Below are 137,652 nucleotides of genomic sequence, written 5' to 3'. Positions count from 1 at the left end.
TCATTACAGAAAAAGAAATTTATAAATCGCAAGCAGTTTAAATATTTAATTGGGGACTCTCAACCAAGAGAACGGCGGTTCTACATCCTACCTAAAATACACAAGGAACCAGAAAAATGGACAATCCCATACGAGGTACCCCCAGGAAGGCCAATAGTGTCAGACTGTGGGAGTGACACATACAACACGGCGGAATATTTGGACTTCTACTTGGGTCCTTTGTCCATGAAACATCCGGCATATGTAAAAGATACCTATGATTTCGTTAGTATGGTTAAAAAATTAAGGATTTCAACAGAGTTTTATTTTTTCACAATGGATGTGGAAAACTTGTACACGAATATACCAATCCCGGCAGGAATTGCTGCCGTACAAAAAATATTCAAGAAATTCCCAGATCGTAAACGACCGGATGAAGAATTGATAAGCTTATTGAAAATTAATTTGGAAAGAAATGATTTCATGTTTAATGACCAATTTTACTTGCAAATTAAAGGGACAGCAATGGGCAAAAAGTTTGCCCCGGCCTATGCGAATATTTTTATGGCCGAATGGGAGGAAAAGGCCCTCTCCCAATGTAAACAAAAACCAGCTCACTACGTGAGATATTTAGATGATATTTGGGGTATTTGGATGGGAACGAAAATTGAATTTGACGGATTTGTGAAGGAATTAAATTCAGTAGATCCTTCAATACAATTAAAAAGTGAACTAAAGAAAAAATCAATAGATTTTTTAGATACGACAATTTTCAAAGGTCCTGAATACCATGAGACTTGCAAATTGGATGTTAAGGTATTCTTTAAGAAAACTGATACACATGCACTATTACATAGGGATAGCTTTCATCCCAGACATACTTTTAAGGGGATCGTTAAGTCGCAATTAATCAGATTTAACAGGATCTGCACAAGATCAGAGGATTTTAAGGATGCGGTACTGACCTTGTTCAGAGCATTACGGGAAAGAGGATACTCTCGCTCCTTTTTGAGACATTGTTTCAAAACATTCCAGGAAAAACGGGAGAAGATTCAGGGGAACTTACTACCTCTCATCACCACATTCTCCACAAACAGTAAGTGGGTGAATAAGGATCTTAAAGAAAACTTTTACGCAATAATGGATAAAGAAATTCTCCCAAATTTTAGAGTAATTTCGGCATATAGGAAAAATAGGAATCTTTCAGATTGGTTGGTACGGGCAAAATTGCCTTCGATTGAAAATAAATTGGCTAGGACTAGCCCTAAGAAGTTAGAGGCTCAATTTATAAAACTAGAATATATTAGGAATGAACAAAACAGAACAATTGTAGAAATTAAACAAAAATTCAGCATTAATACTAAAAATTGTATTTATGTTATTTTGTGTTCAAAATGTGGAAAGAAATATATAGGTGAAACAAAAAATGATCTATCCACCCGTATGTACCAGCATAGGTATAATATAAAAAGGAAAAAGGAAGTGGATACGCTTTTAGTTTCTCATTTTGCGTTGCATGGCATGGATGCTATCAGAATAGCCGGGTTACAAAAGGGGAGTAATTGGACAGACAAAGATCGGAAACAAAAAGAGAGATTTTGGATATATTTATTAGGGACTAGAGAACCATTTGGTCTCAATAGGAAGTGGAATTAGGACATAAATTCCTAAAATTTGTAAGATTTTTTAAAAAAAAAAAAAAAAAAAAAAAAAAAAAAAAAAAAAAAAAAAAAAAACCGAAATTTAGCCTTAACCCTAATTTCTAATCCTAATCGTAGACCTAATCTCAAATTTAACCCTAACCTATATTCTAATCTTAACCCTAACCTAACCCTAACCCCTTTTAACCCTAACCTTAACCTAATCCCAATCTTTATTCTAACCCTAACCTTAACCTAACTCGAGTTTCTTTCTTAACCCTAACCTTAACCTAATCCTACCCCTTTAACCCTAATTTCAACTTTAACCCTAATCTTAACCTTAACCTAACCCTAACCCTCCTAATCTTAACCCTAATCTTAACCCTAATCTCTAGGTTAACCCTAACCTTAACCTAACCCTAATTTTTTCCTCAACCCTAACCTTAACCTAACCCCAACCCTCCTAACCTTAACCCTAATCTCTACCTTAACCCTAATCTCTATCTTAACCCTAACCTTAACCTAACCCTAATTTCTTTCTCAACCCTAACCTTAACCTAACCCTAACCCTCCTAATCTTAACCCAACCTCTATCTTAACCCTAACCTTAACCCAACCCCAATTTCTTTCTCAACCCTAACCTTAACCTAACCCTAACCCTCCTAATCTTAACCCTAATCTCTATCTTAACCCTAACCTTAACCTAACCCTAATTTCTTTCTCAACCCTAACCTTAACCTAACCCTAACCCTCTTAATCTTAACCCTAATTTTTTTAAAAACCTAACCTTAACCTAACCCTAATCTCTAACCTCAACTCTATCCTAACGCTAACCCTAACTCCCATCCTTCTGACCGAAAAAAATATTATGATTATTATAATTGTTATGATTATTATTATCATAAAAATACATTAACAATTGATAAAAAAACAATAAATAATATTAAAAATTGATAAATAGGAGTAAATAGGTTAAATAGACAATAAATAGAGGTTAAAAAACATTAAAAAGACTTAAATAGGTTAAATATAATAAATAAAGAAATAAATATTAAATTACAATGATTTAAATACTATTTAGGGGTTAAAAAAGGTTAAAATTGGTTAAAAATAGGATTAAAGTTAAAAAGGCGAAACAAAATTTAAAAAGACGAAAAGACGAACAAAAGTTAAAAAGCCGAAGCAAGGTTATAAAAAGGGTAAAACAAACTGACAGAGCTCATTTTCACTTAGCTCTTGAGGGGAGAACATTAAAAATTTATGACTCCTGCCTAGCAGCAACAATAAAAAAAGTTATTTGTGTGCCATTTAAGTAATTTTTTATTTTATTTTTTTTGCCTGAAGAAGACCATATACGGTCGAAACGTCGCATTTTTGTTTTTTTTGAGGCACACCTTCCTTAGTTAATTAATAATTTTTTTCTAAATAAATAAATAAATAAATAAATAAATAAATACAAATAAATACACAAAAAACAAGACACAACATGGAGGAGGACGGGTGGCGGACCGTGCAGTACGGAAAGCGCGGGAAGTGCACCCGTTCACCATTTTGGGACGGGATTCGGGGGTCTGGCCGGGGAATGGAGAGTGCAATTGCCTCCTCCTTCGGGAGGGGGTATCAAACCCTTTTTCCTAACCGGCCAGTGCCTTCCCTCCAGACTCCTAGATACCCGGGCCCCCAGAAACAACAGTTTCGCACATATGCTGAGGTAGCACGCCCTAAATACCAACGTCCGGCCTGGACATGGGGTGCTCCAGTAGCCAGAGACCCTGAGGTACGGCGTGAAGCAGCTGAACCTGCATTTGGTCGACTGATTCGGAAAACTTATGGGGTGATCAAAATAGTGCACCATCTCCAGAATGTCTCCCTAAAAACGGGGACACAGCAACCCGCCATGATCACCAAGATGGTGGAGATTTTAGGTGACATGATCAAGCCCGCATACCCCACCCAGCGAACCATGGATTTGGTGTGGGGTAATGCAAAAAATTGGGGCTACACCACGCGTCAGATACTAATGGAACATTATCAGACGCAAATGGAGAATTTCCTGGAAGATCTGGCCAAATTGGATAATAAGGAGTGGAAATCAGCTTTCCGTGTGGCGACACGATGGGCAAAAAGGAATTTCCGCCGAATAACGCAGACAGTTCTGGATCATGCGGAAGCACATATTATGGCGAAATTGGAGGGGGATGGAGAACAAGTTACACCCCAAGAGAACCTAGTGCCCATCGGTCGGGATCAGAGCACAGGCACGGACGACCTGGTATCTGATCAGGACCCACAACCAGTTGGGGACGCAGTTCAACCCCAAATGGAACAAGAAAAAGAAGAAAAAAAGAAAGTGCCACGTTCCAAGGCCACGGTGGCGACAATGACGGACAAACAGGAAACAGACCTAATTGAGTTTTTTTCTCAGCCAGTTTGTCCTTTGGAAAGGAGAGAAATACGAAGGGATGGTCGTAAAAGCAACATGAAGGTGACCTTCACAGAGGAAAGCCCCACACAGAAATGGGGAAGGACTCAGGATGAATTTAAAAGACAGGTGGCCGAAGAACTTGATTACCTGGAGGCCCATCCAGAGGAAAATGATCCCTTCCCGGATTGGGAGATCCAAACCCGAGTGACACATGGGAACTCACCCACCCAAACAGAAGGCCCTAAAACACTACCCAAATCGGTTGTTGGTCAAACTTACCACAAAATTGATGATGAGGACTTGGATTTTGGAGAGGATTTCTTGGAGTGGTCAGAGGATGGGGAATCAGAGGCAGAGGACCCAGAAATAGATCTAGCCAGGTCGGGGACTTACAGACATCCTAGGACAACCAGAAAATGTAGGGATTGGCATTTGAAGATCAAAGAAAAGTCACTCATCATCGGAGACTCTAATTTATCAAATATTCCAGGACATTCCATCAAGAACCTACAAATCGAGAGTTTCCCAGGGGCAAATTTTAGACATGCGGAAGACCTAATTAAAAGGTCAACCACAGCCCAGAATCTAATGGTTGAACAAGTGGTTTTGTCATTTGGTATCTGTGACAGCAAAAACAAGCCCAAGGAAACTATATGGAAGTCATGCTTGAAGGCACGCAGGGCTTGTGTGGATAAATTCCCGCTCGCGGCCATCTGGATACCATTGGTTAATTTCTCTGCTGCCTTACCTGAGGAGGAACAAGAGAATTTGAGGATCTTCAACAACATGCTCAAGGAGCGGCCATTCCATATCCCTCTCTTGCCAGAGGACAAATTTCGGACGGTGGACAAGGTTCATTGGACAAGAGACACAGGACGAGCTATGTTAGAACATTGGACATATATGTTAAACTTGGATACCCCTTGAGTCCCATAGGTCATGGGGGTGAGAGACTACAGAAAAAGAAAGGAAGACCCTCACAAGCGGATGAAGTGATTGTACTAGCTAAGAACTTTGTACTTACTGGACCACAGAGGAAACTTCTAAGTCGGGGACTGTCATTTGTTCCATCCTTGGATACAGGAAAAAGCCAAAAAATTAATCTAGAATTGGACATTCAGAAATATCATAGAAAAATCAAATTGATAACTTACTTTAAAAACGCACAATTCGAAGACAGAGTACCGTTTGTGGGACCGTCGCACTGGGAACCACCATTAGAGAAATTACCACCAGAAGTGGGGACCCTAATTGAAAAGGATTTAAACACATTTAAAAAGAATTACAAGTCGGTAAAAGAAAAATACAATATTTCATCGGAAGAAGTCAAAGCAATCAGAGAATTAAAACGGATAAAACATGTGGTTATCAAGCCAGCTGATAAGGGATCAGCTATTGTTATTTTAAGTAGGGAACAATACATTTTAGAAGTAGAAAGACAATTAAAAGATAAAAATTATTATAAAAAATTGGATAAACCAATATATTGGGAAACCATACCAATGGTAAGAGACATTTTAAACTCATTACAGAAAAAGAAATTTATAAATCGCAAGCAGTTTAAATATTTAATTGGGGACTCTCAACCAAGAGAACGGCGGTTCTACATCCTACCTAAAATACACAAGGAACCAGAAAAATGGACAATCCCATACGAGGTACCCCCAGGAAGGCCAATAGTGTCAGACTGTGGGAGTGACACATACAACACGGCGGAATATTTGGACTTCTACTTGGGTCCTTTGTCCATGAAACATCCGGCATATGTAAAAGATACCTATGATTTCGTTAGTATGGTTAAAAAATTAAGGATTTCAACAGAGTTTTATTTTTTCACAATGGATGTGGAAAACTTGTACACGAATATACCAATCCCGGCAGGAATTGCTGCCGTACAAAAAATATTCAAGAAATTCCCAGATCGTAAACGACCGGATGAAGAATTGATAAGCTTATTGAAAATTAATTTGGAAAGAAATGATTTCATGTTTAATGACCAATTTTACTTGCAAATTAAAGGGACAGCAATGGGCAAAAAGTTTGCCCCGGCCTATGCGAATATTTTTATGGCCGAATGGGAGGAAAAGGCCCTCTCCCAATGTAAACAAAAACCAGCTCACTACGTGAGATATTTAGATGATATTTGGGGTATTTGGATGGGAACGAAAATTGAATTTGACGGATTTGTGAAGGAATTAAATTCAGTAGATCCTTCAATACAATTAAAAAGTGAACTAAAGAAAAAATCAATAGATTTTTTAGATACGACAATTTTCAAAGGTCCTGAATACCATGAGACTTGCAAATTGGATGTTAAGGTATTCTTTAAGAAAACTGATACACATGCACTATTACATAGGGATAGCTTTCATCCCAGACATACTTTTAAGGGGATCGTTAAGTCGCAATTAATCAGATTTAACAGGATCTGCACAAGATCAGAGGATTTTAAGGATGCGGTACTGACCTTGTTCAGAGCATTACGGGAAAGAGGATACTCTCGCTCCTTTTTGAGACATTGTTTCAAAACATTCCAGGAAAAACGGGAGAAGATTCAGGGGAACTTACTACCTCTCATCACCACATTCTCCACAAACAGTAAGTGGGTGAATAAGGATCTTAAAGAAAACTTTTACGCAATAATGGATAAAGAAATTCTCCCAAATTTTAGAGTAATTTCGGCATATAGGAAAAATAGGAATCTTTCAGATTGGTTGGTACGGGCAAAATTGCCTTCGATTGAAAATAAATTGGCTAGGACTAGCCCTAAGAAGTTAGAGGCTCAATTTATAAAACTAGAATATATTAGGAATGAACAAAACAGAACAATTGTAGAAATTAAACAAAAATTCAGCATTAATACTAAAAATTGTATTTATGTTATTTTGTGTTCAAAATGTGGAAAGAAATATATAGGTGAAACAAAAAATGATCTATCCACCCGTATGTACCAGCATAGGTATAATATAAAAAGGAAAAAGGAAGTGGATACGCTTTTAGTTTCTCATTTTGCGTTGCATGGCATGGATGCTATCAGAATAGCCGGGTTACAAAAGGGGAGTAATTGGACAGACAAAGATCGGAAACAAAAAGAGAGATTTTGGATATATTTATTAGGGACTAGAGAACCATTTGGTCTCAATAGGAAGTGGAATTAGGACATAAATTCCTAAAATTTGTAAGATTTTTTAAAAAAAAAAAAAAAAAAAAAAAAAAAAAAAAAAAAAAAAAAAAAAAAAACCGAAATTTAGCCTTAACCCTAATTTCTAATCCTAATCGTAGACCTAATCTCAAATTTAACCCTAACCTATATTCTAATCTTAACCCTAACCTAACCCTAACCCCTTTTAACCCTAACCTTAACCTAATCCCAATCTTTATTCTAACCCTAACCTTAACCTAACTCGAGTTTCTTTCTTAACCCTAACCTTAACCTAATCCTACCCCTTTAACCCTAATTTCAACTTTAACCCTAATCTTAACCTTAACCTAACCCTAACCCTCCTAATCTTAACCCTAATCTTAACCCTAATCTCTAGGTTAACCCTAACCTTAACCTAACCCTAATTTTTTCCTCAACCCTAACCTTAACCTAACCCCAACCCTCCTAACCTTAACCCTAATCTCTACCTTAACCCTAATCTCTATCTTAACCCTAACCTTAACCTAACCCTAATTTCTTTCTCAACCCTAACCTTAACCTAACCCTAACCCTCCTAATCTTAACCCAACCTCTATCTTAACCCTAACCTTAACCCAACCCCAATTTCTTTCTCAACCCTAACCTTAACCTAACCCTAACCCTCCTAATCTTAACCCTAATCTCTATCTTAACCCTAACCTTAACCTAACCCTAATTTCTTTCTCAACCCTAACCTTAACCTAACCCTAACCCTCTTAATCTTAACCCTAATTTTTTTTAAAAACCTAACCTTAACCTAACCCTAATCTCTAACCTCAACTCTATCCTAACGCTAACCCTAACTCCCATCCTTCTGACCGAAAAAAATATTATGATTATTATAATTGTTATGATTATTATTATCATAAAAATACATTAACAATTGATAAAAAAACAATAAATAATATTAAAAATTGATAAATAGGAGTAAATAGGTTAAATAGACAATAAATAGAGGTTAAAAAACATTAAAAAGACTTAAATAGGTTAAATATAATAAATAAAGAAATAAATATTAAATTACAATGATTTAAATACTATTTAGGGGTTAAAAAAGGTTAAAATTGGTTAAAAATAGGATTAAAGTTAAAAAGGCGAAACAAAATTTAAAAAGACGAAAAGACGAACAAAAGTTAAAAAGCCGAAGCAAGGTTATAAAAAGGGTAAAACAAACTGACAGAGCTCATTTTCACTTAGCTCTTGAGGGGAGAACATTAAAAATTTATGACTCCTGCCTAGCAGCAACAATAAAAAAAGTTATTTGTGTGCCATTTAAGTAATTTTTTATTTTATTTTTTTTGCCTGAAGAAGACCATATACGGTCGAAACGTCGCATTTTTGTTTTTTTTTGAGGCACACCTTCCTTAGTTAATTAATAATTTTTTTCTAAATAAATAAATAAATAAATAAATAAATAAATACAAATAAATACACAAAAAACAAGACACAACATGGAGGAGGACGGGTGGCGGACCGTGCAGTACGGAAAGCGCGGGAAGTGCACCCGTTCACCATTTTGGGACGGGATTCGGGGGTCTGGCCGGGGAATGGAGAGTGCAATTGCCTCCTCCTTCGGGAGGGGGTATCAAACCCTTTTTCCTAACCCTAACCCTAACCCTAACCCTAACCCTAACCCTAACCCCTAACCCTAACCCTAACCCTAACCCTAACCCTAACCCTAACCCTAACCCCTAACCCTAACCCTAACCCTAACCCTAACCCAACCCTAACCCTAACCCTAACCCTAACCCTAACCCTAGTTTTCTAATCCTAATCTTAACCCTAATCCTAACCCTAAACCTAACCTTAACCCTAACCTTAACCTTAATTGTATCTTAATTCTAACCATAACCCTAATCTTAACCCTAAACCTAACCCTAACCCTAACCTTAGCCTTAATTCTATCTTAATCCTAACCTTAACCCTAATCTTAATCCTAAACCTAACCTTAACCTTAATTTTATCTTAATCCTAACCTTAACCCTAATCTTAACCCTAAACCTAATCCTAACCCTAACCTTAACCTTAATTCTATCTTAATTCTAACCTTAACCCTAATCTTAACCCTAACCCTAACCTTAACCCTAATCTTAACCCTAACCCTAACCCTAACCTTAATTTCTTCTTAACCCTAATTTTTATTTTTATTTTTATTTTTATTTTAAGTAAAAAGTTAATAATTTAGGGATAAAAAATATTTTTAGAATAAATAAATAAATAGGAAATATCATAATTAAAATACAAATAAATAAATAATAAACAAATAAATAAATAAGTTATATAATAAATAAGAGTTAAAAAGAATTATTTTATTTTATTTTATTTTATTTTATTTGGGGATTATAGGGTTAATATTAAAAGAAAGGGAAGAAAAGAAAAAAAGTACGAAGGATAAAACCGAAAGATAAAATAAAGCGAAAAGCGAAAAGACAAAATAACATGGAAAACAGAGGGTATAAAAGGGAGACACTTAGAAAGGAAAAGTCATTATCGGCTAGACTTTGGAAGAGAACACATCAGCCAGCCATTCAATTAAAAGAGTTTTTTTTGTGTGCTTTTTTTATTTTTTTTTTTTTTAGACCTGAAGAAGACCTATTGAGGTCGAAACGTCGTCTTTTTTTGTTTTTTTAAGCACACCTTCTTTAGTTCATTAAACAATTTTTATTTTTTATTTTAATAAATAAATAAATAGTATAATAAATAAATAAATAAATAAATAAATATATAAATAAATAAATAAATAAATACATAAGTTAAAAAATCACTAAAAAAAAGAAAGGTACCCTCGATTAATGGGTCCTTTCTTGGAGGAAGGTTGGACACTGGTCCAGCGGGGCAAACGAGGCCGCCAGTGGACCCGTGAGCCAGCCTGGGACCGGAATAGGGGGTGGTCCAACAGAGAAGGGTGGATGGAGTGTGCACTCCCCGCCTCCAAATGGAGACGGGTGCAATTCCCCTACCCTAACCTTAACCCTAATCTTAACCCTAACCCTAACCCTAATCTTAACCCTAACCCTAACCCTAACCTTAATTTCTTCTTAACCCTAATTTTTATTTTTATTTTTATTTTAAGTAAAAAGTTAATAATTTAGGGATAAAAAATATTTTTAGAATAAATAAATAAATAAATAAATAGGAAATATCATAATTAAAATACAAATAAATAAATAAGTTATATAATAAATAAGAGTTAAAAATAATTATTTGGGGATTATAGGGTTAATATTAAAAAGAAAGGGAAGAAAAGAAAAAAGTACGAAGGATAAAACCGAAAGATAAAATAAAGCGAAAAGCGAAAAGACAAAATAACATGGAAAACAGAGGGTATAAAAGGGAGACACTTAGAAAGGAAAAGTCATTATCGGCTAGACTTTTGAAGGGAACACATCAGCCAGCCATTCATTTAAGACAGTTTTTTGTGTGCTTTTTTTATTTTTTTATTTTTTTAGACCTGAAGAAGACCTATTAAGGTCGAAACGTCGTCTTTTTTTGTTTTTTTTAAGCACACCTTCTTTAGTTCATTAAACAATTTTTATTTTTTATTTTAATAAATAAATAAATAGTATAATAAATAAATAAATAAATATATAAATTAATAAATAAATAAATACATAAGTTAAAAAATCACTAAAAAAGAAAGGTACCCTCGATTAATGGGTCCTTTCTTGGAGGAAGGTTGGACACTGGTCCAGCGGGGCAAACGAGGCCGCCAGTGGACCCGTGAGCCAGCCTGGGACCGGAATAGGGGGTGGTCCAACAGAGAAGGGTGGATGGAGTGTGCACTCCCCGCCTCCAAATGGAGACGGGTGCAATTCCCCTACCCTAACCCTAACCCTAACCCTAACCCTAACCCTTTTTTTGTTTTTTTTAAGCACACCTTCTTTAGTTCATTAAACAATTTTTATTTTTTATTTTAATAAATAAATAAATAGTATAATAAATAAATAAATAAATATATAAATTAATAAATAAATAAATACATAAGTTAAAAAATCACTAAAAAAGAAAGGTACCCTCGATTAATGGGTCCTTTCTTGGAGGAAGGTTGGACACTGGTCCAGCGGGGCAAACGAGGCCGCCAGTGGACCCGTGAGCCAGCCTGGGACCGGAATAGGGGGTGGTCCAACAGAGAAGGGTGGATGGAGTGTGCACTCCCCGCCTCCAAATGGAGACGGGTGCAATTCCCCTACCCTAACCCTAACCCTAACCCCTAACCCTAACCCTAACCCTAACCCTAACCCTACACCCTAACCCTAACCCTAACCCCTAACCCCTAACCCTAACCCTAACCCTAACCCTTTTTTGCAATTTAATTTTAATTTTAAATAAATGCAAACAAAAAATTAATAATTTTTGGTGAGGGGGCCGGGGGACCCCCCCCGGGAAGTGCGAGTGCATGCGGGTCATCCCCTCACGGGGATGACCCCCCTAACCCTTTAACCCTAACTAACCCTAACCCTAACCCTAACCCTAACCCCTAACCCTAACCCTAACCCTAACCTTAACTCGCGCCATAACCCTAACCCTAACCCTAATTTGGCTCTAGTTACTAACCCTAACTAGTTATAACCCCAACACTTTTTCGAAAACGACACTTCAAAATAGGTACCAAATGACTTCAAATGGTCCGAAACGTGCTCCTAACCACTTTCTACCTGGTGGATTTTGGCCTCCGCACTTGGTCAAATTTTCCTTACGCTCGTATCCCATTCGTTCGCAATGGGAACGTCTAATCGTCTGTAACTCCGGAACCGAACGTCCTAGACGCTCGGGGGTGGCGTCCGCCAGACATAATTCGGGGGCGCTGAACGCGCTGGTCCTGGTCCCGTGTCTCTACGACCTTCCGTTCCCGAGATATGACCTTGTCGTAACGGGAAGTGACGTATCTCCCGAACGGAAGCTCCTACGGACTCGGGGGTGGTACCGTTGGAAAGGGCGTACCCGAATTAGTGGGGATAGAGCTTGGTTTCGTGTCTCTATCACCTTCCTATCAAAAGTTATTCAAGAATGTCTAATCCTCAAATGTCTAATCGTGGTAATCATCCCTATTCCTAACCCTAACCCTAACCCTAACCCTAACCCTAACCCCCTAACCCTAACCCTAACCCTAACCCCCTAACCCCCTAACCCTAACCCTAACCCTAACCCTTACCCTAACCCTAACCCTAACCCTAACCCTAACCCCTAACCCTAACCCTAACCCTAACCCTAACCCTAACCCAACCCTAACCCTAACCCTAACCCTAACCCTAACCCTAGTTTTCTAATCCTAATCTTAACCCTAATCCTAACCCTAAACCTAACCTTAACCCTAACCTTAACCTTAATTGTATCTTAATTCTAACCATAACCCTAATCTTAACCCTAAACCTAACCCTAACCCTAACCTTAGCCTTAATTCTATCTTAATCCTAACCTTAACCCTAATCTTAATCCTAAACCTAACCTTAACCTTAATTTTATCTTAATCCTAACCTTAACCCTAATCTTAACCCTAAACCTAATCCTAACCCTAACCTTAACCTTAATTCTATCTTAATTCTAACCTTAACCCTAATCTTAACCCTAACCCTAACCTTAACCCTAATCTTAACCCTAACCCTAACCCTAACCTTAATTTCTTCTTAACCCTAATTTTTATTTTTATTTTTATTTTTATTTTAAGTAAAAAGTTAATAATTTAGGGATAAAAAATATTTTTAGAATAAATAAATAAATAGGAAATATCATAATTAAAATACAAATAAATAAATAATAAACAAATAAATAAATAAGTTATATAATAAATAAGAGTTAAAAAGAATTATTTTATTTTATTTTATTTTATTTTATTTGGGGATTATAGGGTTAATATTAAAAGAAAGGGAAGAAAAGAAAAAAAGTACGAAGGATAAAACCGAAAGATAAAATAAAGCGAAAAGCGAAAAGACAAAATAACATGGAAAACAGAGGGTATAAAAGGGAGACACTTAGAAAGGAAAAGTCATTATCGGCTAGACTTTGGAAGAGAACACATCAGCCAGCCATTCATTTAAGAGAGTTTTTTGTGTGCTTTTTTTATTTTTTTTAGTTTTTTAGACCTGAAGAAGACCTATTAAGGTCGAAACGTCGTCTTTTTTTGTTTTTTTAAGCACACCTTCTTTAGTTCATTAAACAATTTTTATTTTTTATTTTAATAAATAAATAAATAGTATAATAAATAAATAAATAAATAAATAAATATATAAATTAATAAATAAATAAATACATAAGTTAAAAAATCACTAAAAAAAGAAAGGTACCCTCGATTAATGGGTCCTTTCTTGGAGGAAGGTTGGACACTGGTCCAGCGGGGCAAACGAGGCCGCCAGTGGACCCGTGAGCCAGCCTGGGACCGGAATAGGGGGTGGTCCAACAGAGAAGGGTGGATGGAGTGTGCACTCCCCGCCTCCAAATGGAGACGGGTGCAATTCCCCTACCCTAGCCGGCCAGTGCCTCCACCCAGGACTGCCCGCTATTTTGGTCCCCAGTCCAGATCGTTTGCAGCAGTGGTCCGCCAGGGATATCAAAGGCCAGCTCAGAGATATTTTTCTCCACGAGCTCATGAGACTGATCAAGTCAGACGCCAGCCGGCGGACCCGGAGTTCGGACGCTTAGTCCGAAAGATGCATGCACTGATTAAAATGGTGCACCATTTGCAGAATGTGGCTCCAAAGACGGGGAAGCAGCAACCTCAAATGATTGCAAGGATGATTGAGGTGTTGTCCACCATGATTAGACCCGCATCCCCAAAAGAGAAGACGATGGAGCTCATTCAAGGCAATGCCAATAATTGGGGTTACAATACCCTACTTATCCTGCAAGAACATTATGAGGCAGGGTTGGAGGAGCTTTTGGAGGAGATCTCCAAAATTCTGACGAAGGATTGGAAGTCGCCTTTCCAAGTGGCGGTCAGATGGGCCAGAAGGAATTTGCCACGGATTACCCAAGATGTCATCGACCATGCGGAGGCACTCATTACAGCCAGGGGTGATGGCACCAACCGTCCCCAGACTGAACCGGCTGAACAGAGCCAGGAGGCACCACAACAAATTACGGTGACCGTGGCCACTATGACAGACGGGGCTGGCCAAGAGACAGAGCAGCTTTCTCAGCCCACTCAACCGGAGCTCCAAGAAGAGGGAGATCGGGCTCCTCTAGTAGAGCCCCCTCAAGAACAGAGGCAGCAACGCCTAAGGAGACCTAGAGGAGTTGTCCTAACGGAGGACTTACTCCTGGAGCTCGCAGAAGATCCTCCAAGCCCAAATAGGGCAAAGTCACCTGTGTTCGAGTCGGCTAACGGGGATTTGGAGGATCTGTTTGGTTGGTTACCCGAGGGAATCTCAGGGACACCCCTAACCCTGACCCCTGAGAGGGTTTCCATAGAATCTGAGCGGGGATTAAGAAGGGCCGGACAGACGGTTGTCCAGGCCCAGGTCCTTCATGCAGCAGACTATCAAAATGATCTGTCCCAAGATCTGTTTGACACCTCTACCCCAAGATCTAGACATCAAAATAGGGTAACGAGACATGTTAATTCAGAGCGGAAAATGATAGATTGGGGGTTGAGTGTCAGAAGGAGGTGGTTGATCGTTGGAGACTCCAACTTATCCAGGATCCCGGCTTATGACATTCCTGACCTCCAAATTGAGAGTTATCCAGGGGCCAATTTCCGTCATGCTGCAGCATTAATGAAGAAGGCCACCAGTAGTGTGGTGGTGGAGAAAGTAATACTGTCGTTCGGACTTAATCATAGGAACCAGAAAGCGAAGGAGACATCAGTCAAACAGCTGCAGGGGGCAGTTAGGGAAGCAAAAAAGAAGTTCCCCTTTTCTGAAATTTGGGTCCCTGAGATCAACTTCTCTCCTGCACTCCCAAGAGAGGAGAAACAGACATTGAGGGTTCTGAATAACTATATCGAGAAAAACATGCCTTGTCTCTCCCCTCTTCAGGATCGAGACTTTCAAACAGAGAAGGACAATGTCCATTGGACCAAACGCACAGCGACGGCTATGCTGAACCATTGGGTGTCCCTGTTAAACTTGACTGCCCTCTAAGTCTGAGACAAGAGGGGGTTGAGGGACCACAATACTTCTCTGACAGGAATGTGGTGGTTTTGGCAAAGGACTTTTTTCTTTCAAAACCACAATATGACCTTCTAAGCAAGGGTTTAAACTTCATTCCATCTTTTCACATAGGCAAGGATCAGAAAATACAGTACCAATTGGATTTACAGAATTATCATAAAAAAATTAAATTAGCCTCGTACTTCAAAGACTCAAATACTAAGAAAAAAGGAAAATTACCTTTTATGGGGGCTTCAAATTGGGTGCCTCCTTTACAAAAATTACCATCTGAAGTTAGAGAATTAATAGAACATGATTGGGAGCTTTTTAATAAATATTTTATACCAATTAGAGAAAAGTTCAATTGGTCACTAGAGGAGGCCGAGGCACTTAAGGAATTAATAAATACAAAGCATATTGTCATCAAGCCTGCTGACAAAGGGTCAGCAATTGTTATATTAAATAGAGAACAATATGTTTTTGAAGTTGAAAGACAATTAAATGATGCAGTCTATTATAAAAAATTGGACAAGCCCATTTTCAGGGAAACAATTCCTTTAATTAATACAATTTTGGACACACTTAAAAAGAAGAAATACATCAATGAAAAACAGAGAAAATATTTAAAAGGGGACACAGAACCCAGGGAACGAAGATTTTATATTCTCCCGAAAATCCACAAGCAGCCGGAAAATTGGACAATTCCTTTTCAAGTGCCACCGGGGAGACCTATCGTTTCCGATTGTGGGAGCGAAACTTATTATACAGCGGAATATTTGGATTTTTATTTGAATCCGCTTTCAACTAAACATCCTGCCTATGTTAAGGATACATATCATTTTATTGAAATAGTTAGAGGTTTACAAATTCCGTCCAACTCATATTTCTTTTCTATGGACGTAGATAGCTTGTATACTAATATTGATATTCAAAGGGGGATAAGTGCAGTTAAAAGGTTCTTTGTAAAGTATCCTGACCCAAAACGTCCAGATGAGGAATTATTGCAATTGCTGGAAATTAATTTGACCAAAAATGATTTTGTTTTTAATGGACAATTTTATTTACAGATAAAGGGAACGGCAATGGGCAAAAAGTTTGCGCCTGCCTATGCTAATATTTTCATGGCCATTTGGGAAGAGGAGGTCTTCCCAAAATGTCCCAAAAGACCCTTTTATTATTTACGTTACCTGGACGATATTTGGGGGATTTGGATAGGGTCAATGGAGGAATTTCAGGAATTTGTGGATATTTTAAATGCTCATGATCCCTCAATTAAATTAAAAAAAGAAATCAATCAACAATCCATAGATTTTTTGGACACTACAGTGTACAAAGGACCAGAATTTGAGGTGAATCATAAATTGGACATAAAAGTATACTTCAAAACAACTGATACGCATGCATTATTATTTAAAACAAGTTTCCACCCAAAACACACGTTTAGGGGAATTGTCAAATCCCAAATTCTCAGATTTAAAAGAATTTGTACTCGGGAAGAAAATTTCATGGAAGCAGTTAAAATTTTATTCCAGGCTCTGCGAGACAGAGGATATACCAGATCATTTCTGAGATCTTGTTATAAAACCTTCCAGTTGAGAAAGGAAAGGGATCAGGAGGATTTAATTCCGCTTATAACTTCATTTTCCTCTACGACTAAAATAATAAACAGTAAATTTAAAAAGAATTTTTACAGTTTTATTGGTGATTCTGGAATTCTACCAAGTTCAAAGGTCATTTTAGCCTATAGGCGAAATAAAAATCTACGGGATTTTTTGGTAAGGGCCAAATTGCCGCCACTAAATTTTCAGAAACCTGCATTGTTAGATACTCAATTTTGTAAATTACGTTTTATTCGAAACAATAAGGAAAAGACAATTGTTAGGATCAAACAAGGGTTTAATCCCCGATCTACTAATTGTGTGTATGTTATTTTTTGTGCCAAATGTGGTTTGAAATATGTCGGGGAGACTAAAAATTCTTTGTCAATACGTATGTATCAACACAGACATAACATTAGATACAAAAAAGACGTGGAAACACCATTAGTTAAACATTTTTTGAACCACGGTTTAGATTCTGTACGAATGGCTGGACTGGAGAGAAATATTAATTGGACTGATTATGAGAGAAAAAAACGGGAACGGTATTGGATTTATTCATTGGGAACACGAGAACCATTTGGACTTAATTTCAGAGACTAAAAAAATTTTTTTAATCCTAACCCTAACCCTAGTTTTCTAATCCTAATCTTAACCCTAATCCTAACCCTAAACCTAACCTTAACCCTAACCTTAACCTTAATTGTATCTTAATTCTAACCATAACCCTAATCTTAACCCTAAACCTAACCCTAACCCTAACCTTAGCCTTAATTCTATCTTAATCCTAACCTTAACCCTAATCTTAATCCTAAACCTAACCTTAACCTTAATTTTATCTTAATCCTAACCTTAACCCTAATCTTAACCCTAAACCTAATCCTAACCCTAACCTTAACCTTAATTCTATCTTAATTCTAACCTTAACCCTAATCTTAACCCTAACCCTAACCTTAACCCTAATCTTAACCCTAACCCTAACCCTAACCTTAATTTCTTCTTAACCCTAATTTTTATTTTTATTTTTATTTTTATTTTAAGTAAAAAGTTAATAATTTAGGGATAAAAAATATTTTTAGAATAAATAAATAAATAGGAAATATCATAATTAAAATACAAATAAATAAATAATAAACAAATAAATAAATAAGTTATATAATAAATAAGAGTTAAAAAGAATTATTTTATTTTATTTTATTTTATTTTATTTGGGGATTATAGGGTTAATATTAAAAGAAAGGGAAGAAAAGAAAAAAAGTACGAAGGATAAAACCGAAAGATAAAATAAAGCGAAAAGCGAAAAGACAAAATAACATGGAAAACAGAGGGTATAAAAGGGAGACACTTAGAAAGGAAAAGTCATTATCGGCTAGACTTTGGAAGAGAACACATCAGCCAGCCATTCATTTAAGAGAGTTTTTTGTGTGCTTTTTTTATTTTTTTTAGTTTTTTAGACCTGAAGAAGACCTATTAAGGTCGAAACGTCGTCTTTTTTTGTTTTTTTAAGCACACCTTCTTTAGTTCATTAAACAATTTTTATTTTTTATTTTAATAAATAAATAAATAGTATAATAAATAAATAAATAAATAAATAAATATATAAATAAATAAATAAATAAATACATAAGTTAAAAAATCACTAAAAAAAAGAAAGGTACCCTCGATTAATGGGTCCTTTCTTGGAGGAAGGTTGGACACTGGTCCAGCGGGGCAAACGAGGCCGCCAGTGGACCCGTGAGCCAGCCTGGGACCGGAATAGGGGGTGGTCCAACAGAGAAGGGTGGATGGAGTGTGCACTCCCCGCCTCCAAATGGAGACGGGTGCAATTCCCCTACCCTAACCTTAACCCTAATCTTAACCCTAACCCTAACCCTAATCTTAACCCTAACCCTAACCCTAACCTTAATTTCTTCTTAACCCTAATTTTTATTTTTATTTTTATTTTAAGTAAAAAGTTAATAATTTAGGGATAAAAAATATTTTTAGAATAAATAAATAAATAAATAAATAGGAAATATCATAATTAAAATACAAATAAATAAATAAGTTATATAATAAATAAGAGTTAAAAATAATTATTTGGGGATTATAGGGTTAATATTAAAAAGAAAGGGAAGAAAAGAAAAAAGTACGAAGGATAAAACCGAAAGATAAAATAAAGCGAAAAGCGAAAAGACAAAATAACATGGAAAACAGAGGGTATAAAAGGGAGACACTTAGAAAGGAAAAGTCATTATCGGCTAGACTTTTGAAGGGAACACATCAGCCAGCCATTCATTTAAGACAGTTTTTTGTGTGCTTTTTTTATTTTTTTATTTTTTTAGACCTGAAGAAGACCTATTAAGGTCGAAACGTCGTCTTTTTTTGTTTTTTTTAAGCACACCTTCTTTAGTTCATTAAACAATTTTTATTTTTTATTTTAATAAATAAATAAATAGTATAATAAATAAATAAATAAATATATAAATTAATAAATAAATAAATACATAAGTTAAAAAATCACTAAAAAAGAAAGGTACCCTCGATTAATGGGTCCTTTCTTGGAGGAAGGTTGGACACTGGTCCAGCGGGGCAAACGAGGCCGCCAGTGGACCCGTGAGCCAGCCTGGGACCGGAATAGGGGGTGGTCCAACAGAGAAGGGTGGATGGAGTGTGCACTCCCCGCCTCCAAATGGAGACGGGTGCAATTCCCCTACCCTAACCCTAACCCTAACCCTAACCCTTTTTTTGTTTTTTTTAAGCACACCTTCTTTAGTTCATTAAACAATTTTTATTTTTTATTTTAATAAATAAATAAATAGTATAATAAATAAATAAATAAATATATAAATTAATAAATAAATATATACATAAGTTAAAAAATCACTAAAAAAGAAAGGTACCCTCGATTAATGGGTCCTTTCTTGGAGGAAGGTTGGACACTGGTCCAGCGGGGCAAACGAGGCCGCCAGTGGACCCGTGAGCCAGCCTGGGACCGGAATAGGGGGTGGTCCAACAGAGAAGGGTGGATGGAGTGTGCACTCCCCGCCTCCAAATGGAGACGGGTGCAATTCCCCTACCCTAACCCTAACCCTAACCCTAACCCCTAACCCTAACCCTAACCCTAACCCTACACCCTAACCCTAACCCTAACCCCTAACCCCTAACCCTAACCCTAACCCTAACCCTTTTTTGCAATTTAATTTTAATTTTAAATAAATGCAAACAAAAAATTAATAATTTTTGGTGAGGGGGCCGGGGGACCCCCCCCGGGAAGTGCGAGTGCATGCGGGTCATCCCCTCACGGGGATGACCCCCCTAACCCTTTAACCCTAACTAACCCTAACCCTAACCCTAACCCTAACCCCTAACCCTAACCCTAACCTTAACTCGCGCCATAACCCTAACCCTAACCCTAATTTGGCTCTAGTTACTAACCCTAACTAGTTATAACCCCAACACTTTTTCGAAAACGACACTTCAAAATAGGTACCAAATGACTTCAAATGGTCCGAAACGTGCTCCTAACCACTTTCTACCTGGTGGATTTTGGCCTCCGCACTTGGTCAAATTTTCCTTACGCTCGTATCCCATTCGTTCGCAATGGGAACGTCTAATCGTCTGTAACTCCGGAACCGAACGTCCTAGACGCTCGGGGGTGGCGTCCGCCAGACATAATTCGGGGGCGCTGAACGCGCTGGTCCTGGTCCCGTGTCTCTACGACCTTCCGTTCCCGAGATATGACCTTGTCGTAACGGGAAGTGACGTATCTCCCGAACGGAAGCTCCTACGGACTCGGGGGTGGTACCGTTGGAAAGGGCGTACCCGAATTAGTGGGGATAGAGCTTGGTTTCGTGTCTCTATCACCTTCCTATCAAAAGTTATTCAAGAATGTCTAATCCTCAAATGTCTAATCGTGGTAATCATCCCTATTCCTAACCCCTAACCCTAACCCTAACCCTAAACCCTAACCCTAACCCTAACCCTAACCCTAACCCGCTAACCCTAACCCTAACCCTAACCCAATTCCACCCCCTCCCAAGGGGGGTGGAGATCTTATTTTAAAGCACCTAGCCGGCCAGTGCCTCCATCTGGATTTTCTCGCTACGGTGGACCCAGATCTTTTAATTATTCATCGAGAAGGATCTATCAAGATGATGCAGGAGTACGTCCTCGCCAAATGCCTCAGTGGAACAAGGAAGCAGATAACATCCTACGGCAACCAGCAGATGCTAAGCTTCGACGTCTGATAAAGAAGATGTTCACGGTTATTAAAATGGTGCATCATCTACAAAATGTCACACCGAAACCAGAAAAAGAAGGACCTAGGATGATTTCGAGGATGGTGGAAGAATTATCCACAATGATTAGACCTGCAGGTCCCACAACTCAGACCATGCAGATGATTCAGGGAAATGCGGAGAACTGGGGTTATAATACCCTGACTATTCTTATGGACCACTACAAGGAGGCCTTGGACAACGCCCTTGAAGAACTGGATGAGATGCTGACTCCGGATTGGAAGACGGCATTTGAAGTTGCTACCAGGTGGGCCCGTAGACACCTACAACGATTGACTCGGGATGCCATTGATGCGGCAGAAGCTGTCATTACAGCAAAGGTGATTGCGACGGATGGTCAAGACATACAACCACGACCACAGACTACAGAGAGGACTACGGTTACAGTCCAGACAATGACAGAGGCCCCAAAAAAATCAGTGAGAATTGAAGAACAACCCTTGCAATCACGCGCTACTGTCGGACCGACACGTCCTACTGTTAAGACAGCAGCTACCATGACTGAGTCGACGCAGATTTTGGATGGAGAGGAGGAGGAGGAAGAATTCCCGACCTTCCAAGTCCCCTTGGAACAAAGACAGGTCCGGAGAGGAAATTTGAGGAGAACAAGAGGGGTAATCTTAAGGGAGGAAGATTTTCCCCAGGAAAAAGACCAAACAGACTTGATTGAGTGGGCACCTGTGGAAGAATCTCCCATCCAATGTTCACCTCACAGGAGTCTTTTAGACATGTTTGAAGAGGAGGATGATAAGGAGGACGAAGAAGAGGAAGACGATCATTTTGTAGCTCAGAGTCCTAGACCTTCTTCAGTCCAGAGCCCTAGGTCTTCTTCTGGATCCTCAAATCGGGGGATTCTCACACCTATCCAACATGTGGTTCAAGTCCATCAAGGACTAGAGGAAGATGAAGAGATCGGCCTCCCAGATGTCCTCAGAGATTTTACAGAAGGACGTTTTCAGCCAAAAAGGCATATTAACACTCAACGGAAACTAACCGATTGGAACCTGACGATTGAGAAGAAGTGGATTTTTATGGGAGATTCCAATCTCAGCAAGTTGCCGGAGCACTCCTGTGCGGACTTACAAATTGATTGTTTCCCAGGAGGACATTTCCGCCATGCTCAGGCTTTGATGGAAAAGACTTGTCCACCGAGAAATTTGGTGGTGGAAAAGATCATTTTGGCTTTCGGAATAAATTCCAGGACCAATAAATCCAAGGAGACGACAGTCAAGAATCTACAAGGGGCAATTAGATCTGCCAAAAAGAAGTTCCCTTATGCAGAGATATGGATTCCGCTTGTTAACTTTTCAACCAACCTACCTATGGAGGAGCAACTGAATCTTCGAACACTCAATGACCACATCGAAAAGAACATGGGTTTTATCCCTCTGCTGCCACAACATCTGTTTCAAACAGAAGCAGATGACGTCCATTGGACGGAGGATACGGGTAAGGCAATGTTTCAGCATTGGTGGAGAGAATTAAACTGGCCCCCCCTGTAAGTCTTTTATCAGAAGGGGTTAATGGACCACCAACACTAATTAACCAGAATGTGGTGGTTCTAGCTAATAAATTTAAATTGTCTAAACCACAGCACGACCTGTTAAGTAAAGGATTGACCTTTGTGCCAACTCTAGCTAAAAGTAGAGATCACCGATTACAATTGCAGGTAGATTTACAGAATTATCATCGAAAAATAAAATTAGCAGATTATTTTAAAAATCCGACAACAAAAGAAAAAAGGCCCTTTATTGGAACTTCTATTTGGTCACCTTCATTAGCTGATATTGCACCAGAGATTAAAAAGTTGATTAAAGAAGATATGAAAATATTTAAAAATCAGTATAAAAGGTGCAGTGAAAATCATAACCTAAAAATAGACGAAATATATGCACTAAACGAATTAAAAAAGGCTAAACACATTGTTATTAAACCTGCCGACAAGGGGTCAGCAGTGGTCATTTTAGATCGAGAACAATATGTTCTTGAGGTACAAAGGCAATTGAATGATAAAATATATTATAAAAAATTAAACAGACCCATATACATGGAGACAATTCCTTTAATTCATGATATTCTAGTTAAATTAAAAAAGAAGAAATTCATAAATGCGAAACAGGTACAATATTTGAAAGGAGACCCTCAACCGAGGGAACGGAGATTTTACATTCTCCCAAAGATTCATAAAGATCCAGAAACATGGACAATTCCATTTCAGGTTCCTAAAGGGAGACCAATAGTTTCAGATTGTAATAGTGAAACATATTTTACAGCTGAGTTTTTGGATTTTTTTCTCAATCCCTTATCGACCAAGCACCCCTCATATGTAAAAGATACATATCATTTTGTGGAATTGGTTAAAAATTTGAAGGTCCCTCCCAAATTTTATTTCTTTTCAATGGACGTTACGAGTCTTTATACAAATATTGATATTGAAGCAGGAATTGCAGCAGTGAAAAAGATTTTTGGAAGGTACCCTGACCCCAAGAGGCCGGATGAAGAATTGCTTCAACTTCTGGACATTAATCTGAAACGGAATGACTTCATGTTTGATGGACAATTTTATCTTCAAATTAAAGGTACGGCAATGGGGAAAAGATTTGCCCCGGCATACGCCAATATCTTTATGGCAATATGGGAGGAGGAAATATTTTTGAAATGTAAAAAGAAACCACTGCATTACTTAAGATATTTGGACGATATATGGGGTATTTGGGATGGATCCAAAGAGGAATTTGGAGAATTTTTGTCTATTTTGAATGCACACGATTCGTCAATTCAATTGGATTCTGAGATTCACTCACAATCAATTAACTTCCTGGATACTACGGTATTCAAGGGTAAAGATTTTGAAAAAACTCACAAATTGGATATAAAAGTCTTTTTTAAAAAAACAGATTTACATGCTTTATTGTATAAGTCAAGTTTTCATCCGAAACATACTTTTGGAGGAATAGTAAAGTCTCAATTGTTGAGATTTCATAGAATTTGTACACAATTTGAATTTTTTATGAAAGCAGTTAGGATCCTTTTTAATTCCTTAAGGAAAAGGGGTTACTCAAGACAATTTTTAAGACATTGTTTAAAAAATTTCAAATTTGAAAAACAAAAGGATGAGGGGAATTTGATCCCTTTGATTACCACATTTGATTCGATAAGTAAAAATTTGAATAGTAAATGGAAAAATAATTTTTACAGAACCCTGAACAGGTCAAACTTACTTCCTAATTCTAAGGTAATCTCAGCGTACAGGAGGAATCTAAATCTTAAAGACCTCCTGGTAGATGCTAAATTGCCATCTTTGCAAATTAAGAAACCACAAAGGCATACAGAACAATTTTCTAGGTTAAGATTTATTAACAATTCAAAGGAAAATATAGTAATTAAAGTCACACAATCTTTTACGACCAAATCATACAATTGTGTTTATGTTTTATTTTGTGTGAAATGTACAATGAAGTATGTGGGTGAAACCAAGAATGCTTTATTTACACGTTTGGTACAACATCGATATAATATTAGACATAAGAAAGAATTGCATACTTTGATTGTTCAACATTTTTTATTTCATGGTTTGGATTCTTTGAGAATGGCTGGTTTACAAAGGAGTGAGATTTGGACAGACTGGGAACGGAAAAAGATGGAGAGAAGGTGGATTTATTTGTTGGGGACAAGAGAACCATATGGTTTGAATATGAAATCCTAATTAAGAAGATTCCTTATTCGGCCCTAAACCTAACCAAAATCTCAATCTGGCCCTAATCCTAATTATAACCCTAATCTGGCCCAAATACTAACCCTAATCTGGCCCTAATTCTAAACATAACCCTAATTTGGCCCTAATCCTAACCATAACCATGGCCCTAACCCTAATCTGGCCCTAATCCTAACCATAACCCTAATTTGGCCCTAATCCTAACCATAACCATGGCCTTAACCCTAATCTGTCCCTAATCCTAACCATAACCCTAATTTGGCCCTAATCCTAACCCTAACCATGGCCCTAACCCTAACCCTAACCCTAATTTGGCCCTAATCCTAACCATAACCCTAATTTGGCCCTAATCCTAACCCTAACCATGGCCCTAACCCTAACCCTAACCCTAACCATAACCCTAATCTGGCCCTAACCCTAACCCTAACCCTAATCTGGCTTTGTATTTCATTAATAAATTCATTAAATAATTATATAAATAAATACATGATTTAATTGAATTATACTATTAATACATTTAATTGTTAAAATGCAAATTTATATCTAAGAAATTTGATTAAAATGTATATAATAAAAAAATTATAAAAATAAAAAAATATTTTTTCAATATGAAACAATAATTATATTAAAAATGATATATTGGTTAATTCCTAATAATTTTCCTAAAAAAAATATATAAAATGGTGTTTATAGGGTTAAAAAAGGTTAAAACATTAAAAAAGACGAATGACGAACTTTTAAAAAATAACCGAATAAGAAACCAACTTGGAAGAGTATAAATAGGACAAACCACAGAGAGCTCATTTCACTGTTGGTTTTCGGAGGGACAACATTCCAATAATTAAAACCAGCCATTCTTTATTCTTTTTTCTTTTTTTGATGATAATTATTAGCTCTTTGGCTAATTGTCTTTTATTTTGAGTGTGCCTCGCCTGAGGAAGACCCCTGCGAGGGTCGAAACGTTGCGTTTTGGCACACTTTTTTCTTTTTTCTTTTGTTTTTCTAAAAAAATATAAAAAATTGTAATTTCATTTTGAATTTTTCATTAAAATACAATTTTTGAAATAAAAAAGGACAGTTTTTTTCATTTTGAAATTCATATTTTTCAAAAAAATAAAAAAAATATACACAAAAAGAACAAAAAAAGACAACAACAATAATGGGGCAAGGCGGATGGACCGAGGTGCGGTATGGGCGCCGCCGCCAACAGCCCAACCGGGTCCAGTGGGGAGGAGCCACCAGGTGGACGGACGGTGCCAATTCCACCCCCTCCCAAGGGGGGTGGAGATCTTATTTTAAAGCACCTAACCCTAACCCTAACCCTAACCCTAACCTTAATTTCTTCTTAACCCTAATTTTTATTTTTATTTTTATTTTTATTTTTATTTTTATTTTAAGTAAAAAAAACGGGCAAGTTAATAATTTAGGGATTAAAAATATTTTTAGAATAAATAAATAAATAAATACGAAATATCATAATTAAAATACAAACAAATAAATAATAAACAAATAAATAAATAAGTTATATAATAAATAAGAGTTAAAAAGAATTATTTAATTTTATTTGGGAATGATAGGGTTAATATTAAAAAGAAAGGGAAGAAAAGAAAAAAAGTACGAAGGATAAAACCGAAAGATAAAATAAAGCGAAAAGCGAAAAGACAAAATAACATGGAAAACAGAGGGTATAAAAGGGAGACGCTCAGAAAGAAAATTTCATTATCGGCTAGACTTTTAAGGAGGACACATCAGCCAGCCATTCAGTTAGAAGAGTTTTTTGTGTGCTTTTTTTATTTTTTTATTTTTTAGACCTGAAGAAGACCTATTGAGGTCGAAACGTCGTCTTTTTTTTTTTTTTTTTTTTTTTTTTTTTCGTCTTTTTTTTCAAGCACACCTTCTTTAGTTCATTAAACATTTTTTTATTTAAATAAATAAATAAATAATATAATACATAAATAGATAAATAAATAAATAAATACATATAATAAATAAATAAATACATATAATAAATATAATAAATAAATAAATAAGTTAAAAAAAATCACTAAAAAAGAAAGGTACCCTCTTTAAATGGGTCCTTTCTTGGAGGAGGGTTGGACACTGGTCCAGCGGGGCAAACGGGGCCGCCAGCAGACCCGTGAGCCTGTGTGGGACCGGAATAGGGGTTGGTCCAAGGGGTGGATGGAGTGTGCACCCCCCGCCTCCAGATGGAGACGGGTGCAATTCCCCTACCCTAACCTAACCCTAACCCTAACCCTAACCCCTAACCCTAACCCTAACCCTAACCTTAACCCATTTACCCTTACCTAATCCTAATCCTAACCCCATTTCCTAACCCTAACCCCTCCCATTTTCCTTCCCTAAACCTAACCCTTACCTTTATTTTTTACCTAACCCTAACCATTCCCACCCCCTGACCCTAACCCTAACCTTAACCCCTTTCTCCTTACCTAATCCTAACCCTAACCCTAACCCCTCCCTTCCCTAAACTTAACCAAATAAATATATAATTTAATAACTTATCTATATAAAAACAAAAAAATTTTTTTATGAATAATTTAATATAAATACTATAATCCAAAAATAAATATAATATAAATAGTTTAAAAATATTATTTATACACATTATTATATATATAAGCGGTTCTAAATAATTAAATTAATGAAAAAACACAAGGGGAGGAGTTAAAATTAAAAAATCTTAAGTGAAAACTAAAAATCTTTAAAAACAAACTTAACCGATTGGGAAGAAAACATATAAATACAAGCGCACTTGGAATTCATTCACCTTCACTTAGGCGATCGCAGGAGGAACATCTCCATAGCCCAAGCCACAATTCTTTTTTCTTTTTTCTTTTCTTTTTTTGTGTGCCACAGGCCTGAGGAAGACCCATAAAGGGTCGAAACGTTGCCAAGGCACACACATACATTTATTTACACATACATACAAATAAATACATTCATATATACACGCACACACACTTATTAAAAAATTAAAAAATATAATAAATAAATAATTTTTTTTCATTTTTTTATTTACATTAGATCATTTTTTTATATACATTTTTTCCTTTCCTAAATTTTTGGAAAGTGTTTTTAGTTGTTTAAAAAGTTTAAAAAGATTAAAAAACATAAAAAAACATAAAAAACATTAAAAAAGATAAAAAACACAAACAATTACTTTAAAATGGGCGACGCCCAACTAAAATGGACAGAGGTCCGCTATGGGAGGCACAAGCCCCGCCCCCTTGGCGGTCCATCTTTTCTGGGGCAAGGGAGACAGGGAATGTGGGGGATGGACCGTGCGCTTCCGGTTCCTCCTAGGAGGATACCGGTTCCAAATCCCCTACCTAACCCTAACCCTAACCCTAGGTGGTATCTAACCCTAACCCTAACCCTAATTCGGACTCTAACCCTAACCCTAACCCTAGGTGTTATCTAACCCTAACCCTAATTGGACTCTAACCCTAACCCTAGGTGGTATCTAACCCTAATTGGACTCTAACCCTAACCCTAACCCTAATTGGATTCTAACCCTAACCCTAACCCTAATTGGACTTCTAAAAATAAAATAATTAATTATAATGATAAATCCCCATAATTTGAACTAACCCTAATTGACCTGTCTAGCTCCACCCAGATTCCGGACTCGAAGCCTAACTAAATTTGGACCTGACACTAACCCTAAACCTAATAGCACGCGAACCTGACACATCAACCCAATTTGGATGCCCGCTACCTAGTCATTCATTGCTCCTGGGATGAGGACTGCCCCAGCGAAGCCCAAATAGAGAAAGTAAAAATTGCCCACGGGAAGAAGCATACCCCAAATGAGGCCAAGTCGGACTATGGTAGTGCCGAGGCTAAGGAAAGAGGAGATGGCAGGATAGTGAAGCGAAAAGCGAGGGGGGACGAGGAAGAGAAGAACAAGGAAAGGAAGAAAGAAAAGAAAATGTAGTGGGATGGAAAGGAAGAAGCAGGAAGGAGAAAAAAGAGGGGAAATATGATTATAAGATTAATAATAAATATGATTAAAAATTGATATATATTAAAAATTATAAACAGTAACTTGGTGATCTGTACTCACCCGGGGACTCACCTAAAAGAAAAACAGAAAAAACAGAAAATTAATACAAATATACTTACCTGGAAACCTGTGAAAGAAAAATTAAAAAAGAAAAAATTATACTCACCTGAATTAATTACCTGGATACTTACCTTAAAATTTACCTGAAAAAGAAGAAAAAACTAATTAAAAACAGTTATAATTGGAATAAAATTACAAGTAAAACTAAGTATAAATATAAAAAGGACTAAAAATTGGGTTAAAAAACTATGTATAAAAAATTATTAATATAAATATGAAAATTGATATTAAAATAAGGCCTAAAAATAATTAAAACTATAAAGAGTATCATCCTCAATTGATTTATATTAAAATTCTATAAAAAAATCTATTAAAACCATTGGAAAACTAAAGAAAAAAAGAAAAAACTAAAACCGCAAATTGGAAACTAAAAAACACATTCGGTAAAAACAAAACTTAAGAAACAGCCAAAGTGGGAGGAGTCAGGAGCGTATATAAGGAGAAGCGGCTCCAGCTCCTTCATTTCTTTTTTGTTTTCGGGGGGAGCACACACCAGAAGCCTGAAGAAGACCTAATCAGGTCGAAACGTCGCGGCGGTGTGTGTTGGGAATGGCCTTTTTTTATGGGATTTATTTCTTTTGATTATTTTATTCGTTTTTTATTATGATTTAATTTAAGTTTAAATAAAATAAAAAAAACAAAAAAACAAAACACGACTCAGTAAGGGGGACCAGGGGGTCCCTGGGAAGTGCGCGTGCACTAAGGGACCATCCCCCAGGGGATGGCGCCCTTCTCTTTCCCAAAACCTAACCCTAACCCTAACCACTAACCCTAACCCTAACCCTAACCCCCTAACCCTAACCCTAACCCTGCATTATGGTAGAGGGCGCCACCGTCAACCATCCCGGGACCTGGGTGGGGGAAGGACGTGGGGGAAGGACCGTGCCCCTCCTGTCCTCAATCGAGGACAGGCTCAGTTTTCTCGCCCTAACCCTAACCCCCTAACCCTAACCCCTAACCCTAACCCCCCTTTCCTCACCTCAACTTCACCCCTTCCCTCCAATCCTAACCTTAACCCCCTCCCTTCTTTCAATCCTAACCTTAACCTCTCCCTTCTCCCCAACCCTAACCCTAACCCCCTCCCTTCTTCCAATCCTAACCCTAACCCTCCCCTCTCCCCTTAATTCTAACCTTAACCCCCTCTCTTCCTCTCTCTTCCTAACCCTAACTACCCTTTTTTTTCCCTCCTCCCCCCTTTTTTCTTTTTAAGTTCTTTTTAGGACTTCAGGAGCAGAGCAGGAGAGTGAAGACATTGACCCCACAGGCCTGGGACCACCCTGCCGGGAGACTTTTTATGACCCTTTTCTTCCTTCCTTCCCCCCCCTTTTTTTTCCCCCCTCTCCCGACACGGTCTTCTCAGGCCAGTGCCTGTACTTCTTCCATTGCACGGATCCCCCACAAAACCTCGAACCCACCAATAGCTCACCAGCTAAAATCCATGCTGTGCCCCCAGCAGACCAGTGTTCGATTCCCCATGAAGACAAATAAATTCTTTATCAACCCACAGGAGACTCATCGTATTCTTTTACTAATTCTTTGCATGTTTTTGTGAATTTCTTTTATATTATAGCACTTATCTGCATGTCTTTTTTTTATATATTTTTTATAATTTTTTATATATCATTTATGGTTGTTGGGCAATCCCCTTTTTTATAGCACTTAATTTTACGGTTTGTTTGTATTTTCAAGCACTTATCTTTTAGCACTTTACTAACACCTTTTAGCACTTACCTAGAAAGGATTATTTTACATCTCCTGTTTTATGTTATAATAGAATATTATTAAACATAATTTTAATCTCCCTGGGGTCCGTGCGATGAAGACTGGGATGCTATCCTCTTACCTTAACCAAGACCCATCCCAGTAAACTTGTTAAACTTCTCCTGACAGGTTCCTCTTCTTGCTCTGCTGACTTGCTCTGTCTGGGGTTCGAACCCGGGTTTCTCGAGTGGAGGTCAGCTCCCCTCCCCGCTCCACCACCTTCCCGCAGGTCAGTAGGCCAGTGCACCTTAGTTTAATCAAAACACTTAACCCTAACCCAACCCCAACCCTAACCCTAACCCAACCCTAACCCTAACCCTTAAAAATTAACCCCTTCTGGGATGGGGATTTGGATCCGTCCCGACCTAGACCTGCTGATGGCCCGCGCATGGATCTCCGTGCCGCTTCGCGGCCAGGGATCTAAAAAAAACCCAACTCCTAACTAGCCAGCGCCTCCTGGTACTAGTGTCGGGACGGATCCATTCCCACTACTTTATTTATCAAGCAAACTTCTAATCTCAATCTATTATTTAATTTCATTAACATTTTATTACATTTATACTTACATACATTAAACCTATTCTGTCCACTGTAGAAACCTATACAATTTTAAAAAAGTATTCCCTATAACTTCTTTACAAGAAATAACAACAACCTTAACACAAAATTATTCAATCACAAAGCGGTTTGTTAAAACTAAAATTTCTTTTGGATTTCACTTCCTACTCTATAAATAGAGGATCTTAACTCTTTTTTCTCACTTGCTCTTTGCAGCTTGACGAGAACACACTTCTACAGACCATTTATAGACTTTTCATCAACAAGTAACTACTTCTTTATGAACAAGCCTACCTGAAGAAGGTCCGTACCAGGACCAAAACGTCGTACCTGGCTTGTTCACAATTTGATCCTTTTCCAAAAAATGAAAAAAATTAATTAAAAAATCTAAAAATAAAACCAAAAAAAAGCTAAAGCTCCAAAATGGATAGACAATATGATGATGGGGAGTGGACGGTTGTTTCACACCGACGGGGTCGTACCTTGCACCACCACGGCACGTGGACACCGTAACACTCGCCACAATTTCGCTACCATGGCAATAACCGTCCCTCCTACGCGTCTGTTACCAGGATGCCAAGCGATAGGAACAGGGACTATCCTCAACACCACCGAGAGTCAGGCTTTCAGCCACAATTTTTGGCACCCCGTGGAAGTAACAAACTTTCACACAACAATTACAAAAAACAAATACAAAAGAAAAAATACAATTCCAACACTTATTTCAACAAACGATATTACAACACAACTTCACACATCAACAAAAACAAAAAAGAAGACAATAAACTCCAATCCCAGGACCCGGACTTCGGGCTGAAAGTCCGCGCCCTACACAGGATTGTAAAACTGTCTCATCATCTCAAAAATGCTTCCATCCCCCAACCTCCAATCACAATCCAGAGACTTTCCAAAGAGTTGGCGACAACCATTAAACCTGCGAGCCCCAATGACACTACACGGTCTCTTATAGAGGGCAACGCAAAAAATTGGGAACACAAAACCATGATGATCCTTCGAGATCACTACACTAACACACTGGAGGATGAACTGGACAAATTAGAACAACATCCACCTTTTGAATGGCGAGAACCCTTTCGAGATGCCTCAATTTGGGCGAAACGTGGCTTGGGACGCCTTAAAGAAGAAACACTCGAACAAACTGAGGCATTTATCATCGCCAGATTGGAATCAGGGAATAAAAACAACAGTCCAGTAGAGACCCACACGCAAACATCAATCACTACAACTGACAAAACACCACCAACAACACCAAAACGAACAATCACAGCACAAGTACACTCAAAACCTACTCAAATGACAACCACTGCAACCATGACAGATGAATCAGGGGGCTGGGCACCTTTATTGGAAGGAGAATTGGTCGATACATCCATTCCAACTCCTATCCCGCCACCCCCTCCTTCCTCGAAATCCACACAACCTTTTCCTCCAAAACCACAAAGGGTTCAACGCACAGGTACACAAAAAAAGACCATTCCTCACCCCAACCCATGTGTGGTTGAAGATGATGATTCCATTTTGAATTTGTCACTTCATGAGATGGATAACTTTTTCGAGACCTTAACAAACAGTCCCACATCTCAACAAACCACACAAATAATACACAATTTTCAGTCATCCAGACTTTTATGTCTTCAACATGTCTGCAGTCTGACTATCTGAGGGACTTCATATGGCTTCATTGATAGGTACAGCTGAGTGTCGTCTGCATAGCAGTGGAAGTTGATGCTGTGTTTCCTGATAATGTTGCCTAGAGGAAGCAGATAAAGCGTAAAGAGGATTGGTCCAAGTACCGAACCCTGCGGGACTCCATGACTGACTACAGTACATGAGGAGGAGCTGTTGTTCACATGAACAAACTGATGTCTGTCTGATAAGTAGGATTTGAAACACCTTAGTGCAGTTCCTTTAATTCCAATTTCATGTTCCACTCTCTGTAGTAAAATATTATGATCTATAGTGTCGAATGCAGCACTAAGATCTAGAAGGAGAAGTATGGAGGCTGATCCATTGTCTGAAGCCATTAGAACGTCATTGGAGACTTTAACCAGTGCTATTTCTGTGCTATGATGGGCTCTAAATCCTGATTGAAGCTGTTTAAACAAACTGTTCCCATCCAGATGGTCGTGTAGTTGTTTTGCTACAGCTTTCTCAATGATTTTAGAAATAAATGGAATGTTTTATATGGGTCTATAGTTTGCCAAAACATCTGGATCAAGATTAGGCTTTTTAAGCTGGGGTTTGATGACCGCGGTCTTAAGTGCCTGAGGTACATAACCCAGAAATAAAGTCAGATTAATCAAATCTAGAATGAACGGCACAGTTAAATAAAAGATCTCTTTAAAGAGGCTAGTTGGTACTGGGTCTAATAGACAGGTTGACGGTCTGGATGATGAAACTATAGAAGCTAGCTCTGAGAGATTCAGAGGTGAGAATGATTCCAGATGTAAAAGAGGCGTTGCAGCTGATTCAGGAGTTGCTGTATTCAGTAGGAGATTTGTATCTAACGTAGGCAAGAGCTGATAAATTCTTTCTCTGATCGTGAGAATTTTGTCTGTAAAAAAGTTAATAAAATCATCACTGCTTAGAGCTAAGGGGATCACTGGTTCAACTGAGCTATGGCTCTCTGTCAGCCTGGCTACAGTGCTGAAGAGAAACCTGGGGTTGTTCTTGTTTTCTTCTATGAGTGCTGAGTAATATGAACTTCTAGCACTGCGGAGAGCTTTTTTATATGTTTTTAGGCTTTCTTTTCCAGGCTCTGTGAGACTCTTCTGACTTACTGGAACACCAGTTTCTTTCTAATTTCCTTGATGTCTGCTTTAAGGCACGGATTTGGGAATTATACCAGGGAGCCATCCTCCTCAGATTGAATACTTTCTTTTTGAGAGGGGCAGCATTATCAAGATTCGAACGCAGTGTGGCCATAGTGCTAGTCACAAGGTCATCAACCTGCGTATGGGAGAAATCCTCATTTAAATTTAGATATGGCATTGTTGGGAATGATGACTGAATGTTCTCTTTAAATTTAGCCACAGCAGCTTCAGATAAACATCTTCTATAGCTGAAATTATTCCTCAATGCTGTGGAGCCCATTAAAGTAAACTCAAATGTAATGAGGTAATGGTCAGTCAGGAGAGAGTTTTGGGGAAGAATTGTTAGCTTGTCAATTTCAATGCCATATGTTAGAATAAGCTGGTTTTTCACCTTTCCAGTCGGAAGACTAAGAGTGAGGCTTTCAAAAGACCTGCAGCCAGATTTTGGTCTGGGGTTGATTAATAGGCTTGACTGAAATATCACAGCCAACCCCTCCTCGACCTGTGGTAGGAGGAATATGAAAGTTAACATGAGTTTGGGGTGTAGCTTCATTAATACTGACATACTACTGCAGCCACGTTTCAGTTATACAAAATAAATCAATATGATGATCAGCTATGAGATCATTTACTAGTAGACATTTTGATGATAATGATCGAATGTTCAACAGTCCACATTTGATCGCAGTGTTATTTGAGACTGACTTTGTGGCTGTTTTAATTTTAGTTAGGTTTTTGTTTTTAAGCTCCTCTTCTGTTTAATTTGGGTTTATTAACTTTTCTAAATTTAGGTGGTCGGCTGACAGACACAGTTTCTATAGACCTGCTTTAAAAAAAACTGTACAGTTCATAAAACAACCTGCTGGTTTTAAACACATTTCTTTTAATGACAGTGAAAATTAGTTAATACAAAATTATAAAATGTAAATCAGGTTTACATGAGAGCTGGAGCTAAAGCCTGCCAGAAAGTGAAGTTTCTAAAGTTCATTCAGGCAGTGAATAGGAAACCAAAATAGTAAGCACGTAAAGCACCAGATTTCCTGTTTTCAGATTGTTAGAAATATCTGATGCTTTTGTCTGTAGACAGTGAAGATACTGGAACCATTTCACAGAGAGGAGCTGGCTGTGTTCTTGGTCTGTCATCTTGATTGATATATAATGATTATAGCATTTCATTAAATCTACTTATTCAAAACAACATCTTCTGTTGACAAAGCTTGTCCTTGATCATCCTCACCTGTGAGAACAGAACCTTTGTTTTTCACCAAAAGTCTGGTCTGACTGAATATTTTACTTTTGTCAACAAATCCCACATTTAGCAAGTGCTGTGTGTGTGCACGTGCATCAGAGTGGTCTGACTAATGAAGCTCCATTGTTTGTTTTTTTGGAAAAAAAGACACCAGTGTGTTTCCTGTTGGCTGGTGTGCCAATTACTGCAATTGGAATAAAGGACTAAAGGTCCAAAATATCATACGAAAAAAAAAACAACTTCCAGTCAGATTAAAAGTAAAAGCCCTGAACATATTCCATTTTCCAAACATTTGCTTTTCATCGCTAACAACAAACGCCGTGATGTTAACTTTGACTCAAACATACATACACATCCTTATCGCACAAATAATCACTGTAGCACTAGATGAATTCACCTGCAATTACTACAAAGGATTTCCTTTCAGGAAATGAAGAAATCTTTCAAAATATAAAGAAAACTATTTAAAGTATTTTCAATGTTTCACGTCTTCAACAGGAGCCAGTGAGCTGAGATAAAGTCAATGCACTGCTGGGTTTAACCTTCAGTGGTGGAAAGTACATTTACAAACACGCTGTTAATTACTTATATAGGCATTATTGCTTTTTGCCTTACAAGGTTCTTTACAAATAAAAGAACATAGGACTAATAATATTATTAAATATGATAAAGTACATTGGGATTATAAAAATTCTGTACATTGACTTAAATAACATTTAAAAATTCAAGACATGTTTTCGTCCCCCTGCGTTTGACAGGGTGGTGTTAATGTACTGAATGAATGTCTTTTCCACCACTGCTGTTTTCATGTGATTTGTTGACATTAAGAAAATACAGAGTATTTCCAGCCTTGTCCTAAAACATGTCAAAACTAACATTTGATGAAGTCTTAAATGAATCCACTAACAAAACACAAAAGGTGCAGCTCAATATAAAATCATTCACAATGTGAACTCCCTCCTCTTATAGAATAAACATTCTCTATCTGCAAGGTACAAAGCTTTCTATGCTTTTCATGTGTAAAGTGACATTTTGGTGCCTTGAAAACATTTGACTGACTGACTGCTGAGCATGACAATGAGTAACAATGAGTGTCATCTGTCAAACACTCTGGTCCACTTCACTTCAGATCATCAATAACAGACAGGTATCTAAATATCAACCAATCAGATAATCGTCTTTATCATTTTCAGAAGATGAAATGTTAATGACCGTCAGTTCTGCATTGTAGCGCCACCCTCAGGACAGATTTTAAAGTTGAAGCTCCACCACTGCTCAGACTCACAGCATCAGTACATCAACTGCTGTTTTTTATCTAGATCTCTGTTGCCTGTTGGGGGTACTGACGTCTCTAGAAAGTGTTAATGCTGCCATCTTTTACCACACAAGTTCACATGCTCCTAAAAAGTAGTAGTTTAAAAGTTTCAACAGGAGCAAAAAAACAATACTGCTGGCATCAGCTGATTATGGTTTATAAGGACATGTCCTCACGGTGCTCATTTAAGGCCAGGTCATGTGACCAGATCAGCTGCAGTTAGTGAAAACTCCCTTCATTGTCCACATGTGACAAGACATAAAGACTCAATAGAACAATAAGATGAAAAGTGGAGCAGACTCCTGGCAAGAGGCTGAGACAGAAATCTGTTCAGGTCTTAAGGTTAATTTCAAAACATTATATCAGTCCTGGTTCAATAAGGAAGTGATATCACATTGTCACATTTTTTCATACAGTAACATGCCATTGAATATGGTAAGGGGCTCCACAGAGTGGGCCAGTTTGCCCATCACCAGGTCTATGCACACAGTGTCCCGAGTCTGCAAAGGCAGGATGATGCTGAACACGGCCAGAGAGCCAGGGGGGGTTTTAGCTTCAGCCACAGGGTTGTTCTCCAGGCCCTCAGGCTGATAGCCTCCAGAGTCCACCCGGGCCATGCCGTAGTTCGATTTGGAAAGAACTGCCTCAATCTTTTCATTCTTATGGCCTGTTAGGATGGCACTGAAGAAATAGTGTCCATCCACAGGGGCAGTGAAAATGCCTGAAAAAGAAAAAACAATTCACAGGTACAGGCCGACAGCACTGGGGATGAGGCTCAGGTGGTAGTTCTTCAGTTTATATCATGGGTGAGTCATGAAAGAGACACTGAATATAAGCAGCTGCTGATGCTGCCAACATGCCAAGGCTCTTCAAATGGTTTATAGAGAATTTAGATATACAAAAATAAAATTTTACCACAGAATTACTTCACATACAGACATAACTGCCTCAGGTTTACCTGTTCTTGGGTCATAAAAGTCTCCTTCATTGACAAAGACCTTGTCAAAAACGATGGTTCCAGCTCTGTCCATTGGGAAGGTCAGGGCAGCAGAGAAGGACAGTCTAGGTACATGAGCATCAACTCCGGGCAGGCCTGAGGAAGCATGCACAGAGACAGTGTGCGTATATATACACACACACACACACACACACACACACACACACACATATAACCCAAAGTCTGATTCTTGAAAAAAAATATATCAGTACCTGGTTCACCTTTGGGACCTGTCAGGAAAAAAAGCAGGTGAAATCAGTTGATGTGAATGATAATATGTAATACATGTGGACATTTAAGTTGAAATTTCAAGCACTCTGCATTTTCAGAATTCCATCTCCTTCTCTTCCTCTCTCTCTACAGAAATACTTCCATGTTTCTTACCAGGTAGGCCTCGAAGTCCACGTTCTCCTTCTGGTCCAGGAAGTCCTGAGGGCCCTCTTGGACCTGGAAGTCCATTAAAGCCTCTTTCTCCTGGAGGTCCAGGGGGTCCTGGCAGACCTGTGTAAAGAAATGTATTAAATGACAATACATGGAAATATGAAATCTACATCATTAACACATCATGACACAACAATAATTTAACATATAAATATAAGTGTAAATGGTTGTTTGTGGGGCAGTAAGGCAGCGTAGTGGTGAGCGCTGTCGCCCCACAATAAGAAGGTTGCAGGTTCGGTTACTGGCCTGGGGCCTTTCTGTGTGAAGTTTGCATGTTCTCCCCGTGTCTAGGTGGGTTTCCTCCAGGTACTTCGGTTTCCTCCCACAATCCAAAGACATTCATGTCTAGGTTAACTGGTGACTCTAAATTGTCTGTAGGTGTGAATGCGAGCGTGAGCGGTTGCTCGTCTCTGTTTGTCTTTGTGTGTTGTCCCTGTGATGGACTGGCGACCTGTCCAGGGTGTACCCCACCCCTCACCTGGAACGCTGGCTGGGACTGGCAATAGCAGCCCTGCGACCCGGAAACGGAAAAGCAGTAAAAGATAGATGGATGGACTATTCATCAGCCCAGCGATAGGCTGGTGATCTGTTCACACCATCTTCACCTGGCGTCAGCTGGAAATGGCTCAAACACCCGTGACCCTGCCTGATAAACAGTATAGATAAGGAGATGGGATTCATATCTAATGGACACCATCCTACATTGGTTGGCTCCCAACATCCTGGAAAGATCCTCTATCCGTCATCTACACTGCCCATCTCTCAGAGTTGTGGAGGGCAGAACCAATGCAAACTGATACTGAGCGAAGGCCCAGTCCACCGTGGAAAGTCTATTGCAGGGGCAACATATAGAGACACACAAGTATGGAAGAAATTTGGGACCACCAGTTAACCTAAACATGCATATTTTTGCACTGTGGGAGGAAGCTGGAGAATCCGGAGGGAACCTATAGGGAGTATATGCAACACATTTTTTACTAATTTGTTTTTTGCTCATGATGGGAAAGGTTAGATCTTACGGACAGGTAATAAAATTCTACATATTTTCTTTGATATTTATTATTAAAAATTTCACAAAGTCAAGAAGAAAAACCCAGAGACTGAGGGAAGGTCAATGTCAGGGGGCCGATTCTAACCTCTTTGAGTTTGAGTTTAAATTAGAGCATGAAACAGAAGACTGTACAGTCAAGCGCACCAGTCCGGTTGTGGTCAGAGAAACTCTGAAGGTCTTTGAGGATCTGGCTCACACTCGAATTCAGGTTCTTCATCCTGCTGTGGACAGTGTCCTGGTTCTTCTGAATAACGTCCAGGATTCCTCCATGATGGACAACCGAGTCATTTAGACCAGAGACACATGTCCACAAATTAGATATATGTCGATTCAGTCCTGAACAGAGGAAACATCAGAAAAAAGGACAGGTGAAAACATGGATTCAACAGTGACCTGCTGAACGTATGATGACATCATTCATGCTCATGCATTCAGATAACGTCATCTGACCACAGTGCACTCTTTAATCCAGGGAAGTCTCCAACACAACTAGACTGAGTCATTTCAGAAGTTCCACCTGTTGGAGAATCTTTATAATTGCTGTTCTTACTATGGTTTTGAGGGAAATACACCCAAGAGGCTCCATCAGAATAAACATACCTTCCTTGATCTTGTGGATGGAATCAGAGACACCATCCAGTCTCCCACACACACTCTCCAGCTTCGACAGCCTCTTCTCCAGCCCATCACCAGATCTCTTACAGTCGCCTATCTCCACCAGCAGTGTGTTCTCAAAGCGTTGGAGGACATTTCCCATCCCATCCAGACGGTCTCGGCTATCCTCCCCGTGCTCCGTCACCTCTTGCTGGATCTTGTCCAGCTCAGAAATTATCTTGTCCTTTGTGTTCCCTGGTGGGAGTCAGAGGATGAAGGCGTGAATGGTAGGAGCAGAAGCACCATTAACCATGCATTTATTCTTATTGAGCTTTGGCTCACCTAGGTCTGTGATGACACTGCTGTGTTTCTGCACCGTGTGTTCGAGCCCCTTCAGAGTGTCATTGATGAAGCTAAAGGTGAGGATGACCTCTGACAGTTCACCTTGCAGGGTCTTCAGCTGGTTGTTGTTGATGGAGCTGCCAATCACACTGTGGCCATCCAGAAGCTTTTCAGTATCCAGTCTATTTCCACGTCCACTGCTACCACCAGTGCCACCAGAGCCAGCACCTATAGTTTGTTAAGTTTGCCAACTCAATTTTTAAGACATTTACGAGCTCCCATGTTTGTTTACATCATAGAGTTAAAGGATCTGATGTAACTAGGATTATTTCCAAAATCTATATAATTTAATTATTTGTTCCAAACAGCTATGTATTTGCTTTGTGATTGATTTCATCTGACCTGTGGGTGAGTGCTGGCTGGTCCTACATTGGCCAGTGCATCTTCTGACATCATCTCGCAGTAGACGTACTTCGTCCTGCAGTTGTGAACAGATCGGGAGGCAACTGTCTCTCTCTGAGTCCAGTCTGATCTGGAGTCCATTAATGTGGTCCTGCATGCTCTCCAATGAGTTATGTGAGTGATTCTTAAGCCTCTGCAGCTCCTCTTCTACCTTCCTGCAGAGATCACTGTCCTGCCCCAGCAGCTCCACCTCTGTCACGATTCGGTTAAAGTGTTCGCCATGGTCACCCGTCAGAGCCTTGATCTCTCGTACATCATGGCTCAGGTCCAGAACCTGAATGTTGAGTCACATATTTCAACAGTTGAATAAACGTTAACATGGACAACACCAGAAGAGAAACAATTGTCTTTCTTTCTCCACATATTTAGAGTATAATGACTTATTCTATATAGGCAGTCCAACCTGTCATTCAACTGTGCTCAGAAATTCTTAACTGTAGTTTCATGTCTGTGGGAATCTCCTTTCAGCACTGAACTGGTTATTCCGACACAAGCAGCATTAATTTCCAAGTTAATGTGATTCACATGCTCTCACCTTGTCATGCAGAGAATCTCCAGACACTGAGAGGTCTTTCAGTCGAGTGTTAAAATACTGAATCTGATCTTCATTGGCCACCACTCTCCATTCCAGCGATTTCTCTGTTTTGTTTGCTCTTTCACCTCCGTTCCCAGAGACTCCAGAGCCTGTGTTTCCCCTGCTCTCTCCACCTGTGACCATGCCTCCTCCTGGTCCACCCTGTCCTTCGTCTGTCCAGGCACTTTTTCCTCCTTCTTCAGGCCCTCCACAGCTACACTTCTCCAGCCTCCTCTTCAACAGCAAAGTGTTATTCTCCAGTTTCAACAGCCTGTTGTCATGGATGTTCACCCTGTCTTTCACCAGCCCCAAGTCCAATTCCACATCTGCAACCCTGTAGGCCTGGTCATCAAACCGGTCCAAGAACACGGTCCTCAGGTCCCCCAGCTCTTTTTGGAGTTGCTCTTTCAGTTTGTCCTCTAGTGATGAACAGCTTTTCTCAGTTTGCTGCACAGTTTTGTTGACCCACCATTCTAAGTCCCTCTGCCCACTGTCCCACTTATCATCTGTCACTGAAGTGTCCCTTCCGTCTCCACCAATTACACCGACCCCGGAACTTCCTCCTCTGGACCCCCTGATTTCACCATCACTGCTGCTTCCACCTCCTTTGAGCTCTTTGTCCAGGCGAGTCTGTAGAGCATCAAAGTTCTCTGAGGCTGAGCTGATTTTGCGTTCAGCATCAGTGATGCGGTTTTGGAGGTCATTGACATTGCTGCAGCACCCCTGCAAACGCATCACATCTCGTCGCAGCCCCTCCAGGCCGTGTCGGTACCGTACATCTATGGCATTCAACTGCTTCTCTAGAGCTCGAATCCTCTCTCTGTCCTCCTGCTGCTGCTGGCGGAGATCCTCCACACCAGCCTGGAGAACACAATAGTCAATCAAATCTGTCTTAACTAGACATTTTCTTTCAGCTTCACTGGACTAGACAGGGAAAGAGAGGACTTACAGACACAGACTTAAAAAAAAAAACAACAAAAAAAAAAAACACACACACACACAACTGTAGCACATTCCAAGCAAACTCCTAATATGATCTTCAAAAAAAATAGTTGCTTGAATTGACATTGATAATAGCACTTTGATGTGATACCTGACAAGAGGAGCAGGAGAGTGACACTCTCCTCTCCAACTCTCTCAGAATCTCCTCCTTCAGAGAGTTCAGCCTCCCTCCACTGAGTCCTCCTCCAGAGAGACCTCCATCCAGCTCATTACCTTTCCCATTCACCAGGTGGTTGTTGATGTTGACCAGGGTTTTATCATGAGCCTGTTGAGAAGACAGACAAAAGGACAAGAAGTAGAAAAACTTTTTTCTGTTTGTCAACAACATAAAGTTAATATCAGCTGATAGAGACATGAGCTACGTCTGAATTCAGATGTTGCAATGTCAAACTATGGTGAGGAAGTCTGGTCTACAAATAGTTTTCCCTCTGGATCGCCTGCTGTGCCCACCCATACGGTGCAGTAACCATGACAACACATTTCATTTTTAAAAGTACAAGGTTTTGGCACTGATACTGTTGAACTAAGCTGATTTTTGAGTGCACATTTTGTGGTACCAGGCTTCAGTCACAACTTACATCCGTATAATTTTCTTGCATTTTTTTTTAAATACAACTTATTTCCTCATGCTCTAATTCTCTCTCAGTTCCTCTATCCTCCCACCACCTTTCCTCTCCTTCAGGCTCTCTCTCACCATCACTCTCAGTCACAGGTAAATCAGAAGCTGTTACATACCTGTGTCCGGTTGTCCAATTGGTCCAGTTTGGTCTGAATGCTGTGAATTGTCTCTTTAATTTCTGGCTGAGCTGCATCAGCAGGATTTCTTCCTCCTGAGAAGCTGCTTCCAGCTCTACTTCCTCCACTAAAGCCTGGATTGTTTGCCTCTTGCTGTAAGCGTTCGTTCATGTTGTTCAGGGTGGACTGCAGGTCCTGGAGGTTCTTAGTTAGACTCTGGATCTTCTCTTCCAGGTGTCTCATCTTCTCTTTTTCTACTTGTCCTGAAAGAAAAAGAAGCAGCAATTGGTATCTCCTGACAGCGGCAGCTCAAGGAGGTGGCCAGCAGAGGGCAGCACGGGTTTAATGTACAACACCACATCTGTTCTCTTCATCTAATTCCATCTGGATCAGGTCTTACAGGAAGTTGTGTGTTGGATGAAAAGCAACAAGTATGAGTTTATTAAAATGGCTACGTAGCCCCACAGATCCAGCCCACTAACCCAGAACAGGAGGAGCAGTTTCTTTCAGCAGCAGTTGAGACACTGATTGATGATTTGACTGATTTAATTGACACATGGATCCACTCACCGCTCTGCCCAGATCCAGAACTGCCACCTCCCTGATCAATACCTCCTCCCCCTTGTCCATGGCTCGTTACCCCTCCCTGTCCCAGTCTAGGCTGAGGTCTGGTGGTGGAAACCTGGGGTCCTGCTCCCCCAATTGGACCATTGTTGCAATCCTCTCCACTATACCCATGGCAACACTTCCACTCCATCTCTGTCACCAACTTGTAGGCCACTTTGTACCGGGGCCTCATGTATGTCCGATAGCTGCAGACAGACCAAAAACACAGTAAAACAAAATCTGTCTGACGTCATGTCCGACCTCAGCCAGGAGTCAACAAAATCCACCCCATAATCCAATGACATCATGATGCATCACAGTATCACAGTATGATGATATCACCTTGTGTTCAGTTAGACAGAAAATTAAGTTAAACCTGCTGGGACAGGAAGTTACATCTTCATTACAAAAACCATGAGCGCAAAAGACAAATAAAATGACTGACTCTACATGTATTCATGTAAAAGTGTTAGATATACTACATTATTAAGCTGATGATTTCTGTTTGATCTCAGACTTTTATTCATGCTTTCCTTCAGTCACCACCAAGTAGATCCCTTTGTGCAGGTCTCATATAAAGTATTTATTGTTAATATGTGTGTCTTCTTAATAACCACTATTCCAGAAAAACTGGTTCATATGCAGTTGGCACTGCACCGGCACTGAGCTGTGAATATGTTTTAATGCAGACAGCTGAGGCTTCTGCTAGGTTTAGGTTGTGTTGTTTAGGAACCAAAAAGTTAATGAAGCCAATCTCCACAATGTTACAATGTTAATTTACCATCTTGTTATCCCGATTGTAAAATTTTACCCGTAAAGCTGTTAATGCTACATTATCGGACTGATGGGCGCTGACACTTCTTTTTTCTGAACAAGTTAATGTGTGTGTGTGTGTGTGTGTGTGTGTGTGTACTTACACAACCACCCTGCTGCACTGTCCACTCCCCCAGCTGCATGGATGATAATCAGGCTTCACGTAGGTTTCAACTCCATCCTCAACAACACAACTTACTGTCTTTGTCACCACAAAAGCACACCAGTTCCTGTTTAACACACACACACAAACACAGTTGAACACAATAAAAATTTTGTGGTCCCATTGTAATGCATCTGAGAGCTGCTGCTGATCAGGCCTAATGACCAACATATGTTTGGAGTGTGAAGCTTGAGGAAGCAGCTGATAGCTCAGGACATCGGTCTGTGATTGAGACCAGGACTTCCTCACCTGCGCACTGGGCCAAAGTTGAGAAGCAATATTTTCTCTACTGGTGGTCAGACTGAGGGTCAGTTTACAGCTGTCTCCACCTGTAATCACATCTCACTTCCTGATCATTGTCCAATCAGTCAGCAGGTGTGTTGTTAATGTGCCTGTGTGTATTTGTGTGTGTGAATGAGAGTGAAAGTGAGACAGGATGACGGGATGAACAAAATGAAGGCACTGCTCACGACTCCACAGATAAATAGTTTTATCCATTTGAATTCATAGAATATTTTCATATTTTCACTCCACCTTCACAACAACACACAACAGAACCATCGTTCATGTGTGAGTGGTATTGTGGGTACATTTTTAGGACTCGTACTGATGTCATGAATAAATGTGATGTTCTCATCATAATGAAACTGATTTCAGTTCTATGTATATGAATGGCATTTTCCCTGGAATCCAGAACAACAGGCAAGACATTATCTAATTGAGGAAAAAGGATCCAAGCAGACTGCATCTGTCAGTTTGACATGTTGTTTTGTTGAGTGTTTCTCCTCGTCAGACCAAAGAAATTATACTACCAATTTTTCAATGCTGCTAAAAGAATTCGACACAAATCCCCAAATTTATGGAAAATGACAATGGATGACTGAGGATGCTGTCACTCAAACAGTTACAGTTTAATATAGGTAGTGTGAACATTTATCACCTCGTTGCTGAAACATACTGAACTAACTCTGATGCTGAAGCCAATCCCAGCTCACTTTGGGTGAGGGGGGGGTCACCCTGGACAGGTCTCCAGACAGAGACCAACAACCACTCAGACCTACGGACAGTTTAGAGTCACCAATGAACTAAAACAAAATGTCTTTGGAGGCCCCAGGCCAGGAACCAAACACAGGACATCCTTGTGGGCAACAGAGCTGACAAAGATGCTGCCATGCTGCTATTATTGCTATTATTATTGAAATTGTGATCTTGGACCACCTTGACAGTTAAAATATTGAAGCTCTGCTTCAATGACAATAAACAAATGTGGAAGGAAAAACTCAGAGAGTATCCCTTCTGGGTTAGGGTTAGGGATAGAAACATATTTTTTGAAAGACCACACTTACACTGAAAATATCCAAAGAAAACTACTTCCTGTGATGTCACCCTGCAGGAGATGAATCATCCAGGCGTATCTCTAAATTAGTTGCTGATGATATCACAGCAGCTTCTGTGCCAAAAGGAGGAGGCTGTGTGTCTTTGCTTTGTTGTGATGATGTCAGAATTATGACATTAAGCTGAGTCTGTGTGAGCAGGTGAGTTCTGGTCCAACGCAGACTCTTGCTTGCCCACCCTGTCCTGTTTCCTGTCCCTCTCCTCCATCCTGTCCAACATGAAGACATGAAAAGGACAAAATTCTACAGATGGGGGTAGGCATACAGTCCCTAGAGTCTACAGGTGCACTGTTGTTCCTGGACTCCACATGCAGGTCTACTTTGGGTGCTCTGTCACTTCTTGTAGTCATACTGACGTTTCACTGAAACAGCATCAGGGACGTTGTAACATCCCAAAGGTTCTGTGACCTCACTGGACTTCCTGATGTCTGAAACATCAAACCTGCAGATTGCAATAATATATCACACACAAAGACACACACTTTGGCGGTGAGGTCATTATATCCTGACGTCACCATCATCATCTCCTCCTTCATCTCCACTCTCACCATCAACGTCATCATCAACATCAGCCTTTCCGTGCACGTGTCATTTTACCTATGTCGGCTCGTGGCGCGGACACCGTGCGCGTGCCCGCCGGCGTAGAGGCTGTAAGAGGTCCGCAGCGGAAACGCGCTCTTGGCGTGTCCGCAGGTCCAGAGCGCGAGCAGCAGCAGAAACAGCGCGGCCATCCCACCGTTTGATACGCGAGCAACAGCCGATCAGTATCGATACTCGACTGTGATCAGCTCCTTAGCTGGTGGGGAAAAGACTGGTCTCCATGGAAACAACATGCGTTTCCACAAAGTTTGTCTGTCCTACTGACCCAGGATCTGGATTCTGGTCCAAAGTCCCAGAACCCTGACCAGAAATCAGTCTCCCGGTGCCCTCCGGGTCCGGATCCTGTTGTTCCTGGCTTTATTCCACTTTTAATCCGGATTTGGGGCGGTCACAGTTTGTTCATCAGAACTTTTCATGTGAAACAAAGAGAAGAAAATGTTGCGACAGACTGAACCGAGACCAGCTGCTCCTCCTCTTCATCACCGCCCCCCCGAACTGTCCCCGCCCCTCCCGGAGGAGAAACCAGACACGTGCAGCTCTGCACCCACACCTGGAGCCCCTGGACTTATCCCCTCCAGATGGTCCTGGTCCTGGGTTTACTGAGGCCCCATAAAATAGAAAGTGAGAAGGTGTTCCAGCAAAGCAAAGTGATGAAGTTCTTCTTCTTCATCATCTTCCTCCTCCGGACAGCTGGACACTGAAAATGTTACTTTGTAATTTTGTGAAGAAATAGACATTACTTTAAACCCCACAGTGAGTTTGATGCTGCGGCAGTAAGAACTTCCTGGATCAGAGTTCATCTCAGACATCCTGAGGATGTTTCATATCAGCTGCTCCTGAAATAAACGTGGCAAACCTTGACCTGTCCTTGCCCCCCTCACTTCCATCACCCATATGGATAAGTGCTCCTAAAATAACCAAGTGAAAAAGACTTCTGACACACACACACACACACACACACACACACACACAAACAAACACAGCAGATAACAGTCTCCATGATGATAATAGTAAGTTTTTTGTGTGGCCATGCTTGCTTTCACTGTGTATTAAATCAGTCATTCATTTCTGTTTTTTTTTTTTTAACAAGGGAAAACTAACATTTTCCACAATGGACCTGGACCTCTGACAGTTGGGGTGTCTTATGCTCCCTGCAGAGGAGATGAGAGCGATGACTGACATTGAGTCCAGACAGGAAGAACAGAAATCAGCATGCAGCCTGACCAAACTCTGATACAGACTCTGACCTTTCTCTTCTTAAAACATCAATAACAGCAGGTCCATAAACAGGACTCAGTGGAAATACTCTATCAGATCTCATAAATCATGTGGCGACCCCCCGACATACACGAGTCTCCACCCTCCACGGTTGGAGACACAGACCACCCAGACTCCATCACTCACACTAAACACTGTTTTCAGTTTTATGGGGCTGTTTTTAAGTGCAGCTTTTGTATTAAAGTCACAGCTGCATTCCAGAGTAAAAGCCTCAGGTGAGACAGAGAGCTACATTTCACATGTTGACTCCTGTTAACCCTGTTTCTCACTCTGATACATCAGACTTTATCTTTGTCATGTGTTTTTCCAAAGTATAAAATCCTGCTCGATCAATTTGCATCTCTCTTTGTGTTTTTTTCTTCATTTGGTTGGTGGTTGTTTTTTTAATTCTTATTTTTTGACATTGAAAGGGAAACTGCAAAACTTAAATTTGAGTTGGTGTGATGACAATTTGATGTGATGTGAAGACAAAGACTTTTATATTGGTGTGTGGTAACATAACCTGTTATTATAACTGTTAGAATAAACAAGTGCAATCACTCATTCATCCATCTTCACGGGGGTTCCAGAGCCCATCCCAGCTCAGGGCAGGGTCGCCCTGGACAGGTCTCCAGTCCCTCACAGAGACAGACAGAAACCAACAACCACTCAGACCTACGGACAGTTGAGAGTCACCAATGAACCCAAACATGATGTCTTTGGATGGAGTAAACATGGAGACTCCACACAAGAAGGCCCAGGGCTGGGAACCGAACCCACCACCTTCTTGTTGTGGGACAACAGTATTAACCAAGGTGCTGCCTACTGCCCTTAAACAAGTACAATTTATTATAAATGCAGGTTCTTTAGAAAAGGCTCTTCTTAAATGTTCTCTGTCTGGCTGATCTGGCCTGCAGCTAAACACCTGGCAGTCATCACTCAGGGGAAACTAAGCCAGTTTGAAGATGGTAAGTTGTTGATCAAACAGCCTGCAGGTTAAACTCTGGTAAGTGTGAAGTTGTCATAATCATTTCAGAAAGCAGCATCAGCAAGTGAATTGTCGATAAAACTCTTGAATCCTGAGATGAGCTGCTTCTTGTTTTTGGCCACATCTGCCCCCCGATCCCTAAAGGCATCTTTAAAGTTTCCCCCTATTTTGTTAAGTGCAGTTGTAAAAGCACTGAAAAAGTCCAGCAAATCAACTTCCTTTTGCTTGTGGTCAAAGGTCACAGAGGAAAGATAATTCTGAGCATGTATCCTGGAGATAGTTGGTGGGAGTGTCTAAACTCTTAGCTGATCAGTAATGATCAGTAATGATAATGATGAAGACTAAGCCTGTTCCAGGTCTCGGATTCAGACTTTTATGGTCATCCGGAATCAACGTTGAGGTTTTAATGCTCCATGAGAAACATCAACAATCTAAACAGGGAAGAAGAGGAAGGAGGAGGAGGACAAAGTGAAGAGGAAGAGGAAAAAGTAGTCATGAGGAAGAGGAGGACAACGTGAGGAGGAAGAGGAGAACCATGACAGAAGCATAAACATCCGTTACTGTGAGAGTGAACAGCTGTCTGAGAGTAAACGTTAGGGGGGAGGATGAGGAAGACGAATGAAGGATGAAGACGAAATAGCTGCTTTCTTCAGCAGAGCAAAGTGGGAGGAGACTTCAGTGGTCTTCTCCGATAGTAGGAGGAGCCGCTGGTGGTTGTCCTGCAATGAGTGAGAGTAGTCTCTGGTTGTCTCCTCTGTAAAGTGTGAAGAGTCTCTGGTCAGTGGCAGGGATTATTGTGGTGTCCTCCGTAGAATGGGAGGGGTCATAAATCAGCCGGAGGTTGAAGTATCTGTGATGGAAACTTCAGAGGTCGATCCAGTTCAAATACAAACAGTTTCATGTTTAGTCTGGTCCAGGGGGCTAATCTAAACTAAGCTAACAGTCACTGGGGGAGAAGAACATACCTGGGGGCCCAGTTAACCCTCACTCTGCTTTCTCCACTCCACCCCTCCTCCACCATTGCACCACCATCCTCTCGATGTTTCTGTCCACAGACAAAATCGGTTGTGAAGTTCCTGACAGAATTCATCAATATCATTATTTACTTTGTCCATGTAACTTATGTACTTATCTGACAGACACTTTCAGTGAAATTTCCCACCTGAAGTTTATCTGAATTCCCATTAAACTGAAGAAACTACAGGAAGTGAAGTTAAATAGTAAAAACATGGTGGACTTAGTGGGGAACACTTTCAGTTTCTCACTGTGAAGAAATCAAACATCATCTTCTGGTCTGCCTCGGACAGCTGGAAGTGATTACACACACACCAGCCTGACTGTTTTTTTTTTTTTTTTTTTTTTTTATAACCACATAGATCCATTCAGGACTCTACCAGCTGCCTCTGAGCCAACTGGTTCAGAATCCCCCAACCCACCCCCACAAAACCTGCACCCGACATGAACAGGAGCCCATTAATATCCAGAACAAACAGTTTAAGCTATAACCATGGGGGGGGGGTTAGGGTTACCTGCAGGGAGCACAGATCGTATGATCACATGATCTACAACTGAATAAGTCACTGAGCAATCATTTATCAGTCAGGTTATCACTTTATTTATTAATCATATATTAATTAATGTTAAGATTGTTATCAGACACGTTTTTGTTTGATAATGAATTGTTGCTGCTTCATAATGATGACCTCAACTGAAATGGGATCAGGCTACACTTCCTTTTACAGCTGTGTAGAAACGGGAAGATATCAATCTGTTGTCATGGATACAATAAATTAGAATGTATTTCCATGGAGACAGGATGAGTGAGAGCTGAATATCTCATCTTTTAGAGATGAGACATCTGTAACTGTCAGTGTCTATCAACTGTCCAAATACTTTGAAAAGAGTAATTGTAGTAAAAGGGAATACCCTGTAAACAACCTGTAAACAGATCAAAATATCCCATGAACAGCCTTTAAACAACCTTTAAATAATCAGTAAATACTCTGAAATATGTTGAGGGATCTGTCGGTCTCTAACAGCTCCATAAAGAGTTTGGTCTGGACCTGCTCTCTGTGTAAAGAGCCTTGATGGACCATTGTTATGATTTGGAGCCAGAGAAATAAATTTGATTTGATTTGATTTGAAATATCATCACATGATAAACAGTTAATAAATACTCTTTAGTGTAAACAGTCCATAACCTTAATTATCCGACTGCGGCCAATTTCCTAAAGGCTTGTTAAAGATAAGGTCCATTTTTGTGGTTTGTTAAGTGGTTAGCGTGCATACCACATAATCAGAGCATCCCTGATTTGAATCTGGCCAGGGGACCTTTGCTGCAGGTCGTTCCTCTCTCTCTCCCTGTTTTCTGTCAGCCTTGCTACCAATTACTGTCTGAATAAATGCATCCAAGTTGACATGAAAAATACAAGGTCATGCAGCAAAAGATCTCTTACAGATGAGTCTCCTGAAGGAGAGCTTTCGGGTTATAGTCTAAGGAGAGTCCACTCCACCTGTTCCAAGTCCTTCTGAAATGTCAGGAGCAATTCTGAGGTCAGATTATTGGGGGGAAAAATATCCACTATGGACTCAGGGCCCCCAATCAGAGCAGCCTCTAACCTGATTCACAGTGAGTTCGCTATGAGACACAACGTCCAATCAGGTCACACTTCAGCCTGAAAAGGAGCCAATCAGGGGATGTCCCTATTGACTCGGTTTGTGAAGTATAAACGAGTCAGCAGAAACTTCCAACATCTGGAAACCATCTTCAGCAGCTCCATCCTGTTTTCATTATTGCCATGACAACGTCATGCAAAGCAACAACCTCAGTGCATGTGTGACTCGGAGTGTGTTTTTGTTTTTTGTGTTGTAAACAGCTGTTACACACATTCGCCTTCACTCTTGGGGGGGGGGGGTTTAACCACCAGTAAGACCAGTGGAACGGCACCAGGATGTGGACTGAGCTGGGCTGGGCTGGATTCTGAGGTCTCCCAGAACCCACACAAATCCAAACTCTCTTTACTGCCTCCTGCTGGTCTGAGCCAGGATAAAGTTGATGCAGACTGAACTGAATCATGTTGTGTCATGATCCAGGTCAAAGGACCACGGGGTCCCACAACACCACCTGCAAGACCTCTGACCTGTGGGGGTCAGCAGAGCTCTGCCTCTAAAGTCCAGTCTCCAGACGAGCAGGAAGATCTGAGAATTCATGTTGAGGATTTTAACGTTCAGTCAGTCTGAGTTAATTACCTGCTATTTTCCGATCACCTGATTGGCTCTTCGTGGACAAAAGCTCCTCCCACACACTAGGTGATGGTCTTTTCACTCCACTGCTGCCAAAGGTTTCCATGGAGACGATCCTCCAGTCGACTGTGCTTCTACAGAGATGTTGCTTTAAGACAATTGGTGACGTCTCACTCTGTCTAAAAAGTTCATGCTCAAAAAATAGAAATCATTAACTCTTTAATAAGCGTTTCTCGGAAATCACACATTGACACGTCAGGATTGTTTTTGCAAACAAACAGAATTAAGTATGACTGTCTCATTTATGTTTACATCTCTCAGACATGTTTTCATCTCAAAGACTGGAAACTAACTTATTCATGAAGAAATCAAACAAATGAATGTTTATGGCATTTCTTTCATTTCAATGTATAAACAAACATGTTGAGTTATTATTTTTGGACTGAGGATGACACACTGTGACTATAGTGATTTTTCTAAATATTCTTGCAGCCCCTTTTATGGCTTCATCCTGTGAAAGTTCAGCCTGAAAGCAAAAAGTACCACCACCAATTAAAATAAAATAATAAATGAAAATTAAAATATGTACAGATTTTAATTTCATTAAACTTGAAGTGACTGAAAAAAAAAAAAAAAAAAAAAAAAAAAAGATAATCCCAAGATTCATACAGCATCCATATCATAAGAGCCAATAAAGGTTTTAATAACTTTCTGTCCTGTAAGCAAGCTGTCTGATGCCTGGTGATGACTGTAAATGACCTAAAATGCTGAGTGAGCTCTGATTTGTTAGTGTCCAGGAAGTGACTTCACTGCTTGTCCAGTTTCAAGAAGCGCTGCGACTTTTGTCTTGCCATCTGGTGCTGTTGCTGCGCTACCTGAGCATCTGATATGGCTGCCTGCAGTGTCTGTGGGTAACCATAGCAACCAGTTAAGGGACTGATATACAGCATCCTTTCCCATGCCCATACACACAGGCAGGCAGACACACGCACACAGAGAAACACAAATACGCTACACACACAGATAGTGACACAGACACAGACAGACACACAGACAGACACACAGACAGACACAGACACACACAGACACACACAGACACACACACACACACACACACACACACACACACACACTACCTTAGCAGTTTTAGGGTCTTGGAGCTGAATCCTCCTCACTGAGTTCTCGTCTCTTCTTGGTAGCTTCAATTTCTGCTGTTCCTGACAGACAACCACACACACAGTTTTGTTTCTTTTTTTTGTTTTTAAAGGTTTTTTTTTCAGTAATTTTCTTGGGTTTATTTCAGGTTTTTGCACCATTGTTTTGTACCTTGCAGTAAATGTTCAGCTCGGACCCCACCACAGTTGGAGGACGATAGACGTTCTCGAACAAACACTCCCACTCTTTGTTAAAATGACCCACAAAATCAATCTCCTTCACACACACAACCCTCCTGTGCAGCAACACAAAAAACCATAAATACTACTGTGAATAACAAATAAAACAGTTTCTGATGACTTCAGTTGGATGGGACTTGTGGAGTGCGTACCTGTTTGTGATGAGGATGGTGGTCTTCCTCTGTCCAGGATACTGACAGTGGCCTCTGAAAACTTCACCGTTCAGCTGTTTGATCTCTGAACGCTGAAAAACAAATACAAAGTATGATTCTGGACAGTTTATTGCTTAGTCCTGTCTGTCATTTCCTGATCTCAGCTGCAAGTTTTCACGACAGCTGAGCACTACAATTTGATTAATAATCAATACATCCTACACAGTGACAGTCTTTGCATCATTGCTGACATGCTGCAGCCTGCAGGTGGACGGGCTTTATTATAGCTGATTATTGAAACATTTACAACTGATTATGAAGATTTGGTGATACAAAAACACCTCCATGCTCACATATTACCAAGCTTTCAGTGGTAAACTGAAAGTTCAGGCACCAACAACTCACACACTAAAGGTGTATTATGACGGATAATAATATACAGATATTCATATATGATCAATAATGTGAGAAAAGATGCATCAACATTTAAGATTGGCAGTGAGTTTTGAGCACAAACATGACTGATAACTCCACTGCTGAGATGTGTGCAGGTCTAAGAAAGGAAAGTGTCAATCAGCACAGTTCATTTATTCCACAGTTAAGTTACAGATGTCACAGATCCAGATAACACTACACAACCGAAAGTCAGGGGTCATGCTGAAAGGGATGCCAAAGATAAGAACTGAAAGTAAACATGACTGAACAGATTTCCATTGATGACTTCAGTCACTTACAAAAATATTGCTACAATCTATGGAAACAATAAGGTTATCACAGATACACAGTAAGTACTTTGAAGTGTGGATCAATAAAAAAAAAAATTCCTATAATTATTTCTAAATGTTGAAATATAAATACAATTAATAAACTTTTTAATGAGAAAGGAATAAAAAGTGTAAAAATATTGGTGTCGTGTGAGAGAAGACAGACGGTTCAGACAAACAAAATTCAGATTCAAATAGAAATGAATCAAACATGTTTCATCAAGCTAAATTTTGTTGATCCAGTTTATTCCTCATCCAGCTGCATGTGATGGAGCAGGAGGAGGAAGAAGAAGAAGAAGAAGAAAAAGGAGGAATAAGAAGAAGGAGGAAAGAGAAGAAGAAACATGCATTAGAAAAGAAACAACAGTTTGTATAAATCAAACATAATTTCACATTAAAACAGCTCTGTGTTTTGGACCAAGCTGTCTTGTTTCAGAAAAAGGTTTTAATCTCTTATTAATCTGTTCTGTCTCAGGTACCTAAATCCAAGACGCCAATGACTCAACTCTTTGCTGTGTTCTGTCTGGCAGGTCAGACTTCTGAAAGTTTGCTAAATTCAGCTTTTCTATTTTTTTTTTTCTATTTCTAGGATTTTATTGTGAGGGAATTTGGACCCTCCTTCTTATCAATGATCCATGCAAGGGAACATTTCCTGTTCATGACCTCTGACTTTGCTAAAGAATACAGGATATCACAACTGGCCCCTCCCAGAAACAAAGCTGTAAAATGATCAAACCTGAAAAAGTTCCAAACCCTGAGACTCTGTCAGGTCATAGGGACGGATGATACCGTCCTCCTGGATCAGACGAACAGGACGAAGTTTAGTCACTTCCTCTGTCGACTCTGCCACTCTGCAAGAGCGCACACACACACACACACACACACACACACAATTTTAGTTTGCTGAAGTAACCCTTCTGTCTGTTTTCAAAATTAACTGTAGCTGAGCTCAAACACAGTGAATGTCTGTTTGAACTGTGATGTGATTCAAGATGAAACATCATAAATAAACATGCGAACTGAAACAGCACCGGATGAGAGTAGGTCCTGATTACACCAGGATCTGGATTATTCAAGGACCTGGTGTCATCCAGATGCTAGTACCACTAAGAGAGGGCAGCTGGACTTGCTATAGGTTTAGAGAAAGATGGCATCTACATCAAAATGGAGCAATGGTCTCTTAACAGCGGTAACTCTTAACAGTGATCTGGACCACAATGAATGACCTCCTCCTCTACCTACATCCTCTAATGGATATCTTCCTATTCTGACATCTTCTGATGAACCTCCTCCTCTCTTAGCAGGACTGAACAGGGCACATGGTTCTGGTTCAGAAGGTGGGTCTCCCCAGGGGATCGTGTTGGTCCAGCAGGTCCAGCTACCATCTCCACAATGTCTCTTAGACTAGGTTAGACCAGGTTAGGGTGGACCGATTGACATTCAGAGCAGGTTCATTTGGATGCAAACGATGCTGCTGAGATATCTCACCTGTCATGACTTCTACAGTGACAGCATGAAACGGTAACATTCAACAGGTTATCGTGAACTGACTGATGGTCACATGACTGATGGACCCGCCAGACAGCAGTGACAGGTAGGCAAAGAAGCAGGTTGTCAAGTCAACAACAGAATTTCTAAAATATAGCTGTTTGATTTGGAGAACACAAACTAATTATACCTGACTGTAGCTGACTGTTACTGACTAACTAACCAACTGTATGTGAGTGATTGTAGCTGACTGTAACTGGCCCACCCTCCTTCATTATCCTCTGGGGCTTCTTGTCTCATAGTGCTGCAACAAGCTGGGGGCGGGGCTTACAGAGGGGAAGGGCTGGTAGCAAAGTTAGAGTGAAGCGCGATATGATATACGATGAGCATGTATCAGTTCAGGACATTGATGAGGCTTTTATTGTGACACGATGCAGCCACTTACCGTCCCTCTGCTGCGGGATAATCACATGCAAACAAACAAAACGCTGCTTGTTAAAGCACTTCTCCATCTCACTGCTTCAAACAGTCAGTAAATCCAAACAGTCTATCCACTGGATCACTGACACTACAAAACCTCACATGAGCAGTGAGTGAAGGAGCTCAGCTTTAACAGACTTCATGTACAATACTTGCACACCAAAACCACAAAAAAGACACAACTAAAATCTCAGACAACATCAACACCAGACAGAAAATAAAAGCAGAAAACGTGAAAATTAGTGAGGACACAACATAATGAGACACGCAAAGGATTTTCATTTAGCAAAATACTGGAAAAAAAATACAAATCGACAAAGTCTCAGAAGCTAAAAAAACAAATGTAACAAAGGTTAAAGTACATTTATGACCCTTGACCTCATTTCCTTGTTTTTGATGTAATGATTGGTAGGGTTAAGGGGTCAAACCATTGCACTGTGGTATTCGTCTGTTACTTGTGGATTAAGATTTTTGGAAGCGCTTATTTTAAGTTTGTTTGATTGTGTGACAATATCAGTAGAGTGATCTCTTCCCCATAAGAATGTAAATGCACTGTGAAGTGAAATCACTCTCCTACAGAGATTAATCCCTGTCAATCATTCCACCCACACATGAGACTGGGGATAAAACCAGGAGCCTTTGAATTAACGCCCCCACTTTACCTCTGGATGCCCTGGAAGGTGCTGCTGGCCATGTCCACGATGCCACCGGTCGGTCGAGCCACCACCCCCACCAAGCCTTTACCAATCCCCTTAAAGAAACCTGCTGCCCCTTCCTTCTTTGCCCCTATTGACATAAAAGTGTGGGGGGAAGAAAACTATAAACTCTGACTGGACTAACTGGACATCTTGACCTCATGGTAAAAAGAATCAGGGACTTACCTTCCACAGGTTTGGTGACGATACCTGTAACTCCACCTACGACACCCTAGACACACACACAAACATCAGATTACCTCCTTGCTATTTGAGCATCAGGATCTGGACTCATGAACCAGGGTCTGGTCGAAACTCTGTACCTTCAGCAGTCCTTTTCCTCCTTTAGCCAGACTCTCACCGAAGTCTTTGGGTGGTCGGTTCATTTCCTCACGCCGTTTCTGTTGGTACTCTTTATCCATGGTGATGGCTGCCAGGCCTTTACCCACTGAGCCTGTGATCCTGGAGACCATACCTGCTGCACCACCTGTAGGCATCAGGGGCTGAGTCAGTCAATTGAGTCATGAACTCACTGTTGCAGACTTGTGATGCCTGTGAGAACCAGATACACATCTTCCTTTATCAAGCACTTCTTCTGTGTCCATTCCTGGGTACTACCTTACCCACAGTTCCTGGACACATTTGTTTTACTCCAGGAGGCATCACCCAAGGACCTCTATCAGATACTAAAGGCTTAATACTACATTTATGGAATTACACCACAAACACATCAAAATGTACAAGTGTCAAACTGATGTTAAAGTTCCATCAACACAAGGATTTGATCTGTTTGACTGTTCTCAGTAGGAACAGCTGGTCTCCTTCCTTTTGGCTTTTTAATCAGTACCATTGTTACCCACTGATAGACCAGTTATGTTCTCACCCACAGTGTGACCCAACAGGCTCCGAACCCCGATCACAAAACCTTCAGCAAACTCCTCTGGACCCTGGACTGCCCCCTATGGACACAAAACGATCATCCAACAGGTTATTTGATTGGAATACATTATTCTGTTCATCATTGTTCATCATTATTTCTCACGCTGACCAACAGTCCAACCTACTGTTGCTGAGTTAATCCTCATGACCTTACAAAGACACTTGTTTGTATTCATAATGTAATAATGTAATAAAATGTTGAATTGCAGCATGAGATGAGTGTCTGAAAATGCACTCTCATTAAAATCTTAATGAACACATCATTTTTTTGTTGGGAAAAGAAAAAAGCTCATATGTGTTCGAACGTGACGCCACATAAGGTATGATTCACCTGAAAAGGTTCATAGAAGAAGGCCTCCACTCCCTCAGACAGGCCTCGGATCAGTCCAAATGGGTTTCCCAAGACATCCAAACCCAGAACCAGGACATACATCTGCCTGAGGAACTGCAGCCAGAAAGTAGACAGAGCCTTTAAAGTCTGTACCTGAGGCAGACTGGAGTCCAACCAGAGGGATTCAGGATCAGGTTTCAGGCAACTCTTAGTGCCACAGAAGATAAATGTCACCTGTTCACTATAGTGGCGAACCACAGCCCAAAGCAGCTTCTCTCTGCGGTAGAACTGGTACTTCACCTCGAAGAAGGCCAGCCTGTCAGAGACACCCAGGACATCAGAGCAGACAGAAGAAACAGCTTTTACTTTCACACCCCACATCATCAGTCAACGCACTAGACTATCAGACCAGATAGGAAGGCATCTTTTGTTCTGAAAGGGCACAGCTCAGCCAACTCACAGATCAGCTGTTTCCTGGTGGTGAAAATCAATTTGATGAATAAAAATTGGTAAATGTTTAGTGTCTCTGATGTTGTGTTATTGCATTGGTGTTGTGCAGCTGTTGAGACTCACTTGAAGATGAGGTCATCAACGTCAGTCAGCGTTGCTCCGAGACTTTTAAGCAGCAGATTCAGGGACTGAACAGCTGCAGCTTCCTGAGCTGAGTCGCCCCCACTGGAGCCCAGAGACAGACTGAGGTGGAGCTGAAATATGACATGTAAAGAATACGGCTAAGGGGAGTGGGTGCTGGAAATGGTGAGGAGGTACAGTTGGAACAGTTTGGCCTGTTCAGTCAGACATGTTTCTTCTGTGACTGATTTTGTGGTTCATACTCTCTCTGGTAGTTTTGTTGCATCCTTATTTCATGGGTTTAGTTCATGAATATATTATTTCATTAACTTAAACTACAGTTAAAGGTATATAAATAATGGATGATAATGTAATGATAATGTGCATGTAAGTTATGACCATCTACGAGAGCTACTCTCCATGTTGGCAGTAAAAGAAGACAGTCTCCAGGAATTAGAAAGAGAGATTGATGCAGAGATATCGATGGACCAGCATGAAGCGGATGTCACAAGAACAGTGGACTGTCATGACAATGTTAACTTCTGGAAAGCCGGTGCAAAACGAACAATTGAGAAAGACGCAAGAATGAGTGAGCGGAGCCCTCGGCTGAGTGATGTATGCACACATTCAAGCAGACCATCGGTTAAGCTGCCCAAACTGTACATAAATAAATATGACGGTGAAATATCAAGATGACAAGAGTTCTGGGATCAGTTTGAAACAGCAATTCACGATAACAATGATCTGAGTCACGCTGAAAAGCTAACATATCTCAAGTCATATCTTGTGGGTCCCACCGCCAGAGCCATTGCAGGTTTGAAAACAACTGACAGCAATTATACTAACGCCATAGAGGCTGATGCTGAAAGAAAGATTTGGAAGAAAGGACCTAATTGCGAGTGCACATATGGCTAAATTACTGAACTGGACACCAGTTAAAAAATCTTCAGACATTGTTGCCTTGAGACAGCTGTATGACGAGTGTGAGGTCCAAATCAGAGGCTTGGAGTCACTGGGAGTAGTTTCAGAGACTTATGGAGGATTACTGTGCCCTATACTTGTCCAGAACATCCCAGAAGATCTATCTCTTGCTTATACTTGCAAAGCAGAGGTAGGACATGAGTTGAAGCTTAAAAAACTCCTCACCTTCCTGCAGCAAGAAATCGAAAGCAGAGAGCGTTCATCCTAACTGTCTAGAGTGGGAAGCAACAAGGAGACACAGCCTATGTACCAGCAACGTTGCAAACCGGATCTGGTGAGTGAAAAATACAGAAAGCCCAGACTACCATCAGCTAAAGAAAATGGGCAGGTGCTTCGTGTGCCTTGGACAACATCACATTGCCAAGTTCTGTCGAATGAAAAGCATTTGGTGCAGTGCATGCGGACGGCGACACCACCTCACATTGTGTGAGAGGAATGAGCAGCCTGAAACCACCTGTACCTCTCCAGAGACTACTGATACTGTAATGTCATCTGTGGCTCCCTGCACGGTACCAATAACCACACAGAATAAAAATGCAGCTTCTACAGTGACTGCATGGGCTGAAGGATTAAAGGGAAGGAAAAAGGTGTACTGCCTGATGGATGGAGTAAGCCAGCGAAGCTTTGTCCTGGAGAAGCAGGTAAAGGCAGGGGGTTTGCCAGTTGTAAGAAAAGAGACTTTAAAGCTCCACACCTTCGGCAGCGATACACCTACACCAAAAGAACGTAATGTGGTAAAGCTAATAAAGCTAATTCTGCAAATGACAAAAATCAAGGGATTGAAATAGAAGCTGTTGAGACACCACAAGCAAACTCTGCCATCATGCAGGTTCCTGGAGAATCCATCCAGCTGCAACTGGAGAAGAAGGGGCTGCCATCAGCAGATCTTTAAGGCAGCAATGATGAAGAGATGGAGCTGTCTGTACTGATTGGGGCAGACTAGCAGACAGCAGGAAGATTGTATCTGGCAGAGTTGAAAGGTTATCAGATTCCCTGATTGCTTTAGAAACCATATTCGGCTGGGCAGTACAGGGACCGGTGTCTATGTCAAGCATGATTGAAGCTTCATGCATGAAGATTGGCATTGAGGAAACCACACAGATTACATTCTGTAGTAGTACATTCTGAGTAGTACAGAGTACATTCTGGGAAATAGAGTCCCTAGGCATCTCAAGTAAAGCCAAGAACGAACTGATGACACTGAGGCTCAACAGATATTTGACAGGTCAGTCAGTTATGGTAAGGGGCGTTACAAAGTGCAGTTGCCATGGCACCAAGATACACCAGAACTCCTAGACAATCTGAGAGTTGCAGAGAAGAGATTCAAGGGTCTGAAAAACATACTGAGAACGGATGTGACACTCTTCAAGTGATATAATGATGTAATAGAGGACTTAACCAAGGAATATGTGAAGTAGCTCCAGAGATCAAACCCACAGAAGTAGGTCAGAACTGCAACACTAAGTACTACTTGCCACATCACGCAGTAATAAGGGAGGACAAGGCTACAACTAGTTGAGAGTTGTTTTCGATGCTTCTTCACATGAGGACGGCTGTCCATCTCTCAATGACTGCCTGCTTACTGGGCTGAATCTGAACCCGGACCTCCTGAATATTCTAGTGAGATTCAGACAGCAACCAATTGCCTTTATGGCAGATAACACAAAGGCCTTCCTTCAAATATCTATTGATGAAAGGGACAGAGATGCTTTAAGATTTTTGTGGCTTACAAGACCCCCAGATGTTGATGACACAACTACCTGCACACTGAGAATGACCGGTGTAGTATTTGGAGTGTCATCCAGCCCATTCCTGCCGGCAGCCACAATCAGACATCACCTGAAAGAGTACCAAACAAGTCAACCAAAAACTGTGAACATTCTCAAAGACTCTCTGTACGTTGATGACTTCATAGCCAGCTCAGGTAATGTTGGAGATGCTTATGGGCTAACTACAAGTGCAAAAGAAATCCTGTCTGCTGCTGGAATGAGTATGTAAGTGGACCACGAACTCTGCTGAACCGAAAGCTAGTAGTAGCAACAAGGAGGACTTCACTTCACTCTGGAACCAGATGCACACGGCTGTGTATTAAAGGTCTTTGAGCTCAAACGTATGATGGACATTTTCAAAGAAAATGAAAACACAAAGAGAAGCGTTCTCATCAGCTAAAATATTTGACCCCATGGGATTCCTGACACCATTCACAATAAGGGTGAAATGTTTCTTTCAAGACAGGTGGCAAAGGGGAATTAGATGGGATGAGATGCTGTCAGATGACCTCCCTCAAAGATGGCAGCAGTGGTGCACAGAGCTGCTGCAGATCCATCAAATTGTCATTCCCAGATGGTATGGAGCTGTTGAAGTGCAAAATGAACAAGGCCAAGTTTGCCACATGTTTAGTGATGCCAGTGAGAAAGCCTATGGAGCAGTGGCATATCTCCAAGGACAGACAGCTAACGGAGAAACTGTCACCAGGCTAGTTACGTCCAAGTCCAGAGTCACACCCATCAAGAAAGTCACCCTGCCACGTCTTGAGTTAATGGTGGCTCTGGTTGCAGCAAGACTTGGGAACAGTTTATTGAAGGCACTGAACATCTATCCGACCCAAATCTGCATGTATTCAGATTCCATGATAGTAATACACTGGATTGGCAACCCTGTACAAAAATGGAAACAATTTGTTGCAAACCGAGTGATGGAAATACAGTCACTGACCACGCCAGAAAACTGGTCGCATTGCAGTGAAAAGTTGAATCCAGCTGATCTGATCACAAGAGGTCAAACAGCCTTGAGACTGAAAGAAGATGAGCTCTAGTGGTCAGGAGCACCCTTTCTCACTTCAGCTATGTGGCCAGAGTCTTCCAATAGTGAGCTCTGCGAAGAAGAAATAAAAGTTGAACTAAAATCATCTAATGTCAAAGTCCAGCTGAATAACACAGAAAATGCATCATCAGATTCACTGCTAAAATTGGAGAACTACAGCAAGGTGAAAACTGTTTTCAGGGTCACAGCCTGGATCAGACGATTCATTCATAACATCAGCTCAGAGGAAAAGAGAACGGGAGAGCTGACAGCCGAGGAGCTTGCAGAAGTTGGAAGACACTGGGCTTTGGAGGCACAAACCCAAGGTTTCCAGAAAGAGATGACTCAATTAAAGGCAGGGCACCACATTGATAAGGACTCAAAATTCAGAGACTTAAAGCCCTTCCTTGATGAAAAGGGCTTAATGTGCGTCAGAGGGAGACTGCGACACGCAAACCTAAATTTCGTTGAGCAGCATCCATGGATCTTGACCTCCAATCATAGACTGAAATGCTGTCTGAAATGCTCATCAAATGCTCATGACAATGTGATGCATTCAGGAATGAGAGAGACACTGGTGCAGCTGGTCAAATGGTCAAAGGGTTGATCCCAGCCTATGCTACACGCAAGAAATTCAGATTAAAGGCTGCACAGCAGATAACGGCACCCCCTCCCAGAGATTGAATCACAGAGGCAGCTCCGTTTTAAATTGGATTTTGCAGGTCCTGTATATGTTAAGACCAAGAGCACAGTGGAAAAGGCATATATAGCATTATTCACCTGCACCGTGACTCGTGTAGTTCACTTGGAGCTGGTCTCCGACCTGTTGACAGAAAAATTCCTCCTGGCATTCAAAAGATTCACAACTAGACGAGGCCTCTGCAGAGTTGACGACTCAGACAATGCTCGGACCTTCAAGTGAGCTGATCAAGATCTCAAGGAGCTCTGGAAAGCTATTACAGAGCCTGAATTATTGAGACATTTTGCTGAAAAGGGCATCACATGGAAGTATATTGCAGAGCAAGCAGCTTGGTGGGTGGGGGTTTTTGGGAGAGACTTGTTGTTGATCAGTGAAAACATGTTTGAAAAAAGTGATGGGAAGGGCTTCATTTAGCTTTGAGGAGCTTTCTTCTCTGCTGACAGAGGTAGAGGCAACAATCAACTCAAGACCACTCACGTTTGTCTACAATGAACCAGAGGAACCTCAGCCATTGACTCCATCACACTTTCTGATTGGAAGACGACTTTCCTCCTTACCACCTAAGCCCTTTCATGCTGCCAATCAAACCTCCAGCAGTAGCCGTGAGGACCTGACCCGAAGATGGAAATACTGCCAGTGCCTTCTCAACGACTTCTGGACTCACTGGAAAAAGGAGTATTTACTAGAACTGAGATCAGCACATACCAGAAACATCCCACCATCAACCCCTCTAAAGGAGGGTGACCTGGTACTCATCGGAGATGACAGAATGCCACACCAGGTTTGGAAACAGGAATTATTAAAGAACTGTTCCTGGGAAGAGACGGACTTGTGAGATCCTGTGCTGTGTGCACACCAGAGAGGACAATATTAAGAAGACCAGTTCAACTCTTATAGCCTTTAGAGACTTGAATATGAACTGCCTTGATGGGGGGGAGGAAGAGGTATCTTTATTTCATGGGTTTAGTTCATGAATACATTATTTCATTGAGTGAAACTAAAGTTAAAAGTCTATAAATAATGGATGATAATTCATTGTTTGGTAGTTTAAAAGGAGTTTTAAAAGTTACTCATTCTGTCCACAAGGTGGCACTTATGTTTAGTTGTACTCGCAAAAATAGTAGAATAAGAAATTGTTAGTACAGAGTAACAGATTAAGAGAAGAAGAGAATAACGCATGTTAAATATGTAAACAATGACTCTCCGTTTTTTTTTTTTTTGTTTTTTGTTTTTTGTTTTTTTTTAAAGCAAGTGTTCAGTAAAAAGTAAAAAGAAGCGATGTCTCCGGTCAATTTTTTACTAGAAGCCACAACTAAGTCCCCACAAGTTTTATATCTTTACAAATAAAACCCAGGTTAATGTGATTCAAATTTGTTGGAGGCAGCGTTTTACAAGAAGAAGAAGAAGAGGTTTTAAGTGCAATGTTACCTTGATAGGTGAGATATGGAAATGCTCGAAGAAGCTAAGTCCCGATGTGTCACTGATCGACGCCTCCATCAGCTCAGCCTGCAGAAGCTGCAGATCTCTCTCTATAAGCCGCGACTGAAACACAAGTCTGATGTTAAAACTTGGAGCTGTTGGCATCACAAAGCTGAACGGTCAGCCTGCCTTCCTGATCTACCTTCTGTTTGTTGGCACGTGGGTCAGTAGTAGGCGTGAACAGAGCCAAGATGGCTCCTAGGAAATCCTGATCCAGCTTCACTGCCATCTCCTGAACCAGGGCCATGAAGTACCTGAAGTACACAGATATTTGAAAAACATTATTCCAACTGGTCACATGACAATGACAACGAATGCTATCTGGGCATCAGGATGTGACAAGATCTGAGACTTCAGAACCAAGACAGTGGGTTTGCTGAGTGGGGGCTGATCAGCTAGCTGTGTATGTGAATATTTGGGTTATTTATTGGGTTGTGTGGTTAATGGTTCTCCCAGTCTAGGGTCATGGTACTCTGCTAAAAGACAATGAGAGGGTCACTCCATCAGTACCTCAGGATCTGATCCACCATCAGATCCAAGCAAAGTTGTGGCAACAGGCTGTGCACCAGTCTGGGATTATAAACAGTTTTCAGGGGTCCTAGTACCACCTAGCTGACTAAAGGTGTGTCTGGTTAAACTGGCTCTTACTCACTTGAACTGTGTGACGCTACTGTACTGGTTGAATCTGGTGATGATGGACATGTCAATGAATGGCTTGGGCTCTGTGGAGAACAGAGTTCAGAGTCAACTTGTCATACAAACAAGAAAAAAGCATCTGTGGGGTTAAGCGTTTGGGCTTAGGGGAAACAGAAACAGAAACACAACTGAATTACATTCACACCTGAATCCAAAGCGATGGACTTTGGAGGAGGGACTGGGTGGAAGACGATGGGAAAGATTGCACCTGGCAGCTGGTTGTCCACCTGCACACAGAAATCTGTCAGTCACACAGGTGAGTACTGAACAGGTGTGCTTTTAGCCATGTGTGTTCAGATGCGGTTACCTGCAGCCAGTGCAGCTGAGCTCTCAGGCTGCGCTGGTGAAGCGTTTGTTTGAACTCCACCTGGATCCCAGGCAGGAAGTTCCTCCTCACCTGGCAGGAAAATGGCTGACGCATCTTCATGACTGCTCCACTGAGGTTAACCTGATGAGCAGTGACATCACAGTCTCCATCATGTTTTTGGACACCTTAATGACTGAATGATGATAATATTTTCCTGCTTATGTGAGACAGCTAAGCTCTGGAGACTTCTATCTTTGTTTATGTTACATGACAACCACAGGAAGTGCTGCTCAGCGTGGATTCTGATCCACATTGACTCAGTAAGGGACCTCAGTGCAATAGGAAACCTGGTCTAAGGGGTTAGGTCCTTCATATGTTTCATCAGTGAAGTTTAGCTGTTCGTTTCAGACCAGGAGATGATGCAACAAGGTTCCTGTTAAAGAGGAGGTTGACCTCTGACCTCCAGGTTGGTTTCCAGTTTGACCCAGCCTCGGTCAGCCTTCCCGCTCAGCTGACTTTGGTAGATTTTCTCCAGCAGGTTGATGTTCTTCTGACTGAACGGCTTCCAGCGATTCTTTGGCTTCATCTCCCAAACAACACCTGAGCTGAGACAAAGAAATATGGAGTATGAAACATACGTGGTGATGTTCATGAGGTGATGCTCACCTGGTCATGTGTTTGATTTTACCTGGTGATGCCAATATAAGCAATCTCCTGTCGGGTAGTGTTGTTGACCAGAGACAGTCCAAGATTTTGTAGCGACACCTTCACTTCCTGTTGAAACTGTTCAAGCTCTTCTGCCTGACGAGCCTTCGTCACCACGCCAACATCTTCAGTGAAAAGCAGCACCCGCTGACGTCCGTCCAGGAAGGACACCCAGTGGACCTGAGACAGGCTGTCATAGGAGAACTGGCCCACCTCATCCTGAACAAGAAGAGACTGAGGTCATTGTATGTCAGCTTTGGTTTGTGTGTCAATGTGGATATTTAAACCTGCTTTAAGGGGGACAGCACAACCACATGACAACACAACAGTTGTACATTAGCTGAACCTGGTGTGCTTTACTTCCACATCCACACTGACAACACTGAGATTGAACCAGGCAGTAACTGTGTGTAATCTTAGCCTTTAGCTGTCAGACAGCTAAAGGCTAAAAGGCAGTCCCCAAGAAAATACTGATGAGGTGTCAGACCTTCAGCAGGTCCAGCTCTCCTGAATGCTCCATGCAGCTCCAGCTGAGCATTCTGATCCCCACAGGGTCGTCCCACGCATACCTCCGAGCCTGCCCAGGCTTGAGTTCATGAACCAGGGCTGAGCCGCTGTGAGGGAAGGTAAGGTGAAAATTAAATAAAAAAACAAAAAAAAACTAAATGCAATTTCAGCACAATAACATGAATCATCAACTTTTTCAAAATATCACATAATGAATGATGTGATGACATAATCAAAAATATCAGCAGTAACACAAGCAGTCCTAGGACTAGAACTTAGCTCAGATAACGTTGGACATCGGTCCAGAGCCTTTGGTTTTTAACCAAACATTTGACTGAAAGTATGACTTCACATCAGTGGCTGGAGTCTGACTCTGACTGACAACAGACATGGAGAACATCAAACGTAACACATGTCACACATAAATTATGATGACACTCTAGAGATTGAGAGCTGCCGTCTTATTCAAAGCCCAGCACCCTCTGGTCTCTGGTGGACTGACCTAAGGTGCTAACACTGCCACTGACACAGAAGTAACTTGATCATGCCGTTGACAAACCAAGGTCTGGACCCTAGGACCTTTTTCACGCAGGGTAACAGCTGGCAAAATTAGTCTGAAGAGGACCTGGAGGGCTACTCTTACTGGATCTGATAAACCATCAGATGAGGAACTATGGACAGCTAGCCTGGACAAGGACTGACTGGTTCTGACCCCCCACCTTCCCTGTAGATGTGCTGGAAGGCCGGAGGCAGAAACAATCGTGTCCAGTCCAGGTCCTTGAGTCTGGAACTGGTATTTCACTTCAATCAGTAAGTGTCAAAGTTTTTCAGACAGATATGTTCATTTCTGACCTCTGCCTGTAGCTGATGGTGACCCATGGGGTGTGGTTCAGCAGAAGGATGGGGGCCGCTCCTTCGTAATAATCACTGAAGCTGATTACAGTGGAGTGATCAGTGATGTTGACTTCCACGATGATACCACCACACTGAGAACACACAAATACACATGTCCTGACTAAAGGCGAGCCTAGAAACCTTCATGTGATTGGTCCAGTACAGACACTTACCACGTCAAGGTTCAGCAGGGTGCCATTGTCCTGCTGGTTGAAGAAGAAGAATTTGGAGGTGGATTCAGAGCCAACCACGCGGACACACAACTTTCGCGAGCTGTTCTCTGGCCAAAGAGGGAGGCACTGTAACACAACAGAATGACACAATGACATTGACAAGGAAATTTCTCCTTCCTGTAATGTTTCTTTTTTGTTATGGACCCTGTTCCTCCACCAGGCTGAACTTTTCCTGATTCTGAACTTGAACCCTTGGACTGATGTGTGAGCTCTGACTGACCTCGGTGGATGAAATATAGTGCCATCTAGTGGTGGTCTGGCCAGTGACCTCTCCCACCTCCAGCTCATATGCCGACCTGTTGACCAGAGTGTAGAAGGGACTCATGCTGATGATCCTGGTCAGGTTGAAACTGCTCATCTGGATGCTGACACCCACCTGGACCCAAAGACAACAGTCTTCATTTGTTATACAATCATTTCTAAACAAATACATGACATAGACAAGAGCTATGTCATCAAAACTCGAAAGACCTGGTCTACTCTGATCTGCTGCTTGATGTGCAGCTTTAGACCGCATTACATGGCCTGTATCTGCAGGAGCTTACCTCTGAAACCTGGTCTTAGATTAAGCCTGCAGATGAAGACTGGAGGTAAAAACGACAAAACTTTTCATTGGACAGACACACAAACTAAGAGGGTCAGTCACCAGAAAGTCCATGCTGTTGGATGGACAGCGAACGCAGCCATAATTTCCTACGGTGTCCAGAGAGAAGGCATCGGACCAGGAGCTGGTGGAAACGCACAACTGGATCTATCAGAGTAACACATCACAAAACAATAAACTGGTGTAGTGACAAGAACCATGAGGACTAAAGCATTGACGACGTGCGGTGAGTTTTAGACTGTGCCTATCGGACTGTGTCTCACCTTGCTCTTGCTGAACAGGGTTTTCTTCCTGAAGGAGAACAGGATAATGTCCCGGCAGTCTGCTGGGTGTTTGACGTTGACATCCTCCGCTCTGTACTGCAGCACCCGTGACGTCTTGTTGATGATCCAGTACGGACTGAAGAGTGACAGCAGCAGGCAGCTCGCTGTCCTTGTCACATGAATGCTCACGTCCACTGTCATATTGGTGTCTGAGTCGCAGGTGAGACACACAGCAAAGAACTCTGGCAATTCCTGCGTGATACGAATGTGTCCATGCCAGTCTCGGCCCTGATATCTCATCAGGACCAATGACACAATCTCTCCTGCAACACGAGCATTCAGGAGGTCTGACACGCTGCCTTCATGGAGGTCATAGGAGTCAGCTGAGCTCTGGGGAAAGACCATATAAATCAGATAAACCAGATCAGATTAGCCCAAATCCAGTCAAAAATAATTTTTCTGGTTTTTGAAAAAACTGTTTTACCTCCATCATGTAGCGAACAGTGTATGGAAGCAGGTTGCGTAGTGTTGCTACAGGGTAAAGGTGGATGATGTAGGCGGGGTCCCAGTCCTCTTCCCCATGGCTGGTGATGTGCTGCAGATCATCAGGGACAGCTATTGTGCTGACCATCAGTGGCAGCACACCACCGTCAGCCACAGGACACTGCAGCAGTGAGCGCACCTCTGAAGTGTGGTGCACTTGTTCCTTCCAGGCCACACAAGTCGAGGATGGACCATACTGACCATCTAGGTGACCCGCTGGACAAACAAACAGCTGGCATCTGGAGGACAGAGGGAGAGAATGTTAACACCCGTGACAGAGCACACAGACCAGCATTGACACTGCTGCACTTCTTCAGTTTGTTTGGGTTGACCACATACAGGATTATGAATACATGGAAAAGCAGTGTTCTGCTTGTAACCTCCAGGACTAAAGAAATACACATTCCTTTGTACTGTTGAGCAAGGCAGTGTAATGCTACCTGTATGCTTCCAATGCGACATGAAACTCCCTCTCAGGCTCGGCATGTCCAATGCTTTGCAGACTCCTGGTCGTGGGACAGTATTTCAGGATTGTGAATGGCACTGAGAAGTGGTTCATTATCTGAAATACAAAGCTACAGGTAAAGCTGCTGCTCAGACTCAGAGCATCATGTGGTGGCACTGGACTCTCTGGGATTCTAACCTGAAGTGGAGAGCGGATGGTGATGACCTTGTTTCCCTCAGCTGCGTCAATCTGCAGCAGGACAGAAACAGCCTCCTGCAGCATTGGTCCACGGATGTTGTAGAGACGGCGCCCTGGTTTGTCCACAGCAATGTTGGAGATCTCACTGTACCCCGAAGGCACTGCAGGTTCAGAATCACAATGACTCACAGAATACATCTCAAATGGAGCAGAACAGAGAAACACGTTTTAAGTATTTAGCACAGACCGATGCTCAGGCTGAATAGGCAGCTGTCCTGCCGCTGCAGAGCTGATAGTTTTCCTTGTGATGACGGTTTAAACATTGAGTGATCCAAGTCTATGCTCTGATCCACAGAGAGTTCGTGGAGTTTTCCCTGTGATGCTGCACCCACCAGCCGCAGGTTAGCGCTGTGCTGCACCATGAGTGGGATCCCCAGAGAGTTCCTGATGGTGAAGGGAGCCTTCTCCTTCAGAGAAGCGTCAAAGGTGGAAGCTGTGCCCTCAGAGAATGCCTGATCAATGCAGGAATGGCTGATTAATACACTGGACACTATTGCCATACAGTTTGTGTCTGTCTGCTGATTTGAGGTTAGAGATGATGTTATGATGATAAATCAGTCCAGTGTTTTACATTATACCTTGCTGAGGTTCTCGAAGATGTTGAGGCTGCTTTTGGAGATGGTGATATTCATGGTGTCTTTGGAGCTGATGCTAATCGCTGTTCGTGGTTCAGGAAGAACTACAAAGTCATCTCCATGAACAGGACTCTGGTCCTGGACCGGATTGTTCTTCATCTGCAGGGACAAACAACCAATTCATTAGAGCTCATCAGATTGACTGCTCTCTGATCTGCTGCGCTCTTACTGAGAGCGAGCAAAATTATTGGCTGCTGAGAAACAGATCAAGTGTGAGCCCCTGTTGACCATTTTCCTGACACTTTTTTCCCTGGAGAGTGAGGTGAGTGAACTTTAAAATATCTGGTTATTAGTGTATTCGGGCTGGAGTAATTCATAAACTGTTACTGTGTGGTGATGGAGTAGTTTGGTTGCAGGACAATGCCTCACAACCGCAAACACACATCAGCAAAGCAATCTGACCCTGAGCTCCAGGTTCCATCGGCGCGTACCACCGTCCACCCGTTCAATCAGAGGCTCCCAGACTGCATGTACCTCATTGAAGTAGTTTACCTGCAGATGCACAATGGTGTAAACTTACAGTAAAAACTAGGCTTCTCACAAAGAAAAAAAGACCAAGAGAAAGTTAGGGTTTAGCTGTTTACTGTGTATCTACTGTTGTTCAGGCTCTGTTCCAAGGACGAGTGCTCACCTCCAGTGTCATATCTACTCTGAGCTGCAGCAGAGATGACCAGTTTTTGGCTGATCCTTTGAAGGACGACTCAGCCAGAAGGAGAGGGACAGTCCGATGGCCCAAACCAGACTCCAGAGTCACCTGGACCACCTGGGAACCAACAACACCTCATCACCAACTCAACAGGAAACAGCTGGCGCGGAAGTTTAAAAAAAAAAAGTATAGACATGTTGGACATCATAGTACCTTGACCTCAGCAGCAAAGTTCTCGCCCTCATTGCGTCTGTCTTGCTCTCTGAAGCTCTCAGTGACCTCAGAGGCCTGGTCCACCCCAAGAAACCAGTGGTTACAGTTGTAGATGTTCATAACTGACCAGAGGTCACCACCACTGGGCCTTAAGTCCAGATTCTGTTCATCAGGCTGCTTTATTGTCATGGCGGCCATTATAGTCATCACTGTGTTGAGGATGAAGGGAGAGATCTGTGAGAGAAAAATGCTGTTGATGCCTTCATTGACAGTTGGTCATGAAAGACACTTGTTGAACCTCAATGTACCTTGACAATGACTTCCTCCACTGTCACAAAGCCACTTTGTGGTCGGTTGGGATGGGTTGTAGTTACCAAGGTGACTGAGCAGGGTCTCAACACCTATAGGAGGGTTTACTGATTAGTCCTTGCAATTTGAAATTTAAAGAGAGAGAGAGAGAGAGGGGAAAACTCAAAAAGACATTTGAGAGCTCTGCAAGATTCAGGAGTCCGTTCAATCAGGAAATTCAAGACTTGGAGGACACAACAACTTTACAAACGTGGTTATGTGTTCTTACGGTGGTCACAGCCTTGTCCTCCTGGTTTCGAATGAAGGGGCAGGCGAGGACTTTCAGTTCCCTCAAGTTGGCTCTAATATCCTGGGTCCCATCATCCTCAGCTTGCAGAGTGAAGTCACATTGAAAAGAGGCCACCAGGGCAGGGGCGTCAGCTTTCATTAGGCTGGCAACAAATACCACCTCTGGATCCACCACCACTGCCCGAAGCCGGGTCCTGACCATGGATGCTGCAGAGAGAGAACTTGTAGATCTGGTTTCTTAAACTAACAACAATAAACTTGGACGGTGAACTATAACCGGAGTAGACCTTTGAAGGTTTCAACCTGGAGCGATTATTTAAATCTTATACTGTTTACTGAGCATATATACAGACAGTGAGGTGTTCCTAATAAAGCAATCACTCTGGCTGAGGTATTTCACCTCAGTGGTCTCCAGCCATGCTTTGATGTATGTTTATTCCTAACTTATGAGTCTTGGTCTTACCGGTCTTGGCGTCATCTTGGTGTCCAGTGGTCTGTCTCAGGGGCAGTCTGTCGCTTTGAACTGAGGTCATGGGCCGGGTTGAACTCTGAGGCAGAGCCTGCAGGAAAAAGTCTGCGACCGCTATCAGAAACTCCACGCTGGCGCAGAGATAGAGTTTTTGCATAACTGCCACCACCTCCCGCTCGCTGTTGATCTGCCGATATGTCACGTCTATCATGGACTCTGAGCTGCCTTCATCTCTACGGCCAGCCATCCTGCACAGGGATTCACAGGTCACTGAGGATGAGGTCACCTCATCCACATCACGTGACAATATTTTACAGTGTCCTGTCTGCAGTAGAAAGTAAGTGGTGCCATTGAAAACCACACAGGGTAGCAGAGACCAGGGGATTGACATTAAATGCCATTGATTGAACAGGGGAGGATGTCTCAGGACATTTCTTATTCTTCTGTGAGGGGAGGGCGGTCACTCTGCTGGGTGAAACACTCACAACACAGACACACTGTATATCATGTGACTGTTACCGTGACGTTGCTCTCTCCATGCCAGTCCTCAGATCATTTAGTGTGCAGCTAGTCAGGTTGGTGTTCACCTCGATGCTCCCACTGGTCAGGATCCGTCCTGATGTCTTAAGCAGATGGAGGGTGAACTCTCCCAGTCTAAGGTCCTGCTGGTGCTTGAGGTCTAATGTCTGCAGGGACCAAGAACCACAGTCAGACACACCCTCAACCACACATTTGATCCTGGTCTGGCTCATTCTAAACCTCTGAAATGGGCAAATCAGCAAACTAGCTGAACCTGGTTAGAGTCTAGTCAATTTTATCTGGTACTTCATGTGACTGACCAGTTTTGGGTCACTGTTGTACAGAACAAGGCCCAGAGACTCAATGTTGAAGTTAAATTTAATGGACTCCAGCACTTCATCAGCCTCTTCATTGCTGCTCACATTGCTCTTCCCAACATCAGCTGTAGTCAAAAAATACAGGTTAAAACACATGACAAAAGAGGTCATCTCCGATGACGTCAGTGATACCAGAAACACTATTCATCTATTTCATGTGAACAATTTAAGCCTGCCAGACCTGTGGGGGGGTCTCTGGCTGCTTGGACTTTTACACTGGCCTCCTGTTGTTTTGGGGTTTTGAGGTCCAGACTTTCAGCCTCTCCCAGATTTTCCATCAGGATCCTAAGCAGCACCTTCAGGTCATCCTGACTCAGCGCCACCTGCAGCCAAGTACACCAGCAGACTGATTATCTACAGACAAGACCTATATTCAGTCCAACAGACCAGCTCAGCACAAACTGGTGGAAACTGTTGGTTTAGTCCACCCCACATCCTAATGTGGATCAGATGACTACTCAGGATCAATTATACTATAGAGGACTTTCCTCTCTTCTTAAGACCAACTGTACCTTGGTTGGTTTGAATGTTGGCTGGTTGTAAAAACAAGGGCAAAAAAATCTGAGACATTTGTTAGCAGAGACCACACGGATCAGGCCTGAAGGGTTTCAGCTTTAGTTTATCAGGTTCAGGGTTCATGTTAGTGTTAACCTCCTGATTAGTGTCGCAAATCCACTATCAAAACTCCCCTTTGCCCAATTCCTCCATCTCCTCCTTAGGCAGCCCTCCTACCTTCATGGGCTTCAGATCTCCATCAATCTCCACGGTTGCCATCTTTTTGTACCAAGTAGCAGCCAGATTCCTCTTGAGGTTTAAGTGCAGATTGACTGGTTCTAGCAGCTCAGAGGTGGGTCTGTCTGAGGCCAGGTCCACAGAGGTCCTGGTGAATGACCAGAAACACATTAGAACTGACTCTCCTACATCTACTACTACTACTCTCCTGGTTCTGCGCGAGGTTTTTCCTGCTCATGGGGGGATCTGTTGGGTCTCTTTAAATCATTTTAGAAAGTGTTTGATGCAGACCTGCTCTCTGTGTGAAGTGCCTTGATGTAACCTTGTTACTGCTTGTTGCTGTATAAATAAATCTGATTTAAGGAAGGATTACTCTTCAGTACTGTTGCCATACTGACAGAGTCATAGGTCAGTGGAACCACTGGTTCCTTTAGCTCTTAATAGTGATGATTTTATGGGCTTTTCCCCAATTCATCAGCTTTTACCTACATTTGGCAGTATGCGGTCATTAAATGCAGCACCTAGTCAATCAACTGTAACAGAGTAAGAGTTCTCCCTAAGTCTCTGTCTCTCTGGCTCCATACAGAGTTTAGTCTGGACCTGCTCTCTGTGTGAAGAGTCTTCATGCAACTTTGTTATGAATTGGAGCTACATAAATACATTTGATTTGACTTGTTTTGATATTACTGTATGGTGTTTATCTGCCAGGTAAGAGTTACCGAGACAGTTTGAGCTGCGTCAGCTGGACATCCATGTTGTCAATGATGGCCGGCAGTGGACACCCATCCACGGACAGCAGGGAGAAGCCATTTCGCAGCGTGATCAGACCAAGGTCCATCACGAGTGCATCATGGGATGTTGAAGACTGAGGGATGATGATCAGCGGTGCCCTCAGCTTGATGTCCATGGACAGACGGAAACTCTTCTGGGCAAAGTCTCGAACACTCGACGCCGCCTTCTCTGCAGCCTGAGCTGTGGCAGCACTCAGAGCCTCTTTAGCCATCTGGAAGTTACTGCTGAAGTTCTGTATAAAATTAGAGACAAAATGCACACAAAAACCAAGCTTGAAGATGCTTGCTGTCAGTGGATCTGCAACCAACAACTGAAGAAAAACTGTAGAAGTTAGAACTGTCCTGAAAGTCAAACCTGGAGGAATAAAATCACCAGTCGATCTCTGGACTCACCAACAGAGATGTGACGAACTTGTGCAGGTAAACTACCTGGATACAACCCACACTCAGCTTCAGTTTGCCATCGGTTTTAGAGGTGTCAGCATAACTGGCACCTTCTGTGGCATTAGGGGTCATACTCATATTGAAGCTAAAGACCTCATCACCCACAATGGAGATGGCCTAAAAGGGGACCCAAAGGTTCACAACAGGTCAACGCTGCACTGAAGAAATCACAGCACACAGCAGTCCAGAGAAAGGTTGATGGCGAGGTGGCGACTCACCTTCTTGTGAATGCTCTTTGGATCGACATTAAGAACCAAAAAGTCCTGGAGATGGGCTGAAATGTGCATTTGAGGTCCTTGCATCAGTAGAGACCCACGAACACCTAAAGGACACCTCATTGTTAGTGAAAGTCAGTTTTAACAACAGCAGAAACAAAGTCAGCTGTGATTGCCTACCTTGGATCTTGATATCGGCTATGTTGCAGCTTTGGTCACAAACCACAGCATTGAAGGCTCCCAGTGTTATCAGTACCTTCAAGTCAATGACCTCACTGTCTGCAGGTGATACCAGGGCAGCTGAGGGGGAGCACAGCAAGACATTTATTTAAGACAGTGTCATGGTTTATCTGATTTGGTTCAGACTCTCAGACCCCACTACACTGCAGTGCCTCACTTCATTACACAGTGTGTGTGTGTGTTGAACTGACTAGACTTGGCAGACACTGTCTTGTCTTCAGTCTTCATTTTGCTTTCTCTCTCTAAAGATGGCACACTGCCCGATGACAGGACCACTGATAGGAAGTTGATGGCGGAGAGCAGAGCCTCTGTGTGGAGTGTGAAGTCCAGAGAGGTGAAAGTCACCTAGAGATAGACATCCTCATCATCATCTTCACAGATTTGTGATTCAATAATGACCTAGAGTGGCTCACCTGAAACTTAGGTCACAGGGTCAGAGTCAAACCCTTGATGCTGCAATAACATGGCATGCACACTAATCACTTGACACCCACACTGCCATCATTCTTTATTTCTTTATCACTTTGCAGCCATGCAGTGCATGCATATCTGAATGTTGTCTAGACTTTCTCGAAATGTAAAGAGCCTTAAATTTGATTTTGACAACACAAGTCAAAATGTATTTGATTTAAAAGGTTGTCTGAAGGTCAGTGGATGAACTCACATTGATCATCTGCTCTGTGTTCTTGTAGGTGGTGGAGAAACTTGGTCCTGAACGGTCAGCCTGATAAACAGAGTCAGGAAATGAGAGGTTCATTTTCTGCCGTGACCAGTGACGTCACCTCTGTGTATCTGAGCAGGTAATCAGATATGTGAATGATGTCTTACCTTGAAATACTGTACTTTGAGCAATTCAGCTTCAGACTCCACTGAGGAACAAATTAGACACAACGGCTTGCCACCTGAATCTGAGACAAGTCAAAACCAAAAGAGTCAGACTACATCTAAATATCCACAAATGCTAGCATCCATAGAAAATGCATGAATATTTGCTGCCTCCTCTCCAACCATACCATGACACCATGAAAACCCTGACAAGACATTACAAAAAACAGTAGCAAATTATAGACACCACTTCAGGAGAGTGCTAAGTCTCTTGTGAGACTCTGACCTTTGAACTCCAGGCACTTCATAGCGACTTCCTTAATGTACATGGTAGCACACATGTCATACTTCCTGACTTTGGTGTCGATACCCAGTTGAGCGATGTGAAAGACGAGAAACGAGGACTCTCTCTGCTCAATGGGTTTCTTCAGGTTTAGCAGCACCTTGAGAAGACAACACAGCTGATCAGTCCAAAGACTCCAGGACCACCTGGGTGTCTGGTACTGATCTGCGAGAACAGAAGAACATTTTGGTGTCACATTCTGTACCTCTCTGATTTCAAAGTTTAGGAGAATGTTTATGGTGTTTTCAGTCAGGCATCCATCAGTGCAGAGCCCCACAGAAGGTCCCTTCTGGAGCACCACTGGAGCCAGCTCCGCCTTCTCTGAGGACACAAAGCGAGGATTAAAAATATGAATTCCTCCAGCTGACATCCAACAGGTACAGTAAATTGGTTCTCTTGAATTATGGAGGGACATTTCTATAAACACTATCAGGATTTGTTCAGATTTCTCATCAAGCATCAGAAGTTAACATACCTTGAGCCACCTGCCTTTTAACATCCACGTTATGCTTTTTGTTTCCTTCTCCAATGTTCTCCACAAGGATCTTCATCAGCACACTGAGGTCCTCCTCACCCAGACTCATCTAAAGGATGGACAGAGAGTCTTGTCTTTTTGCCACAGACAGCTCACCCTCAGCTCAAACAGCATAAGAGTGTGCACATCTTTGCATTTATTATTTTTTTATTTCCTCTTGCTCTCTCTCCATCCCTCCTTCTCTCAATTCAATCAGTCAAGGCAGATGGCTCCATCCTCCATTCCCCCAGTCTGGTTCTGTCTGACCTTTCCACCTCTTAAAGGAAGCTTTTCCCTCCACTGTCACCAAGGCTTGCTGATGGAGGGATTTGTTGGGTCTCTAAATTATTCTATAAAGATAAAACTTTCACCCTGTGTCTGAAGTGACTCTGTTATGATTTGGCAATATAAATAAAATTTTATTTGATTTTATAAGAGACCTACGTTGAGGGAACGCAAAACTCCCTGGATCTGGACTGCGGGGATCTTGGTAAACCAGGAAGCAGCCAAGTTTCGGGTGACCAGAAGCTCTGTATTGATTGGTTGAAGGATTTCAATATCCAGCCGAGAAGAGTCAGGCTGCAGTGTGGCTCTGAAATCACATGAATTCAGATTAATTTTGGTAACAGAATGACCCCAGTACCAGGACTCTAAAGAAGAGATCTCTGAAATTGTAGACACTTCCCTTGGTGATGAACTGAATAATTTCTGTGCTAACCATCAACAAAGAACAGAAATTAAATGATCAGACCTGTTGCAGTCGGTACCTGGATAGCTTCAGCTGCGTCAGCTTCACCTCCATCTTCTCCACCACAGCCGGTAGAGTTACACCATCCACGGGCAGTAGGGTGAAACAATTTCCCACTGTGATCAGACCAAGGTCCATCACAATTGCATTATTGGACGTGGAGGACTGAGGGACGATGATGAGTGGTGCCTTTAGCTTGATGTCCATGGACAGACGGAAACTCTTCTGAGCAAAGTCTCGCATGCTGGATGCTGCTTTCTCTGCTGCCTGAGCTGTGGCAGCACTCAGGGTCTCTTTAGCCATTTGGAAGTTGTCAACAAACATCTGTGGGCCAAAATAGATCAGGAGTCAAATGATGTGCAATAATGACACAAAGAGACACCATGAAGGAGCATAGTGAAGGAGGAGTGAAGTGCTCGCTGCCCGCAGGTTCATTTCTGTCTCATTGACCTTGATACATCAGACTCACATTTACCTTGGAAACCTTAAATTGTTGTCACGATTAAGTTCAAGGGTCACAGCATCACATGTTTATGAAACATGAATGAAGCTTGGACGGGTCAAGGTTCAAGTCATTTTTAAGGACACAGGCAGAGGTCATTTGTCTGACATGGTGATGTGGATGGGGCTTAATGATGGCAGTGAAATGCATAGCAGGTATGAAAATGAACTTTGAGTCACATGGCAAACATTCCTTCATCCGTACATCCAAGCTCAGATCAGAAGCAAACAACCTGAAAACTCTCAGGTTGTTTGTTTTCATGTTCTCTGTCATGAATGGGTGGAGTTTAGAAGTTTTTCCATCCTCTTTTTTTAGGTTTAGGAATAAAACTGAGCTGATACAAACTGAAGTGTTTGGTTACATCTTAGAGCTGTTGGAGCTGTGGCTCAGTTCTAAGATTTAAGACAGACATTTCTTTTTTTATTGACTACCTGAAATGGCTAATGAACCTCCTGGTTAGTGTTTCAATCTACCAATCAAATTATCAATCAAATCATTGCCAATGAAGGTGGAGATTTGTTCAGTGTGATGAAGCAGCAGCTTCAGTGTTTCCTGTCACATGACATAATGAAAACATTCTGCTCAGGATGTGGTTTGGATTAACCAGATTAACCTGAGTCCATGGCCAGGGTTAGGGTTATGGTTAAACCCAAATATGGAACAAGGATTGATAATCTGAGACCATGTCCTCATGACAAGTTGAACCAGATGGTCTGAAGTGGACTGAAGGTGCAATGAAACTAAAGCAGCTTTAACATGGATCAGACAGGAAGCTGGAAGCTTGTACCTCGTCAGCTGAGCCACAATGAGAGCTAAAGGAAGCCTGGAAGGACCAAACACAATCATGTGAGACAGGAGACTCTCAGACAGACAGACACAAATTGCGTTTCCATTACAGTTTTGTGCAAAATGAAACTAATCTTTTTAAAGTTTCGACAAAGCCCAATTGCAACTTGCATGTGTTTCCACTGAAAGGTGTTTAAAACGGTAATTCTCGCAAAGTCTAGTGTAAGACTTAATTTTGAGGAAGATCGTGGAAGACTAGGGCTGTCAGCGTTAATCCTGATCAATTAAAAGGCCACAATTAATGCATTTTTTTTTTTTAAATTCCATTCATCGCAATCTGATATTTTGTCAAACAAATAAATAGCAAATAGCAAATCAATCCAAGCCAAATCAAAAATATTTTTGACAAAATTGCAGAAGGCAAAATGCTATTTAAAAAAAACAAAACAAAACAGAAAAAACGTTAATTGCAGCTTTTTAAAAATCAATCACAATTTACATGCTAACGCTAACAGCCTTAATGAGAAAATTTTGCCTTTCCATGGTTACTGAGCACTGATTTGCAGTGAGCTGGTCATGTGACCTGCTATCTCATGTCCGCTGAGGTGTAAATGCAAAAAAAAATTTTACATTACACTTTTGCAATAAACTTCTGTAATGACATGTCTGAAAAACCACTTCATGGACACGTAAAACTTTTTTGCAATGTTTGAATTTAGTTATTCATAATTTTGGTGTTCCATCTCATTTTTTTGGCAATATTTAGGTTTTATGCATTTCCAAGAGTCATGGAAACAAGAGAGAGACAGACAGACAGACAGACAGAGAGACACACACACACACACACACACACACACACACACAGACACACAGACACACACACACACACACAAAGAGAGGGAGACAAATACACAGACACACACAAGAGTTTGAATTTATGTAACTTCTCCATCAGATTAAATTGTTTGTCTGGGTGTTGTTGGTTGTTTTCCTGCCATTTTTAGCAGTTTGAACATATATGATGGGCTTTATTAGAAAGGCCTGCTCATCTTCATCATCATCAGCAGCATGTGTGTGTGGTTGTATATGTCAGTGTGTATCTTTGTGTGTTAATGTGTGTCTGTGTGTGTTGCAGCTCTGACCAGCAGTGACACCAGAAACTGGTGCAGGTAAACAATCTGGATGCAGCCCAGACTCATCGTGACCTTCCCATCCACCTTGGTGGTGTCACTGTAGCTGTCCCCCTCCGTCGCCCCCGGAAACAAAGACAGTTTGAAGCTGAACACTTCGTCCCCCATGATGGACACCACCTGCGACAAGAGCTAATCAGCTTCCTGAGATTCAGATTCAGAGGATGATGATGAACGGACCACAATAAGAAACAGATTTAACTGAGATGGTCACCATTCCTTTAGAAAATACAGTGTGACAACAACATCAGACCTTCTTGTGGGTGGTCCTGGGGTTGACATCTGTGACCACAATGTCTCTGAGGCGAGCAAACACTTCCCTCTCCTTTGCTTGCACCAGCACTGATGCATCGATTCCTGCAGCGCGGTGACAGAGTCAATGACTCACAAGTTGCCACAACAATGTGACCTATTCATGATCAAATGTTGTACCTTGGATTCTGATGTCAGCGATGCTGCAGCAGTCATCACACACTTCAACGTGGAAACAGCCCAACATGGCAAACAGCTTGAAGTTGAAAACCCTGCCATCTAAGGCACCTTTAGCTGCTAGAGAGGTAGCATGACAACACTTCCTGTCAGTTGCAGATTTCAGACAGGATGCAGCAAATGACCTGAGTCAACCTGGACTTGCCTGTCTGGCCCCGATCCACTTTCTCAACCTGTTTCCTGTCCTCCTGGTCTTGGGCCATGGTGAGCTGTGGTGGAAGGGTGCTGTTCAAGTAGTTGATGGTGGACAGCAGAGCTTTGGTGTGAAGAAGCAAGTCCAAAGAGGAGAACTCCACCTGGTAGAGGGCAGACACCTGTGAACACCTGTCTGACTCCTGAGTTGTCTCCTCTCCCACTTGTTGCTTGGGAAATGCCCCACCCACCTTCAGTGTTTGCTCCGTGTTGTCAAACAGTGTCTGGAAGCTGGGACCGCTGGGGTCAGCCTGTGGACACACACCAGCCTCTGTTACTCTGTGTCAGTTAGAGTGAGTAGTTCACACAGGAAGTGTGAAGAGGTGAGAGTGTGTATGCTCACCTTGATGAACGCCACCTTCAGCAGGTTGGTGTCCTGCTGCTCCAAAGACCTGATCAGAGGGAGAGGAAAACTCCTCCCATCTGAAATTTCATAAACACACACTTTAACCACACGCAGGTCATAATCCCCTGAGCAGGTAGGTGGGTGAGTCAGATGCAACAATAGCTTCACTGACTCCTCCCCCTGAACACCTGTCTAAAAAGTTCACAGTCAGGTGACGTCACCAAAAGTAGCTCTGACCTCCCCAGTAGTCCAGAGTGACCCTGCGCAGGTATGAGGTGACGCTTAAGTCGAAACTCCGCCTCCTCCCCTCAGTGCCAAGCTGACAGATACTGAAGGACAGGATAGCCTTCTCTTCGTCCACCTGTTGGGTCAGCTCCAGCAGCACCTGAACACACTAAACAGTCACTGTTCTGGACACAACACATTGACTCAGTGTGATCTTTGCCCACTGTGAGTCCTGTGACTGGTCTGAGTCAAAAATCCACACACCTCTCTGACTTCAAACAGGAAGTGAAGGTCGGTGAGTTCCTCCTGAGCCAAAAGCTGGTGGTCTTCATCAGCTGACTTCTCACTGGTGTCTGAGTCTGATGCACAACACAGACACACAGTGAAGAACAGACTCGGCCCACTAGTCTTAACTGAAGAAGCTCATCTGTGACAGATTGTCTCCAAAATTAAAAAGCCAATCAGATTGAAGGAAGGTCTGACCTGTTTCCATGGTGTCTAGGAGGGCGGGGGGAAGGCCAGGCACCTGACGTCTGGCCTCTGCCAGCAACAGCACCTACAGAGGAAATTATGGTGATGTCACTCCACTCCTAAACCTTTATCCTCACTCTTAACTGTTTCTCTTGACTTTGTAATTTTTGCCCCGCCCCACCAGATTGTACCAAGTGTACCTTGTCTGTGGGGGTGGAGGGGGAGGAGCCCACGCTGGGCAGGGGTATACTGTTCACCAGCTCCAAGACATTCTGGATCTTCTGGTCTGATATCTTCAAGTGCAACAGCGGCAGCTCACCAGACACTTTGAACCTGAAAAACAAATTCACCAACGGTTATAGAAAAGGGGAGACAACAGGTGAGATGACAGGTGACTTGAGTCATCAGCTGAGTTTTCGGAAGAGTCATGTACGTCAGGTGTCCCACCTAGGCATCCTGGCGTCCTTGTCCACCATGCTCTTAGCCAAGTGGACGGTGCAGTCCATTGGCCGGAGAATGTGTTGGAGGGAGGAGCCGAGCTGCCGTGCCGACTTCCAGTCATCACCTGGAACATCATGGCTGAGAGTAATAAGCTGACAAGTTGTGCGTGTCTGTGAGCTGCCATTGTGCTGTATTTGTGTAGCACTGTGTTTGTGTGTCCTTATTGTGTACCTGACTGACTGTAAAGCACCTGGACTCGTCTCAGCTCCACATCATAACGTTCATAAGCTCGATCCATGATCATCTCCAGAGAAGAAGAGGAGGATGTAGAGCTGAGTCCACTCTGCTCCACACTGTGCAGCTGCACACACACAGCCACACACAAGTCAGCTGCCGAAACACAATTACCCACACGCATTGTTCATCTGCACACACATACACAACTTTTATGTCCTTGCACCGCAGATACACATTGCTCACTTACATACACGCGAGACACATACATTCTGCTGCAGACACAACCTCTGACACATGACTTCACAAGCACAGACATGCACTACGGTACTGTGTATGTTGTAGTGCGCCTGTAGTTGTGTGATATTGGGTTGGAGGATCTAACCTGGAAGCTGCCAAAGTCCACAATGATCAGGTCTGAGTGGTTGCTGCAGAAGCCAGACTTGGGGAGGAGAAGGTAGGACGGCTTCAATTCGATTCTTAGGTCCAGGATTTTCCTGGTCTCAATGATGTGGGACAGTCCTGCAGAGATCACAACCTGTCAGAGTTTTAATGAGGACTGCGCTGGTCACCACCAGATTGACTGGATCCACAATCTCTCAGACATGAGGGGTGATAGGCTGATCAGGTCCAAGGAGATCAAGACCGGGTCTGACCACCTCTAGGTTTTAGCTGAGTGCTGAGCATTCACAAGCAGCTCTGGATCAAGATCTGGTCAAAGCGTCTGGTACTCAAATGATCTGGTTCAGCTCTAATTGAGTTGAAATAAACCAAGTTAGTGAAGACACAAACTCACCTGTAGCGGTTTTCTGTTTGATCTCCTCCAATTTGGACAGCGTGGCTGAGGTCAGGACCCCAAGGTCCACACCTTTCCCAGTCTGAAAGAAGTCCACCAGGCTGTTCACTGTGAGCTGAGGACAAAGATGCGTTGGAGGGACATGTTATAAGCAAATGAGACATCAGAATGACGGCACGTGTACAGGAGGAAGACATCAGAGGGACACGTACTGCATCATAGATGATCTCCACAGGCTGTGAGTGGATGCGCAACAGCTGGTCGGCCGAACTCTCCTCCGGGTTTACCTCAAATACTGTGCTGAGCAGCGATGAGGCAGAATCTCCCAGTGAAGCGATGAGTGAGGGCACCATCCCCTGTTGCTGTAGACCAGTCACAAACCAGTGCTGCAATGCTGCCTCCACTCTGCAGGATAACACAAAGATTCACATCAAACCCTAACCCTAACCCTAACCCTCCATCAGTCTCACCTCTGAGACAAAAGAGTAAAAAAAAAAGTATTTTCTGCCCCAAAAAAAATTATTTAAACAATTAGGGAGAATTCACAGGTAGGGCTCAGTGGACACCCACCTAACTGTGGACACACCAACCTGACAGCCTGAGCTCCAGGTCTCTGAGAGATCTTGGCACTGAGGTTGAGCATCTGCACCTTCAGGATCTCTGGAATGCCTGGCTGCTCTCGGACCATCACAGATGTTCTGATGAGCTGGAAGGTGATGATGAATGCGACGTACTGAAACAGACGGATTCAGGGTTTAGTTTGTTGTAAGTTCACCTGAAGGTTTCAGCCTATAGGGGGGAGGATGGGTGAGTCTACCTGTTTGGGGAGAGCCAGGTTGTGAGAGCTGCCACTGTAGCCAATGGCCATATAGAGTTTCTCCTTCTCCTCAGGCGACATGATCTCATCCAGTCCGGACCCTAATGGTCACAGGAGTCAGGTTAGTCCACCCATAGAGATCTGATTTTAGGTCTACCTGAACAGACTCACTCACCCTCTGTCTCCTTGTTCTCCTCCTCCTCCTCTTCATGTTCCTCCTTCTTTGACTTCCTCCCAAATAGGCTGCTGAAGAACCCTCCTCCATGTTTTTGCACCCCTGTCGCCTTCTTACCCACCACCTTCTGCCCTGATCTGATCACCTGGAGGAGGGAGAGCAGCAGAGGGTCCATGTCAAACCATGAAATCATGTCGCAGTGGGAATATGTCAGCTCAGCCTCCTCCTGTTTACCTCCATGTGGGCCTGCTGTCGGGCCAATGTGATATTGAACACGTCCAGGACTTTCTCCAGGTCCTGAAAGAACAGAGATGACTCAAACCTGAAATCTCTGATGGAGCCACTGAGGCCAGAGACAAATTATTCAGGACTAAGAAAAACAATTTTAGTTATGAAAGAACCTGCAGACTGGACTGTAATAGGCTATGGATCAATGGGGACTGGATTCCATGTCTTCATTGACACTTCTAACTAGTCAGGACTATATCCTTTACTTGACCCCCACCTAACAAGATTAAGACCTGAGTCCTTTGACCAGGTCTTTAAGGTCTTAAGCACCACTGCTTGTTTGAATAAACTTCACAAGGGTGTTGATATTAAATGTACAATCTGGCCTCCTGAGTCGAACAGCAGTACCTGTATCTGCCGCTCAGTGTCCTGGCTTGGTTTGTTCTGGTTCATTAGTTTGGTTTTGTAGGTAGTCTTGTAGGTTTTCAAGTTCTCTCTATGTCGTTTGATGTTGGACCAGGACCACATATGACTGTGGTGCCGGATGTGGACCTCCAAGATGCTGTTGAAGCTGTACCTCCACCTGATTAAGGCACACAAAACAAATGCATCCCAAACTGTGAGAAGTGCAAAATAAACACTAACAGAAGATCACCACCGTGAAGACGGATACTAAATATGGGACAGAGCAGAGACGGAATGTCCTGATCTAAGACATAGACCAGTGGACTGTCAGCAATGTCCTGTGTCACTTGCTGTATTGGACTTCCTGTGGGGGGGTGCTCTAATATGCACTGCCAGATATGGGGGACACTGACAGGACTAACCAGACTCTGGGGTTCCTGCTAACAGGGACATCAGGCCTGAACTTCCTGTAGGGGGCGTTCTTCATCATACAGTCAATGGACTCCAGCAGCTCAAGCATGGTCAGGTACTGTAGAGAGTAGAGGACAGAATGAGCACACAGGACAACAACATGAAAAACCCAAAGAGGAAAGGCAAATGACAATACGGAAGACAGACATGGGACCAATACACATCAAAAACACAGCACCTTGGTTTCAAATGGGAAGGTCAGCTGACCATCAGCGTCTCACCTGTCTTTTTCCCCTGTCTTCCTGTCTGTCTCACCAGTCCCCCCTGTCTGTCTCAGCTAACCCTTTTCTCTGTCCATTTTACCAGTCTGTCTGTTTCCCCTCTTTCTGTCTTTCCCTGTGTCTGTCCCACCTGTGGCCTGGTCATCTCGATCTCGATGTTCTGAACCTCCACATGAAGTTTAGCTTTGGGATTTTTCAGCTCCAGCTCAGCGTTTGGGTTGATGCACATTTTAGCTGAAGCGAAGATTGGTCTGAAAACTGGAGGTGAATGAATCAAACACACACATTCTGCAGCTTGTGCAATGACATCATACACGTCAACTGATTATTATTCACTTACTGTACTGATGGTGAGGCAGCTGCTTGTCTTTACTGCTGATTCCACATTTTAGCTGACCCTAGGGAAAGGGGCTGTTATTATATCAATGCTGAACACTCCATGCCTTGTTCTCTCTGAAGAAAACAGGAAATACTTACCACAATTTCTTCCCATGACCCTTTGTAGAAGATGGGACTATTGACATTCCAGTAGGCGCAGAGACACTCCAGACAGCCAAGCTGAAACGTGAGATCACACGATGAAGTCACCTCATCATAACCCCCTAACCCTGTCATCAGAGCTGATCAGACCTTAACCATAAAGCAGAGTATCCATCACCTTATAGATGATCTTTGCTGCTTCGTTCAGGACGCATGACTTCCAGTTCTCATCAGTTGTCTGAGGACAGAGACCGGAGAGGTCAACACCTGGGCCAAGTGTGTGAGGCTGTGTGTGCTTGTATGTGCCTTACCTGCAGGCTGAGCTCTGACAGGGTGACTCCCATAGATAGGGGGCGTTGTGGGTCTGAAAGCTAAAACACATACAGGGTCACATAAGAGAATCACCTGTCAGTCACACCGACAAGGACAGACCTGGCTGTTTGAGACTCTAATGTGACCAGAGTACTCACATCATCTTCATAGCGTAGGTGGATACTGCTGATCTTCACCTGCAGGTTTTTGATCACCTGAGTGGCCAGTTTCTCTATGAAGGTGTCCTTCTTCTCCTCCTGAGGTTTCTCTGAAACAGAAGACCAGAGACTTGAGACCTTGACTCAGACCTGGACCTGAACTGAAACCTGAAATTGAATCTCGTCGTGTAAACTCATCACTTAGGTCTGGACCTACAGTAAGCTTGGCCTTCAGCTACTTCAACACCATCAACCTCAACTTTGTCCCAAGGTTATGAGGGAGCAACACCCTCCACAGGACTCTGATCACATGACTTTGGAAGCTTTGAACTCACCTGCTTTGGTGTCGAGCCGTTTCAGCTTCTTTAAGCCTTTTTTGTGCTTTTTGTGTTTTTTACATCCTTCTGAGACTTTTGCAGCGTTAAAGAGAGAGACGGCAGTTAGTGAGAGCAGGAAGCAGCTACACACATACACGCACACATGCAACCATTTTCAGAGGGGAAGGAGGTAAGAGGAGCAGCCAAACGAAACAAACAACTGATCAGCATTTTAAATGTCTTTATGTGACTCTGCAACACCTGCACACCTAGAGTCCTGGTCCTGAACTTGTGTTTGAAGTTCTATTTTAAAGACAGACACATTTCTGCTCCAGATTAAACTCTAACAGCTAGCTATAACTTCAGTGTTGACCAAAACTCTTCTTCTCTGCTCTAAAACAGTACACAGCATAATTTCCTGTTTAACAGAAGTGAAGAAGAACCCAGTAAACTGCTGTTTAATCCAAACAAGAAACTAAAAAGATTATGGTCATAGTGTACCATTTGTGTGTGTCTGTTACCATTATGAGGCTCCTTGTAAACAACATTCTCCAGACTGAACAGTAGATCTCCAGTCTGAGACACTGACAGCAAACGCAGCATGAACAGTACAGACAGGAAGTTAGTACATTCATCAGTTTATCCATTCATCTGTCCGAGAGGTTGGTTCATCCGTTCAGACTGAGACCTCTCTTACTCAGTCAGTCACCTCAGTCTCCGTAAATCAGCACGCCATCTCTTCTGCAGTCTGATTCCATTACTATGACAGCAGCTCTCAAAGACAAGCTCGCTGCAAGTTCAGTTATTGCCTCAAAGAGCGTGTGTTTGTGTGTGTCTGTATTTGTCTGTATGTGTGCAGCTGACTCATCCTATGCTGCGTGTCTGCAGAAAGACACAGTTGATCAACAAGCAGAAGAAACCATGGAGGATACATAAACAGGGTGAGTGCTATACTCTCAGTCAGAGGTCACAGGTAGGACCGACTCACCTCTCCGTGCAGCTGTCTGCAGCGCTTCCTCGATGCGTTGGAGCTCCCTCTGCTTCACCTCCTGCTGGTAACGCTCTTCCTTCTCTGCATCGAACTTGATCGCTAAAGAAATAGATTGCATGACACATTTTACTGTCGGACTTTCACCTGCTGAGCTCCAGGTAAACAGGTAAAATGATGAACTGGTCAACCTGCCTCCAAGGCCACAGGGGGAGGAGTCACAACACAAAAACACAAACACACACAATCAGTGTCCCCTACAGAAGTGTGTCTGTGTGGGACAACTCCCACCTGTTGCTCTGACTAATCATGTAAAGTGTCTCCTCCACCTGATTAGAGCCAGATCTCACACTCTGGCACGGACTTAGCAAAAGACCACTGTCCCAAAGAGCTGAAGGAGGAGACTGGTCTGGACCTGGGTCCAGGTCTGTTCAGGACTAGTCTTGGTCATTGTCAGGTTGTTATAGGATACTGAGTCCACTGTAAACTGTGTAATTAGCCTGTTAGCATACCTCCTTTTATAGTGTAATGGGTTAAGTTAGCGACATTTTCATAGCCCTTCCTTGAGTGGATGTTTCCACTGTCAGTAAATTAGCATTAGCACTTTAGCTGCTGCGTCACGCTGATGCAAATCAACATCAACCGAGTTTCTCAGGACAGATTAGATGAGACTAGTAGTCCCAGGTCTCAAGATCCAAGCCCTGCTGTGTAGTGTCTCAATGGTTATTTGCATCCTCCACCCACCCTCTATCCTACTTTGTATTGGCATGCTAGCATTGGAAAAACTGTCAACTACCAGCACCAGAGAGCAGTAAAGCCTGCCAAGACCAGTGTGGAAACCAGGAACCCACAAAGATCAGAGGAAAATGCTACAACAGCCTAAAGCCTGAACCAGTTTGTACAAAGAGATATGACTCAGGTCTGTACAGGGCAGGTCACACTGAGCATTTCAGTATCCCGATGTTAGCATTTAGCGCTAATTCAGCTGCTTCAGAATAAGACTGCAGCTGGAGCTTTTATTCTGAAGGAGGCAAGTTTCACGCTGTAAACATTGTGCAAGTCTAACAGGAAGGGACTGAACAGTACCTGAGGCTGAACCACCACCTGTGAACCTACCATTAAATGGACCAGTGTTCAGCTGAGATCCAGCTGCAACACACACACACACCAAACTGTCATTAGACTTCTTAAACAAACTCCACCCCGAGACCAGATCAGATCAGCCTTTCATCTGGTCTAAAGAGATGTGGACCGAGGGCATGTGGAAACCCCTTTCAGACCCTGGGCTGAGCTACAGAGGACAGAGACCTGGTGAAGTACAGAGGTGTTGCAGTTAAAGTCACTTACTTGCTCCAGGGACGACCAGCAGGTACAGACCGTCCAATGTGGCCACCACAGCGTCGTTGTAAAGGTTCTTCCATGGAATCTTCAGGGTCAGCTTCCCTGAAACACAGGTAGAACATCTAGACTCGGCTGGACCATCAGGTCTCTGCTACATAATCTTTAATGCCATTAGACAAAGACATAGAGTTCTGGGGTGTCCTGGACTTTCACAGGCCTGATATCCAGAGGTCCCAAATACACACACCAATAAATCTGTGTTTATTGGACAATAAAAGCCTAGATTGAGGACCGGACTGGGGACTAAGTGGGTACTCACCAATCTGTCCGGCCTTTACTTTGAAGGGAACATCAAAGTCACTCTGAAAAATACAATAAAACTAAACTTTCAACAACAAAATAAACCAACATCAAACAGGAAGTTTGGTTTCTGCTACAAGTCTGAGTCATCAAAGGATCATGTGACCAAACACTCATCAAACAGGTAAGACAGATGAGAGACCGAATTGTTCACTTTTACTGTTTGTCAAACAGGTTTTGAAGCAGATCCATGACCTGATCCCTGACTGAAGTGGATCCCTCAGGTGAACAACCAAAAGGGAATCAGGACTTACCAGAGCATTTTCCTTCACCTTCAGGCTCTCTAGTACGACATTTCCTGCAGAGGAAGAAAAATCACTAGTTTTATTAAAGGGCATGGGGCGTGGTTACTATATCATCCAATCAGGATATAGTACAGAACAGGTCAGATTGACCCCTCAACCATCCTCATTTTTATTTTATCCTGCATCCTGTTTAAAATACCAAGATGGCCGACAAAAAAAAAAAAAGCTTGACAGTATGACATTGTGACCATATGAGCACATGATCATGTGACCAGGCTGATGCTTGACACAGTCTCTGGTGGAGGTGACAAGCCATCTACATACCCCGAATATTATCTCAAAGTAATAATAATAATAATAATCAATAATAATCTGTCTGAGTGTCCCGGAGTCCTCCGCGGGGGGGAGCGCTGTTTCCTGGTCCTGCTGGCCCAGGGCCCAGCCTTGTGACCGTCACATTATTGTGCAAAAACTGTCCGGAGCAGGTGATTTGATACGAGCCGGTGAAAAGACGTTAAAAATAAAAACCGGGACTGGTTGGATTTGTCTGATCAACAACACGTCACATTTAAAAAATGTAAAAAAAAAAACTAATGTAAAAATAAAATCTGGCATGTTGATTAGATTGGTGCCGACTTCAAGAGCAGATGTGAAGGATTGTCGGGAGATAACTGAGGCTGTCTGAGTGTTTGTTTATGACCCCAAAGAAAGCGGGACTTTTTAAATTACAGTATTTCTGAACTAGGTCCGTCTGTCGCCGCAGCAGCTGCTGAACTCACCTCCCCAGATTCCGATCTTGAGCTGGGACTTGTCCAGATTCTCCACGTAGTCTCCGATGAACCTGTTGAGCAGGTCGCTGACCAGAGACTCGAACACCATGGCTCAGAGACCCGGACTGAACTCTGCTGGATCGCTATCAGCTGCACGACACCTGACTTCCGGGTTAGACGATGGCGATCAACTCTCTCTGGGATCGACGGCGTTTGATTGGTGATGTCTGATTGTGGTAGGGCTTTGTATGTTGGGTGCTGTGTGACACGCGAACACACAGCAGCAAAAACTGCCTCCCTCTTGTTCTTTCTGCTCTCCTTTACCGTCATTGGTTATTGTTTTTGTTAATTAATGTTTAATAATTTTAGAGTTTAAATATTCACCTCTTCCCCTCACTGACTGATTCAACCTTCAGAACATCTCACCTGCTGGCCCCACTCTGTTACCACAGTAACAGGAGAACATACCTGAAACAGGAAGTGTATGAGGTTTGTTGTTGTGGTTTTTCATTACTGTGATTTCCTGCTGATTGGCTGTAATCAGGAGAATGCAGCAATGATGTCATCATTCAGAGAATCAGCTCCATGTTTGTAGCCTGAGGATGAGGAGGCCGAAGATTTGAATGGAGCGGCTCATCAAAGATAATAGAAGACACATCAACGAAACATCTGATTCAATGTCCTCCAATCAAACACAGAGAATCATTAGTGAGAAAAACATCGGCAAGACAACATGTGTTAGAGGATGCACTGACAACAATGACAAATAAATTCAGACTTACACAAGTCACACTGCCGGGGTCCCATTGTCACACAATTCAGCATTTGGAGAGAAAAGACCAAGACCAAAGTCCAAAAGCACATTAGTAACAACCAACAAAAAAAAGATAAAATCAATGACGAAAAAAAATCATCCACAAATAATAACAAAGAGAAAACCAACAATCCAAAACAAACAATAAGAAAATAAAGACCATATCAACATTTTTCCCATTCAGATCAGTGCACATTCATATAAAGAGCTGGGATTGGTCCCAGAACCCCCCATGACCTGGAAACAGAGAAGATGTATGAATGAATGAATGAATGAATCAGTTGTGTCCACTCAGGTCAGAGGTCAGACCTCTCAGCTGTGACACTGACCTTTGACTTTTGGATTAATGCTAAATGATTCTGAGCTGAATTTTGTGACTGATTTCTGATGTGTGACTGATGACACAGAGCCTGTGGCCACGCCCCATCACCTCTTTACCAGCTGGTCATGTGACTTTCTGCCTCCCTTTAAATCTCATGTCAGCCCTTCTGAGAGAGAGAGACAGTCACAGTGACAGGTGAGTCCTCTCTCTCTCTTTCTCTGTGTTCTCTCTCTGTCTATCTCTGTGTTCTGTCTCTCTGTCTGTCTTTCTCTGTGTTCTGTCTCACTCTTTTGCTCTGTGTTCTCTCTCTCTCTCTCTCTGTCTCTGTCTTTCTCTGTGTTCTGTCTATCTCTCTCTGTCTTTCTCTGTGTTCTGTCTCTCTCTCTATGTCTTTCTGTGTTCTGTCTCTCTCTGTCTATCTTTCTCTGTGTTCTGTCTCTCCCTCTGTTTTCTGTCTCACTCTTTCGCTCTGTGTTCTGTCTTCTCTGTCTCTCTCTGTGTTCTGTCTCTCTCTCTCTGTCTCTCTCTGTGTTCTGTCTCACTCTTTTGCTCTGTGTTCTCTCTCTCTCTCTCTCTCTGTCTTTCTCTGTGTTCTGTCTCTCTCTCTCTGTCTTTCTGTGTTCTATCTCTCTCTCTCTGTCTCTGTGTTCTGTCTCTCTCTCTGTGTTTCTGTGTTCTGTCTCTCTGTCTCTCTCTCTCTCTTTCTATGTGTTCTGTCTCTCTCTCTGTGTTTCTGTGTTCTGTCTCTCTCTCTCTGTCTTTCTGTGTCTCTCTGTCGCTGTCTCTCTCTGTGTTCTGTGTCTCTCGCTCTCTCTATTCTGATGTCAATCAGATGTGAGCTTCGAAACACACGCAGACACACAGATGTAGATGTTGCGTTGTGGGTTGTATTGTGTTGTGTAGGGTTGGTTTGTGTCCTGTTGTGTTGTGTGCCATGATGTGTGTTGTTTGTTCTTCTCCCTGTCAGAACCTGAAGGTGAAGAAGCAGAGGATTGTGGGAGTTGTGGTCCAGGTTCTTCTGTGTGCAAGCAGCAGGATGTTTGTCTCTGTGCTGCTCTGCTGCTGCTCCTTCAGTTTGCTTCGTCTCTCTTCTTCTCTGGTTCATGGGAACCTCCAGCTGGACAATCGTCCAGCCGACGCCCGGCACCCTGAGAGCTCCTACATGTCTGACCTCGGTCAGTCTGACCAATCGCAGCCTTCATGGAACCTTACCTTTCACCTGGCCCTCATCACAGCCAAGGGCCACAATAGAATCCAGGTCCAAATCAGAGATTAGGTTTACAGCTCTGTATTGAGGGTAAATTTAAATGAGAAGGTTTGTAAGGAGGTGCAGGTATTAGAGCAAACCATGATCTTTCTCTGTCCAGAACCAGAATCTGACCAGAACCCCTGACCAGTGCAATGATGCTGGAGTCATGACAAGTGAAGGATGTGCAATCAGGATCTATTTCATAGTCAATGAGTTTAATTGACTTCATAAAAACCTTCAGGTGTATTGATAATCTGAGTCATCATTCAGGTTCCAACTTCCAGTGTGACATGTGAACCAGGAGGTGGAGCTTTTCTCTGCCTTTGCACTTGAGACAAGAAACAATTTTATCCACATATCAATGGATTCAGTCCTAATGATCCCACAGGAGGAGTCTCCTCCTCAATCAGCTGCTCTCTGATGGTTCTTCCTGTTTCCTTCTTAAACTTCAGAATAAATCTGTAATCAGTAATCTGTCCAATCCGAAACTGATCAGATCTGGATCAGTCTGACTCTCTGACTCCTTCTGTGTGTTTATCAGTCCATTCTCATCCTCCATCTTTGATAGTGACATCTAGAGTCACGTCTCCACATCGGACGCTCCTATTGGCTCCAGTGGGTGATGCAGCCAATCAGAGTCTCTGGATCAGTCCTGTATGTTTCTGACTTTATTGTGTTGACAGAATAAAGACAATCAGATATTTGGAGCTGATTTTTCATCATTACTCAGCAGAACTCCTGATCAGATAAAGAGAGAAACAACCCAAACACATGAGAGAAACTTTTCTTTGGAACAGGCGGAAATATTCAGAGTGTGTTTTTAGTTAGTTCTTGTTTTCTGAGCATCTATAGTGTCCAGCCCCCTTTCCGGTCATATGACCAGCAAGACAACAGGTGACACTACATATCTGTTCATCTGTCTTAGGTCATGCAGAGAGAGGCCATGTCCATGGTGCCATACATGACCCAATGCTCCTGCCTGTTGACTCACTGGAGGATGCATTCCTAATGGATGCAGGGTCCTTTGATGACGTGAGTATGTCCGATTTAAAGAGAGAGTACCTTTCAAGAGGTCTGCCCTACGCATGTGTTGATGGCGCTGAGTGTCCGTCTGCAGGACTCGTCAGCAGCCCTTCAGCTGCAGGGTCGGTCCATGCGTTCGCCTCGCCGTTGCATCCCTCACCAGCAGTCATGCCTGGGTTACCCGCTCCCCTGCTGCGACCCCTGTGATACCTGCTACTGCCGCTTCTTCAATGCCATCTGCTACTGCCGTAGAGTGGGCCACACCTGCCCACCCAGACACACCTGACGATTTCATACTGTCAGGGGAAGAACAACTGCTGTGGTTGATGCTTTTACATCTTGTATAAAATGTGTCTTCGTGAAATAAAAGTTTCCAGATTTCAGTTCAACCTGTTTTTTGTCAATTCTTCTAAGATGATCATGGTGCAATAAGCTGAGACACAACGAAGGACACTGAGACATTTTTACACTTAATGTTGTTTATTGATGATCAAGTTTAAACAGGAAGTTGTCCAGTACGACACATTCAGTTGGCAGCAATGATCTGGTCCATCCAGGCACGCAGCTCAGTGACGCGGGCGTACACGCCAGGCATGGTGGGGGTGCAGGTTCCACTGCCCCAGGACACAATACCAACCAAAGTCCAGGCACCAGCCTTCTGACAGACCAGAGGACCACCAGAGTCGCCCTGGAAACACAATTTGAGTGAATAAACAACAAACCACTCACAGTAAACACCCTGAGACCAGCACTCAAATCCCATCACATCAGCGATACCCACCATGCAGGAGGAGGCCCCAGAGGCTCCGGCACAGATCATCAAGTTGGTGATCTTGCTGCCCCAGTAACGACGACACTGGTCATTGGTCAGCAGGGGGAGGGCGGCCTGCTGCAGCAGGGCGGGGGTGTCAGGGGCTGCAACACAAACAAACATAACCATCAGTGCAATTCATATGCTCAGGACCTAGTCTGATCCAAACCAAGGCCCTGAACAGGATCCACACCAGCTGTATAACAAGACCCGGTGGCCTCACCATTGTGGTGGGTCAGGCCCCAGCCGCTGGTCACACACTTCATGCCTCCAGGGAAGTTATCTCCACTCTCAGCGACACACACGGGGGAAACACGCATGTTCATCTGGGCAGGGCTGGCTAGCTTGATCAGCAGGATGTCATTGTTGATGGTGTAGCCATTGTAGTTTGGGTGCTTGAACACCTGACAGGAAATGACACTCTTATGACTAGGAAACACTCAGGTGGACACCAGGACCGGCATGCTCATTACCTACCTTGCCAATCTTCATGACCTGGATGTCCTCAGCATTGGAAGACCGGTCGTGTTCTCCAAGGATCACACGATGGGACGTCCTACAGGAAGACAGAGAGAGCGTCACTTTAACCCCCCATCACCTGAAAAATATCTGGAGGTGGGGCTTCATGGAGTGACCGAGGTCACCAACATTTTTTATCTGCGCGTTTTTTGTATACCATCATAAAAACTTCAATCCTTGTTGTTTAGAGTGGCTTTGTTTACCTGACGTTGCAGTGAGCAGCTGTCACCACCCAGTTCTCGTTGACCAGAGAGCCGCCACAGAAGTGGAAGCCGGTATAATCCTGAAAAACAAACAGATGATCCTGTGACATCACTGCGTCATCGACACACGACAGTCTCTCAAGGCTGCATTTGACTATTGACCATCTTGGTCTGAATTGTGACTACCAGAATCAGGACCACAGCCAGGACCAGAACCAGGCAGGGGACATCCTAATCTGCTCTTCAGTGTATCCTCTGTGTGTGTGTGTGGCTGTGTCTGTGTGTGCATTTACCTGCAGGGACACCTGCCATGGCCAGGAGTGAGGGACGGCCTCCTCACCGTTCACAATACGAGAGTAACCAGTGATGACGGGAGGGATGGCGGGAGTGCCGCAGCCTGATAACATCATTATGACATGGTCAGGAAGAAGAAGACACTGACAATTAAATCTGAATCAGCTCAAATATTTGGAGTCTGAGACTGTGTCTCACCGTAGGCAGCGCCAGCGAAGGCAAGGCAGGAGAGGATCCACAGGAAGGCCATGGTTCGATCATGGTGAGTCTATAAGATCGAGCAGCTTTTATACAGACAGGCAGCGACCTGATTGGACAAGAAAGGGAGGAGTTGTCTAATCAGATGGCGATGGGAGTTTGGACAGGTGGAGGTGATGCAGCATTTTTCACCTGTACCAGCATTACACTACACACCACGACACATCAGAGCACAAAATAACTGCAAGCTGCATTACACAAAACAACACAACAGCACATCGCTACAACACACAAACACAACATTACACTATACTACACAACACTAAATCATTGTACAGATGACGTCAGCGTGTGTGTGTGTATGTGGGTAGTGTGTGTATGTGTTGAAGGTCAACTGAGAGAACATGTGTGTGTTTCTCAGTGTTTATCTGCAGCCGAAAAACGACTGTCTGAATGTTAATTTGTATCATGTGATGTGTATCGATATCATGTTTTGTACCTGTGTGTCTGTGCCATGTGTTGTGTATCTGTATCATGGTTCACATACACTGAGAGCTGGATGATACTGTGTGTGCCTGTCTGTGTGTGTGTGTCACTGATGGTTGTTGCGTCCAGACTGACTCCGATAATTCATTACAATCAGGACGTCCCAACAGTTCTCTGAAAGCTTTAAGCTGATTCAGAACACTGCTGAAGGAATTTTAAAAGGAACTGGATGGAGATTTAGTTCTGGTTCCTAGAGTCTCCAAGAGTAAATCTGGAGTCAGATCTTTGAGCGATCAGACTCCTCTTCTATAGAACCAACTCCCAGTCTCAGTACAGGGGAGGGAAATCCTTCCTCTATGACAAAGCCTACAATTTTAATTCAATAGCTAAAAGTTTAATAACTGTTGCTCGCAGTAAATGATGATTGGAGGGCACTGAGCATCTCTATTTTTTTGTTGTTGTTTTTTTTTTTTTGTCTGCATTTTTCCTGATCATTTAACACCACAGGGTGTCAAAACTATATGAGATTGATGCAGATATAGACTTGCAGCTAAATATTTGATTCTGTGACCATCAGCAGCCCTCCCTGGAAGCTGGTTTGTTGAGCTTTATTGAATGGCGGATGTTTTGATGATGATAATTGAAAGTTGGTTGGTTAATTAAGGTCACACCCAAATGAATCTGCATCTGTCTCAGCAAACTTCGGACAAACAAATCAACTCTCCTTCCTCCATTTTGTTGTACCCTTTGGCGAGGTTAACCCATTTCTGGGGGGATTCAAGCCCCTCCAAAACTTGCCTTAGCCCATCTTATTGTTTAGTCCTCAAATCGTACATAATTTTTTCGTAAATCTCTTTTGTTTGGAGATGGGGAAAAAGGCAAAAGGCTCAAACTGGTCAGTAAAATCAAGCACCACCTGAAGACATCTCTTGTCTCTGGTTGGTGAGTGGGAGCTCCTGTTTTACAAAACATGCAGCCTGAGAGCACTAAACGTGGGCCCTACTTAAGAGGCAGGGCAGATAACCTGCAGTGCAGCTGTGTGTTGGAACAGTAATGACCAGGTAATGCTTCATTATAAGACCTTGACATGATGTGAAAGAAGAAGAGGTAGAAGAAAATTAAATGTTTTTTTAATTATTGCAATTAATATCGCTGTGTGACTGTACATTTCAATGCCATATAAAGTCAGGTTAATATTTAGAGGTTGTGCAAAAATGGCACACATATGTTATTGGATATTGGATAGTGTTTTCAATCTCCAAGGCAACGGGAGAGTTCACAAAGATATCAAACCTGACACTATATGGTCTAACCAGATAACACATTGAAAAGTACAGTCATATAACGAAATTAATTAATTAATTAATTAACCCAGTTTAATAAAAAAAAGTTTCATTTTCTTCTTCTTCTCGTACATGATAACATGATAATTGAAGTGATTTGAGTTTCTTGATTCTGCACTTGATTCGGCACCCCAAGTTTTTATTTCATATCAGACACAGCTAAGTTCTGACCTCTGACTTCAAGCACATTCAAAAACACATCAGCACAGAAATGATTGAAGACCTGGAGACAGACAATCTACACGTTCAGCAGTTGGACAGAAGTAACTGAAGCAATTTCAGTTCTTATTTTATTTCTTGTTGGATTGTAAAGCACATAGACATACACACACTAACACACACATGTGTAACATATATATATATATATGTGTGTGTGTGTGTATATGTACATGATAACATATGCAGAGATTGAACCCATCTGTTTTATCTGCTTGAATAAACTTGACCAATGAAGTTGAAGTAATGACAAACAAAGTCAGTGGAGTTCATAGTTTTATTATCATTCTATATCTTAACTCTGGAGAAGGACTGCCACACCAGGCAGGCTCAGGGCTCAGGGTGTGGTGGAGGTGTAGGTGGTGGCCCCCACTGTTGGCATCTCAGCCTCTGAGCGCTTAGTTAGCAGCAAGGATCTGGTCCACCCAACCGCGGAGCTCGGTGACACGGGCGTAGACGGCAGGAGTGGAGGTGGAGCAGCGGCTGCTTCCCCAGGACACAATACCAACCAGAGTCCAGGCGTTGTCCTTCTCACAGACCAGAGGACCGCCAGAGTCGCCCTGAGACCAACACGGCATCAGTCACAACCAAAACCAGAAGACATGCAGGCAGACACCAACAGCAGGAAAACCAGGTGACTCAGATGAGTGGACAGGGACTCACCATGCAGGAAGTGGCTCCGGCTCCTCCAGCACAGATCATCACGTCAGAGATGTTGCTGCCCCAGTGTCTCTTACACTGCTCATTGGACAGCAGGGGCAGGGCAGCCTGCTGCAGCTTGTTGGGAGTACTGGGAGCTGGGGGACACACAAAGTTTTCAGACACACTTCCCCTGCACCTTTCAAATCAAAATTCTTCCTGCTGTTTGGACGTTCCTAGCTGAGCTTGAGACAGGCCGTCTGTGTCTCCCTGTTGGTCCGAATGATGATAGCGTCATGACGACAGCGGCCAAAACTTGGTAAGGTGGATCACTCAGCCAGACTCAAACTCACCGTTGTAGCGAGTCAGACCCCAGCCGGAGGTCACGCAGGTCATGCTAGCGGCAAAGACGTCACTGGACTCAGCGAGACAGACGGGGGACACGTTGGTGCCCAGGCTTGCAGGTGTGGCCAGCTTGATGAGGGCGATGTCGTTGTTGATGGTACGAGGGTTCCACTTGGGATGGGTGAACACCTGTGATTGGGAGGTGGAGTGTGAGGGGGGGTATTAGTGGAGCAAGGATGGTGTGTCTGAAAGCTGACAGGCTGATAAATCGTTTTTACCTTGGCGGGCTTCAGCACCTGGACGGCCTCGTTGGAGCCGTAGCCCTTATCATGCTCCCCGGCGACGACGCGGTGGTAGGTCCTGACAGGAAACAGGAAACAGATTGTTTAAGGGTCACTTCTCACAAGATGCCGCAGATTCAGCGACGGTCTTCAAAATAAGAACTGTTCTTAGTCCTGATAACTGTCGAACATCAGGGAGACTGTCAGAACAAACTGATGTCTCCTAACGTTCACAAGTAGGAAGCCTTTCTTGTGGAAGCAGGAGGTTGCAGCTCCACTCTGATGGTGTCACTTACCTGACATTGCAGTGAGCAGCGGTCACCACCCAGTTCTCATTGATCAGGGATCCTCCACAGAAGTGGAAGCCGTTGGATTGCTAAAAGGAGGAACAGCTGACATCAGCCGCAAAAAGAAGAAAAAGGTCTTTGTGTTTGCTCAGGTCAGCTGACTCACCTGCAGAGACACCTGCCAGGGCCAGGAGTGAGGCACTGCCTCCTCGCCATTGACAATGCGAGCATAGCCGCTCACCTGGGGAGGAATGGCAGGAGTGCCGCAGCCTGAGGGGACGACAGGGAACAAACTTAAATGGACTCTTCTGCTGTCAACAAGAAAACAATAACAACAACACAACATCAGGTTGTGTGTGTCAGGTCATATGTCTCTGTCTCACCATAGGCTGTGCTGATGAAAGCAAGGCAGGAGACAATCCAGACAAAGGCCATGGTGGTGATGAAGACGATGATGTGCGGGGCCAAGCTGCCATTTTATCCCTGAGCCCCTCCTGGCCTCAGCCAATCAGAGTGTTGGAGCATCAAGTGGATTGTCCAGCTCAGCTGCCAGCTGGTTATCAGACCTGAGGGGACATTGTGGTTCTCACGAGTCACACGCCCCCACCTACGCCCTTCTGACTGACTGATTATTCTGGCAGCATGTTGATGACTTCAGCAGAGAGAGTCAGAAGATCTGACTCAGAAGCAACTTAATTTCAAGTTAACAAGTGTAAACATTAATGTACAGGTGGGGGCATAAATGGACCTTTTTGACATGTGGACATTATTGGGCAGATGTGGGCAAATGTGTCCATATTGGACGCTGGCCATACCATGTGTGACCACTTTTTCATTTTCATCGACAGTTCACTGGGAGATGGTAATCGACAACCTCGCAGTCTGTTCAAGGAGGACGGCCGCAAGATGGTGGTAAAAAAAGCAAGGACACTAATCACAGGCAGCAGACTCAAAGATGGCTGCTGAGGTCACATGACATGAGGGAGGGAATGTGGGTTTGTAGCCAGTTCAGATCATCTTTATGCCAATAAGTTAAAGAGGTTTAGCTGAAGGCTCTCGAATGTTGAGGTGCAAGAACATGAAAACATCAGACAAACCATTTGCTCCCTCATTCAGTCTTTCTGTTGTTTCCCTCTTTGTGTTTTTAATTTTCACGAAATCTCTCCTCACATTCAGACAAAGCTTACTCTGACTGATCAGTTAAGACGCTGTTCTCTGGAATCAGAAAACAAGAACTAACTGAAAACACTCTCTGATTGTTTCCTTCTCCAAAGAAAAGTTCCTCTCGTGTGTTTGGGTCGTTCTAGAGCTGATTTGAAGTTTCTATCTTGATCTGATCAGGAGTTCTGCTCATTAATGATGAAAACTCAGCTCCAAATATCTGATTGTCTTTATTCTGTCAACACAAGAAACTCAGAAACAAACAGGAATGATCCAGAGACTCTCTGATTGGCTGTGACATCACCCACCGGAGCCAATAGGAGCGTCTGATGTAGAGACATGACTCCAGACGTCACAATCAAAGATGGAGAATGAGAATGGACTGATAAACACACAGAAGGAGTCAGAGAGTCGGGCTGATCCAGATCTGATCAGTTTCAGATTGGACAGATCAGCTGATTTTGTTTAAGGAGGAAACAGGAAGAACCATCAGAGAGCAGCTGATGGAGGAGGAGGGAGCAGAGCATTCACTATGACAGGTTATGACATAATCCTGTGATCAAAAAGGCCTACAAGTGATGGCTAATGGAGAAATTGATTATTTTGGTGATGAATATTTGCCCCATGTGTCTGACCAGACCTGTGATTTCAAAGGAATTTCCACATTGGGAACATAAACCTTTATTGATTATCGGATCCAATTAGCCCCTAATGCTAAAGAAATACATGCAAAATACCACTGACACATGCTTAGACTGTTAGCTGTGTTATCTTGAGCTTGAAACAAATTTCTGTGCAGTGAATATTAAAACTATACTGGCAGTATTTGCACCTTACACCGATAAACTCATGCCCTTATTTATGTCATGTTCAAATTAGTTTTTATTGTTCAGATTTTTATGTGTCCTTTACTGGTTCATTTGCTAATAATTGGATAAAGAAGCCATCAGAGTAAATATGTGATTAGTATATTACATATAAAACATAAGAATGAACAAGGGAAATGACACATCTTCCTGTAAACTTCAGACTTGACCCTCGCTCCCTGATAACAACAAACTTGTCTTGATGCTACAGAAGCGTTTTATTAGTGGACTGTAACTCTGGAGTAATATAGAGCACAATCATTTTGTTGGTCTTTCTGTTTTTATTAGAGTGAACAACTTGAGAAGCGACAGGAAATGAGGGAGAGTGAGGTGTAACACTGGCCGAAATCAAACCAGTGTCACCAACAAATCTTGCAGCTTCCTGTTTATGGGGCGCATGCTCTACCCACTATCCCACCGGCACCCCAAGTTTTTATTTCATATCAGACACAGCTAAGTTCTGACCTCTGACTTCAAGCACATTCAAAAACACATTAGCACAGAAATGATTGAAGACCTGGAGACAGACAATCTACACGTTCAGCAGTTGGACAGAAGTAACTGAAGCAATTTCAGTTCTTATCTTATTTCTTGTTGGATTGTAAATCACATACACATGCACACACTAACACACACATGTGTAACATATATATATATATATATATATATATGTGTGTGTGTGTGTATATGTACATGATAACATATGCAGAGATTGAACCCATCTGTTTTATCTGCTTGAATAAACTTGACCAATGAAGTTGAAGTAATGACAAACAAAGTCAGTGGAGTTCATAGTTTTATTATCATTCTATATCTTCACTCTGGAGAAGGACTGCCACACCAGGCAGGCTCAGGGCTCAGGGTGTGGTGGAGGTGTAGGTGGTGGCCCCCACTGTTGGCATCTCAGCCTCTGAGCGCTTAGTTAGCAGCAAGGATCTGGTCCACCCAACCGCGGAGCTCGGTGACACGGGCGTAGACGGCAGGAGTGGAGGTGGAGCAGCGGCTGCTTCCCCAGGACACAATACCAACCAGAGTCCAGGCGTTGTCCTTCTCACAGACCAGAGGACCGCCAGAGTCGCCCTGAGACCAACACGGCATCAGTCACAACCAAAACCAGAAGACATGCAGGCAGACACCAACAGCAGGAAAACCAGGTGACTCAGATGAGTGGACAGGGACTCACCATGCAGGAAGTGGCTCCGGCTCCTCCAGCACAGATCATCACATCAGAGATGTTGCTGCCCCAGTGTCTCTTACACTGCTCATTGGACAGCAGGGGCAGGGCAGCCTGCTGCAGCTTGTTGGGAGTACTGGGAGCTGGGGGACACACAAAGTTTTCAGACACACTTCCCCTGCACCTTTCAAATCAAAATTCTTCCTGCTGTTTGGACGTTCCTAGCTGAGCTTGAGACAGGCCGTCTGTGTCTCCCTGTTGGTCCGAATGATGATAGCGTCATGACGACAGCGGCCAAAACTTGGTAAGGTGGATCACTCAGCCAGACTCAAACTCACCGTTGTAGCGAGTCAGACCCCAGCCGGAGGTCACGCAGGTCATGCTAGCGGCAAAGACGTCACTGGACTCAGCGAGACAGACGGGGGACACGTTGGTGCCCAGGCTTGCAGGTGTGGCCAGCTTGATGAGGGCGATGTCGTTGTTGATGGTACGAGGGTTCCACTTGGGATGGGTGAACACCTGTGATTGGGAGGTGGAGTGTGAGGGGGGGTATTAGTGGAGCAAGGATGGTGTGTCTGAAAGCTGACAGGCTGATAAATCGTTTTTACCTTGGCGGGCTTCAGCACCTGGACGGCCTCGTTGGAGCCGTAGCCCTTATCATGCTCCCCGGCGACGACGCGGTGGTAGGTCCTGACAGGAAACAGGAAACAGATTGTTTAAGGGTCACTTCTCACAAGATGCCGCAGATTCAGCGACGGTCTTCAAAATAAGAACTGTTCTTAGTCCTGATAACTGTCGAACATCAGGGAGACTGTCAGAACAAACTGATGTCTCCTAACGTTCACAAGTAGGAAGCCTTTCTTGTGGAAGCAGGAGGTTGCAGCTCCACTCTGATGGTGTCACTTACCTGACATTGCAGTGAGCAGCGGTCACCACCCAGTTCTCATTGATCAGGGATCCTCCACAGAAGTGGAAGCCGTTGGATTGCTAAAAGGAGGAACAGCTGACATCAGCCGCAAAAAGAAGAAAAAGGTCTTTGTGTTTGCTCAGGTCAGCTGACTCACCTGCAGAGACACCTGCCAGGGCCAGGAGTGAGGCACTGCCTCCTCGCCATTGACAATGCGGGCATAGCCGCTCACCTGGGGAGGAATGGCAGGAGTGCCGCAGCCTGAGGGGACGACAGGGAACAAACTTAAATGGACTCTTCTGCTGTCAACAAGAAAACAATAACAACAACACAACATCAGGTTGTGTGTGTCAGGTCATATGTCTCTGTCTCACCATAGGCTGTGCTGATGAAAGCAAGGCAGGAGACAATCCAGACAAAGGCCATGGTGGTGATGAAGACGATGATGTGCGGGGCCAAGCTGCCATTTTATCCCTGAGCCCCTCCTGGCCTCAGCCAATCAGAGTGTTGGAGCATCAAGTGGATTGTCCAGCTCAGCTGCCAGCTGGTTATCAGACCTGAGGGGACATTGTGGTTCTCACGAGTCACACGCCCCCACCTACGCCCTTCTGACTGACTGATTATTCTGGCAGCATGTTGATGACTTCAGCAGAGAGAGTCAGAAGATCTGACTCAGAAGCAACTTAATTTCAAGTTAACAAGTGTAAACATTAATGTACAGGTGGGGGCATAAATGGACCTTTTTGACATGTGGACATTATTGGGCAGATGTGGGCAAATGTGTCCATATTGGACGCTGGCCATACCATGTGTGACCACTTTTTCATTTTCATCGACAGTTCACTGGGAGATGGTAATCGACAACCTCGCAGTCTGTTCAAGGAGGACGGCCGCAAGATGGTGGTAAAAAAAGCAAGGACACTAATCACAGGCAGCAGACTCAAAGATGGCTGCTGAGGTCACATGACATGAGGGAGGGAATGTGGGTTTGAAGCCAGTTCAGATCATCTTTATGCCAATAAGTTAAAGAGGTTTAGCTGAAGGCTCTCGAATGTTGAGGTGCAAGAACATGAAAACATCAGACAAACCATTTGCTCCCTCATTCAGTCTTTCTGTTGTTTTCCTCTTTGTGTTTTTAATTTTCACGAAATCTCTCCTCACATTCAGACAAAGCTTGCTCTGACTGATCAGTTAAGACGCTGTTCTCTGGAATCAGAAAACAAGAACTAACTGAAAACACTCTCTGATTGTTTCCTTCTCCAAAGAAAAGTTCCTCTCGTGTGTTTGGGTCGTTCTAGAGCTGATTTGAAGTTTCTATCTTGATCTGATCAGGAGTTCTGCTCATTAATGATGAAAACTCAGCTCCAAATATCTGATTGTCTTTATTCTGTCAACACAAGAAACTCAGAAACAAACAGGAATGATCCAGAGACTCTCTGATTGGCTGTGACATCACCCACCGGAGCCAATAGGAGCGTCTGATGTAGAGACATGACTCCAGACGTCACAATCAAAGATGGAGAATGAGAATGGACTGATAAACACACAGAAGGAGTCAGAGAGTCGGGCTGATCCAGATCTGATCAGTTTCAGATTGGACAGATCAGCTGATTTTGTTTAAGGAGGAAACAGGAAGAACCATCAGAGAGCAGCTGATGGAGGAGGAGGGAGCAGAGCATTCACTGTGACGGGTGATGACATAATCCTGTGATCAAAAAGGCCTACAAGTGATGGCTAATGGAGAAATTGATTATTTTGGTGATGAATATTTGCCCCATGTGTCTGACCAGACCTGTGATTTCAAAGGAATTTCCACATTGGGAACATAAACCTTTATTGATTATCGGATCCAATTAGCCCCTAATGCTAAAGAAATACATGCAAAATACCACTGACACATGCTTAGACTGTTAGCTGTGTTATCTTGAGCTTGAAACAAATTTCTGTGCAGTGAATATTAAAACTATACTGGCAGTATTTGCACCTTACACCGATAAACTCATGCCCTTATTTATGTCATGTTCAAATTAGTTTTTATTGTTCAGATTTTTATGTGTCCTTTACTGGTTCATTTGCTAATAATTGGATAAAGAAGCCATCAGAGTAAATATGTGATTAGTATATTACATATAAAACATAAGAATGAACAAGGGAAATGACACATCTTCCTGTAAACTTCAGACCTGACCCTCGCTCCCTGATAACAACAAACTTGTCTTGATGCCACAGAAGTGTTTTATTAGTGGACTGTAACTCTGGAGTAATATTGTTTGTGCTCTATATTACTGCAGAGTTACAGTCCACTAATAAAACGTGGGTGGGTGATGTCACAGCCAATCAGAGAGTCTCTGGATCAGTCCTGTATGTTTCTGAGTTTCTTGTGATGACAGAATAAAGACAATCAGATATTTGGAGCTGAGTTTTCATCATTAATGAGCAGAACTCCTGATCAGATCAAGATAGAAACTTCAGATCAGCTCTAGAACGACCAAAACACACGAGAGGAACTTTTCTTTGGAGAAGGAAACAATCAGAGAGTGTTTTCAGTTAGTTCTTGTTTTCTGATTCCAGAGAACAGCGTCTTAACTGATCAGTCAGAATAATCTTAGTCTGAATGTGAGGAGAGATTTCGTGAAAGTTAAAAACACAAAGAGGAAAAAAACAGAAAGACTGGTGACTCTCTCTGCTGAAGTCATCAACATGCTGGCAGAATATTCAGTCAGTCAGAAGGGCGTAGGTGGGGGCGTGTGACTCGTGAGAACCACAACGTCCCCTCAGGTCTGATAACCAGCTGGCAGCTGAGCTGGACAATCCACTTGATGCTCCGATACTCTGATTGGCTGAGGCCAGGAGGGGCTCAGGGATAAAATGGCAGCTTGGACCCGCACATCATCGTCTTCATCACCACCATGGCCTTTGTCTGGATTGTCTCCTGCCTTGCTTTCATCAGCACAGCCTATGGTGAGACAGAGACATATGACCTGACACACACAACCTGATGTTGTGTTGTTGTTATTGTTTTCTTGTTGACAGCAGAAGAGTCCTTTTTAGTTTGTCGCCTGTCGTTCCCTCAGGCTGCGGCACTTTTACATCTGGAATCATTCTCACCTCTGAATCTCTCAGCGCTAGCAACCTGTCTATTAGACCCAGTACCTACCAGCCTCTTTAAAGAGATCTTTTATTTAATTGAGCCGTTCATTCTACATTTGATTAATCTAACTTTATTTCTGGGTTATGTACCTCAGGCACTTAAGACTGCGGTCATCAAACCCCAGCTTAAAAAGCCTAATCTTGATCCAGATGTTTTGGCAAACTATAGACCCATATCGAACCTTCCATTTATTTCTAAAATCATTGAGAAAGCTGTAGCAAAACAACTACACGACCATCTGGATGGGAACAGTTTGTTTGAAGAGTTTCAGTCAGGATTTAGAGCCCATCATAGCACAGAAACAGCTCGTTAAAGTCTCCAATGGCATTCTAATATCTTCAGACAATGGATCAGCCTCCATACTTCTCCTTCTAGATCTTAGTGCTGCATTCGACTCCCTCATTTCCTGTCACTTTTCAATGTTGGCCTTCCTGTTTTTATTAGAGTGAACAACTTGAAAAGTGACAGGAAATGAGAGAGCGTGAGGTGTAACACTGGCCAGAATCAAACCAGTGTCACCAACAAATCAAATCAAATCAAATCAGATTTATTTGTATAGCGCCAAATCATAACAAAGTTACATCAAGGCACTTTACATATAGAGCAGGTCTAGACCAAACTCTATAAAATTATTTAAAGAGACCCAACAGATCCCCCAATGTGCAAGCACTTGGTGACAGTGGCACGGAAAACTTCCTTTAAGAGGCAGAAACCTCGGGCAGAACCAGGCTCAGGGGGGGCGGCCATCTGCCTCGACCGGTTGGGTTGAATGGGAGAGAGAGAGAGAGAGAGAGAGTGAGATAGGCATTGGGGGGGGGGTGTAGGCCGGAACATGTTGCTGCATGAAGTTCATGGAGTTGAGCTGTAGTACAGAATTCAGGAAATATTGGACCAGCAGGTGTTGCAGGAACATGGGTGGCGATGAGTCACCACCTGCAGGATGAGGACAGGGAGAGAGAGGAGAGGAACTGGGAGAGACAGAGACTTTGGCAGAACATGGTTAGTAAATGCAGTATAAATGCTTAGAACTGGGTGAAACTGTGTTTTTTTAAGAAGGATGGTTCTTATCAACACATTCAAGGGGGGAGGAAAGGAGAGCGAGTGAGGGAGAGATAAAGAGGGAGAGGGGGGCGAGAGGGTGACAGGGAGAGACAGACAGCGAGAGAGAGAGAGAGCGAGAGAGAGAAAAGCTCAGTCCTTCCTCCAGCAGCCTCGGCCTACAGCAGCATAGCTAAAGAGGAGAGGACTTTAACTTTTTAACTATCAGCTCTGTCATACAGGAAAGTTTTAAGCCTGGTCTTGAAAATTACTAAAGAGTCCGCCCCCCGGACCGATGCTGGGAGTTGGTTCCATAGAAGAGGAGCCTGATAACTGAACGATCTGCCTCCAGATTTACTCTTGGAGACTCTAGGAACCACAAGTAAACCTCCATCTAGAGAGCGGAGTGGCCTGCTAGGACAGTAAGGAACTATGAGCTCTCTGAGATATGATGGAGCTTGGCCATTAAGAGCTTTATATGTTAAAAGAAGGATTTTGAATTCTGCTCTGCATTTTATCAGCAGCCAATGAAGAGCAGCTAACAGGAGAGATATGATCTCTTTTCCTATTTCCTGTTAATATTTGTGCAGCAGCGTTCTGAATCAACTGAAGGCCTTTTAGAGATTTGTTTGGACATCCAGATAGTAATGAGTTACAGTAGTCCAGCCTAGAAGTTACAAATGCATGGAGCAGTTTTGCTGCATCATCCTGAGAAAGGATGTTTCTGATTTTCCGAATGTTTCTCAGGTGGAAGAAAGCTGCCCGACTAACTTGTTTTATGTGAGGGACAAAGGACATGTCCTGGTCAAAAATTACTCCAAGGTTTCTTACAGTGGAGCTGGAAGCCAAAGTGATGCCGTCCAGACTTATGAGATGATTAGACAGTATTTTTCTGAGGTGCTTAGGGCCGAGTACAAGCAGATAAAGCGTAAAGAGGATTGGTCCAAGTACCGAACCCTGCGGGACTCCATGACTGACTACAGTACATGAGGAGGAGCTGTTGTTAACATGAATAAACTGATGTCTATCTGATAAGTAGGATTTGAACCACCTTTGTGCAGTTCCTTTAATTCCAATTTCATGTTCCAGTCTCTGTAGTAAAATATTATGATCTATGGTGTCGAATGCAGCACTAAGATCTAGAAGGAGAAGTATGGAGGCTGATCCATTGTCTGAGGCCATTAGAATGTCATTGGAGACTTTAACCAGCGCTGTTTCTGTGCTATGATGGGCTCTAAATCCTGACTGAAACTCTTCAAACAAACTGTTCCCATCCAGATGCTCGTGTAGTTGTTTTGCTACAGCTTTCTCAATGATTTTAGAAATAAATGGAAGGTTCGATATGGGTCTATAATTTGCCAAAACATCTGGATCAAGATTAGGCTTTTTAAGCCTAAGTTTGATGACGGCAGTCTTAAGTGCCTGAGGTACATAACCCAGAAATAAAGTCAGATTAATCAAATGTAGAATGAACGGCTCAGTTAAATAAAAGATCTCTTTAAAGAGGCTAGTTGGTACTGGGTCTAATAGACAGGTTGACGGTCTGGATGATGAAACTATAGAAGCTAGCTCTGAGAGATTCAGAGGTGAGAAGGATTCCAGATGTAAAAGAGGCGTCGCAGCTGATTCAGGAGTTGCTGTATTCAGTAGGAGATTTGTATCTAACGTAGGCAAGAGCTGATAAATTCTTTCTCTGATCGTGAGAATTTTGTCTGTAAAAAAGTTAATAAAATCATCACCGCTTAGAGCTAAGGGGATCACTGGTTCAACTGAGCTATGGCTCTCTGTCAGCCTGGCTACAGTGCTGAAGAGAAACCTGGGGTTGTTCTTGTTTTCTTCTATGAGTGCTGAGTAATATGAACTTCTAGCACTGCGGAGAGCTTTTTTATATGTTTTTAGGCTGTCTTTCCAGGCTCTGTGAGACTCTTCTGACTTACTGGAACGCCAATTTCTTTCTAAAAATCTTGCAGCTTCCTGTTTATGGGGCGCATGCTCTATCCACTATCCCACCGGCACCCCAAGTTTTTATTTCATATCAGACACAGCTAAGTTCTGACCTCTGACTTCAAGCACATTCAAAAACACATCAGCACAGAAATGATTGAAGACCTGGAGACAGACAATCTACACGTTCAGCAGTTGGACAGAAGTAACTGAAGCAATTTCAGTTCTTATTTTATTTCTTGTTGGATTGTAAAGCACATACACATACACACACTAACACACACATGTGTAACATATATATATATATATATATATATGTGTGTGTGTGTATATGTACATGATAACATATGCAGAGATTGAACCCATCTGTTTTATCTGCTTGAATAAACTTGACCAATGAAGTTGAAGTAATGACAAACAAAGTCGGTGGAGTTCATAGTTTTATTATCATTCTATATCTTCACTCTGGAGAAGGACTGCCACACCAGGCAGGCTCAGGGCTCAGGGTGTGGTGGAGGTGTAGGTGGTGGCCCCCACTGTTGGCATCTCAGCCTCTGAGCGCTTAGTTAGCAGCAAGGATCTGGTCCACCCAACTGCGGAGCTCGGTGACACGGGCGTAGACGGCAGGAGTGGAGGTGGAGCAGCTGCTGCTTCCCCAGGACACAATACCAACCAGAGTCCAGGCGTTGCCCTTCTCACAGACCAGAGGACCGCCAGAGTCGCCCTGAGACCAACACGGCATCAGTCACAACCAAAACCAGAAGACATGCAGGCAGACACCAACAGCAGGAAAACCAGGTGACTCAGATGAGTGGACAGGGACTCACCATGCAGGAAGTGGCTCCGGCTCCTCCAGCACAGATCATCACATCAGAGATGTTGCTGCCCCAGTGTCTCTTACACTGCTCATTGGACAGCAGGGGCAGGGCAGCCTGCTGCAGGTTGTTGGGAGTATTGGCAGCTGTGGGACACACAAAGTTTTCAGACACACTTTCCCTGCACCTTTCAAATTAAAATTCTTCCTGCTGTTTGGACGTTCCTAGCTGAGCTTGAGACAGGCCGTCTGTGTCTCCCTGTTGGTCCGAATGATGATAGCGTCATGACGACAGCAGCCAAAACTTGGCAAGGTGGATCACTCAGCCAGACTCAAACTCACCATTATAGCGAGTCAGACCCCAGCCGGAGGTCACGCAGGTCGTGCTAGCGGCGAAGACGTCACTGGACTCAGCGAGACAGACGGGGGACACGTTGGTGCCCAGGCTTGCAGGTGTGGCCAGCTTGATGAGGGCGATGTCGTTGTTGATGGTGCTAGCGTTCCACTTGGGATGGGTGAACACCTGTGATTGGGAGGTGGAGTGTGAGGGGGGGTATTAGTGGAGCAAGGATGGTGTGTCTGAAAGCTGACAGGCTGATAAATCGTTTTTACCTTGGCGGGCTTCAGCACCTGGATGGCCTCGTTGGAGCCGTAGCCCTTATCATGCTCCCCGGCGACGACGCGGTGGTAGGTCCTGACAGGAAACAGGAAACAGATTGTTTAAGGGTCACTTCTCACAAGATGCCACAGATTCAGCGACGGTCTTCAAAATAAGAACTGTTCTTCGTCCTGATAACTGTCGAACATCAGGGAGACTGTCAGAACAAACTGATGTCTCCTAACGTTCACATGTAGGAAGCCTTTCTTGTGGAAGCAGGAGGTTGCAGCTCCACTCTGATGGTGTCACTTACCTGACATTGCAGTGAGCAGCGGTCACCACCCAGTTCTCATTGATCAGGGACCCTCCACAGAAGTGGAAGCCATTGGATTGCTAAAAGGAGGAACAGCTGACATCAGCCGCAAAAAGAAGAAAAAGGTCTTTGTGTTTGCTCAGGTCAGCTGACTCACCTGCAGAGACACCTGCCAGGGCCAGGAGTGAGGCACTGCCTCCTCGCCATTGACAATGCGGGCATAGCCGCTCACCTGGGGAGGAATGGCAGGAGTGCCGCAGCCTGAGGGGACGACAGGGAACAAACTTAAATGGACTCTTCTGCTGTCAACAAGAAAACAATAACAACGACACAACATCAGGTTGTGTGTGTCAGGTCATATGTCTCTGTCTCACCATAGGCTGTGCTGATGAAAGCAAGGCAGGAGACAATCCAGACAAAGGCCATGGTGGTGATGAAGACGATGATGTGCGGGGTCAAGCTGCCATTTTATCCTGAGCCCCTCCTGGCCTCAGCCAATCAGAGTGTTGGAGCATCAAGTGGATTGTCCAGCTCAGCTGCCAGCTGGTTATCAGACCTGAGGGGACGTTGTGGTTCTCACGAGTCACACGCCCCCACCTACGCCTTTCTGATTGGCTGAATATTCTGGCAGTATGTTGTAACATTAATGTACAGGTGTGGACAACAGTTGACAGATGTAGCCAGGTATTGTACACGAGTAGGGGAAATTTGTTTATCTGCAATTAATATTAATGCTTAAAGGTAATAATTATTAATAGCCAGAAAAATTTACAATTCATAGTAAAGCTCGGGGCACCGCCCTCTCATCAGGGACCGATAACCAAATTGACAAAACTTGAACACAATCTCACAAGGTTGCTAAAGGAGGAGCTCGAGCACTGACTGTTATGAATCCAGGAACTATCACAACTGTATAACCACAATAATTGTAAACAACGACCGACTAAATTAAAACAGGATTTAGTTTACAGCAATAATTATTTAAAATAACATCACTTGGGATAAAGACTATTATAATTCAGTTATCAAAAGCAAAACACTGGGTACTAACTTCGACAGGCAACACACATGTAATGGCAATAGCATTAACGATAGCAGTAACAGCAGCAGTAGCACTCGCGATGGAAATGGGAATTCCAACAGAAATAGCAGTCACAATGGTGTGTGTGTGTGTATTTGTACAAGGGGGGGAAATGTAGGCCTCTCTATTGTTCTTTTCAAAGCACACGGGTAGAGATCCCAACACATTAGTGAACTGGTTTGAACAACAGTAGAAATATGTCAATATCTGTGGACATCAGTCCATGGATGTCTAATAAACTTGGGGTTTTTTATTCAGGTCTTTTTTTTCTGTTAGGGTCAGTGTACGTGTTCCTGCAGCTGAAGAAGAAAACCTGTCCAAGACGTCCACAGGTCATGCAACAGTCATATGTTAAGTCATGTCATGTGTTATATGATCAATTCCAACAACAGGAAGACAAGAAGTTTCACCATGAGACAGTTAATACTGGACCCACAGTCCAGAAGACACCTGGTTCCAGGACTCATTGTGGAACCTTGGTGGAGTAGTCAGAAGAGAAGTGCAATACATGAGATGAGAGCTAATAATGTGTGTTAACCCGGGCCAGCAGGTTAGACTCCCTAGTCTCCATAAGGACCAAGGTCATTTAGACACCTGAACCTGTTTGTTGAGCGAATCCACCTCAAACCAGATTCATGCGAAAACAAGCATGTGGGAAAGTCTGGATGAACAGCACCTGAGTGCCAGTTAATGATTGGTCAGGTGGCACAGCTGAAGGTTGGTGACTTGCTGGCGTGTTTTCAGGTATAAAAAGAGGTGGATGTTGTGTTAAGAAAAAAACAGCTGTCCTCTGATTGTTGGTGTCTACAGAAGGTCTGCATAGTCATGACATCATGATGCAGTTGTTTAGATTGGATGAAGAAGTTTGAGGATTAAAATGTGTGTCCCTTTAATCCATCACCAATGACTGTGGCATCATGAGCTCAACATCAGCAGAGACTAAAGGCCTGACCCAGGCCTGATCAGAGACTATGATGTTCCTGGAGATCTGATCAACAATCAGGGGCCGGGATGTTCATCATATACAAACTAGTCTGGGGCAATGATTAATCTGGGTTAACTTTAATTCTCTCTGTGCATCACCTGTCCTGTAGTGAGGGGTCATTTACTATTGGCTCACTGACGGCTCTTCAGGTAGTAGATAAGTCTCTGTGATCTGATCTTAGGTAGTCAGGATCCTCTCTCCTGGTCCTCAAGAGAAACTTGACAGGTCTCTCAGGTCTTGGTCAGAACGAGCCAGAGACAGAATGGTTACCATGGAGACAGAATTATACTGCCTGCCCCCTGTGTGACTGAAGAGACATCAGTATAATTTGAAACTCAACCAAAGAAAAGATCATCATCAATATCAACAAACTGGAAGGTCACATGACTGAAGTTTTATGGTTTATTTTGATGATGAACTGATGAAAGAGAGAAAAGTGACATGATCTCTTCATCTCAACCAACTCCCTGAAACAACTGACTGCTCTGATGACCTCATGCTCCCTCCTGGTTTTGCTGTGGTGTAAATACTTATTGTAAATAAAAATGTACACATGTATTCAGACTGAGTTTCCTTCCTTCTTGTCCATGGATTCTGTTTAATTAAACTGAGTTTGAACTGGAACATTAAAATAGTCCCTGGTCCCCATAAAGACATGGGTCCTCGTGGATCAGCAACCAGCCAGGATAAAAACAATGAATTTGTCAAAGTGCATATACACGTGCACACATACACACACACACACACACACACACACACACACACACACACACACACACACAAAACCCTATATCGCGAAGATAATAAATCATCAGACAGGAAATGAACTCTGTCATCTGTAAACACGTCATCTAATCACCTTCTGTTGTTTATCACATCTGACATCGTTTTTGTCTGTGAAAACATCTTCTATGTAAAGTCTCACCTGTAGACCTGTTATAACTTTATTTGTTACTTGTCACCAGGTGTTTGCTCATGAAGAGATTTGTTGGGTCTTTGTAAATAATTCTATAAAGACTTTGGACCAGCTCCATATGTAAAGTACATTGATGTAACTAAATAAATTTGATTGGATTGGATTTCCTTCCTGTCCTAATTGTAGTCATTGACCAAACTTTTACTTAATTAACTGTAGCAATTGCACTGCTGTTCAATCAAGTCCAACAGGTAATGAAGTACTTTTATTTTGACATCCCTTCACAGGAAACAGTGATCTCATGTTCCTTCAGCTCACCTTGGTTCTATCAGTCGTTTGAGTTGAGACGTGTTTGACCTGCACCATGGACCTGGTTTTTCATTCATTCTGCCACGGCCTTTCTCTCTGAACTTCAGGTCGCTGGGGCTCCAACATGGTGCAGCCGCGGAACGAGTCCTCCTGTTGGGATGAACTCTCGGCTTCCAATCGCTCCGAAGCGGTGCACGTCGGCTGCGGCGCAGAGGAGGACGGAAGGCCGGGGCCGGAGGCTGTGATTGTGCCGGTGGTGTTCGGACTGATCTTCGTTGTGGGGGTGTTGGGGAACTCTCTGGTGATGGTGGTTATTGGGAAGGTGAGGTACAGTAGCGGGGCGGGAGGAGGAGGGCGGGGAGGGGGAAGGCGTTCTGGGAGCCCGACAAACGTCTTCATCCTGAACCTGAGCGTGGCGGACCTCAGCTTCCTCATCTTCTGCGTCCCCTTCCAGGCCACCATCTACTCCCTCCCGGACTGGGTGTTCGGAGACTTCATCTGCAAGTTTGGTCACTACTTCTCCACCGTCACCATGCTGGTCAGCATCTTCACGCTGGTCGCCATGTCTGTGGACCGCTACATCGCCGTGGTGCACTCCAAGAAATCACCATGCGTCCGGAGCCGCAGGAACGCGCTGGTCGGGGTGTGCGTCATCTGGACGCTGTCTCTGTTATGTTCGGTTCCCGTGGCCCAGCACCAGGCCCTCGTCAGCCACCCCTTCGCCCCAAACTGCACCTTCTGCTGGGAGAAGTGGTCCGGAACCTCCAAACACACCTACAGGGTGACCATCCTGCTGATCGGGTACCTGCTGCCGCTGCTACTCATCATCTGCTGCTACAGTGGGGTCAGTGCGGGGCGGCTTGTTTCAGGGATAATGTTTGACTCCCTGCTGCTGTAAAACACGTCCATAACTTATAACAGTGACCAAAGGGCGCGCATGGAGTCGGCGGATCAAATCACCTGTGCGTAAAAACCGCGCGGAGAGGAAGACGAAAGAGAAGTTAGAAAATAAAAATTTAAAGGTCTTCAAAACTCAGAGGTTTGCCAAAATAATACAAATGTTTTAGAAATAGTGAGTTTATTAATGGTTGAATAAACCTTTCTGCTCCTGCTCTTCGTCTAATGAAAGAAAAAAGACAAATCGAAAGAAAAGGAAAATAGAGAGCAATATATTTTCATTCCCTTATCTTAAAATTTTATTTTCAAACTCACTTCAACTCAGAATTTTTTGATCGATCTGCTGAAATCTTTCTGATTCGGAGAAGAATGCTGATGTGTTCACTGTCCGGTGACAGAGAGGAAACCCAGCTGTGTTCGAGCTGTAACTAATCTGCATCTGTCAGTCTATCTGTCTGTTTGTTTGTTTGTCTGCCTGTCTCATACTCATACTGTTTTTTTTTTTCAGGTTTTGTTTCATCTTCATAAAAAAATGAAGAACATGTCTAAGAAATCTGAGCATTCCAAACGAAAGGTACACTTATCTTCTTAAAGGTACAGTTCTTTTTGTCCTCTTCCTCATCCTCCAAACTCTGAATTAATAAGAGAATGGAGACATTTTTGGGGGGTTGGGGTCAGTTGGAGTGGGAGGTGCCCCCCCCCCCCCACATACACACACACACCTGGCTGTCAGCCAACCTGCTCAGCTCAGTTTCCAGAGTCTGCTGCTCCTCAGGTCAGTGCCTGAACAAAGGCTGCTGGGTAAATATTTAGACAGTGGGACTAAGAATAGAGGAAACTCCCTGAGAGAGACCACCTCCATACTGGATCAGGTTTGATCTGACCTGGCTGTGTTCACACTGTCATCTCTCGGGAGACAGAGGACACAGCACCTTCAGACCTCAGGACCATCAGACCAGAGGACCTGAGGACCAGAAGAGTTTGTGGTTTGCGTGATGTATGTAGTGTCCTGTGTGTATGTAGAGTGTGTAACAAGTGTGTGGTCTTGTGAGTGTGAGTATGTATCAATAAGCACTATTAAAATTGTGTTGTTGATAATTCCTGTGGTCTCTGAACACACCTCACCATTTCCTGTCTTCTTAGACAGCACAGACAATCCTCCTGGTCGTGGCAGCTTTTGCCGTCTGCTGGGCGCCTCATCACATCATTGCCATGTGGGTGGAGTTTGGAAGCTTCCCACTGAATGACACAACCTTCGTGTTCCGGATTGTCTCTCACTGTCTGTCCTATGGGAACTCCTGCGTTAACCCTGTCCTGTACGCCTTCCTGTCTGAGAACTTCCGGAAAGCCTGTCGGCAGGTGTTCACCTGCCACTCCATGTACTCACCACCATCCCACGGCAAGGTGGTTCGATTCCGCATGGAGACCTTCTCCACCACACACTCCACCACCAACATCTGAGGGGCATGGTCATCTGGATCACATGACAATTGGACAGCAAGGGATTGGCATAGTTTGCAATCGTTCTAAAGGAGTGGGAGGGGTCAATTATATTTATTCATTTATATGAATTAATAAAGGTTTAATTTTACAAGTCACAGCATTGATTCTTTTCATTTCTTCATGCTTGAATCCCAAGAAGGAGGAGGAGGGTTTCTTCATTTCTTTGGTCCAATCCCACTCTAGCCCCTCCCCCTCCATATTAAGGGCAAAGTGAATATGGTGGATTGTTAAACCTTCAGAGAGTCTACATTTGGAGCAGGTTTCCCGCCGTCACAGCAGGAATTCCAACAGGAGAACAGAAGAAGAAAGTTCAGACCTTCTACTTTGTCCATCTTACTCACACCATTGTCAGGCTGATAAACAAAATCTCAAGATGTGTGATGTTGAGTTCGAAAACAATAGAAAATATCACTTTGTGATCACTTTTTTGATCACTTTGATATTTGATTCTATAGTTTCATCATCCAGACCGTCAACCTGTCTATTAGACCCAGTACCAACTAGCCTCTTTAAAGAGATCTTTAATTTAATTGTGCCGTTCATTCTAGATTTGATTAATCTGACTTTATTTCTGGGTTATGTACCTCAGGCACTTAAAACTGCCGTCATCAAACCCCAGCTTAAAAAGCCTAATCTTGATCCAGATGTTTTGGCAAACTATAGACCCATATCGAACCTTCCATTTATTTCTAAAATCATTGAGAAAGCTGTAGCAAAACAACTACATGAGCATCTGGATGGGAACAGTTAGTTTGAAGAGTTTCAGTCAGGATTTAGAGCCCATCATAGCACAGAAACAGCGCTGGTTAAAGTCTCCAATGACATTCTAATGGCCTCAGACAATGGATCAGCCTCCATACTTCTCCTTCTAGATCTTAGTGCTGCATTCGACACCATAGATCATAATATTTTACGACAGAGACTGGAACATGAAATTGGAATTAAAGGAACTGCACTAAGGTGGTTCAAATCCTACTTATCAGATAGACATCAGTTTGTTCATGTGAACAACAGCTCCTCCTCATGTACTGTAGTCAGTCATGGAGTCCCGCAGGGTTCGGTACTTGGACCAATCCTCTTTACGCTTTATCTGCTTCCTCTAGGCAACATTATCAGGAAACACAGCATCAACTTCCACTGCTATGCAGACGGCACTCAGCTGTACCTATCAATGAAGCCAAATGAAGTCACTCAGATAGTCAGACTGCAGACATGTCTTGAAGACATAAAAGTCTTGATGACTGGAAATTTTTTACTTCTCAACTCTGACAAAACAGAAGTTATTGTACTCGGTCCTAAGCACCTCAGAAAAATACTATCTAATCATCTCATCAGTCTGGACGGCATCACTTTGGCTTCCAGCTCCACTGTAAGAAACCTTGGAGTAATTTTTGACCAGCACATGTCCGGGGGGGCGGACTCTTTAGCAATTTTCAAGACCAGGCTTAAAACTTTCCTGTATGACAGAGCTTATAGTTAAAAAGTTAAACTCCTCTACTCTTTAGCTATGCTGCTGTAGGCCGAGGCTGCTGGGGGAAGGACTGAGCTTCTCTCTCTCTCTCTTGCTGTCTGTCTCTCCCTGTCACCCTCTCTCCCCCCTCTCCCTCTTTCTCTCTCCCTCCCTCTCGCTCGCTCTCCTTTCCCCACCCCCATGCGCTCTCTGTCCTCATCCTACAGGTGGTGACTCATCACCATCCCATGTTCCTGCAACACCTGCTGGTCCCATATTTCATGAATTCTGTACTACAACTCAACTCCATGAACTTCATGCAGCAACATGTTCCTGCCTACACCCCGCCCCCCCCTCCAATGCCTATCTCACTCTCTCTCTCACCCACTCTCAACCCAATCGGTCGAGGCAGATGGCCGCCCCCCCAAGCCTGGTTCTGCCCGAAGTTTCTGCCTCTTAAAGGAAGTGTTTCCTTGCCACTGTCACCATGTGCTTGCTCATCGGGGGATCTGTTGAGTCTCTTTCAATAATTTTCTAAAGAGTTTGGTCTAGACCTGCTCTATATGTAAAGTGCCTTGATGTAACTTTGTTATGATTTGGTGCTATATAAATAAATCTGATTTGATTTGATTTGATTTGATATTTCAGCCCCCAATTTCCTCAAATTCAGCCCCTGTTTCTACAATCCATCAGAAACCAAAGCAGCTTTAATACTTCCTAAAATTTGTGAAACACAGAAACCATATAACGCCCTTAAGTTACATACACAAAGTAATGCCCAATTTTTCCAGTTTAACGATATTGAGCTATACAGTCTGAATGAGTTTGTTGTTGTTGTAGTTCCTTATTTTCGCAGCAGGGTGCGCATTAGTCACACACACAAGCGCTACTCGCGGTCAGAGCTCTTCGTTTTTGTTTTTTTCCCCGCTCGGTCTCTTCCTCCACTGATGCCGATGAGAACAGACGCTGTCACCGAGAGAGCATGCAAATGTTAATAACTACATGATAGTTGAGGGTTAACCCTAACCCTCGTCTTGAACTATTGATTACTAACGGTATTCACAACCGTTAGGAGGTTTTTGGGTTGCCGGACATCGCCCTTTTATTGGGTTTTTTTCGAGAATAAAAGTCAGGTGAGTAGCAGCCATTAGCGCTTAGTATAGCATGCTAGCGACTGCCGATCATGGCTAATTACTCACTCATTTCATGAAGAAATCAGAATTTTGTGTATCGTTATGCTTCTGAGACAATATTTAAAACCAACCGGAGGTATAAGAGTGTATTGGAGTTTATTGTGTGGCTAATTTTGTGTAATGTGTGGATATGTTGTGGGGCAACAGCATATATGGCACCTCCATGCTGTGGGGGTTTCACCACCTGGAAGTCTTCGGGGGCTTGTTCCCTCCCATCTCTAGCAGGCTCCAACAGTGAGAAATCAATGGCCAAGATTTCATTTGGTCTCGAGGCTAACAGGTGGCCCAGGTCGCTGGTACGTCCTATGCAGAAGTCCATTTCTCAGTCAAAGGCACAACAGTCCCAGGGCGAGTCAGGGTGGCTACCATTTCACCCTGGGAAGAATGCTGCCTAGACAAAGCATCTGCGTTCTGATTAGTGCGTCCCAAACGGTACCACACGGTGTAATGAAAGACTGCCAACTCAGGGTTAGGGTTAGGGTTAGGTGGGTGAAATTGGCTTGGGTGAAATTGCTAACCCTGTGCTGGGTGCAAAAGGGACCTAGCCAATGCTGGGTTATTTATACCCGGCATGTCAGGTAGAAAATTTGACCCCACACGCTGGGTTAATGTTTTTACTCAACAAAAAAACAAAAAACAAAAAACAAAAATAAAATAAAAAAAAAAACAAATCTGAAGTTTGGGGGTTATCAGGTTACCAGCTATTGCTGGGATTAAAAAAAATACTAATTTTATTAACACATTTTATACATATTAGCACTGCACATAGTAACAGTACACACGTTTTAATTCAAGCACACAGACGTATTAACAAGGGTAAGAGGAGCTAAAAGAATTGTAACATTACTGAAACAACCCACAGCCACAACAACCTCATTGCTGTTGCACACATTCATCCTCAAACAAACCAGAACTAATAAAAAATTCTATGTAATATTCATCCTAACATTGTAAAATCATGCAATACAAATCACAATAGCAAATGAAAGATTTCTCAACGCTGTACTCTCAGATAGGCGCTAAATAAGCCACTCACCCTCCCTTTGGTACATGTCGTTTTACTGTCAACAGGCTACCAGTCACTATGGCGACTTACGTGACACTTTGCTGTCTAACCCTAACCCTAACCCATGCATACATCCCCCACTTAAATAACTATGTAGGGAGCAAATTAGCCAGTGAAAACATGGAAAAAAATGATTCAAGTTGGCTGTGGCGCACATCATCACCACAACACACACACATCAGCTAAACACAACCAAGTAAACTTTCAAAAGTGACAGTAAACAAGTATCTTCAATACCTATATCAAATAAAATAACTGGCTAGCGAGCGAGAAACACACACAAAAAAGGTTCAAACTGGTAAGTACTGACAGTAGGATACAACTATTTGGCTACCAAAAGCAGATGTTGTAATACTTTCAGTTTTTCTTACCATTTCCTATTAAATATCTTCACCCAATCCTCCAAAGCTCAGGTCATCTGTGGTGCCTGAATTCAAGCATGGCGATCGTCCTCATCCTAAGGCCTGCCCCGGTCCAAACTTCAACCCTTCATGTTGGGTCATTTTATTTGACCCAATATTATGTCAAATTAATCAATTCATCATTCGTGAGCCTCTACCCAGCGAATGGGTTAATAAAATAATCTAGCATTTTTCAGCGTGTAATAGATCCATATTGAACCTTCTGTTAATTTCTAAAATCATGGAAAAAGCAGGAGCAAACCAATTATAGGACCATCTGGATGGGAACGGCTTGTTTGAAGAGTTTCTATGGAGTCAGAACAGTCTCATAATGAATAAATTCTGAGCTTTTCATGAATGTGCATGCTTTGTTTCGTAGTCATATTCCAGACTCGAATACGAAAAACCCTGTGTTTCACAAATATAATTTTGAGGCACACTTGTAATATAAATTCACAGAGAATATGAATTGCTGAATGTGCATTTACGAACTGCTTCTAATTTGTGAGCAAAATCTGTACGTTGAATTTTGAGACTGCCCTGATGTCGCAGGTCACCCAATGTCACCATTGGCTGATAAAGCTGTCAAACAAATGTATGTTTCTTACTGACAAATTAATCAACCAATTGGGTGTGTTTGCTCTCAGCCAATCATATTGCTCCTTACATGAAGCTACACTTAAACCAATTACATGTGCATGAAATTATAATTTATATTACAAATTTGCATACAAATTATATTTGTGAACAAAAGTGTCTGTATTTGCGATACATATTGTGTGTATCTGTGAGTCCAAAATACAACTATGAAACAAAACAAGGCATTTGTGAAAAGCCTTGCGAGAGTTCATTCATTATGAGACTGTTCTGACTCCATAAGTTTCAGTCATCACAGCACAGAAACAGCACTGGTTAAAGTGTCATGTTTTGGGTTCTGTCTGGTGGTTAGTGTTTGGTCTGTCACTTTCTGTTTTATTTTGAAGTCCTGGGTCTGTCATGTTCCCCGTTACTTTCTTCCTGGTTGTATCCCCTGTTGATTGCTTTCCCTGCCCTAACGTGGATCACCTGTGTCTTGTCTAGTCACTGTGTATTTAAGTCCTGTTTTCTGTTTATTCCACGTGAGATCCTTGTATGCTTGGTGGTGTTTGGCCTGCTTTCCTGCCTGACCGCTGTCTGTTGTTTCTTTCTGTACCCCAGCCTGTTAACTTGTGTTGTTTTGATTTTCCTATTAAAAGTATATTAGTTTTCACCTTATCCTGGTTCCTGCATTTGGGTCCTCATTCTCACACTACCACCCTCAACACAACACCTACCCTGACAGAAGGATCTCGCGAGTCATGGAACCAGCGGAGTCTGTACCTGCTCGCAGCCCTTTTTGGGGAACCCCTCAGGACTGGGCGGCAACCCATTCAACCTGCTGTTCCAAAACCTCTGAGACTCGGGTTTGTGGCTCTCCAGCTCTCCTGCTCGGAGACCGCCCCAGCCCACAACCCTTTCTGGAGAACCTGTTTGGCCAAGGGGGGTCCTTGCTCGATACTGCGAGCCCTCAAGGCCATGTGGCCGCCAGTTAAGCCGGCTAGCCGCCAGCCATCCTGTGCACCTTTTCTGACTGGGCTGCCGCAGCTATCCCGTGCACCTGTTCCGGCTGGGCCGCCGCAGTCATCCTGTGTTCCCGTTCCGGCTGGGCCGCTGCCACTGCCTCCAGAGTTTGATTCGCTCCACCCTGACTACACGGCGCAGCCGCCACTGCCTCTGGAATTCGCACCGTTGCCTCCGCTTGCTGTTTGTTGTACTTGCTCCCTGTATTTGGGCTACTCTTATTCAATTACCTGCAATAGCAGATTGTATTGTGACCACTTGCCCTACCTTATCAACTTATTGGCGCACCGTGGTGTATCTGCCTTTCGTTGCCCTTGTTGGTAAAGGCAGTGTGTGTGCTCCCACTCCCAGCATAGGTACTTATTAGTTCTTCTGTGTGTGGACCCCTGAGCTGTGTTTGCCTTTGTTTGATCGTTGTACTTTTGTTTGCATTTATTGGTGCCAACTCTGTTGTCCCCATTTGGTGTGTAGCATAGCACCTACCCTTAGCTGGTGAAGGCAGTGGTCTCACTCCCACTCCCAGCACAGATGTGACTTTGTAGCTGGTAGCAGCGTTTCCACTGAGGCTAACACTGGAGAAAAGCACACAAGGAAAATAATGCCGGAAAGATACTCACAAAGGATGCATACAATCTGACAAAGACATCAGGTATAAATACACAGAGGGGAATGGGACACAGGTGAATGACACTGGGGTGGAGACAGTAGTCAGAGGAGAGAGGAAACAGGAAGCAGAAAAAAATGACACGACAGCACAAGACTACAAAAATAAAACAGGAACTGACAAACACACAAAACCTTGGACCTGACATTTACTGTGTAGGATAATCACCACCGGTTGTTCCACAGACTGTAGTAATTCCTGCGGTGGATCATCTGTTGTATCTACATTAGCTGTAGTTGGTACAGACCTCAGAAAGTACAGAACGTGTCGTCTCTTCTGTCAGATGCACCTGCAGCAGAGATCAGTTTCAGTGGACAGACCAATTGCATGTGTGTCCCAGCAGGACTGGATCTTCTATAGGACTGTTGACAAAATCCTGCAGTCATTGAATGCATTGCTGCAATTCAGCTCCACCCTCCAGATTTTGTGCAGGTGTTATGTTCTGTTAATTATGGGGGGGGCATGAAGTCACTCACACTTTGGGATGTTGCTTTATTTTCTTTGAGATTTTGAATATTGATTGTTACTGATGAAATCTAGATTTTTCTATTGATATTCGAATATTTTCACAAGATCTCCATTTCACTGGATTTACTGTGTGGTTTAATTTGTTAATAATTTGATTATATCAGTCAAATGCTTTACTTCTATTGGACAAATACTTTGTGTGTCCAACCTCCTGACAGGAAGTACTCTTCCCTGAATGACTAATTCAAAAACAACCACAGATCAAAAGGTTTTATTTTCAGGAGCCCGTAGAAATGGAAATCTGACAATCAACCAACCAAGAAAAGACATCAGCTATTGATTAAATAGGACAACAGAACAGGGGACCAATATAATTAGAATCAGCATTTTGATCAATGAGATTAACAGTCCCTGGACCTGGTCCTAGACTGTGACAGCCCCCCCTCCCCTCCGAATGCCGACACCAAGTCTCTGACGCTGCTGGCTGAGGGAGGCATCTCCTTGCTCTCTATCTTTACCCTCGTCTTCCTCGGGTTCGCATTCAGACTCTTGGATCTCAGAGTTGGGTACATCCTGTCCTCCCCCAGTGGATATCGCTCCACTGGCTCCTTTCCTATGTTACTGTGATTACTTTCCACCATCTCACCCCTTTGTTCCTCATCAGATGCCTTGGAATCATCCACTTCCCACCTCCTCTGCTCTATCACCCTGGGAGGTTTGGAGGGGGGTGAGCCAGTGAGAACCTCCTGGATGCTACTGCTGATCGACTTCCTGTTTGACGAGTGCAAGCCACTGAGGGTTGGAGAGGAGAAATACTGCATGACCCTTGACTTCTCCAGAGGAAAGGAAAGCACCGTGGCTAGTTGGCTCTTGAAAGCTGGTTTTTCCATTTCAGCCCCCCCCAGCTTTGCCAGATGGGAGGCAGGACCATCAGGAGCTGGTCTGAGGTCAGGGTCACAGAGGGAGATCCGAATGTCGATGTTGGAAAGCGACTGAGTCCGGTCTTTCAGGGTCCTCAACCCCAAACTTGAGCCAAACTCTGACACATCACCTGGAAACAAACAAAAGAAAAAAAAGAACCAGGTCTGAAAAGGTTGTAACAGGTCTAAAAGAGTCTGAGCAGGTCTGGACATATTTATGTGAGCCAACCTGTGTCAGCTGCTTGTCTTCTTTCTGGGTTAGGGTGGATCTTCTTGCCGTGACCCTCCACATCCTCGGACACAGAGGACCGGTCCTCGTGGTCCAGCTGATAACGGTAGAGGCTGTAGCCATCTGAGCTGTTGATGCTGCCATGTCGCAGCAGAGTGGTGGGCTCGCATACGGATGAGCCTCTGGAGCGTGGTGGCATGAGCTCGACCCGATCAACACCTGCCAGCTTCTCCAGGGCGTTCATCATCCGGCCGGAGAAGTCCTCCAGCTGAGCCAGACGCAAGTCCACGGTTTGGAGAGATGCCTTCATGGAGTGTTCCCGTTCATTCACTTCCTCCAAACGCATAGACATGTTCTCCACCCTTAGACATCACAAACATCAGACACCTCGGAGACCCTCTGAGACTTCAAGGGGCTCTGATCCTGAGTGCGCATGGCCTCACCTTTCTGATGTCACTCTGATCCGTTCGTTGTTTGAAGACTGTTTTTCGTCATCTTTCTCTCTGAAATATTCCTCCACACACTGTTCCTCGAACTCATGGAGACTCTTCAGCTCATCTGCACTCAGCACCAGCTCTGAGGGAACACACCTGGTCAGTGTCACTTAACCCTAACTTCAACTTTATTCATTATCAAATCAAATCAGATTTATTTATATAGCACCAAATCATAACAAAGTTACATCAAGGCACTTTACATATAGAGCAGGTCTAGATCAAACTCTTTACCCAACAGTTCCCCCCATGAGCAGGAAAAACTCCCTTTAAGAGGAAGAAACCTTGGGCAGAACCAGACGTGGGTAGAGTAGGGAGAGAATGAGAGCAGGAGTAGCGGATATTCAATACAGGTGCAGGCAGGAACATGATGCTGCATGAATTTCATAGAGATAATGCTGGATGGAGTTCATGAAGATGTGGGAGCAGCAGGAACACGAGGTAGTGATGATTCACCACCTGCAGGATGAGGACAGGGAGAGAGAGGAGAGGAGCTGGGGGAGACAGAGACTTCAGAGAAACATGGTTATTGATACGTCGGTGCATGCAGGGGGGACGGAGAGAGGGAGAGGTGCTCAGTCCTTCCCCCAGCAGTCTCAGCCTATAGCAGCATAGCTAACGAGTTAAGTGTGCTTTGACAGCTCTATCTTACGGAAAGGTTTTCAGCCTGGTCTTGAAAATTGCTAGGTAGTCTTCCCCCGGACCGATGCTGTAAATTGGTTCCACAGAAGCCTGATAACTGAACTGAACCCAGTCATTGCAAACCAGGGTTTCAGTTGGGTGAGGAGGTGTGTGTCACTCACGGAGGCGTCTCTCGCGGGCATCATGGTCACCATCTAGTCGGCGGTGGCAGCGGCAGCACAGCATCTTTAGGACGATGTAGATGTGGGGGAAGACAATCAATGGGGGGGGCAGAATGGGGCGGTCGTGGAACGTCATGATCAGCTGATACCGCTGGAATTTCCACACCTGGTTGGAGATGGACTTGACCTCGAAGAAAGTATTACTGTGGAAGAGGGAGAGGAGAGACTTTGTGTGTGTGTGTGTGTGCGCGCGCTCGCTCGCATGTGTGTGTGCGTGCGTGCGTGCATCTGTTGTGTGCACTAACTTGAACACAGCAATCAACAGGTTGACCAGTAGGATATTGGCCACCAGCAGGTAACAGGCCATGATGGCCGGAGTGAGCCAGGCTCCAGGAATGCAGGGAGGAAGCTTCTTCCCATCTTCATCATACATGTTGTCGCCACATGGAGCTAAGAACCACACACACATTCAGTGTCTGCTTCTGAATCTGAGCATCTAATGTTCATAGAGGATTTAACACCTGAGACACTTACGGTTGATTTCCATTGCATAGACTGCTCAGCAGAGGAAGAGAAGGAAAAGGAAGGTGAAGAACATGAGGAAAAAAGAGAGGAGGTGGAAGAAGAGAACAAGGAAGAGGAAGGAAAATGGAAAAGGGAAGAAACATGTTTAGTTTCAACCTTTAGTTAAGATCATCATTTCTTCTCTAATGAAAATCAAATTAGTTACATACAGAATAAACACGTAATTTTATGAACATGTTGAGGAAATATATTTATTTATGGCTTTATATTTATTTCAATGGAAAACACATGAAAATATAAATATGGGTGAGAGAAGCTGAGGGTGGGGGAGAATAGAGAAGAGGGTGAGGACTACCTGTGAGTCTTACTATGAACTCTAGTCTTACGGTCTATGGAGTCTGCAAACACCTCTCCGTAAATCATCCAATAAGGCATGTAAAAGATGTTCCGAGCCAGACGCCAAGTTGGCTCCTCATCCGGGTGGAGAATCGCCTGCCGCGCGACACCAAAGCTCATCAGCACCACCAGCATGATGACCACAAAGTATAGCATGTCGATCATCTGGACAGATGGGGAAGGACAGAGGGCGGCGTGAGCTTGAACAAAAAAAGGCTTCAAGAGAGCAACAGGGTGGAGCAGAAGGACCTTCTACCTCAACATTTCTCAATGTTCCTAAATGTTTAGATTAAGACAGAACTCTTACTCAGCTGAACATGGGGAAATTAGATCTACTTAATAAGAGTCCTGACAGGTTTGGAGGTTTCTACGCCACAACACCTACAATATCACTATGACGACATACCATCTTCCCAATCATCATGACGTAGGGTCCCAGGTACTTGTTGACACCAAAGATGTCAAGTACTCGGATGTACCAGAAGATGATGTCGACACAGTAGATGACGCGGCCGTAGCCCATGTAGGGCTCGTTCTGTAGCCGCAGAAGTAAACCCAGCAGGAAGACCGAGATAGCCACTAGGTCAGTGATGTTCCAGTAGTCCTCCAACCACACGTTGACCTTCTGCTTCAGCTTCCCTGGCTCCGACATCAGGATCTGTCGCAACAGAGAGCACATTCAAGAATAAAATCCGGGGATCCCTTCAAGGTCTCAGGTCTGTAATTCACAGACAAAAAGTGAAGTCATGAAAATTATATTTGATAGAATCATTTCGATTTCGTCAGTGCACTTAACTGTGCAGTTAAGTGAACTTAGCTCAGGTGTGTTTACCTGTCTGACTTTCTCCAGTCCCAGAGTGATGATGTAGGAGATGACAATCCACTCCTGCAGAGACGGCCATCGTTCCATCTTCACCAGGATGATGTAGTTGTACAGCATCAGATACACCAGGTAGGAGATCTGATGTACAGAGGGACTCAAGTCACATGGTGCCTGACCAGGAATGAATAACTGCAAGACAGTCTCAAGCTACAGTTGTGAACATTTTTAAGAATTGAATGTTCATTCATCTTCAACTGCTTATCCATTTCCGGGTTGGGGGGGGTTCTGGAGCCAATCCCAAAGCACTCTGGGTGAGGGGCGGGGTCACCCTGGACAGGTCTCCATTCCATCACAGAGACAGACAGTTGGACAGAGACCAACAACCACTCAGACTAAACAACAATTTAGAGTCACCGATGAACCCAAACATGATGTCTTCCCGGGCTGGGAATCAAACCCACCAACTTCTTATTGCTGGGACCAGAGATAACTACTATGCCGCTGTGCTGCCCAGATTTGAATGTTGCTTTACTGTTTTTAAACACACCTGCCAATGAGAAAATAGTCTTGTAGAGTATAACATGGTACATGCCGTGTTGAACCAGAACTTGGTGAATGGGGCATTGTAGAACTCGTAGATCCTCCTCCCAATGGGAACTCTCCTTCTCTGTTTGTTCTGGTTCTCTTCTTCGTCTCCTTTCTTTGACACTGCATCGATGTTGGACGTGGCATCCTGAAACAAGCTTCTATCATTCAAACAGCTGAAGAATTATCTCTCCTTGAAGACATCCACGACCCTAGAGGTCCTTGGTTCGCCCTTGGCACGCACCTTGCTGGACTTGTTGTCTTCTTCTGTACTTTTACCGTCGCAGTTTTCTTTGGATGAGTGAAATGAAGCTTCATCTCCAAGACGAAACTCCAGGAGGAGGATGGCAGGTGGGAATATGATCCCAAATATGACCTGGGGACAGAGGAACAAAAGTCCAAAAGAACATCAGGAACATGTACCTGATGCTCTGACTGTGAAGATGAATGAACCTGTGGCATCCCTCAGGGTCCTGGTCAAGACCTCTTTTTATTCTCATCTTTACAAAAATTATACCTGAGCTCTCTGAGCTTAACATGTGGTTCATGTCTAACTTTGCACCAGTACCTTGAGGCTGTTGCTCTTGCCCATCCTCAGACAGCCCATCCACATGTCTGTCAGCAGCATCTGGCTGCATGTGTGGGCAATGAAGTCTCGGTGCTTGGCAGCAACAGCCAGTTTCAGGCAGGTGGAGTTGCTCCAGTTTTTCAGCTCATATGTCAGAAGCTTCATGGCCACCTGCTCATCATGTTTGTAGGACTGGTCCAGCAGTTCGTAGGCCAGCTGACCAAACTCCCTGCACAGAAAATCAAATTGGGACCATGAAGGATCAGAGCAGGACCAGACCAAGAGCAGCTTTAGCTGAGTTCAGACTGGACACTAGGGTCATATGTGTTTAGTCTTACTACACTTCAACACTCTGTCCTCCAGGCGCAGCCACACATTGGGGCTTGAGCTGGACCGGAACAGGAAATGAAATGTGCAGGACTTACTTAGAGTTGTTCTCTAGATCCTGGTAGATGTCGTCCACCAGCTCACTCTGAGATGACTCATGGGCCATGGCCTTGTAGAGTTTACAGGCCACTAGAGCTTTGGCCATTGCCTCCTCCCCCCGCTGCCAAAGGAACAGTGCCATCTTCTGGCGCTTCATTAGCACTGCCCACACCATCAGTTCATGGAAGGGGTACTGAAACCGGCTGACCTCAGGGTCGTCCACATCAATGTCCACCTCCTCCTCCTTCTTTTTGTTTTTCTTACCTTTCCCCTTTGGTCGAGATTCGTCATCCTGCAGGGACAAGTCCACACTTGAGATTGAGTGAAAAGAATCTCAGCACCTGCACCTTCCTCCAGGTCAGTGAAGATGACTCACCTCCATCCCCAGAAGCTTCAGAGCTTTTGGCTGTGAGAGAGGATATGAAGATCAGTTCATTCACAGAGGACACAGATTGGTTATTGATCAATAGATTGAGGTCCTGCCCAGTGTTAACTGTGTGTGTGCGTGCTCACTCTCTTGAGGCCGTACAGGTTGTTGTACAGTGTCCTGAAGCTCTTCCTAGTGTAATTACAACGATAGGCTCCACCCATCAGGAATTCCAGCACCAACCCAATGTCGATCAGTGTGATCTGATAATCTGGAGGGAGGTTCCCCTGAAAACACATTAACCACCAGTCCCCAAATGTCATGCAGGAACTGAAGCTCAGGACCAAACAGCTGACTATTAATCGATGGATCCATCTCTCAGAGCCAGAAACACCAACAGGAGCCTGTGACCTATGACTCTGATGACATCATCACTCACCTTTTTCACATCTCTGACCATGAAGTGCAACGTGTTGGCTGGTCCAAGTTTCTGAAGGCGGGGGGAGGGCAGAGGGAGAGAGAGGAGGGAGGGAGGGGGAGAGATTACACAGGCCTGATTATATCAGTGTGAACATCGGATGCTGAGCAGCATTAATGGAATTAACAGAATTAACAGAAGCTATATTAGCAGCATTTTGAGCGTTAGCAGCCTCAGTAATCACTGATGGAAGATCTTTTTATTCCAGCATCAGATTTAGATTAGATACTTGGGGTGGAGTAATTGTGTGTGTGTTGGAGGAGGAGGGGTTAAACAGCTACTTCCTGTCTAACAGCTGCCTCACCATGTTGTACAGCTCCTCCAGACGGGGGATCGTCAGAAAATGATGAATGTTCACACCGTTCTCTATCAGCAGCTTCACAAAATCCACACGGTCGAGGACTAGAGCATCCATCATGGCCTGCTCCAGAGAGTTCACCTGCACCATCATTATGATCACCATGATCAGCATCATCAACATCAAATGGACCTTGATTTAGATGTTTGTTCTCACCCAGCTCAGCAGCTCCAGTTTTCGGGGGTCTGTCTCTTCTGGTGGTTCAGGTTTGGTTTTCGCTCCTTTTCCTTTCTTCCCTCTGGCTTTTCCTTTATCTTTTCCTCCTCTCCCCCCTGCCCCGCCTGGTGCAGCCCTCTGGGCCATGGGGCTTTTAGGGCGGTCTGGGGTGAAAGCCCCAACAGGCTGAGCAGAGAAGGACACTCTAAGAGCGGCAGACAGACGCTGATCCAAGACCAATCAATTGTATTGATAAGAAAACTCACAGGCCAGTGAAGTCCAGAAACGAAGATCCGACTGTGAGCGATGTCCACTCTGTTCCAGGCCAGAGCCAGACTCAGTTGGTCTGAGGCCGAAGCATTGGTGCCTGCAACATACGAGGTCAGCTGACTGTGAAGTCAGCACACATCAGCTGATTGTGAGGTTGTGTGTTCTTGTATGTTACCTTTGAGCAGAGCCGTGAGGATGGACATCTCAATGTCCTGCTGTCCCTCTGAGCCCATCCTGAACACTGTGATCTACACACAACACAACTCTGTGAGACAACACTACACACTGCTCCTGCTCAATTTTGGTCTCCACACATGAAGCTGTGACATCATCGCTGATGTTGGTGCAGGACTTCATGTTTATCGCAGATATTTAACCTGATGAACTAAATTCAGATATAAGAATCTGAACACACAGATTCATCAGCAAAAAGCAGCACAACATGGACAAACGCACAAATCAAATCAAATTTATTTCTATGACTCCAAATCATAAAGTTCCATCAAGGCTCTGAGTGGAGCTGTGAAAAGAGTAGAGAGACACTTAGAGAGACAGTAAGCATGTTTACATGCACAGTTAAGTGGAGCTATGGTTGTAGCTTGATAAAGCCATCTAATCTGACTTCTGACTTGTCCCAGTAAACATGCACAGGAGTGAAATTGCCTCCGCTACAATATTTGGCAATATGCACTCTTTTGACTTGTGGGCAACGGGCCACTATCGATTGACAGATGATGTCACAGACGACAACAGAGGTGGAAAGAAAAAACGAAACTTTAGCACATGTGCAGATCACCTCCTACGGATCCAGTCCGATTGTCTGTATACATGCAGCAGTAGATTGACTTTCAATCGCTTTATCTGGGTTTGTTAGTCTGACAATTTTAATTTTGCTTTCTGTCGAGCTAACATGTTTACATGTACTTTAAAAGTCCAGTTTTGGTCAGACTAAAGCAATAATTAATTTTTTTAGGTGTCATGTAAATGTGCTTAGTGAGAGAGAGTGTGAAGGAGAGGAGTGGGGAGGACTGTAGAGGGATGGAGAGAGAACAAGAACAAGAGAGAGAGAGAAGGTGACATGAAGATACAAACAGAAAATCCAGTGATGACACACTCACACAAAGAGACAAACAGGTCAAAGTTGAACAGGATTGTCTCTGGTGTTCTGGACCTGAACCAGTCTAGAACAGTCTGAATCAGTCTGGACCAGGACCCAGTGACATCAGGCTGTGGATGTGCAGCAGCTTTAATGTGACAGTCATTGAGTGATGAATTTTTCCATGTCTGCACAAAGCGCTGCTGCAGCTGTTCAGGAAGAAGCAGAGGATTGTGGGATTAAATGACAGAACAATCTGCACTAAGAGCTCTAGCTTTGGGCCAAAGGTTAAACCTTCATCATTATATTAATGTCACAACTGCTGAGGTCAAAGTGAGCAGGTTTCACACTATGGTCACAGCCAGAACATGCTCGCTGGGTCCTGATTGGACAGCCATGGTAACTGTGACTCTAATCAGAGGTGGTATCGGTAACCATAGGGAGGGATGATAGTGAGTAATGACGATGAAAATGATAAATCACGCTGTGGATGAAGCTGCCCTACCAGAGCCCTCTTCTTCATGCACTCCATCACCATATGGAAGATCTGCTGAGCCTGAAGGCGACTGTAGCTGAACGTCTTCTGGATGGTGACTAGCAGCTGCTCTTTAACATTTTCACTCACCAACCTGCATGAAAAGTGATGGGAGGTCACCAGTAGGAGAACAGCTCAGCAGTAAAAAAAATGAAAGGTAAAGGGTCGCGGTTAGGATTTAGTGAGGTCATCAATATGAACTGAACTCCTGGACCTGGTCTCTGAGGTCAGTGAATGTTAGAGTTCCTCACCCGTCCTCTTCGCTGTATCTGTGAGCGAAGGAAATTATGTCAGAGGCTCGACCGCTGCCATCACAGACTACAACGGGGACTGGGGGCTCCTCCCGTAGACTCTCCAGCACAATAGAAATGACATTAGGACCCCCCTCCAGGATCAGACACACCACCGGGACACCCTGACCCAGGCCTGGAACACAAAGATACAGTATTCCTTGAATGGATCTGGTCCTGAGTCCAGACTTGACTCATCAGGATGTCCCAGGAGTGTTTCGGTGTGGAACAATGTTTAGCTTAGCTTAACACAAAGATTATAAATGGGAGGAGAGTAAGGGTTAGGGTAACAGACCATGGGGACACTGTGAGTTCCTGTTGTTCCTCTGAGCAGACAGTGACGGCCGAGTCTCCCTTTGCCATCTCTGCCTTACAAATGTCCAGACATAGAATGACAAAGGGAAACCCAACAGTCACATGATTTGTCACATGGTTGCAACAAGTATGACTGATGAGAATCCCCATCAGGAGCCCCTATAAACAGAGGGTCCAGCCCCAAGACCAGATTAAAACCAGGAACTGGATGGTTCCTCTAGCCTGCTCAGACCTGGCCTACAGACCCAAAGTCACATGACCTACGTGTGTTGATCTTCTGCAGCGCGATGTGTTTCTCCAGCTGTCGGCGGAGCCGGACCTCAGCACCGTACTTCCCGCTGGTGCCGTTATCAGACAAGATGAAGTGGGAGTGGCTGCTGTTCAGAACTGACAGCTTGCTGAGCGGGTTGGACATGGTCTGATAAGGTCGGGTCACCTGAAGCACATAATCTTCCGATCAGAGGTGGAGGAAGCAGCTTACTGTTTTATGATGTTTTACTGGTCCATAAAATTAGTTAATTATTCTTTAATAAGTCTTTGTGTGTCACTTAATGTTTTATTTTGAAAGTCTCTGTCTTTTGGTGATGGCTTTTTTCCATCCTCATGTCTCTGCCATATCTTTCTTTACCGCAGCATGTGTGTCTTCTCTGAATTCAGTTTTTCTGAATTTATTCTGTTTCCAACAGAATTCTTGTTCCTGAATTAAAGGACTTTCTGTCCCTGTTGAGCCTGTGAATCCAAACTATCTGGTTGTGTCCAGTTCTGTCCAGTTCAGTCTGGTTTTATCTGGGTCAGTCCAATTTCACTTACATCTCTCCCAATTAGGTCCTCTTTGTTCTCGATGATCCCCCATGGGGCGATGCCAATGGCGCAGACTTTTCCTCTGGACTTGGATGAATGATCCTTCAGGGCATCTCCAACATGGCGGATGACTCCTGAAAGACCACAGAGCATTAGCAGGATCATTTGCCAAGATCACATGTGGCCCTCTTCCCTCTTCAAAAGGAGTCAGGTGTACCTGTGCTGACCCCTCCAGTGAAGATCCAGGCCCCGGTGGTCACAGCAGCTTTGATCAGTCCTTTTCCAAAAACCTGCTTCAGTTTTGGCGGCAGGTTGAAGTTCTGCAGGCCACCGTGGACAGAGATGAGCAGTGTGGGGAGTTCCAGCTGCCAGTCCTTCACCATCAGGTGGAGCAGGGAGTCTGGTTTGGAGTCATAGGAGACCCTGACGTACTGAAAGGGGGGGGGGTGTTCAGTGACAAAGACCTCCTTCTCACCTGGTCTATCACTGTCCGGTCTATGTCACTCTGCTCTCTCACAGTCTAGTCAATCTTAAACTGGTCTTTCACAGGTCTGTCTATCTCAGTCTGGGTCTGTCACTTACCATGGCTTTGTTGATGTGTCCTCCTCCCTGGAACTCAATGATCCCGTAGGCATCGGTGGGGGAGGTCTGGGTGTGTTTGAGTGGAGTCCATTTCTCTGCAGGTTGGATCTCTAGCTGAATCAGTGGGGCCCCGTCCTCTTTGGCCCCTGGTTGGACACTGCTATGTTGCGCCACTGGTTGTCCACAGCTGCACCTGGACAACAACACCACCACCACAACAAAGACCCTTGTTCCTTTGACCCACAGTAGAGGAAATGAACTTCACAGTGTCCATACCTGTTAGCATCTTTACTGGGAATAATCTGGACACACTCTCTCTTGTTGAATGTCCTCTCGATCCACGCTCTGTGAACCTGAGGAAAAACAGGAAGTAAGCATTAGGGTGGGGCTCTTCAATTGCCTCTGTGCCCTCCACCGACACACCAAACTGTCAGACTGATGTCAGGACTTCTTCTGTGGTGACTGACAGGCCACACTTTAAACAAGGAGCCATAGCTGGAACAGCTGGAACAAGGACTGCTCATGTCTCTGTGGATCTGACTAATTACTGGGAAGCGTTCCATTTCTTTATGTATCCAATCCTCTTATCCTGCATCCTAATCCGACTGCAGTAAAACACACAGGAGCCGTTAAATCTGCCCCACTAATGACTTTGTGTGTGTATGCCTGTGTAGATGACTGTGTGTGTGTGTGAAGCACTCTGACAAATTCCCGCTCTCTGGATGATGGAGGATTAACATGACATGAGCCTCAGTTTTATTGTCTTGTTCATGTGAATGAAAATCATCATCACCACCATCACATCATCATCATCATCATCACCATCATCTCCATCTCCATCACCATCATCATCATCCCCATCCCCTGAAGAGTCTCAGATCTCAGATAAGTCTCACCTTCTGTGATCCAGAAGACGGGCTGCGTTTGATGGATGAATGTTTGTATGATCCATTCGTCCCCATCCTTCCTCTGTCCATGATGATACAGTTCAGCGTTTCTTCTTCACCCTCATCTACATCCTTGACTCCCTCCTCCGTTGTCTCCTGTCTCCCTTGTCTCCTGTTTCCTGTCTTCCCTGATACCTTTGTCTCCTCCTGTTTTCTCTGTCTCTTATCTCCCCTGTTTTTTGTGCTGCAGCTCTTTATCTGTGGGTGGGATGTGGCATCCAGAGACCCCGTCCTCTCTCTCCCAATGTAATCAGGATTAGTGTCCAGGGGGCGGGATTCTGTGAAGGCTACAGATTTAATAAATAGTGATTGGAGGTGAATCTACTTTTGGTCAAGTCAGACTGTACTCACTGCTTCCAGCCAAGTTCACAGGTGTGACATGACACCTAGGCCAAAGCTCCACCTGCTGGCAGCACACTGGTGTGGCAGAGGCGGAGAGAGACAACACAGGTGCAGCAGGAATATGAGATACTGTATGAAGTTCATAGAAATATGGGAGCAACAGGCATTGCAGGAACATGAGGTAGTGACGATTCACCACCTGCAGGACAGGGAGAGAGAGGAGAGGAGTTGGGAGAGACAGAGACTTCAGGAAAATATGGTTAGTGACTAGTTACACATGGTTAGAACTGGA

General features: G+C 43.3%; 9 protein-coding genes across 13 annotated transcripts; 2 read left to right on the top strand and 7 right to left on the bottom strand.

The window, feature by feature from the left end:
* Positions 1–35,071: 35,071 nt before the first annotated feature.
* Positions 35,072–46,971, bottom strand: LOC115040905 (EMILIN-1-like). 3 transcript variants are annotated; one of them, XM_029498034.1, is made up of 15 exons: positions 46,538–46,971; positions 44,488–44,613; positions 43,556–43,776; positions 42,965–43,221; positions 42,321–42,494; positions 41,818–42,088; positions 41,189–41,757; positions 40,594–40,927; positions 40,192–40,419; positions 39,856–40,104; positions 39,400–39,591; positions 38,148–38,264; positions 37,976–37,993; positions 37,725–37,859; positions 35,072–37,487 (listed from the first exon to the last, which is right to left on the bottom strand). In XM_029498034.1, the coding sequence occupies exons 1-15, from the start codon at positions 46,669–46,671 to the stop codon at positions 37,165–37,167; spliced, it is 3,348 nt and encodes a 1,115-aa protein (XP_029353894.1). In that variant the 5' UTR covers positions 46,672–46,971; the 3' UTR covers positions 35,072–37,164. The 3 variants fall into 3 exon arrangements, 2 of the variants coding, with proteins under 2 accessions (XP_029353894.1, XP_029353893.1); XM_029498033.1 differs by having other exon boundaries at positions 41,189–42,088; positions 42,965–43,227; positions 43,535–43,776; XR_003840584.1 differs by having other exon boundaries at positions 37,354–37,487; positions 39,452–39,591; positions 41,189–42,088; positions 42,965–43,227; positions 43,535–43,776.
* A 5,263-nt stretch (positions 46,972–52,234) lies between these two features.
* vps13c (vacuolar protein sorting 13 homolog C) lies at positions 52,235–91,698 on the bottom strand. 3 transcript variants are annotated; one of them, XM_029499056.1, is made up of 86 exons: positions 91,536–91,698; positions 90,766–90,809; positions 90,471–90,513; positions 90,158–90,253; positions 89,927–89,959; positions 88,811–88,912; positions 87,506–87,615; positions 87,347–87,406; positions 87,214–87,273; positions 87,033–87,113; positions 86,896–86,953; positions 86,686–86,813; positions 86,286–86,392; positions 85,867–86,041; positions 85,465–85,527; positions 85,231–85,375; positions 85,056–85,156; positions 84,829–84,971; positions 84,451–84,643; positions 84,239–84,353; positions 83,828–83,964; positions 83,440–83,569; positions 83,215–83,332; positions 82,968–83,100; positions 82,780–82,852; positions 82,561–82,655; positions 82,309–82,456; positions 82,069–82,148; positions 81,917–81,976; positions 81,679–81,829; positions 81,477–81,593; positions 81,298–81,401; positions 80,997–81,164; positions 79,856–79,891; positions 78,586–78,890; positions 78,263–78,410; positions 77,780–77,888; positions 77,510–77,625; positions 77,248–77,404; positions 76,965–77,044; positions 76,801–76,860; positions 76,328–76,481; positions 76,077–76,196; positions 75,900–76,003; positions 75,631–75,798; positions 75,166–75,470; positions 74,447–74,594; positions 73,896–74,037; positions 73,658–73,779; positions 73,338–73,504; positions 72,813–73,066; positions 72,330–72,556; positions 72,061–72,153; positions 71,753–71,986; positions 71,525–71,656; positions 71,296–71,385; positions 70,837–70,992; positions 70,446–70,710; positions 70,199–70,359; positions 69,996–70,117; positions 69,497–69,794; positions 69,013–69,402; positions 68,792–68,896; positions 68,366–68,521; positions 68,086–68,211; positions 67,871–68,004; positions 66,999–67,125; positions 66,495–66,730; positions 66,267–66,411; positions 65,807–65,947; positions 65,645–65,726; positions 65,456–65,525; positions 64,946–65,057; positions 64,753–64,866; positions 58,845–58,975; positions 58,506–58,587; positions 58,272–58,385; positions 57,885–57,960; positions 57,325–57,488; positions 57,188–57,233; positions 56,969–57,092; positions 55,075–55,189; positions 53,575–53,666; positions 53,355–53,478; positions 53,165–53,245; positions 52,235–52,933 (listed from the first exon to the last, which is right to left on the bottom strand). In XM_029499056.1, the coding sequence occupies exons 1-86, from the start codon at positions 91,633–91,635 to the stop codon at positions 52,835–52,837; spliced, it is 11,130 nt and encodes a 3,709-aa protein (XP_029354916.1). In that variant the 5' UTR covers positions 91,636–91,698; the 3' UTR covers positions 52,235–52,834. The 3 variants fall into 3 exon arrangements, with proteins under 3 accessions (XP_029354916.1, XP_029354917.1, XP_029354918.1); XM_029499057.1 differs by lacking the exon at positions 89,927–89,959; XM_029499058.1 differs by lacking the exons at positions 79,856–79,891; positions 89,927–89,959 and having other exon boundaries at positions 91,536–91,635.
* A 2,000-nt stretch (positions 91,699–93,698) lies between these two features.
* On the top strand, positions 93,699–95,220 carry agrp (agouti related neuropeptide). The gene is made up of 3 exons (XM_029498856.1): positions 93,699–93,837; positions 94,846–94,943; positions 95,029–95,220. The coding sequence occupies exons 1-3, from the start codon at positions 93,699–93,701 to the stop codon at positions 95,218–95,220; spliced, it is 429 nt and encodes a 142-aa protein (XP_029354716.1).
* Positions 95,221–95,460: 240 nt separating this feature from the next.
* Positions 95,461–97,011, bottom strand: LOC115041389 (chymotrypsin A-like). The gene is made up of 7 exons (XM_029498804.1): positions 96,960–97,011; positions 96,761–96,864; positions 96,468–96,547; positions 96,223–96,301; positions 95,969–96,149; positions 95,716–95,849; positions 95,461–95,622 (listed from the first exon to the last, which is right to left on the bottom strand). Exons 1-7 carry the CDS (start codon positions 97,009–97,011, stop codon positions 95,461–95,463), a joined length of 792 nt encoding a protein of 263 aa, XP_029354664.1.
* Positions 97,012–99,402: 2,391 nt separating this feature from the next.
* Positions 99,403–100,991, bottom strand: LOC115041392 (chymotrypsin B). Its single transcript, XM_029498807.1, has 7 exons — positions 100,940–100,991; positions 100,723–100,826; positions 100,566–100,645; positions 100,267–100,348; positions 99,997–100,177; positions 99,668–99,801; positions 99,403–99,564 (listed from the first exon to the last, which is right to left on the bottom strand). Exons 1-7 carry the CDS (start codon positions 100,989–100,991, stop codon positions 99,403–99,405), a joined length of 795 nt encoding a protein of 264 aa, XP_029354667.1.
* Positions 100,992–103,501: 2,510 nt separating this feature from the next.
* On the bottom strand, positions 103,502–105,090 carry LOC115041391 (chymotrypsin B). The gene is made up of 7 exons (XM_029498806.1): positions 105,039–105,090; positions 104,822–104,925; positions 104,665–104,744; positions 104,366–104,447; positions 104,096–104,276; positions 103,767–103,900; positions 103,502–103,663 (listed from the first exon to the last, which is right to left on the bottom strand). The coding sequence occupies exons 1-7, from the start codon at positions 105,088–105,090 to the stop codon at positions 103,502–103,504; spliced, it is 795 nt and encodes a 264-aa protein (XP_029354666.1).
* A 6,269-nt stretch (positions 105,091–111,359) lies between these two features.
* LOC115041390 (chymotrypsin B-like) lies at positions 111,360–112,948 on the bottom strand. Its single transcript, XM_029498805.1, has 7 exons — positions 112,897–112,948; positions 112,680–112,783; positions 112,523–112,602; positions 112,224–112,305; positions 111,954–112,134; positions 111,625–111,758; positions 111,360–111,521 (listed from the first exon to the last, which is right to left on the bottom strand). The coding sequence occupies exons 1-7, from the start codon at positions 112,946–112,948 to the stop codon at positions 111,360–111,362; spliced, it is 795 nt and encodes a 264-aa protein (XP_029354665.1).
* Positions 112,949–115,937: 2,989 nt separating this feature from the next.
* galr1b (galanin receptor 1b) lies at positions 115,938–118,171 on the top strand. Its single transcript, XM_029497418.1, has 3 exons — positions 115,938–116,657; positions 117,219–117,284; positions 117,854–118,171. The coding sequence occupies exons 1-3, from the start codon at positions 115,938–115,940 to the stop codon at positions 118,169–118,171; spliced, it is 1,104 nt and encodes a 367-aa protein (XP_029353278.1).
* A 5,487-nt stretch (positions 118,172–123,658) lies between these two features.
* LOC115040605 (transient receptor potential cation channel subfamily M member 1-like) lies at positions 123,659–137,033 on the bottom strand. Its single transcript, XM_029497417.1, has 30 exons — positions 136,968–137,033; positions 136,348–136,424; positions 136,072–136,264; positions 135,707–135,920; positions 135,499–135,623; positions 134,953–135,124; positions 134,335–134,509; positions 134,054–134,177; positions 132,628–132,700; positions 132,449–132,549; positions 132,183–132,368; positions 131,973–132,107; positions 131,630–131,680; positions 131,337–131,477; positions 131,200–131,229; positions 130,823–131,115; positions 130,398–130,626; positions 130,074–130,205; positions 129,837–129,977; positions 129,254–129,382; positions 128,828–129,079; positions 128,394–128,586; positions 128,035–128,055; positions 127,806–127,950; positions 127,501–127,703; positions 126,647–126,779; positions 126,204–126,565; positions 125,472–126,105; positions 124,406–124,494; positions 123,659–123,828 (listed from the first exon to the last, which is right to left on the bottom strand). The coding sequence occupies exons 1-30, from the start codon at positions 137,031–137,033 to the stop codon at positions 123,659–123,661; spliced, it is 4,989 nt and encodes a 1,662-aa protein (XP_029353277.1).
* Between the last annotated feature and the right edge of the window lie 619 nt (positions 137,034–137,652).

Source organism: Echeneis naucrates, chromosome 3, assembly GCF_900963305.1.
Source record: "Echeneis naucrates chromosome 3, fEcheNa1.1, whole genome shotgun sequence".
Classification (NCBI taxonomy): Eukaryota; Metazoa; Chordata; class Actinopteri; order Carangiformes; family Echeneidae; genus Echeneis; species Echeneis naucrates.
This window is presented reverse-complemented; position numbering and strand designations above follow the sequence as displayed.

Bases quoted from the DNA above. Each gene is read 5' to 3' on its own strand.
- LOC115040605 (XM_029497417.1), bottom strand. From the start codon at position 137,033: ATGGGGACGAATGGATCATACAAACATTCATCCATCAAACGCAGCCCG. The intron at 131,478-131,629 runs GTGAGTGATGAT...ATGTGTTTTCAG, and splicing joins TGGTCAGAGATGTGAAAAAG to GGGAACCTCCCTCCAGATTA. The intron at 126,566-126,646 runs GTGAGGCCATGC...GTGATGTCTAAG, and splicing joins ATCAGAGTGACATCAGAAAG to GGTGGAGAACATGTCTATGC.
- LOC115041391 (XM_029498806.1), bottom strand. From the start codon at position 105,090: ATGGCCTTTGTCTGGATTGTCTCCTGCCTTGCTTTCATCAGCACAGCC. The intron at 103,901-104,095 runs GTGAGTTTGAGT...TGTGTCCCCCAG, and splicing joins GGGTCTGACTCGCTACAACG to CTCCCAGTACTCCCAACAAG. The intron at 103,664-103,766 runs GTGAGTCCCTGT...TGTTGGTCTCAG, and splicing joins CCGGAGCCACTTCCTGCATG to GGCGACTCTGGCGGTCCTCT.
- LOC115041390 (XM_029498805.1), bottom strand. From the start codon at position 112,948: ATGGCCTTTGTCTGGATTGTCTCCTGCCTTGCTTTCATCAGCACAGCC. The intron at 112,784-112,896 runs GTGAGACAGAGA...TCGTCCCCTCAG, and splicing joins TTTCATCAGCACAGCCTATG to GCTGCGGCACTCCTGCCATT. The intron at 111,759-111,953 runs GTGAGTTTGAGT...TGTGTCCCACAG, and splicing joins GGGTCTGACTCGCTATAATG to CTGCCAATACTCCCAACAAC.
- LOC115041389 (XM_029498804.1), bottom strand. From the start codon at position 97,011: ATGGCCTTCCTGTGGATCCTCTCCTGCCTTGCCTTCGCTGGCGCTGCC. The intron at 95,850-95,968 runs GTGAGGCCACCG...TTTGTGTTGCAG, and splicing joins GGGCCTGACCCACCACAATG to CCCCTGACACCCCCGCCCTG. The intron at 95,623-95,715 runs GTGGGTATCGCT...TTGTGTTTCCAG, and splicing joins CTGGGGCCTCCTCCTGCATG to GGCGACTCTGGTGGTCCTCT.
- LOC115041392 (XM_029498807.1), bottom strand. From the start codon at position 100,991: ATGGCCTTTGTCTGGATTGTCTCCTGCCTTGCTTTCATCAGCACAGCC. The intron at 100,349-100,565 runs GTAAGTGACACC...GTTTCCTGTCAG, and splicing joins GCTGCTCACTGCAATGTCAG to GACCTACCACCGCGTCGTCG. The intron at 99,802-99,996 runs GTGAGTTTGAGT...TGTGTCCCCCAG, and splicing joins GGGTCTGACTCGCTACAACG to CTCCCAGTACTCCCAACAAG.
- vps13c (XM_029499056.1), bottom strand. From the start codon at position 91,635: ATGGTGTTCGAGTCTCTGGTCAGCGACCTGCTCAACAGGTTCATCGGA. The intron at 82,457-82,560 runs GTGTGTGGATTT...TAGTGTGTTCAG, and splicing joins TCCTGTTTGAAGTCAGAGAG to GTGCTGCTGGAGCTGACCCA. The intron at 68,005-68,085 runs GTAAGTGTCTGT...GTGTGTTCTCAG, and splicing joins CCCTGCTGAACCTTGACGTG to TGTGGTGGTATCATCGTGGA.
- agrp (XM_029498856.1), top strand. From the start codon at position 93,699: ATGTTTGTCTCTGTGCTGCTCTGCTGCTGCTCCTTCAGTTTGCTTCGT. The intron at 93,838-94,845 runs GTCAGTCTGACC...TAGGTCATGCAG, and splicing joins CTCCTACATGTCTGACCTCG to AGAGAGGCCATGTCCATGGT. The intron at 94,944-95,028 runs GTGAGTATGTCC...GTCCGTCTGCAG, and splicing joins ATGCAGGGTCCTTTGATGAC to GACTCGTCAGCAGCCCTTCA.
- LOC115040905 (XM_029498033.1), bottom strand. From the start codon at position 46,671: ATGGCCGCGCTGTTTCTGCTGCTGCTCGCGCTCTGGACCTGCGGACAC. The intron at 43,777-44,487 runs GTAAGTACACAC...GTCTGTCTGCAG, and splicing joins CAGTGCAGCAGGGTGGTTGT to CTATCGGACATACATGAGGC. The intron at 40,420-40,593 runs GTCAGATGAAAT...AACAAACTATAG, and splicing joins CAGCCAGCACTCACCCACAG to GTGCTGGCTCTGGTGGCACT.
- galr1b (XM_029497418.1), top strand. From the start codon at position 115,938: ATGGTGCAGCCGCGGAACGAGTCCTCCTGTTGGGATGAACTCTCGGCT. The intron at 116,658-117,218 runs GTCAGTGCGGGG...TTTTTTTTTCAG, and splicing joins TCATCTGCTGCTACAGTGGG to GTTTTGTTTCATCTTCATAA. The intron at 117,285-117,853 runs GTACACTTATCT...CTGTCTTCTTAG, and splicing joins CTGAGCATTCCAAACGAAAG to ACAGCACAGACAATCCTCCT.